Genomic DNA, 121,896 nt, shown 5'->3' on the forward strand with positions numbered 1-121,896 from the left:
TCAGTGTGATTAGTGGGGTACCCCAAGGTTCAGTGTGATTAGTGGGGTACCCCAAGGTTCAGTGTTATTAGTGGGGTATCCCAGGGTTCAGTGTTGGGACCCTTACTTATTAATATATATATAAACAATATGGGGTGTGAGATTATAAATCCCATTCCAGTCTTTGCAGATGACACCAAGCTGTGCCGGGGAATAACGTCCTTACAGGATGTCTCCAACTTACAAGCCGACCTCAATGCTCTGTGTAATTGGGGGGCTATGGGGCCAATGAGGGCTAATGGTGATAAATGTAAGGTCCTGCACTTGGGGGGCTAAGAATATGCATGCATCATACATACTAGGGGGGTACAACTGGGGGGGTCAATGGTGGAGAAGGATCTGGGACAGGTATAGACTCCAGAGAGAGAGATATCACTCCCCCCCCCCCCCCTGGAATATGCAGTTCAGTTTTGGGCTCCAATTCACAAAAAGAACATTGGGGAACTGGAGAAAGTACAGAGAAGGGCAACCAAACTGATACGAGGCATGGAGGAGATCAGCTATGAGGAGAGATTAGAGGAACTGAATGTATTCTCTACTGAGAAGAGGAGATTAAGGGGGATATGATCTCCATGTATAATACATAAGGGGGATATGATCACCATGTATAATACATAAGGGGGGATATGATCTCCATGTATAATACATAAGGGGGGATATGATCTCCATGTATAATACATAAGGGGGGATATGATCTCCATGTATAATACATAAGGGGGGATATGATCTCCATGTATAATACATAAGGGGGGATATGATCTCCATGTATAATACATAAGGGGAGATATGATCTCCATGTATAATACATAAGGGGGGGATATGATCTCCATGTATAATACATAAGGGGGGATATGATCTCCATGTATAATACATAAGGGGGATATGATCTCCATGTATAATACATAAGGGGGGATATGATCTCCATGTATAATACATAAGGGGGATATGATCTCCATGTATAATACATAAGGGGAGATATGATCTCCATGTATAATACATAAGGGGGGGATATGATCTCCATGTATAATACATAAGGGGGGATATGATCTCCATGTATAATACATAAGGGGGGATATGATCTCCATGTATAATACATAAGGGGGGATATGATCTCCATGTATAATACATAAGGGGGATATGATCTCCATGTATAATACATAAGGGGGGATATGATCTCCATGTATAATACATAAGGGGGGATATGATCTCCATGTATAATACATAGGGGGGGATATGATCTCCATGTATAATACATAAGGGGGGGATATGATCTCCATGTATAATACATAAGGGGGGAATATTATCTCCATGTATAATACATAAGGGGGGAATATGATCTCCATGTATAATACATAAGGGTGGATATGGTGTATAATACATAAGGGGGGAATATGATCTCCATGTATAATACATAAGGGGGGATATGATCTCCATGTATAATACATAAGGGGGGGATATGATCTCCATGTATAATACATAAGGGGGGATATGATCTCCATGTATAATACATAAGGGGGGGATATGATCACCATGTATAATACATAAGGGGGGGATATGATCTCCATGTATAATACATAAGGGGGATATGATCTCCATGTATAATACATAAGGGGGGATATGATCTCCATGTATAATACATAAGGGGGGATATGATCTCCATGTATAATACATAAGGGGGGGATATGATCTCCATGTATAATACATAAGGGGGGAATTGCTGTAGGAAAGTCCTGGATTCTTTCTTGGATACACAGAATATAACTGGATATAACATTTATAGGGAAAGTTGATCCAGGGAATATCCGATTGCCTCTCGGGGGGTCAGGAAGGAATCTTTTCCCAGCAGGAGCAAATTGGATCGTGCTTTGCTGGCGGTTTTTTTTTCCCGTCCTCTGCATCAACTTTGGATGTAAGATTATAATTTTTTTTTTCAATGGTTGAACTGGGTGGACTTTTGTCTTTTTTTCGGCAAGACTTACTCTGTAAATGATGGTGGTCTTCAGGATCAGTCCAGTCTTCATCTTGGTTGTTCTCCCCCCATCCTCACTCTCTGACCTCTGGCCCCGCTGTTCTTCATGACTAAATCATGGACTAAATAAGGAAGTGCAGTACTTCTTGTGTTGGGAAGATGGCGATGAGTGATAGAGGGGGTGGGGACCCTCGTCCTATAATCCCCTCATCACTGTCCCTCCTATAAAAGACAGTTCTGGTTGTTTCCTCACTCTCTGACTAAGGTCCATGAATAAAGAAATGACCTGGTAGGAGATCAGAGGAGCCATTTCCTAGTTCCCTTGAGGGTGGAATTGTAAGCTCCTCAGAGACCAAGCTGCCTGATGTGGGCGGAGTCCTGGTTTGGGGGAACCAATCAGCTCCTGTCTAGTAATCCTCTTTGTCTTTGTATTTTAGTCTATGGCCGGGAGATGAGGAAAACCTCTGAGGATTGTCTCACTTTGTCTCCAGACTGGAAAGTAGAAGATGAGGACATCACACAGTATAGTCCAGGAGAAAACCCGGCTCCCTCCAATGTCCATCCGGCACCACCCAGTGTAGATGGACCATCGGATTCCTCGTATCCTGAGGAACCTCAGACTGTGCGGGACCGGACCGGCCTTCCAGCAGGGAAGAGGTTCTCCTGTACTGAGTGCGGGAAATGTTTCCATTCTAAATCCAGCCTTAATAAGCATAAAAGATCTCACACGGGGGAAAAACTGTGTTTCTGTTTTGAGTGTGGGAAATGTTTTGTACAAAAATTTGAACTTGTCAGACATCAGAGATCCCACACGGGGGAAAAACCGTATGCCTGTCTTGAGTGTGGGAAATGTTTTTCAGATAAGGGCAGTCTTAATAGGCATAAAAGATCTCACACGGGGGAAAAACTGTGTTTCTGTTTTGAGTGTGGGAAATGTTTTGTACAAAAATTTGAACTTGTCAGACATCAGAGATCCCACACGGGGGAAAAACCGTATGCCTGTCTTGAGTGTGGGAAATGTTTTTCAGATAAGTCCAGTGTTAATAGGCATAAAGGATCTCATACAGGGGAGAAACCGTATGCCTGTCTTGAGTGTGGGAAATGTTTTTCAAATAAGGGCAGTCTTAATAGGCATACAAAATCTCATACAGGGGAGAAACCGTATTCCTGTCCTTGGTGTGGGAAATGTTTTGTACTAAAATTTGAACTTGTCAGACATCAGAGATCTCACACAGGAGAAAAACCGTATTCCTGTCTTCAGTGCGGGAAATGTTTTTCAGAGAAGTCCAATCTTTACACACATCAGAGAGTGCATACAGGTGAAAAGCCATATTGCTGTTCTGAGTGTGGAAAATGTTTTTCAAAGAAGTGCAATCTTTCTACGCATCAGAAATCTCACACTGGGGAGAAGCCATATTCCTGTCCTGAGTGTGGGAAATGTTTTTCACAGAAGTCCCATCTTTACAAACATCAGAGATCTCACATGGGGAGAAGCCACTTTCCTGTCTTGAGTGAGGGAAATGTTCCTCACTGAAGTCCTGTCTTCCTGTACATCATGGATCCCACACAACCCTGGAGGTGTATTAGTGCGGGAAATGTCTTCTAGATGAATGTTGCTGGACATCCCAGCTCTCATGTGGGGAAGAAGCACACCCTGATATACACCTCAGATATACTCCATGGCCGATCTTCATCATGGAAGAAACTGTTCATAAGGAGATCAGAGGTCACCAAAGACATGGATGAAGTGTGAAATGCTCTGTAATGATGGAGAACATTCCCCCGGTTCAGCAAATCTCCTAATGACATCGGTGTTTTAGCCCCATTCACAGAGACGGAATGGACAGGAGATAACCTCTCAGAATTCTGTCCCACGGTGATTGTTGTCCAGGAATTGTCCATTGATGGACTTTGTGAGAGATTTCATGGCCTTGTACACCTGTTGGGAGGGTTTTATGATTTATATACTGATTGTGAATAAAACATTTTAAGCTCTTTATTGATGTGTTTTTCTGGAGTTCCTCTTTATAAAGTCCCATGAGTCCCATTGTGTCTGTATGAGATATTTCATCTAGGGTAAGGACTGACCTACACCCCATCCATGCACACTTACCTCTCCGGGTCTGCTAAGGAATGGACTAGAGACCATAGATGGTATCCATAAATACCACACAGAATAGAAATTCCACATCTAAAAACAAAGGTTCTAGACCAAACCATGACAATACCTACTCTGGATCCCCATCATACCATTCTCCTCACACCCAATACCAACCTTCCCCAAAGAATGAACGAAGGGGACCACAAACCTATTCCAACCATCATAGGAGAGGCCCACCTAATAGACCTCAGTATCAAGCCCATAGGGCACCTCCTTCCACTCCTAGGGAGGACACAGTATAATTACAACTCTAATACACAACATAGACAAGGACATTATTAATTTGAGTGAGAATGAAGTTACCAAGGAGGAATTACACTTATTGGACAAAGGTGTAAAATATCCCCAGCCAGGAAACGTCACAAATTACAACTTACATTGATATACGGGAGTTTACCAGACAATTATCTCTCAAAAGGCATTTTGCCAAGAATCCAATTCCTACCGAAGTTTCCTCTAGTCACTTTGTACATTGAAATCTCTGCAAGGCATCCACCTACAACCCCCCCACCACAATATCCACCTACAACCCCCCCACCACAATATCCACCTACAACCCCCCACCACAATATCCACCTACAACCCCCCACCACAATATCCACCTACAACCCCCCCACCACAATATCCACCTACAACCCCCCCACCACAATATCCACCTACAACCCCCCCACCACAATATCCACCTACAACCCCCCACCACAATATCCACCTACAACACCCCCACCACAATATCCACCTACAACACCCCCACCACAATATCCACCTACAACACCCCCACCACAATATCCACCTACAACCCCCCACCACAATATCCACCTACAACACCCCCACCACAATATCCACCTACAACCCCCCACCACAATATCCACCTACAACATCCCCACCACAATATCCACCTACAACCCCCCCACCACAATATCCACCTACAACCCCCCCACCACAATATCCACCTACAACCCCCCACCACAATATCCACCTACAACCCCCCCACCACAATCACTCCTTTATCAATCTCTTTAAAGAGAAAGTCCTGACAGATTTGGTAAATATACGCATTAAGCAGCCGCATGGTGGTGCCGGCATCAACAAAGCCATGAAGTCCCTCCTCCAGAAGAAGGATTTGGTCATTAGACCGGCTGATAAGGGTGGAGGGGGGGTGATCCTTAATAAAAGTGACTACATTCCAGAAGGTTACAATATTTTAAATGCTACAACTACTTACTCTCTCCTCCCAGAAGACCCTCTCCCAGCTTTTAACCCCTCGCCCTCCTGAGGATTTACCCCCTTAATGACCACGCCTCTTTTTGCTTCTCGGCACTGTACTAATTCAACTGATAATTGCGCGGTCATGCAATGCTGCACCCAAACAAAATTTACGTCCTTTTTTTCACACAAATAGAGCTTTCTTTTGGTGGTATTTGATCACCTGTGCGCTTTTTATTTTTTACACTATAAACAAAAAAAGCCAAACATTTTAAAGAAAAACAATATTTTTTACTTTCAGCTATAAAAAATATATAGTAAACTCGAAGTTGGTTATAAATTTAGGTCAAAATGTATTCTGCTCCATGTTTTTGGTAAAAAAAATCCCAATAAGTGTATATTGATTGCTTTGTGTGGAAGTTATAGCGTCTACAAACTATGAGAGAGATACTGCAATTTACTCCATTTTGTTGCCATACAGCGCTGCGCTAGTTTAACGGACAATAGCGCGGTCATGCAATACGGTACATAAATAAAATTTACATCCTTTTTTTCCCCACAAATTGAGCTTTCTTTTGGTGGTATTTGATCGCCTGTGCGGTTTTTATTTTTTGCGCTATAAAAAAAAGGCTGACAATTTTAAGGAAAAAAAAACAATATTTTGGACTTTTTGCTATAAAACATGTCCAGTAAAAAAGAATTTAAAAATCAAATTTAGTCATAAATTTCTGCCAAAATGCATTCTGCGACATGTCTTTGCTAAAAAAAAACCCAATACGTGTAAATTAATTGATTTACGTTAAAGTTATAGCGTTTACAAATGGCAGGAAAGATACTGGGATTTTTGTTTTTTTTTTATATACTAATAATGGCGGCGATCAGCGACTTATGGCGGGACTGCGGCGGACATTCTGACATTGGGGGGTACTGACATGGGGTCACTGACATCCCCAGTGACACCAATACAGTGATCAGTGCAAAAAAAAAAAACACTGACAATGTACTAATGGCACTGGGGAGGAAGGGGTTAAGTTTATTATTCAGGGAAAAGGTTAACTGTGTGAGGGGAGTGTTTTACTAGGGGGCGGGGTGTGTACTGCAGGGAACACCACTGATCGGGAGAGAGAAACTCTTCTGTCCCGATCAGCATGTCCTGGAGCTGTCAGGGAACTGACAGAAAGCACAGCTACTGCAGCCCTGCTCTCTGTCAGCGATGATCACCAGGACATAGCTGGTAACGATCGGCTGTGACCCGGCGACTGACATCCACGGCTGTGATCGGTGGGACAGGTAGGGCGGTGGCACACCTCACGCACGCCCCCTACCTGTTTACAAGACACATGTTTTAAAATGTGCTTTTGCCCAGCAGTGCTGCCCTGCCGCCGTATTTATACAGTGGCTGGGCGGCATGTGGTTAAACGTACTTTGAAACAGATTATCAAAACTGGTTTTGACAATAAGATTTTAAATAAAAAAGAAAAAGCCTTTTTCTGTCCAGTAGCCCCTAAACTACCCGTGTTTTATATACTACCTAAAATTCACAAGGACCCTATTACAGCACCAGGTAGACGATAGTTAGTGGTATAGGGTCGCTGTGTTGTAAAGTAGGAGAGTATATTGATTATTACCTACAGACACTAGTTACACAGACACCATCATATCTCCGAGACACAGACACTAGTTACACAGACACCATCATATCTCCGAGACACAGACACTAGTTACACAGACACCATCATATCTCCGAGACACAGACACTAGTTACACAGACACCATCATATCTCCGAGACACAGACACTAGTTACACAGACACCATCATATCTCCGAGACACAGACACTAGTTACACAGACACCATCATATCTCCGAGACACAGACACTAGTTACACAGACACCATCATATCTCCGAGACACAGACACTAGTTACACAGACACCATCATATCTCCGAGACACAGACACTAGTTACACAGACACCATCATATCTCCGAGACACACACACTAGTTACACAGACACCATCATATCTCCGAGACACAGACACTAGGTACACAGACACCATCATATCTCCGAGACACAGACACTAGTTACACAGACACCATCATATCTCCGAGAACAAAACAAGTCCTTAATGTAGGGAGAGATGTCACTCTATCACCAGACACATTATTGGTCACTTCTGATGTGACATCTCTATATTCCAACATCAGTCATAAGGACGGCATGGAAGTAGACGATTTCTTTCTTTCACACTGCAGCACCTTACACTTAGTGCAAAGAGAATTCATTTAAAAACCTTTTAGAGCTTGCAATGCAAAAGAATTATTTTTGGTTCAATAAGGAATATTATCTACAGATTAAAGGCGTGGCCATGGGGGCCACATTTGCCCCTAGCTTGGCTAATCTGTTTATGGCTTCCTGGGAGGAAGACCTGATTTATGCTCGTGATTGGCCGGAACTTTTACTATACAAAAGGTATATAGATGACATCCTTCTTTTTTGGAATGGAGACGATCAATCCTTAACGAATTTCTTTAGCACCTTAAATAATAATAGCCTGAACGTTAATCTAACATATTCCTACAGCAAATCAGAAATGGACTTATTAGACCTTACTATAATGAACATAAATGGTAATGTCACGATGAAATAGTTTTAAAAAAAACAGACCGGAATAGTTATATTCCTATGGATAGTTGCCACCACCCGATGTGGTTACAAAATATTCCCAAGGGCCAGAACACAAGAATTCGTAGAAATTGCACAAATATTGATGATTACAATTCTCAGGCTAAAGTCCTTAAAGATAGATTTGTAGAAAAAGGTTACAGTGTAAATACGCTGGATAATACTCTCAAAACTGTGGCTGGTCCTGATAGGGACCAAATGCTGATTGACACAATGAAACACCAACTTCACTGGTCTGTCCTTTCATAACAACCTATTCCATACAATAGAGAGCTATAAGCGGGATTATTAACCACTTCCCTCCCGGACAATAGCCGAATGGAAGCTGGGAAAACGTTCTAGATTTCCGGGTGGACGCCATGTGGCGTCCTCCCGAACATGTGCAGTTTACACACTCGCAGAGCCGCGCAGCGGTGCGATCTGTCACCGGCCGTGTACCTCGGACACGGCCGATGACAGATCTGAGTATCGGCCCCCGTTGCCGATACCATGTGACCTTCTGTGACCAATCACAGCAGGTCACATGACAGTTGTATACAATGGATGGCTTCATTCATGCCATCCATTGTATACTAGTGTCTAGCTGTGAATGGTCAGTGATCTACAGTGTTACTATGGTAACATTGTACTACTTTGGACATATTGAAATATGAAAAAAAAATCTTAAATAAAGAAAAAAAAATTAATAAACAATTAAAAAAAAAAAAATGTATTTTTTTTTTTTTCATACTGTCACCAGTCAGTGTCCCTGATCACCGCCATGCCAGTTATATGATGACGCTGTACTGCACTGGTGACAGAATGTAAAAAAAAAATAGTGAAAATAATTTTTTGCATTTTTTTCATTTTCCGAAAAATTATGCCAAAAAAAATACAACTTCAAAAAACTTGCCGTGCCTCTTATGAAATACATCAGAATGTCTACTCTGCAAAAAGGGGTCATTTGGGGGATATCTGTACTGTGCTGACATTTGGGGGACATCTGTACCTTCCTGACACTTGGGGGATATCTGTACCGTCCTGATATTTGGGGGATATCTGTACCATCCTTACATTTGGGGGATATCTGTACCGTCCTGACATTTGGGGGATATCTGTACCGTCCTGACATTTGGGGGATATCTGTACCGTCCTGACATTTGGGGAATATCTGTACCGTCCTGACATTTGGGGGATATCTGTACCGTCCTGACATTTGGGGGATATCTGTACCGTTCTGACATTTGGGGGATATCTGTACCGTCCTGACATTTGGGGGATATCTGTACCTTCCTGACACTTGGGGGATATCTGTACCGTCCTGACATTTGGGGGATATCTGTACCATCCTTACATTTGGGGGATATCTGTACCGTCCTGACATTTGGGGGATATCTGTACCGTCCTGACATTTGGGGGATATCTGTACCGTCCTGACATTTGGGGAATATCTGTACCGTCCTGACAATTGGGGGGATATCTGTACCGTCCTGACATTTGGGGGATATCTGTACCGTCCTGACATTTGGGGGATATCTGTACCGTTCTGACATTTGGGGGATATCTGTACCGTCCTGACATTTGGGGGATATCTGTACCGTCCTGACATTTGGAGGATATCTGTACCGTCCTGACATTTGGGGGATATCTGTACCGTCCTGACATTTGGAGGATATCTGTACCGTCCTGACATTTGGGGGATATCTGTACCGTTCTGACATTTGGGGGATATCTGTACCGTTCTGACATTTGGGGGATATCTGTACCGTCCTGACATTTGGGGGATATCTGTACCGTCCTGACATTTGGGGGATATCTGTACCGTTCTGACATTTGGGGGATAGCTGTACCGTCCTGACATTTGGGGGATATCTGTACCATCCTGACATTTGGGGTATATCTGTACTGTCCTGACATTTGGGGATATCTGTACCGTCCTGACATTTGGGGGATATCTGTACTGTCCTGACATTTGGGGGATATCTGTACCGTCCTGACATTTGGGGGATATCTGTACTGTCCTGACATTTGGGGGATATCTGTACCGTCCTGACATTTGGGGCATATCTGTACTGTGCTGACATTTGGTGATATCTGTACTGTTCTGACATTTTGGGGATATCTGTACTGTTCTGACATTCTTGGACCTCAAGAAATGAGATTGGCTGTCAGTACTTCAGGATCGATCAATATTCAGATCTATCCCATAGTTTGTGAACTCTATAACTTTCCTACAAACTAATACATCCTAATTTGGGTTATTTTCACCAAAGACATGTAGCAGAATACATCTCGGCCTAAATTTATGAAGAACAATTATTCATTTGCAAACTTTTATAACAGAAACAAATAAAAACGTATTTGTTTTTTCAAAATTTTCATTTTTTTTTGTTAATTTAGCAAAAAATAAAAACCTCAGCGATGATTAAATACCACCAAAAGAAAGCTCTAGTTATTTGAAGAAAATTATAACATTTTAGTTTTGGTACAATGTTGTATGACCGCGCAATTGTCATTCAAAGTGTGAGAGCGCTGAAACCTGAAAAATGGCCTGGGCAGGAAGGGGGAAAAGTGCCCGGTATGGAAATGGTTAAGAAAAATTGGGATATCCTGAAAACAGATCCAGTGCTTGCCAACATCTTACCTGGTAAACCAGAAATAATCTTCCGTAAGGCAATGGCCATTAGACACCGGTTGGCACCTAATACTGTGGACCCACCCAAGACGGTTTCATTGTTTGCTAACCTTCCAGGGTGTCATCCCTGTAATAGGTGTGTTATATGTACCTGTAATGGTATAAGGAAACGCAGATTAGATTCCTTCACCTGGAGCAGCACAGGCAGATCAGATAACATGAAGAATTTCATTTCCTGTAACACTAGAAACGTGGTCTATATGCTTACGTGTCCCTGTGATAAGCAATACGTGGGCCGAACAACAGGTTCATGTTCTAAGGTGTCCTGTGCAGTGTGGTGATAGGGCCTCCTATGGAGTTTCATGTTCTAAGGTGTCCTGTGCAGTGTGGTGATAGGGCCTCCTCTGGAGGTTCATGTTCTAAGGTGTCCTGTATAGTGTGGTGATAGCGCCTCCTCTGGAGGTTTATGTTCTAAGGTGTCCTGTGTAATGTGGTGATAGCGCCTCCTCTGGAGGTTTATGTTCTAAGGTGTCCTGTGTAGTGTGGTGATAGCGCCTCCTCTGGAGGTTCATGTTCTAAGGTGTCCTGTGCAGTGTGGTGATAGCGCCTCCTCTGGAGGTTCATGTTCTAAGGTGTCCTGTGTAGTGTGGTGATAGGGCCTCCTCTGGAGGTTCATGTTCTAAGGTGTCCTGTGTAGTGTGGTGATAGCGCCTCCTCTGGAGGTTCATGTTCTAAGGTGTCCTGTGTAGTGTGGTGATAGGGCCTCCTCTGGAGGTTCATGTTCTAAGGTGTCCTGTGTAGTGTGGTGATAGCGCCTCCTCTGAAGGTTCATGTTCTAAGGTGTCCTGTGCGGTGTGGTGATAGCGCCTCCTCTGGAGGTTCATGTTCTAAGGTGTCCTGTGCGGTGTGGTGATAGGGCCTTCTCTGGAGGTTCATGTTCTAAGGTGTCCTGTGTGGTGTGGTGATAGCGCCTCCTCTGGAGATTCATGTTCTAAGGTGTCCTGCGTAGTGTGGTGATAGCGCCTCCTCTGGAGGTTCATGTTCTAAGGTGACCTGTGTAGTGTGGTGATAGCGCCTCCTCTGGAGGTTCATGTTCTAAGGTGTCCTGTGTAGTGTGGTGATAGCGCCTCCTCTGGAGGTTCATGTTCTAAGGTGTCCTGTGCAGTGTGGTGATAGCGCCTCCTCTGGAGGTTCATGTTCTAAGGTGTCCTGTGTAGTGTGGTGATAGCGCCTCCTCTGGAGGTTCATGTTCTAAGGTGTCCTGTGCAGTGTGGTGATAGTGCCTCCTCTGGAGGTTCATGTTCTAAGGTGTCCTGTGCAGTGTGGTGATAGCGCCTCCTCTGGAGGTTCATGTTCTAAGGTGTCCTGTGCAGTGTGGTGATAGCGCCTCCTCTGGAGGTTCATGTTCTCAGGTGTCCTGTGTAGTGTGGTGATAGTGCCTCCTCTGGAGGTTCATGTTCTAAGGCAGTGGTGGGCAACCTTTTTTTTCAACTGAACCAAATCTCGCCAAAACCACGATTGAAATTTATTTTGAGAGCCACATTTTTAAAACTGAAAATACATAGGATGGTACACTGTTTTTAGTTTCAATAAGTTTTTATTGAGAATATTCTGCATACAAGTATCCACATAGGTCGGGAGGATACAAATAACACAACTAATAAAACAAAAACTTTAGAACGATATTATTTATCGATAACGTTAAATTCCGTAAAATTTGCCTTACAATGTAGAGAAAATTACATCCTGACAATGACTGACAAAGTCACAACCACTAATGTGAACATTGGCCTTGCATTTCCTTGGATAGTTTGAGTAAGTCAGGTTTGTATGTTGTTGTTTTTAATTTTAGGCACGATTCCAGGTTCTCATCGATGAGACGATTTCTCGATTTACTCTTGATAAGGTTCATACTTGAAAATGATTGTTCGCATAAATATGTAGACCCGAACAAGGAAAGAACAGCAAACGCTAGCTTTTTTAGTTGATTATATGAGTCAGGAATACTATTCCAGGTGTTAAAAATCAAAATATCTTCCTTCTCCAGGTCTTTCAAAGCAGACCACTTGTTCTGTGAACTAAGTTCACATTTGTTTTTCTCCAATCTTTCTAAATCAGCACAAAGACGTTCAAATTTCGAGCTCCACAGTTCTTTGTTTTTTAAATCCAGCAATTGCATTTCAAAGTTGCCAATGTCGATATTAAAGGGAGAAAAATTTAATTCCGTTACAGTGGCATCCAGAGGATTTTTAACAAAGGCCAACGTCGCTTTGCTGTTTCTGAATTCCTGAAACCTCTTGAGAAAAGCTTCCCTCATATTTAAAAGTGCTGTTTTAAAATAGGTAATGTCAATATCAGAATTATTTTCTTGGCGATGTTTCAACAGGCTTGGAAAGTGAATCAAAGTTTCTCTGTCAAAATCTTGAGCAAAAACAGATAATTTGTTTTCAAACGAAATAACTTCTTCTAACATCGAAAAAATTGTGTTTCCTTTCCCCTGTAGTTTATGATTAAGCTGATTTAGATGGGAAGTAACATCCACCATGAAATACAGTTTTTGGGTCCACTGATCGTTTGTTAATTCTGGATAGTGAACACCCTTCTCGAGGAAAAATGCTTTGATTTCTGATAATAAGGAAGCAAAACCTTTCAAAACGTTTCCTCTTGATAACCAACGTACCTTGTTATGCAGCAGAAGATCTGCGTACTCACTCTCAATTTCAACTAAAAATTCTTTAAATTGGCGATGATGAAGAGCTTTAGCTACAATGGAGTTGATCATCTTAGTCACCAATTCCATAACTTTGCACATTTCTTCTGGAAATGTCTGCGCACAAAGTGCTTCTTGATTTATGATGCAATGGTATGTAAGTATCTCGTGACTCATTTTTTCTTTCATAATAGCAACAAATCCATTTCTTACGCCGGTCATACTTTTTGCCCCATCTGTTGCAATTGAGACGATTTTATCAAGTGGAATATGATATTTTGCAATGCAACCAATTACAGCATTTGCTATATCCTCTCCACGTGTTTGACCTTTCAGTGGCAATAATCCTAACAGTTCTTCTTTAGGACCTGTAGCTGACATAAATCTTACAAAAAGTGAAACTTGAGCTGTATCATTTAAGTCACAAGACTCGTCAACTGCTATTGATAAAGCTGAAACCACTTTAAGATCATCAACTTGTTGGTTGGTTATATTGGAAGACATTTTGGCTGTTCTATCCTTCACTGTTTTAGCAGACAATGGCAACTCTTTCATTTTTTTTAGAATTTCTTCTTTGTTCTTAAAATCCCTGAATAACTCTTCTGATGCACTTATAAAACAACGTTTTATGTATTCGCCATCTGTATATGGTTTGCCTCTCTTAGCAATCTCTTGACTAACCGCAAAACTTGCAAAATTAACATAGTTGGAAGACTGCACCCGCTGATTAAACGCAGAACTTGATTTTTCTTGACTCTTCAGAAGTTCCTCAACTGCTTTCTTCCTTGCATCACCAACAGGATATTTATTACTAAAGGACAAGTGTTTTGTTGTAAAGTGTCTCTCCAAATTAGATTTTTTGTTATGCGCCAATTTTTCTTTACAAATAAGACAGGTCGGAAAGCCATTTACGTTCTGAAACGCGAAAGTCTCGGTCCATTCCACTTTAAATTCACGGTTTTCGTCTTCCGTTTTTCGTTGTTTTTTCTTTGTAGCCATGTCAAACAGGGCACCTATAAAAATGTTTCATTTTAAAATAAAGCCACCAACACCAAACCGGCATCCTTAATCACATAAAAGAAGTAATATTGGATGACACACTGTTATTTATCTGTGGATGGCGCACTGTTATTTATCTGTGGATGACGCACTGGTATTTATCTGTGGATGACGCACTGTTATGGGGATCTGTGGATGACGCACTGTTATTTATCTGTGGATGACACACTGTTATGGGGGATCTGTGGATGATGCACTGTTATGGGGGATCTGTGGATGACGCACTGGTATTTATCTGTGGATGACGCACTGTTATGGGGGATCTGTGGATGACGCACTGTTATGGGGGATCTGTGGATGACGCACTGGTATTTATCTGTGGATGACGCACTGTTATGGGGGATCTGTGGATGACGCACTGTTATTTATCTGTGGAAGACGCACTGTTATGGGGGATCTGTGGATGACGCACTGTTATGGGGGATCTGTGGATGACGCACTGGTATTTATCTGTGGATGACACATATATGGCATGTTATGTGTGTGTAAATAGTATTATAAAATTAGTGGGGCTCATCATGGATATTTTAAGCAGGGTTCTCCACCTTGATGGATACACCCAAACAGTAGGCAAGAAGTAAAAGTAATAAAACAGGCATGCACACATTGCACTGGCTCTGCAGTCAAGTTGAATAAAAGTAAAAAATGACAACATAAAATGAAATAAAAATCAAGATACAACTAAAAAAGTACATATAAAAGTATGTGAAAACACACTCAAATAGTCCTCACTGGTACTGTTATATATTGACCTCAGAACCTGGCCACTAACTTATTTTGTTGGCTCCTAGATTACGATATTCCGCAATTTTATGTCCACACCCCCCTTTTCACATCAACCCTTTTTATGTCAATCCCACAATGTCACATTTCTCCCCTCATGTCACATTTCTGCCCCTCCATGTCACACTTCTCCCCTCGCGTCACATTTCTGCCCCTCGTGTCACATTTCTGCCCCTCCATGTCACATTTCTCCCCTCGTGTCACATTTCTGCCCCTCCATGTCACATTTCTCCCCTCGTGTCACATTTCTGCCCCTCCATGTCACACTTCTCCCCTTGTGTCACATTTCACCCCCTCGCGTCACATTTCTGCCCCTCGTGTCACATTTCTCCCCTCGTGTCACATTTCTGCCCCTCCATGTCACATTTCTCCCCTCGTGTCACATTTCTGCCCCTCCATGTCACACTTCTCCCCTTGTGTCACATTTCACCCCCTCGCGTCACATTTCTGCCCCTCGTGTCACATTTCTCCCCTCGTGTCACATTTCTGCCCCTCCATGTCACATTTCTCCCCTCGTGTCACATTTCTGCCCCTCCATGTCACACTTCTCCCCTTGTGTCACATTTCACCCCCTCGCGTCACATTTCTGCCCCTCGTGTCACATTTCTGCCCCTCGTGTCACATTTCTCCCCCCTCATGTCACATTTCCCCCCCCCCATGATGGCCATCACGCCTTTCTTTTTACCCTGCCCTGTTCACATCTCTCATTTCCATAGTTAGGCACACTTAATTCATAATCACCACCTCCCCTCCCATGATGGCCATCAGTCACCCCTTTCTTTTTGCCCTGTTCACAGTTCACATCTCTCATATGAGTACATAATTCATAATTATCCCCCCCCTCCATGATGGCCATCAGTCACCCCTTTCATTTGTCTCTCCCTGGCCCTGCCCACATCTCTCATTTCCAAGTTCCAGAGGCATATCGTTCATATTCATCCCCTCCCCCCTCCATTCCCCCCCAACCCTTCCTTTTTCTGTCACAGAAATTGAGTCCCCAGAGGCAGGCAGGCCAGGCCATTGCTACACCTACCGGATGACACGCTGCTGATTTGGGAGGCACAGTCTTCTTCTGAGGGCGGCAGACAGAGAGAGGATGCTGCCTCGCCGCCGCCGCGCTACACAGAAAGTCACGCCCCCCCATACCACATGATCCGACTGGAGCTGTGTAGAGCCGGCCGCCGGGGCTGCACACAGGGCGCACACTGACAGAGGCTAGCTGCAGAGTCCTGACTTTTGGGGCGACCGCCCGAGAGGAGGGAGGGGAGCGGGCGCCCGGCACACAGGAGAGCCGCATTAAAGTGTGTAAAGAGCCGCATGTGGCTCGCGAGCCGCGGCTTGCCGACCACTGTTCTAAGGTGTCCTGTGTAGAGTGGTGATAGCGCCTCCTCTGGAGGTTCATGTACTGAGGGATCGTCCACCTTTATGCTTTCCCTTCCAAAAACACTGTTTTATCTCACCAAAATGTATTCTCTTTTTTCGTTGATATGTGTTTGTACAAATCTGCTAGGCCTTCCCTAAGTTTCCTCTCCAAATCAGAATACAATGAATGTGTTGTGAATGCAGATAACAATCTCTCTGCACCTCCAATATCCTTCTCCAATGATAACATCTGTTTATTATATTCCGGAGCCAATATGGACATCTTTTGCTGTGAGCATGATTGTAGGCTTTCCTCCCGTTCCCTCTTGAATTCCTCACTTATTTTTTCAATGTTGGGAAAGATCTGGATCCTCCACCCAAGTGGGTTGATCTTTTCTCGGGCATACTTATCGAATGTTTTAATATGACAAAAAAGTGCCGATTTCTTTTCCAAGAGCTTTCCCAACCTCAAAAACAGCGAATACATTTCTGTTCCAGTTTGTTCCTTCTGGGAAAAGTCCGCCTGATAAGAAGACATGAAATGTAGCCATTCTTGACCCCGGAACTCACTCATATTGATGGATCCACAATCCCATTCCAACAAATGTAACACTTCAATGGCAGAGGATGTGCCCTGTACAGAGGGAAACATGTAAATAATATTCTTTGTAATGTGTAAACGATGATCGCGTTCCTTCATTGTTATATTTAATAAAAGCTCTTTTCTTATTATCTATCGCTTTTGTAACTTTGGCCGTAAGCCACATAGGTTGGATTTGTAGCCTTTTATACTTGTTGCCCATGGGAATATATTTTGCAGTGTGGTCACATACAGTCTTTTTGAAGAACTCCCATTTCTGTGTTGTGTTCATCGATGCCAATATTCCCTCCCAGTCTAAGTCTTGGAAAGCAGATCTCAGCCTTTAAAAATTAGCTCTTAAAATTCAGCATTTTTATTTTTCTCGTATGTGCTCGCTGTTTACAGCTAACAATAAATGAAATCATGTTATGGTCACTGCTACCCAGATGTTCTTTTCTATGGACATTCGTAATAAGCTCTGCATGTTTGGAGATGACCAGGTCCAGCAGAGCATTATTCCTAGTTGGGGCTTCTATGAACTGGACCATAGAATTGTCCTGTAGTAGGTTTACACATTCCTGTCTTTTAACTGTTCCTGTAGTACCATTACTCCAGTCAATTTCCAGGTAGTTCCCATCCCCCATTATTATCAGTGTCCCAGCCCTTGCAGCCCTTTCCATCTTTGCGAGGAGCGGAGTCTCCACCTCCTCATTAACACTGGGAGGCCTATAACAAAATACAATGATGACCTTTGTAGTACGCCCCCCATGTGCAGTTCCACCCAGCGACAGACTGACTATTTGGAAACTCGTGTACTGCCCGAGGGCCCGGGGTAAGTAGGGGGACCCACGAGATGCCCCTGGTACCTTTTTCATTAGCTATTTTGAGTTTGGGCAAGGACAAAGTGGCCCCATGATCCCCTATTGCCCGGGGGCACCAGGAGTTGTCAGTCCACCCCTGGTTCCACCCATAATACTTCAGCCTCATTACACTCTCCATCAACTAGGTCCTCTTTCACACTCACTCTGAGATCACTTCTCACATAGAGACAGACACCACCACCTTTCCTATTTCCCCCGTCTCTCCGAAAGAGAACCTAGCCAGGAATATGAATGGCCCAGTCATGTGAGGAATGAAGCCAAGATTCAGCAATACCAATTCAATCCTAGTTCTCTTCATGCACCAAACCTTCCAACTCACCTATTGTGCTGGGCAGACGTCTGGCATTGGGGAACACTTTCATTCACCAACACCTTGTTTACACGGATTTTGTGTATTTTTTATTTTCATACAAATGGTACCAATTCCACTGGTTATTTGTAACATGGGAACCTTCTTATCATCTGCCATAGCCCTCTTCCATCTTTTCCCATTCCACCCCCCAATAAGTACTGACCCCTGTCTGATCTGTCTACCCTGTTATAATCCCTGATGTACAGGAAGACAGGACTTCAGTGAGGAACATTTCCCTCACTTAGGACAGGAAAGTAGCTTCTCCCCCGTATGAGATCTTTGATGTATGTAAACATGGGACTTCTGTGAAAAACATTTCCCACACTCAGGACAAGAATATGGCTTCTCTCCTGTGTGAGATCTCTGATGTGTGTAAAGATTGGACTTCACTGAAAAACATTTCCCGCACTCAAGACAAGAATACGGCTTCTCCCCTGTGTGAGATCTCTGATGTCTGTAAAGATTGGACTTATCTGAAAAACACTTTCCACACTCAGGACAGGAAAGTGGCTTCTCCCCCATGTGAGATCTTTGATGTGTGTAAAGATGGGACTTCACTGAAAAACATTTCCCGCACTCAGGACAGGAATATGGCTTATCCCCCGTGTGAGATTTCTGATGTGTGTAAAGACTGGACTTCACTGAAAAACATTTCCCACACTCAGGACAAGAATACGGCTTCTCTCCCTTGTGAGATCTTTGATGTGTGTAAAGATGGCACTTCTGTGAAAAACATTTCCCACACTCAGGACAGGAAAATGGCTTTTCCCTCGTGTGACATCTCTTATGTCTGTGAAGACTGGACTTATCTGAAAAACATTTTCCACACTCAGGACAGGAATACGGCTTCTCACCTGTGTGGGATCTTTGATGTGTGTAAAGACTGGTCTTCTCTGAAAAACTTTTCCCACACTCAGGACAGGAATACGGCTTCTCACCTGTGTGAGATCTTTGATGTGTGTAAAGATGGGACTTCTGTGAAAAACATTGCCCGCACTCTGGACAGGAATACGGCTTCTCCCCCGTATGAGATCTCTGATGTTTATGAAGATTGGACATCTCTGAAAAACATTTCCCACACTCAGGACAGGAGTACGGCTTCTCCCCCGTGTGAGATCTCTGATGTGTTTGAAGACTGGAATTATGTGAAAAACATTTCCCACACTCAGGACAGGAATATGACTTCTCCCCTGTGTGAGATCTATGATGTCTGTAAAGACTGGACTTCAATGAAAAACCCTTCCCGCACTCAGGACAGGAGAACCTCTTCCCTGTTGGAAGGCCGGCCCGGTCCTGCACAGTCTGAGGTTCCTCAGGATACGAGGAATCCGATGGTCCATCTACACTGGGTGGTGCCGGATGGACATTGGAGGGAGCCGGGTTTTCTCCTGGACTATACTGTGTGATGTCCTCATCTTCTACTTTCCAGTCTGGAGACAAAGTGAGACAATCCTCGGAGGTTTTCCTCATCTCCCGGCCATGGACTAAAATACAAAGACAAAGAGGATTACTAGACAGGAGCTGATTGGTTCCCCCAAACCAGGACTCTGCCCACATCAGGCAGCTTGGTCTCTGAGGAGCTTACAATTCCACCCTCAAGGGAACTAGGAAATGGCTCCTCTGATCTCCTACCAGGTCATTTCTTTATTCATGGACCTTTGTCAGAGAGTGAGGAAACAACCAGAACTGTCTTTTATAGGAGGGACAGTGATGAGGGGATTATAGGACGAGGGTCCCCACCCCCTCTATCACTCATCGCCATCTTCCCAACACAAGAAGTACTGCACTTCCTTATTTACTCCATGATTTAGTCATGAAGAACAGCGGGGCTGAGACCCACCAGAGGTCAGAGAGTGAGGATGGGGGGAGAACAACCAAGATGAAGACTGGACTGATCCTGAAGACCACCATCATTGGGGTATTGACTCCTCCCTCATTATCGCTTTCTGTTTAAGGGTCCAAAGTTGGAGGATGTTATCACATTATTATCACCATGTAAAAGTCTGTGCTCCAATCACATCATTCGATATAAAATGTCCAGGTGGGAGGAAATGGGGGGAACAAAAGACAATCCATATTATGTGTATATATAGCAGTGGGGAAGGGGGGAGAGCAGAAGTCAGGAGTATGTAATGTACAACATAGAATATATAGTGCAGGGGTCAGGAGTATGTAATGTACAACATAGAGTATATAGTGCAGGGGTCAGGAGTATGTAATGTACAACATAGAGTATATAGTGCAGGGGTCAGGAGTATGTAATGTACAGCATAGAGTATATAGTGCAGGGGTCAGGAGGATGTAATGTACAACATAGAGTATATAGTGCAGGGGTCAGGAGTATGTAATGTACAACAGAGTATATAGTGCAGGGGTCAGGAGTATGTAATGTACAACATAGAGTATATAGTGCGGGGGTCAGGAGTATGTAATGTACAACATAGAGTATATAGTGCGGGGGTCAGGAGTATGTAATGTACAACACAGAGTATATAGTGCAGGGGTCAGGAGTATGTAATGTGCAACATAGAGTATATAGTGCAGGGGTCAGGAGTATGTAATGTACAACATGGAGTATATAGTGCAGGGGTCAGGAGGATGTAATGTGCAACATAGAGTATATAGTGCAGGGGTCAGGAGGATGTAATGTGCAACATAGAGTATATAGTGCAGGGGTCAGGAGTATGTAATGTACAACATGGAGTATATAGTGCAGGGGTCAGGAGTATGTAATGTACAACATAGAGTATATAGTGCAGGGGTCAGGAGGATGTAATGTGCAACATAGAGTATATAGTGCAGGGGTCAGGAGTATGTAATGTACAACATGGAGTATATAGTGCAGGGGTCAGGAGTATGTAATGTACAATATAAATTATACAGTGTAAGGGTCAGGACTCATAATATTGGTATTCAGTAATCAGTGGAAGATTAAATGTTTACTGTAGACAAGTTGCAGAGATCCCACACCGCTGCCTCCCATCTCCTGAGACTGCACTCAGTGACTTGGGTCTGAGACACTACAGACATATCCCTCCACCCGGCACAGCCAGCAGACCACAGAGTAAGTAATCCTGGGAGAATTGTTCTGTCAGAGATCTTACTAGACGCGGTCATGAAAAAGAAGATCCAAGACACACCCCAGGTGCCTAGGTCTAGTAATGTCTATGGTGAAATGAAGATTTTGCTGCCAGCTGAACCCCAGAATCTCCAGAAATCCAGTCTAGATACATAAATTAAAACAATATATCATATAGGCATGCGCTAGAAAAATATATACAACACCAAATAATTAAGTGTCCATATTAAACTGTGAGAGTCCAAAAAAATCAATTTGAAAATCCAATGTGAACTGTGAATGATCCACCACCAAATGTATTAAATAAACTCACCAGAGCTCAATGCTGATCAGATTATAGACCAGCACTTGTGCTCTGGGAGCGATGAATGCAACGATTTCCAAATATTAGATGAAGTAAGTAATCAAATCCTGATGATCAATACCGCCCCTTGATGACGTTGTGGTGACGAAACGCGTTGGGCATGGACTACTCGATGCTGACGTCAGGACGTTCTGTTCCTATTGTGTGTTGGAGGTGATCCGCGGTGAGCGGAGATCCTCGTTCCTCAGTTGCTGTGGATCGCTGTTTAAGCTGGTGTCTGTCTGGACACCTTTCTTGTGAGTGTATTGGAGATTCTATTAAATATATACTTTTTATGAAACGTATTCCACCATTATATTTCTTTCTTTTGTCCCTGAGTGCACCCTATACATTATGGAGAGATGGATTGGAAAGGAGAGATATAAGACCTTTTGGCTGCAGAGTATTGCTTCTGATAGAGATATGCTGTTCTTTATGCCGACTGCCATTATTGATCATCAGGATTTGATTACTTACTTCATCTAATATTTGGAAATCGTTGCATTCATCGCTCCCAGAGCACAAGTGCTGCTCTATAATCTGATCAGCATTGAGCTCTGGTGAGTTTATTTAATTCATTTGGTGGTGGATCACTCACAGTTCACATTGGAATTTCAAATTGATTTTTTTGGACTTTCACAGTTTAATATGGACACTTAATTATTTGGTGTTGTATATATTTTTCTAGCGCATGCCTATATGATATATTGTTTAAATTTGCAGAATTTATTATTTATAATTTTGGTGGGGTGTTGCTGCTTTATACACAAGGTTTATATATTTTTCTTTGACACATAGATTGGCACTTTTTTCTATATTTTTTGTTGTAGATACATAAATTGTGTCTGCAGCACAGAGAAGGAAGATTATCCGAGAGAAATCCAGGAATACAGGACGGGGAACACAGCTCAGGAAAGTGACCAGGGGATTACAGGCTGATATCACCCAGTCCCCGCCCTACTCTGGACCAATCAGTGAGCAGTATGGGTGGAGGAATGGATTTAGTGTTCATGACCCACCTGTGCTGATCTTTGTAGGAGTGTCCTCCTCTATAAATGTCCCCGTTATTCCATCCTCCTCCATAGACTGCTGATCATCCCTCACATACGCCTCTTCTTCTTCTGCTTTCACCTCAAATTCTATATCGATTGGATCTCCACTCTAAATCAAGGAAATGAGAGAAAATATCATCTGTAAAATGTGAGTTTTGTTATTGTGATATCACAAACAATCCACACATTGTCTCCATGAGTCTATTTTTTATAACCTCCACCCCACCAACCTTGTAATGGTGAGGGATGGTGTGACCTTCCTGTGTGGAATCCCGGGAATACAGAGGACGGGGACATCTCTCTGGTGGGTTCCTGGTATTAGGTGGCTCCATCATATCCTTGTGTCCTTCTGAAAACTCCTCCATCACTCCATACTCCTCATCCTCCTCTTTATACTCTTCTTTAACATCAATATTATCATCCCCGAGGATTCCACTCTGAAAGATATAATAAAACATTCATTGTAACAAACATTCTGTGTATAAATCACAACTACCAATAATTGTCATCATCTACCTGATGATGGTGAGGGATGGTGTGACCTTCCTGTGTGGAATCCCGGGAATACAGAGGACGGGGACATCTCTCTGGTGGGTTCCCATGACTGGATCCATCTGTAGGAAACACACACACTGACTGAATCCATTGTTTCTATGTGTTTATCAGATGATGGGGGATCTAGGTGGATCCTCCGTACTGCTCTCTCCTTTACAATAAAGTCTCCTCTTACCCGGTGATGTGAGGGGCGGCTGATTGTCCATCATGACGTCCTTGTAGAGATCCTTGTGTCCTTCTAAATACTCCCACTCCTCCATGGAGAAATAGACAGTGACACCCTGACACCTTATAGGAACCTGACACACACAATGATACAGTCACCATCCAGACACATCCCTTGTCTGTTACTGGAGAATGTCCCAGAATTCCCGGCACCGCTCACCTCTCCTGTCAGCAGCTCAGTGATCTCTCTGGTGACTTCTAGAATCTTCTTCTTCTTTCTCTCTTCTATCAGGGAGGGAGGAGGAGGCAATGTGATGTCATATGATCTCCAGACTTCACAGGAGGAAAACTCTACATCTGAACACAAATAGTCACATCAAATGATATTCCCAGAATCCTCCTCACCTCTCCATTCAGGTCTCTATTTTATTAAAGCCCCACTTCAGGCTGAGGTATAATTTCCCCCCACAGGACCCCCACACTACGCAGGGTATAGGCTTGTTGCAGCATTCTGATGTCATTACATACAACGCAGGACCAACAGTCCCACTTTACATGTGAGGATACCAAGGGAACCCACATCCTAAGAGCATCAGAAAAAATCAGATGGAGGTACATTAGGAGGAGGAGCTGTGAGGTCAGTGTGATGTCATAGGATTCTCTGACTCTGCATGGAGGAACATTGGGAGTTGGAGCTGTGAGGTCAGTGTGATGTCATAGGATTCTCTGACTCTGGATGGAGGGACATTGGGAGGAGAAGCTGTGAGGTCAGTGTGATGTCATAGTATTTTCTGACTCTGGATGGATGAACATTGGGAGGAGGAGCTGTGAGGTCAGTGTGATGTCATAGGACGTATAGACTCTGGATGGAGGGACATTTGGATGGGGAGATTTGAGGGGTCCTCTATATGAGGCTTCCATATAAACCAAATCCTTGTTCCTGGGTGCGTCCTACCTCTCCTAAACTGAAGAGTGACCTTTGACCTTTACCATCCAGAAATCTGTCCGGAATCTGTGGAAGTAAGCTGTCATGTGATCAGGTGACGTGCGGAGGAACGGAGTGTAAATAGCAGACAATTGTCTCCAGAGCCCCTAATGGTGGGGATGGATTTGGCGGCGTGCTGGTGCCAAGTTTCCTCCCCCCAGGGTCACTGCAGGTGTGGAGAAAAGCTGTGTAAGAGGATATGGAGGAGAGATGAGGAGGAGATCCAGGAATCAGGAGAAAGGTCAGGGCAAGCAACAGACGAGCGCATCCAAGAGACCAAGCCGGGGTCACTACACAGAAAATCAATCCAAGGAAACAACAGGCAGGACGAGGAATAGCAAGAAGGAGCTGAGAGACAAATGAGAATATTGCTCAGCCAATGGGAGATGATCTCAGCATGACTTCCATCATGAAGGAGATGAGGGGGAGGGGAGGAAGTCACTGAAGGTGACCATAGATCCATGGAAATTCAGCTGGTTCAGCAGGGATCGCTCACATTTCCATCCATGTGTGGCCACTGCCGGATAAAAGCCACTCCCCCAGCGGCTGCAGCCAATAGCTTCAGTGCTGATCTGTGTATTCTGAGAGTCCCCCCATTGTCAGAATACAAGAGTGCAGCGGGGAGGATTCCCCCATCCACCTCCAATGTGTGGATGGGGGAATTGCTTCAGGTTTTATGGTCATCCCGCTGGCTGAACGATAAAACTGAATCATGTAGGCCAGCTTTGGGAGCAAATATATTATCATCAACTCCTCCCCCTGAAGGGGTTCATCTGGGTTCCCACACTATATATGTGTGTATCATCATCTGCTGGACATAAAAGACGTCACAGTGACTATGGAGGAAGAGGATAGACATGACTATGGAGGAAGAGGATGGGGGTTATTGGGTGTAAATAGGAAATAACATCTTATTACCTCCTCTGCTGCCACTTCCAGCAATGTCTCCATTGTACTTCGTACCACATGGAACTTTTTTTCTATACCTGACATCACTTCCTGTCTGTACCTGACATCACTTCCTGTCTGTATCCCATAGAGAAGTCCTGTCTGGAGAGAAATGAGATCACCATCTTGTGGAGTTCAGAGGAACTGCAGCCCTGAGAAGTGTCCCCTAATAACCATTCCAGCATTGTATCTACCTTACAGAGATACCAGGGACGTTCAAAAAGAACTAAAAAACGTAAGAAACAATAAACCTAACTCTTATGCAACCAACTGTTTAAGATTTTTCTATCTGTATTAAAATATTTTTTTAAAGACACAGAACACAAGATAAAATAAAGGTATACATAATAAAACAGAGACCTCCAAAACAGATCTTTTTGGGTAAAAAAATGCAAAAATACATCCTAAAGCATAAGAATAAATATCAATCCACTCATAATGAAGATGTTAGACATAAATGACAAGGATGTAATGGTCACAGAGGAATGGTGGTGGAGATCTCTCAAAGTAAGAACACTTCCTTGAATGGTTCTATAAATAAAGAATGAATCCTGGAGGGAATAAAGCTGTAAAGCAATAAATAATATATAAACTGGGCCATCCACTTCATCCATAAAGACATTGTGATTGAAGATCTTCTAGATCACATAGAAGGAGGACTCATCCATGATTTCATACATTTGTTTGGAAGGATAGAACAATCCTCAGAAGGGAACATGTAGGATGACAGGAAAGGCTCCTGACTGGTGAGATCCTCCAAACATAATGATGACATCCATGAACTGGAGCGAGCTCGTTGGGGTGATAAAGCCAATCTGGAAACACTGTGTAGACGTTCTCCAAGAACTCAGCACACTCCAGGTGTGGAGAAAGTCTCCAGGTGGGTTTAGCCTGTCATTTATCATAGGTAGAAATGTCCACACATGGACCTCCACAGGGACCTCCAGACTACATATAGAACCTGTACAGTGTCCCCTGTAATGAATTGCTTCCCACCAGGCCTATAGAAGAATGACAGCTGAGCGGGATCTCTCCCATCCTGGGTGGACATCATATGAAGTCCTCCAAGTCTAGTGGCTCTGCTGTATCTTGATATGTCACCTGCTGTGTCCACCAGATGACAGATCATTGTACCAGGCCTGCTCAGTACCATGTGATTGCTGTGACCAATCACAGTGATCACATGACAGTTGTACACAATGAATAGCTTTCATTCATAGCCATTCATTGTGTACTATTGTGATGATCTCTGTGATTTGTCACTGGCTCAATACCTCTACTGGAAGTTTATTCCCGGCATCAACTACTCTTTCAGTAAAATAATACTTTCTGAGATTAGTTGTGAACTTTCCTCCAGTTAGTTGGAGGTCATGTCCTCGTGTTCTTCATTTTGGTTTCATGTTGAAAATCCTGCCCTCCTGAACCTTATTCACTCCCTTGTTGTATTTAAAGGTTTCAATTGAAAGGATCTAGAGAACCTCCATTGTGTTGATGTACGCCATTTTAAGTATTAAGTTAAGTTTTTGCAGATATATTAGAAGTTTAATGGAACGGTTTTAGTTTGCTGAAGGATGTATCAACAAAAGATAACACGACCCTGAAACTTTCTTCGCCCGGCTAAGCTAGCAAAAACAGTTTATACCAAGAAATGTATATGTCATGTTTCATGTAGTCAGCTCATGATGGAAACTTACAAGTTACAGTTTTAGAACTCGCTCCCCCCTCCCTTATTATCTGTATCCTATATAATCTTAGTAATGTCTAATAAACTTTGAACATCTCTGAACAAAGGCTGCTGATATTTCCGTGTTCAAGGGGTGTTCCCAGAATTTTGCTGATAAACCAGAAATCTCTCCACATACTGGGGGTCTCTGAGGGGATAAAGAAAATCATTCCTTTCAGCTGGGGGCTCGGCCCGGGATGACCACCCACCTCACTTGGTAAGTAAACCTTTTTTCTTTTATGATTAAAAGCTCTTTCTTGCCCTGTGTTGAGGGAAGGTCTTGAATCATTCTGTATTGTCTATATAGACCCGTGATAACATGTAGCTGCTTTTGGTAAGCAGACTTAACTCTTTGGTAGAGTTACAAAATAGTGCACTAAAAAAAGAATGTTTTTGGTAAAACACAGATTGTTCTTTGGTAGAACATAAAAGAAATTGTTCTCTGGTAGAACACACTGTTTTTTGGTAGAACAGTGAAGAGATAACTTTTGGGAAGTTATCAAAAGGTTAATAAGTCTGTGGAGCAGATTCTGGTTTATCTGTCTTTTGCTTTTTCTTTCTGTTGCATAGAAGTATAAGATAATTTGTTGTGTGGAACAAAATAAGATTATAAAGTAAGATAATCTTATCCACTGTCTAAATATGGGTCAAGGAGGTAGTTACCCACCAGGTCCCCCAGAAAAGGGAGAAAATTGTAAGGATTATGTTGCTAGAGTTTGTGGAACGGACTATTATTTAATAAATCCCTGGGTGGATTGTATGGCAGGCTGGACAGAAGCTATGGGGAGTACAGACCCATTCCCAAGAAAGGGGGCAAATGATCCTTTTCATACAGACATGGTTAAGGGATTATGTTTGGGGGACAAACAAGCCTTTCCTTGGTATGAGGGGGACCCACAATGGGACCAAGTTTATATGAAGAAAGGGGGAGAAAACTGGTTAAAATGGTCACTGTACTGGGTTGATAATAGCAAGGGAAAGTTCAATTTGATCTTCTCTTTAAAACAAAAGAGGAAGATGAAATTGGATACATTAAAAATATTCCAGGAAAAGCATCAATCTGAAAAGACATGCAGTCCCAAGATCGGACTGAAAACAGTTCAGACACCAACCCCACCCCCTTCGTATAATATATATCCTTCATTAAGCAGTCTTAAAAATACTGCTGCTGATGATGATTTTTTGATCAGTTTGGGGATGACTACTCCCCAGCCTAATGCCCTCCAGCCCCTGTCCCTGCGCCACTTCCCGTCCCGGATCTACGGCCAATACAGCCAGGCCCCTCCACTTGACCCAAACAGATCATTAGTATAAAATCACCAGACAAAGAGGGTAGCCAAGTTCAAGGCATCCTTACGGAAAAAATGACGACAAAGGAGAGTTAGAATACAAAGAACAGGGACAGGTAAATATAATAAAATTACAGAAAAAGGATGGTCAATGGAGAAGAAGTGACACCAGTCATAGAAAGGGCAGAGATGTGGAGGAATTTAGAGTGCAGCTTAGATCCATGGATAAGAAACAAGAGGGAAAAAGAGAAGATGAGGGGGCAGTAGGAGGAAAGGAGTTGGCTATATTGACACTACCATTTCTTACAGCAGGAGAACTAATTCTAAAAAATCCCATAGAATTAAAAGATATTTGTCAGGAATGGACTTGCCAGTAATGGTGGGACTCACCTGCCTTGTGGGCTGCAGTACCAGGGCTGGCCAGCGGGTGCTCCCGGCAATAAGAGACTCAACCCTGCAGCCAGCCAAACACCTGAAGCTGATCATGCAGGTGTATTTAAGGGATGGCCAGACCTGCAGTCTCTGCCTTGGTGTGTGTTTTTCCTGGGCCCTGTATCTTGTTACCTGCGTTCCTGTTCCTGTTCCTGTCCCTGTCTGACTGATTCGTTGCTGACCCTGCCTGATCCGGACCTCTGCTGACTTCTCCTGTTTCATCCCTGGCTTGTGACCCCGACCATTCTCTGCCTGACCCCCTGTACCTACCTGCCCGATTGTTATTGACCCGGCCTGCCTGACGACGCTTGCATTGTATGTACTGTTATCTGTGGGTGGTTTGGTTCATTTGCACTGTGTTATGTTTAGTATTGCACTGCGTTTATGTTTGTATTGTTAGTCTTTAATAAATTATATTGTTCATAACTTATCTGAAGCCTGCGTTTCCCTGCGTCAGTTCACATACCTCTGGTCACACCCCAGAGCCCTGACAATATTAATAAGATTGTTAAACATTGTCCCAATCCTACAGTATCTCCTGGAGGTACACTTGCTTATTTAAAAAAGGCATGTTTGGGAAGAAATTACACGCAGGAAGATATGAGATTGATCATTGATGGTATTCTGGGAAATAATCCAGCTTGGGATTGGATAAATGTAAAAAGCATTAGTCACATAGAACCAAATAATACACAGGCTACTGCCTATAAACTGAACACCACAGAAGGGAGAGAAACTATGTGGGGGGAGCTTGACACAGAACTAAAAAGGGTTTTCAAGAATAAGGCTTCCCTCCCTATTGCTACAGCATGTAAACAGAAGGTAGAAAAACTGTATTAGAATTCTGGAAAAGGTTGAAGGATGTCTGGACACAAGAAGCAGGACTGGCTCTAACTGGAGAGTTAAGTCCATTGATGATTCAGACATAACAGGTCTTAAGCCAGAAGCAGGATTAGCCGTGAAGCAGCAGGTCTCTGACTGGGCAACTAAAACTGTTGTTGAGTTTCAGACCTCCCTTCACGAGAAGGAGGCAGCGGGATGTTTAGATATTGTAAGAAAAGAGAAGGTTAATAGTAGTAATTTCCAAAGTGACCCCCAACAGGGAAATCAAGGGCAAGGACAAAGAGGAAGAGGGTGGTATAGAGGCAGAGGTAAGGGAGGATTTGGCAGGGGAAGAAGTAACTCTGAACCTCACCAAATCCCCAGAAGAACTGGATGTTTTAACTGTGGAGGACAGGATCACTGGAGACATAACTGTCCATATGAACCTTCCTCCTCCCAGGGACAGCCACAACAGCGCCAACAGAGATACCAACCACCTAATGCCACCACCACCCCCCAAACACCACAGGCACAGGCACAACCCCAAGATATTAAATATCCATTCAGTGGGGGCCACAGCAGAACCAGAGACCATAGGGATGCCTGGAAGGTGGTGTCCCGGCATTTTCATTGGTTTCTTCATCATATAGGCAACAGCCCCTCATTTCTTTACAAGTAGGGGGGGCTGAAGTTCCATTTCTGATTGATTCTGGTGCGACATGCAGCAGCCTGAGTGAGGAAATGTATCATGGAGAAACTACAAATGCCGAACCTTCTATGGGAATAAATGGGATACTAACAAAAACCCTCAAGACTCACATGGGATGAGGCCATCATTTGTCACAGTTTCAGAATCATTCCAAATTGCCCTGTAAATTTGTTGGGGAGAGATCTTATGGGAATTTGAGGGATTTCTCTGAGAGTAACATCAGAAGGAGGTATTGTTGCCAGATCCTCCAAAGTACCCATTATACCCACCTATTTCAATGATGAGAGTCATCCCTCACACATTACACCCCCTCCTGATACACATCCAGTTTGGGCCACAAATTCTATGGATGTAGGATTAATTTCATGTACACCATACACAGTCACACTCAAGGAAGGGGCATTGTCCTACAAACAGAGGCAATACAAATTGATGCCAGAGAAGGAGGAAGGGATTGCTCCTCTAGTGGAAAGATTTTTAGAAACCGGTATTTTAGAAGAAACTGTTTCTCCTTACAACACACCTATCAATCCTGTTAAGAAGCCGGATGGCTCTTACAGGTTTGTACAAGATCTGAGGGCCATAAATAATTTGGTGGTTTCAATAGCCCCAATAGTGCCTGATGTGCCATCACTCCTCACCTCCATTCTGTCCGATGCAGAATATTTTACAGTGATTGATTTAACAAATGCATTTTTTTCGGTTCCTGTGGACCACCAGATGAGGGCGCTATTTGCATTTACGTTCCGTAACCGCCAGTTGAGCTGGTGTAGAATGCCCCAGGGTTTTGTAGATTCGCCTGCAGTCTACTCACTTTCCCAGACCACACTGAGGTCCTGGACCCCTCCCAATGGTTCGGTCCTCATTATATATGTGGATGACCTATTGATTTGTAGTTCAAGTCAGGCGGCCAGTCAGGAGGATAGTTGGTCTCTGTTAGAATGGTTGTCAGGGAATGGTCACAAAGCATCTAAAAAGAAACTGCAATGGTGCCAAAAACAGGTTGAATCCCTTGGTGTTACTCTAAGTCATGGTGAGAGGAATGTCAGTCACAAAAGAGCTGCGGCTCTCGTGGGTCTGCCCCACCCACAAACAAAAAAGGACATGCTAACTTTTCTTGGTATGATTGGTTACTGCCACCAATGGATACCTGATTGTTCATTCTATGATCACACTCTGAGGTCTGCCACACTTTCAGAATCACCTGACATTCTCACATGGTCAAATGAAATGGTTGATGCCTTTGTGTACCTGAAGAATGCTATGGTAACGGCCCCTGGTCTTGGACTACCTGACTGTAAGAAAATGTTTCATCTGTATGCGGGGGAAAATTGTACAACCATGGCGGGGGTCCTGGCTCAGGAACATGGAGGCAAGCTCCACCCTGTCGGTTTTTTTCCAAAGTAGTGCCAACTCAGGTTCAGGGCATGCCTGCTTGTCTGAGAGCTGTTGCATCCTGCGTGATGGTGGTGGGAATGGCTATTTCTTTCACATTGGGACATGAAACTACCCTACACACCACACATCAAGTGTCCTTATTACTGAAAAACATACACACCCAACACATGTCAGCACAAAGGTTGAGCGGATATGAAGTGATTCTTCTATCTGATCCCAACTTGATTATTAAATATTCTTCAGTAAATTCAGGTCCTGCTCCAATTTTGAATGCCCTACTGGGGCTAAAGGGGGAACAGGATGAAGTGGCACCAGAACACAATTGTATAACCCACATACAGCAAGACACTTCCCCTAGGCCCGACATGTCAGCTGTGGCTCTTAATGGGGCCCCAGATGTGTTTGTAGATGGCTCATGCTCTAGGCCAAATGATAATACTTACCATGCAGGAGATGCCATTGTGCAACTTCCGGACAAAATACTCGAGGCAAAGCCAATCCCATATCAGTCAGCCCAAGCAGCCCAACTGATTGCCCTTACAAGAGCATATCAATTATTTGCAGGACAGGATGTCAACATTTACACAGACTCCAAGTACGCCCATGGTGCTGTACACGATTTTGGGGTCATTTGGGAGAGAAGAGGATTCATTGCTGCTGATGGCAAAACCATATCTCACTCTTCCTTGATATCTCATCTACTCAAAGCCATACAGTTACCAAAAACATCAGCCATTCTTCATTGCAGGTCACATACAAATCACAGAGATCATATTGCCAAAGGAAATGCATTAGCAGATAAGGTAGCAAAGGAAGCCGCATTACAACAGGTGGCCAGTGAGCCGATGTCTATGCTCACTTCAGGCGTCACAACTACCCCACATGACCAGATGTATGCAGATTTACAAACATTTGCTACAGAAGTCGATCTAGCAGACTGGAATGGTTCTGGAGCACAACTAGATCCAGCTTCTGGTCTAGTGTGCTTAGAGGGGAAACCATGCATTCCCATGTCAAGTGCCCCATTGTTCATTGCACAGTACCACGGTCTAGGACATAGAGGATGGAAAACGACATGTGAAACATTATTGCAGGATTTTTACATTACAGGTTTATCTAGGTTGGTGAAAGAATATGTTTCCAGGTGCATTACATGTATAAGGAACAATCCACAGAACCCAAAGAAATCACAACACCAGCATCTAGTGTACCCAACTACACCTTTCACCCATTTACAAATAGATTTTACCCACATGCCAAAAACAGGACAGAGGCAAGAGTTTTTGTTGGTAATGGTGGATATGTTCAGCAGATGGGTGGAAGCATTTGTCACTAATAAAGAAGACGCACAGACTGTAGTCAGAATTCTTACACAGGAGATAATACCCAGATGGGGATGTCCACTGCAGATAAATTCTGATAACGGACCAGCCATTGTGGCCAAGGTATGCCAAGACCTGGGAAAAGTACTTAGATTGGAAATTTCATATTCCCTATCATCCTCAAAGTTGGGGTATAGTAGAAAGGATGAACAGGACAATTAAGGATAAGTTGAGGAAGGCCACTGGAGGAACCTATACCCACTGGAAGAAGATGTTACCTGCAATTCTAGCAGAGGTAAGAATGACACCTAATAAGACTACAGGGTTATCTCCTTTTGAAATATTAATGGGAAGACCGTTCCCCACTCCTTGGGCTAGACAGCCACTTATGTTAGAAAGAGGGGACCTTGACCTGGTACAACAAGAATATGTGAGAAAATTGATTCAGGCTTTAGATCAGATTGAAATGTTGCTCGCACCTCTCCTTTATCTTTTCAGGAACCAACACACCCTTTCCAAGTGGGAGATGTCGTAGTGGTCCGCCAACTCGCTAAAGACAAGAAGCAAGGCTACCCCTTTGGACCGCCTACTACGGTGATAGCGGTTACCAGAACGGCTGTTCTGGTGGAGAATTCCTAGTCCTGGATCCATGCTAGTCGAGTGAAGAAGGTGAACCAAACACCTGAGAAACACAAGATGGAAAAAGGAGGTGAAGTACAAGCGGAAAATCCTCGAAGAGAGGGTGAAGTCAGTGAAAAAGACCCTGAAGATGACATTCCTTACTTCCCCTCATGGTGCTTTGAAGATCTGGGTCCTATTGGGCACACTGACTGCTCTTTTTCCTGCCAGTATGGATCCTAACTAACTGTATTTATCACCCTGAGGACTTGGGCCTAATAAAAGGTATCTGTGGTCAAGGACTAGATTTAAATGAGACCCAGATAACCAAAAGTGAAAGAAAGTCAAAAAGAAGTTTTGAAGAGAACAATCCTATTTCAGGAAAAAGTTGGTGCAGTTTAAATCTGCTTATGCTCAAAAGTCCGGTTCTGATAAATGTTGGATCTGTAGTAAGTTACAGCTGAGCACATATGAAATTCCTCTTCTGGCCGCTCCAGGCAAAATATTTTTGTTAATAAAAGGGAATGTAAGTATTGGTTTGACCAATATTACTTCTAATGCCACCATATCTTTTCCAACTCTGGGAGTCACTCAACTGCCCGATTGGTGTTTTAGACTGGGGAATACTTCCCACAAGGGAAAGGGAATGTGCTCTCAGTCCATATTAAATATATCTGATCCTGGAAGGAGGGATGGAACTTCTTCTGTGAAACGCTGGCAGGTAAATGGTAGAGCCCTGAATGAAAGTTTAGAAGGGATACAAGACAATGTGGGGAAAACTATGTTTGGAAAACATTGTTTTTTATTTCACACTTGTCACCCCTGAATTTTGCTCTGCAATACAAAAATTGCCGATCTCCTTGGGAAACAATACCTATATCTGTTGTGGTAAGATCTGTTACCCTTGGATACCGAGTAATGTCCAGGGCTGGTGCTATGTAGCCCAATTAGTGCCAATCATGGCAGCTATAGACCAGAAGGAACACCAGGTAAAAGCCAGTACATACCCAAAACACCAACTAACTCTGAGACAGAGAAGGGAAACCAAACAAGAAAAGGTAGATCTATTCTGTACAGGGGATAAGGTTTGGTCATGGTTCCCTACCTACACGGGATGGGGAATAACACTCATGAACAAAATAAATAATTACACAAACATTATTGATGATATACTGGAGAGGAACTCTAAGGACACGGGGTTGCTAAATACTGAGACCAGAGCTATTAGAGAACAGCTGGAGATGCAAGAATTAGCTATTGAAAGCATGAGTGCTGCTCTGACAGATCTGTGTGAGATGACAGAGGATTCTGAATGTTGTACTTGGATATATAATACCACAATGACTGTTCCAGATTATTATGAAATAATAAAGCAACACAGGGAACAGGTAGATGGTTTAATGGAAGAAGCTAGAGCTATAGGAAAAGATGGATGGACTCCTTTTGATTGGTTAGGATCAGGATTTGGTTCCGTCTTTTCATGGATGAAAGGTATTGCTGTAAGAATAGTCATGATATTGTTTTTTGTTTTATTTTTATATCTATGTTTTAAATGCTTATTATATTGCATTGCTAGAGCTACCAAGCCGCAAAATACAAATGAAGGTTATCTGGCTATGTACAAAAAGATGAATGAGGTAAAGAATTGAGATCATGTTCATGATCTAAGAGGGGATTGAAAGGATCTAGAGAACCTCCATTGTGTTGATGTACGCCATTTTAAGTATTAAGTTAGGTTTTTGCAGATATATTTGAAGTTTAATGGAACTGTTTTAGTTTGCTGAAGGATGTATCAACAAAAGATAAGACGACCCTGAAGTTTTCTTTGCCCGGCTATTTCTCAGAAAGCTAGCAAAAACAGTTTATACCAAGAAATGTATATGTCATGTGTCATGTAGTCAGCTCATGATGGAAACTTACAAGTTACAGTTTTAGAACTTGCTCCCCCCCCTTATTATTTCTGTATCCTATATAATCTTAGTAATGTCTAATAAACTTTGAACATCTCTGAACATAAGCTGCCGTTATTTCCGTGTTCCAGGGGTGTTCCCAGAATTCTGCTGATAAACCAGGAATCTCTCCACAGACCGGGGGTCTCTGAGGGGATAAGAAAATCAATCCTTTCACTTACCTGACCTAAATCCAACAGAACACCTCTAGGATATCATGTTTTGGTCCATCCGACGCAACCAGGTTGCAACCAAACCGGATATCGTATGTAGTCTCCAGCGCCTCAGGATATGCACAGCCAAAAGGGAAGCCAAGGGAACCAGGACAGCGACAACCAAAGGAAATGCTTCAGGGGTGCAGCCCTCCTCAGACGGGGAGATCAGCCACTAGATAGAGAATAAACAGGTGCGCACACACCTTGTGCATTATCCAAGGTTTATTGAAAAGTATGAAAAATAAAAACATACTCACGGATGAAGCATGTATCTAAAAAGCATTTGCATAATGACGATGGCCACAACGGCAAGCAAGGTGTTCCAAGTGTCAGTGCAGTCAAATGGCTGACGTGTTTCAGGGATGAATCCCTTTCCTCAGAGCTCCTGACCAGCCTCTGATGCAGATGTGTAGTGGATGGATGATGGGAGTCTTGCTGGTGATATCTTATTAGGACCCTCCCCCGACGTTGTCAGGCATGAATACAAGCACATGGGGGCCATACAGACTACTGAGGACCATTCTGAGTTGCTGCAATGACATTTCAACACAATGGATGACAGGCGGTGCCACCTGTGAGACTCGGCATGTGAAGGTAACATTGCCGCACTGTGAAGCTAAGCTTGGAGGTCACAGCAATGTGTACTCACCCAATCAGCTGCTTTCTTCATTTAGAGGTAGGTGATCAGGGGGCGGGTCTGTGACATTATCCTCTTCTAAGCCCCTCCCATCTGATCATGCCCATTACTCTCCATGGCATGCCGAGCAGAACTAGGTTTTCATGTGTCTGCGTTGGGCTGATTTGTGGTCACCATGGATTGAATTATTAGGTGTAAACCAGGCAGATGGCTTGTTCTGGGGATTGTCAGTGATCACATGTCCTGTTTATATGGATTCAATATCCATCGTCTGACATCCTAACAGGAGTTCTGTCATTTTTCAGGATGTCAGTAAAAACATGTCCTCCGTCAGTAAATGTTCATGTTGTGTCAGTAATAAAAGTCACGGAGGGTTGGGAACCCTGCAAGTGGGGCAGAGATATGTGACTGCCTAGTCCAGCCTTTCTCAGCCAGGGTTCCTCCAAAGGGTTCTAGGGCTTCCTTGTCACTTCATTGGGCTGTATATGGAAGTGTCACCGACCAGCCATTTCTGGATACACAGCTTTGTCATCATTGCACACACACAGGATTTTTTTCTGTTCAATACATTTTTTATTCTAATTTCACTTTTAACAAGATTGCAGAAAAAAAATCAGTAAATGGTAAAAGAAGGAATCCGATTGGTCAGGAAGTTCCCTTGTCTGGAATGTGGGGGCGGAGTCATTATTATTGGTGTACATTACAATACACAACGTGTTCCATTATTATAACAAAGTATTGTAGAAAAGATCCCAACATGTGACATGGCTGAATGAATGCTGGTCATATTAGTCCATCTATTCTCTAAGTGGGGTGGTATCTATTGGGCCAATCCCTTTTACAAACCACACATAATATCGCCCTTCAAAGTGAAAACAGAAACGATTTGCACAAAATCAAAGAGTAGAAATATTTTCCGGTGGATCCCCTCTACCCAGACCCCATATGTAGACATAGAACAACAAGCTGTGTTCCTTCTCGTGCCGCACTCCTCCAACCACCCAAACCCACACAGAAGCCAAGGGAAATAATGAGAGGAAAGTTCCCCCCTAGTTTGGGGCGGAGTTCTCTTTCCCTCCTGTTGGGGGATGGGAGAAGGATGGACTGAAGACAGAGAGACACTTTGGGGTCACCACTGTTCTGTAGAGCCTTGAAATGAAGGACATCAACTTCAGAAGTTCAGGGTGTGCTTCTTCCCCACATGAGACCTGGGATGTCCAGCAACATTCATCTAGAAGACATTTCCCGCACTCAGGGCACTAATACACCTCCAGGGTTGTGTGGGACCCCTGATAAACGTGAAGACAGGACTTCAGTGAGGAACATTTCCCTCACTCAGGACAGGAAAGTGGCTTCTTCCTGTGTGAGATCTCTGATGTGTGTAAAGATGGGACTTCTTTGAAAAACATTTTCTGCAATCAGGACAGGAATATAACTTCTCTCCCGTGTGAGTTCTCTGATGTGTGTAAAGATTGGACTTGTCTGAAAAACATTTCCCGCACTCACGACAGGAATACGGCTTCTCCCCTGTGTGAGATCTCTGATGTGTGTAAAGATCGGACTTCTGTGAAAAACATTTCCTGCACTTAGGACAGGAATACGGCTTCTCCCCTGTGTGAGATCTCTGATGTCTGTAAAGATCGGAGTTCTGCAAAAAACATTTCCTGCACGCAGAACAGGAATACGGCTTCTCCCCCGTGTGAGATCTCTGATGTCTGTAAAGATGGGACTTCTGCAAAAAACATTTCCCGCACTTAGGGCAGGAATACGGCTTCTCCCCCGTATGAGATCTCTGATGTTTGTAAAAATGGGACTTCCTTAAAAAACATTTCCCGCACTCAGGACAGGAATACGGCTTCTCCCCTGTGTGAGTTTTTTTATGCACATTAAGACCAGATTTAGATTGGAAACATTTCCCACACTCAGTACAGGAGAAGCTCTTCCCTGTTGGAAGGCCGGCCCGGTCCCGCACAGTCTGAGGTTCCTCAGGATACGAGGAATCCGATGGTCCATCTACACTGGGTGGTGTCAGATGGACATTGGAGGGAGCCGGGTTTTCTCCTGGACTATACTGTGTGATGTCCTCATCTTCTACTTTCCAGTCTGGAGACAAAGTGAGACAATCCTCGGAGGTTTTCCTCATCTCCCGGCCATGGACTAAAATACAAAGACAAAGAGGATTACTAGACAGGAGCTGATTGGTTCCCCCAAACCAGGACTCCGCCCACATCAGGCAGCTTGGTCTCTGAGGAGATTACAAATCCACCCTCAAGGGAACTAGGAAATGGCTCCTCTGATCTTCTACCAGGTCATTTCTTTATTCATGGACCTTAGTCAGAGAGTGAGGAAACAACCAGAACTATCTTTTATAGGAGGGACAGTGATGAGGGGATTATAGGACGAGGGGCCCCACCCCCTCTATCACTCATCACCATCTTCCCAACACAAGAAGTACTGCACTTCCTTATTTAGTCCATGATTTAGTCATGAAGAACAGCGGGGCTGAGCCCCACCAGAGGTCAGAGAGTGAGGATGGGGGGAGAACAACCAAGATGAAGACTGGACTGATCCTGAAGACCACCATCATTGGGGTATTGACTCCTCCCTCATTATCACTTTCTCATTACTGATCACTTTCCCCTCCTTCCTGCCCCGGTCAATTTTCAGCTTTCAGCACTCTCATACTTTGAATGACAATTACTCCATCATGCAATGCTGTACCCATATTACATTTCTATCATTTTTATCAAGCAAACTGAGCTTACTTTTTGGTGGTATTTGATCACCATTTGTGTTTTTTTAGATATAAACAAAAAAAGAATAAAAATTTTGCAAACAAAATGCATTTTTCTGTTTCTGCTATAAAAATTTGCAAATAAGTAAATTTTCTTCATACATTTGACCAAAATCTATACTGCTCCATTTCTTTGGTAAAATAACCCAAATCAGTGTATATTATATAGTCTGTGAGAAAGTTATAGAGTCTACATACTATGGTACCAATCACTGAAAACTGACCCATCCTGATGTACCGACATCATTTCCTGAGGCCCTAAAAATGCCAGGAATAGTACAAATCCCCCCAAATGTCAGGAGAGTACAAATCCCCCCAAATGTCAGGACGGTACAGATATCTGCCAAATGTCAGGTTAGTACAGATATCCCCCAAATGTCAGGACGGTACAAATCCCCCCCAAATGTCAGAACGGTACAGATATCTGTCAAATGTCAGGACGGTACAAATCCCCCCAAATGTCAGGAGAGCGCAAATCCCCCCAAATGTCAGGACGGTACAAATCCCCCCAATGTCAGGACGGCACAAATCCCCCCCAATTGTCAGGACGGCACAAATCCCCCCCAATTGTCAGGACGGCACAAATCCCCCCCAATTGTCAGGACGGCACAAATCCCCCCCAATTGTCAGGACGGTACAAATCCCCCCCAAATGTCAGGACGGTACAAATCCCCCCTAATGTCAGGACGGTACAAATATCCCCCCAATTGTCAGGACGGCACAAATCCCTCCCAAATGTCAGGACGGTACAAATCCCCCCAAATGTCAGGACGGTACAAATCCCCCCAAATGTCAGGACGGTACAAATCCCCCTGTAAGGAAAAATGTGTTATTAACTGGCATCCATTGTGTTTAATGCCTCCATTGTAGATGTGTGAACAAGTTAGTTTTGTGTTTATATGTCACTTGTAACAACTGTTTGTTTCATGAATTCAGTTCCCATTCTGTAGATGGAACTGCCTTATATGGTGGTCTTCAGTCATTTGTGGTCATTATATTTCTTGATAAGAGTGCAATATATCATTGGTCGTTACAATATTTTGTTGGTCATTACAATATTTTGTTGGTCATTACAATATATCGTTGGTCATTACAATATATCGTTGGTCATTACAATATATCGTTGGTCATTACAATATTTCGTTGGTCATTACAATATTTCGTTGGTCATTACAATATTTCGTTGGTCATTACAATATATCGTTGGTCATTGCAATATATCGTTGGTCATTACAATATATCATTGGTCATTACAATATATTATTGGTCATTACAATATATCGTTGGTCATTACAATATATCGTTGGTCATTACAATATATCATTGGTCATTACAATATTTCATTGGTCATTACAATTAGAGATGAGCGAATTTCTCAAAAATTCGATTCGGCTGATTCGGCGAATTCCAGTGTGAAATTCGATTCGATGCGAATTTCTTCGCTACGAAGTTAACTTATTAAAAGGGTTTCTAGGCTTCAGAGAGCCTTTAAATTAGTGCAGAACACTGTACCTTTAATTTAAATGCCCTTGGAGATGAGGAAGGAGAAGGAGAAGGAGAAGGATGAGAAGAAGGAGAAGGAGAAGGATGAGAAGGATGAGAAGGAGAAGGATGAGAAGGATGAGAAGGAGAAGGATGAGAAGAAGGAGAAGGATAAGGAGAAGGATGAGAAGAAGTGTTGTGGTGGTTTATGTAAGGATATATATTATTTATAAAGGGCGTGTCCCTTTCCCTTAGATGAAATATTACAGTGCCTCCAGCCGTTAAAATACGGCAAATATTTAGTAAACCAATAATTTGGACACTTTGATAATTTGATCACCACTTATTATTATACCTTGAATTCTTTTAGCCAATATGATTTCGTACCATACACACAAAATTTGCCTTATAATAGATAAATATAAAAATTTATTTATGTACAAAAATTATATATATATTAACACAAAACACAGAAGACTGGTGATAAATGAATATTGGTACACACAATCAAAAATATATCCTACCAATGTAAGACACAATAATAAGGTCTCTAACTAATTTCATCAATCACAAACTTTAAATGATATGATATTTATTAAATTTATTAATAATTAATAATTTTGAATATCTCAAAGGTTATATTCTTACACGCCGTGGCCATAGGCTTGCAAGAAGTAAGCCCTTGATATATGATACTCTGGTTATTAATATTCAATAAATTATGAAATATGGAAAAATTTATAATATGGCAATAAACAATTTTTAACAGTAACACAGTATCTGACTACATATATCTAACTATCCAATATTGTTGTAATACACTACGGTAATTTTTATGATTCTACACAACAGAGGAAATAATTAATACAAAATCAAACAAACATCTCACCACTCCCGGAATTCAGACTAGGCAGCTCTCCCGTGGATTTAGCTGACAGTGGAACGCCTTTAGACTGATGTATAGGGCAAGTGAAAGATTCAATAGGGGAGAATGTAGGAAGTTATAAGATTAGAGGTTTAAAGTTTTAGGAAGTTTGAAAAGATGGAAGAGTAGTTATTCAGCAGAGATCTTCTTCAGATGTCAGGTCTTTCCATGAGGTCTTTATGAGGGTTTTTCTTCTTTTCATGAGGTTTCTCTTTTAAAGCACATGGGCTTTTTATATCCACTAGTCCATTGTTCTAAGATACCTTCCCACCAGGCTTCCTGATTGGCTAGTTGAGAAATGTGTGTGCATAAGCTATTTCTCACCTGCCCGCCAGGTGGCGGTCATGTATCACAGAACAATGTGAGTATTTGAGATGACTCATATCTTGGGTGGAATCTTCAGGTAATTTCAGGAATAAAATATACGGCTCTTTCCAGATATAGCAGTGATCATACCTATGATATTCTAAATAGGGACCATGGAATATAGGTGTATATTCAGTTATTCCTATTTGAAATACCATCCTGTTTGTTTCCTGATAAGACATGTAACTAATGCTAGTTTATAATACATCTTACTTCCCATCATCTCAATACTCAAGTTAGTGATATATATAGTTCCCATTGCTGAGTATTTAATGGTGTTTTAAAGTCTATGACATCTTATTTATAATCTGTTTCTGTAGTACATTTTTGTAATGATATACAGTGAACTTTTAGACTTAAATGTCCTGAATTTCACCTCTTGGTTTCAGCATCAACATTTCCTCTGTGTAGGGAAAAAAAATTCTCTGTTTGCCTAGCCCTTGTATTGGACTCATGGTAAACAATTGTTAATGCTTTCACCCTTGGTGAACAATAGTAGATGGTAATAGTTTCAGAGGTTTGTTGGTTCATCACACTCTACAGGTTTTGGTTAAGCTTTCAAACAGTTGAGTTCCCGTCTCATTATTGTTGAAATGTTTACAAGTCAGAGTCCTATTTGTTTGACTTTCTGTAGGTGCATTCTTCTCACTTCCATATACAAATAGTCCTTGTTGACAGTTTAAACAGTCCCATTGTCTTGGAAAAGTCTTAATTCCCCGTTCTCTTCAGTTCTTTAACTAGAATTCTTGAAGGTTCAACCAAGACAAAATTAACTCTTAACATCCGGTTCTGCTGAGCTGTTTGCTATATAACATTATGTCTTGAGAAAAGTCATATTCTTGAGACATGATTCAAAAGCCCACAACAGAAGGAGAAGGAGAAGGATGAGAAGAAGGAGAAGGAGAAGGATGAGAAGAAGGAGAAGGAGAAGGATGAGAAGAAGGAGAAGGAGAAGGATGAGAAGAAGAAGGAGAAGGATGAGAAGAAGGAGAAGGAGAAGGAGAAGGATGAGAAGAAGGAGAAGGAGAAGGATGAGAAGAAGGAGAAGGAGAAGGATGAGAAGAAGGAGAAGGATGAGAAGAAGGAGAAGGAGAAGGATGAGAAGAAGGAGAAGGATGAGAAGAAGGAGAAGGAGAAGGATGAGAAGAAGGATGAGAAGAAGGAGAAGGAGAAGGATGAGGAGAAGGAGAAGGAGAAGGATGAGGAGAAGGAGAAGGAGAAGGATGAGAAGAAGGAGAAGGATGAGAAGAAGGAGAAGGATGAGAAGAAGGAGAAGGAGAAGCAGAAGGAGAAGGATGAGAAGATGGAGAAGGAGAAGGATGAGAAGAAGGAGAAGGAGAAGGATGAGAAGATGGAGAAGGAGAAGGATGAGAAGAAGGAGAAGGAGAAGGATGAGAAGAAGGAGAAGGAGAAGGATGAGAAGAAGGAGAAGGAGAAGGATGAGAAGAAGGAGAAGGAGAAGGATGAGAAGGAGAAGGATGAGGAGAAGGAGAAGGATGAGAAGAAGGAGAAGGATGAGAAGAAGGAGAAGGAGAAGGATGAGAAGAAGGAGAAGGATGAGAAGAAGCAGAAGGATGAGAATAAGGAGAAGGAGAAGGATGAGAAGAAGGAGAAGGATGAGAAGAAGGAGAAGGATGAGAAGAAGGAGAAGGAGAAGGATGAGAAGAAGGAGAAGGAGAAGGATGAGAAGAAGGAGAAGGATGAGAAGAAGGAGAAGGATGAGAAGAAGGAGAAGGATGAGAAGAAGGATGAGAAGAAGGAGAAGGATGAGAAGAAGGACAGTTCTGTGACAGTTTCTGTCTATTTCTGACAGTTCTGGGACATTCACTCCATACAGCGGTTTCAACCGCTGTATGGAGGGAATGTCATAGAACTGTCAGAAATAGACTATTAATGACAGTTCTGGGACTGTCCTTCCATACAGCGGTTGAAACATTGTATCTATTTGTTTCCATAAATGGATCCATTTATGGAAACAAATAGATACAATGTTTCAACCGCTGTATGGAAGGAATGTCCCAGAACTGTCATAAATAGTCTATTTCTGACAGTTCTGGGACATTCCCTCCATACAGCGGTTTCCGGCAAAAAGTGTATGTGCAGAGTTCCTCTATTCTGCAGATACACTTAGAGGAGCTCTGCAGATACACTTAGAGGAGCTCTGCACATACACTTTTTGCCGGCTTGTAATTATTCTTATTTTCATCCTACTTCTTCTTCTTCTTCTTCTTCATCCTCATCCTCTTCTTCTGAGGATGAGGATGAAGAAGAAGAAGAAGAAGTAGGATGAAAATAAGATTAATTCCAAGCCGGCAAAAAGTGTATGTGCAGAGCTCCTCTAAGTGTATCTGCAGAGCTCCTCTAAGTGTATCTGCAGAGCTCCTCTAAGTGTATCTGCAGAATAGAGGAACTCTGCACATACACTTTTTGCCGGCTTGGAATTATTCTTATTTTCATCCTACTTGTTCTTCTTCATCCTCATCCTCAGAAGAAGAGGATGAGGATGAGGATGAAGAAGAAGAAGAAGAAGAAGTAGGATGAAAAGAAGAATAATTCCAAGCCGGCAAAAAGTGTATGTGCAGAGTTCCTCTATTTCTGACAGTTCTCTGACAGCTTCTTCACATGTACAGCGGTTGAAACATCTGTATCCTAAATGGAAACTAATAGATACAATGTTTCAACCGCTAAACATGTGTTCCTTCTGTCAGAGAACTGTCAGAAATAGCGGAGCTCACTGCAGGGACACTTTTGCCGGCTGATCGGGAAATGTTCGATTCGCGCACCCGAAGTAGGCAAAATTTCGGATTCGACGCGAATCGAATATTTCCTGAAATTCGACTCGAATTCCGGTTCGCCTGGTTCGATTCGCTCATCTCTAATTACAATATATCGTTGGTCATTACAATATTTCGTTGGTCATTACAATATATCATTGGTCATTACAATATATCATTGGTCATTACAATATATTATTGGTCATTACAATATTTCGTTGGTCATTCTGCATTTGTAAAACCTGCTCGCACGCATTAAACGTTCACAGATTTAGTTTGCACACTTTGGTGTCCGGAGCTTTATTCCTCCTGAGCTCAGAGGGCAGAAATTACCGAAGACATTTAAAGGGCTACAGACATAGGTTGAATCCTTACAATCTGGTGTCAGAAGTCGGGATTAAAGGTGAGGCTGGTCAGGTAAGCTGAGCTATTTTGTCTTAGTTTTGCCGGATCAAATCCCCTTTAAAGACCCCGGGACAGCAAGCAAAGTTTCCATTTGAGATTGTTGGATCTCATGGAGAGTCCTTGAGGTGGATCCTCAAAGGAAATTCAGAGGTTTTGGAAGCCTCTGGGGAAAATTGCCTCGGCAGATGTATTGTGAATTCACAGGAGTCCTCGGTTATTTCTACATTTTAGAAGTAGAAGTGCCTATTTGCTGTGTGTTATGGAACTGCTATGTAGTATTTGTGTTTCTTCAGAACAGGTTTATTACAAGGATTTGTACTTTTAGGGGTTAAACTCCTGAACTGTGGAGAAGGCTTTGCTGACATGACAACCTCTCCGCTTCAGGGAATAAGTACTGATATTGTAATCATTTATTGCTTTGTCTAACAGCTGTTTTGCTTCCAGTATGGGAAAGATCCAAAGTAAGGGATCTCTGCCAAAAATTCCAAGGCTTCCGCATAAAGTGCTAAGTGATATTGCTGAGAAAAAGAAAGAAAGACAAGAGAATCCGGAATTGTCTAGGCTAACTTGTAAAGAATATGTGATCAGAGTATCACCATGGGATGATCACTATGTGGTTCCTTTCACAGACAATATTGCAGAATGGTCCCTGGATATGAAAAGCAGTGGTCCCGACTTGCCCGAGCTGGGACTATAAATACATGAAATCTGCGGGTGTTCACTGGCTCAGATATGAGTCTGGTTATGCTCCAGCGCCCAGGATATTTATTCTCCACTCTTTAACCCCCATCATCTGCCCCGCCAACTTCTACACAAGTATATCCAGCATTACCAAAGACAGAGGATGAGGATTTCAGATAGACCACTACAGCCTCCCATAGAACAAGCAGTGGAGATACAGAGTCCAGATAGTACAGTATGGGAGGAGGAGGGAGGGGCTGTAGGAGGAAGAGAGGAAGGAGAAAGATCAGATGGCAGTCCAAGGAAGAGAGGAAGGAGACAGATCAGATGGCGGTCCCGAGGAAGAGGAAGGAGACAGATCAGATGGCAGCCCCGAGGAAGAGGAAGGAGACAGATCAGATGGCAGTCCCAAGTGGCAAATTACCAGAACTACACACAGATCAGATGGCGGTCTCGAGAAAGAGAGGAAGAAGACAGATCAGATGGCAGTCCCGAGTGGCAAATTACCAGAACTACACACAGATCAGATGGCAGTCCCAAGGAAAAGAGGAAGGAGACAGATCAGATGGCAGTCCCAAGGAAGGAGACAGATCAGATGGCGGTCTCAAGAAAGAGAGGAAGAAGACATATCAGATGGCAGTCCCAAGGAAGAGAGGAAGGAGACAGATCAGATGGTAGTCCCAAGGAAGAGAGGAAGGAGACAGATCAGATGGCGGTCCTGAGGAAGAGAGGAAGGAGACAGATCAGATGGCAGCCCCGAGGAAGAGAGGAAGGAGACAGATCAGATGGCGGTCCCGAGGAAGAGAGGAAGGAGACAGATCAGATGGCAGCCCCGAGGAAGAGAGGAAGGAGACAGATCAGATGGCAGTCCCAAGGAAGGAGACAGATCAGATGGCGGTCTCAAGAAAGAGAGGAAGAAGACATATCAGATGGCAGTCCCAAGGAAGAGAGGAAGGAGACAGATCAGATGGCAGTCCCGAGGAAGAGAGGAAGGATACAGATCAGATGGCAGTCCCGAGGAGGAGAGGAAGGAAACAGATCAGATGACAATCCCAAGGAAGGAGACAGATCAGATGGCAGTCCCGAGTGGCAAATTACCAGAACTACACACAGATCAGATGGCAGTCCCAAGGAAGGAGACAGATCAGATGGCAGTCCCAAGGAAGGAGACAGATCAAATGGAAGTCCCAAGGAAGAAAGGAAGGAGACAGATCAGATGGCAGTCCCGAGGAAGAGAGGAAGGAGACAGATCAGATGGCAGTCCCGAGGAAGAGGAAGGAGACAGATCAGATGGCAGTCCCAAGGAAGAGAGGAAGGAGACAGATCAGATGGTAGTCCTGAGGAAGAGAGGAAGGAGACAGATCAGATGGTAGTCCTGAGGAAGAGAGGAAGGAGACAGATCAGATGGCAGTCCCGAGGAAGAGAGGAAGGATACAGATCAGATGACAATCCCGAGGAAGAGAGGAAGGATACAGATCAGATGACAATCCCAAGGAAGAGAGGAAGGAGACAGATCAGATGGCAGTCCCGAAGAAGAGGAAGGAGACAGATCAGATGGCAGTTCCGAGTGGCAAATTACCAGAACTACACACAGATCAGACGGCAGTCCCAAGGAAGGAGACAGATCAGATGGCAGTCCCGAGGAAGGAGACAGATCAGATGACAGTCCCGAGGAAGGGAGGAAGGAGACAGATCAGATGGCAGTCTTGAGGAAGAGAGGAAGGAGACAGATCAGATGACAATCCTGCAGAAGAGAGGAAGGAGACAGACCAGATGATGGTCCCGAGAAAGAGAGGAAGGAGACAGACCAGATGATGGTCCCGAGGAAGAGAGGAAGGAGACAGATCAGATGGAAGTCCCGAGGAAGAGGAAGGCGACAGATCAGATGGCGGTCCCGAGGAAGAGGAAGGAGACAGATCAGATGGCAGTCTCCAGGAAGGGAGGAAGGAGACAGATCAGATGGCAGTCCCAAGGAAGAGGAAGGCGACAGATCAGATGGCAGTCCCGAGGAAGAAGAAGGAGACAGATCAGATGGCAGTCCCAAGGAAGAAGAAGGAGACAGATCAGATGGCAGTCCTGAGTGGCAAATTGCCAGAACTACACAGAGTCCACTAACCATTACACTTACATCTACAAAGAGGACTGCAGCCCCCAATGACAAAACTTTGAGAAGCAATGTAAAAGGAAAAAGTGAAAAAGGGAGAAAATTTAGCTTTCCCATTTATTGTGATGGGAAATGATATCGTAATTAAACCCATGGATATGACCGAATGAATGACATCATAAAGAATAGTCCAGACCCCAGAAAGAATCCAACTGCCTGCATAAATTATTTAAAGAGAGCCACCCAAGGCAGACAGTGTTCACAACATGACATGAAATTAATAATTGATGGAACTGTAGGATATGACATGGACTCGGGGTTTGACTGGACAAAGATGTCTACCATACATGTTTTGGTTCATCCTGGAACCCCGGCAGCCACTCATATATGGCTGAAAGAAGACACTCAGAAAAAAGTATGGGAAGAGGTGACAGCAGAGATGGAGAGAATATGGAAAAGTAGGAAATCGTTAGCAACTGGTGTTACTTGTAAGCAAGGGACAAAAGACGGTGACAGAACATATGAAAAGATTGAGGAAAGTTTGGAAGGAAGAAGCTGGGATGGATATGGCTAGTGCAGAAATGGGCATTATATATATATATCCAAACCTTGATGGCAGGATTCACACCTGAAATTACACTGGTAATAAGACAGCTTATTTCAGACTGGATAGAGATGGATGCAAGTACGTTTGAAAAGCAAGTGATGGAGAAAGACGCCACTGGATGTTTTGAGGTTCCCAAATCCACCAAGAAAGCACATTTTCAGGGATTACAACATAGTTACAATCCCAGAGAAAGAGGTAGAAATGGAAACAGGGAGAGAAAAAGGATATAAAGGTAGAGGAGGTGGGAGACCCAAAGATGACAGGTGTTTTATATGTGGACAGGAAGGTCATTGGAAGAAGGATTGCCCACAACTTAGAGGGAACAAATCCATACCACAGGAGACAAAGTGCAGAAATCCACCCGTCAAGTACCCGATCAGTTGGCAGAACCAAGGTCCACAATAGATCTGCCCCGAAGGTAATAGCTCCCTCACATGTCCAGTTGTCTCACATACTCCTGAACAGGAACCTTTAATGGTTCTAAGGGTAGCAGGAAAAATATTAGCGTTTGTAGTTGACACGGGTTCAACTCGTTCAGTTATAAAGGAAGAAAATGATGTGGAACCACTCTTATTATGTGAACCTTCGATGGGAATTAGTGGAGCAGTTCTCCCAACTGGTAAGACTCCCTTTTGCTTGTGCAAGGGGACCCTGACAAAAGAGGAGAGGAACAGATTATTTGGCATGAATTTACTGTAATCCCTGATTGCCCAGATAGTCTGTTAGGAAGAGATTTACTTAGTAAAATGAATGTTATCATGGCAGTCAATGAAGAAGGTATATTTATGATTACACCTTTTTTGGCATTCCCCCAAATGACTGCTAGCCATGATCAGCTTCCCCAAATTACACTAATGGTCAATGGCACAAAAATGGATTTCTTAATTGACACGGGAGCTAGCAGGTCCAGTTTAAGGGAGGATCATTGTGAGGGAACAAGAGTAGAATGTGAACCTTCAATTGGTATCACTGGGACATGTGCCAAAACCTGGGAGACTCCCCCTTTGTGTGTTTCTGATTCTCACGGGAAAAGTTCCATAGTGAAACATTCTTTCAAGATAATATCAGGATGTCCTGTGAATTTGCTAGGCAGAGATCTGTTGGGAAAATTCAAGGCCACAATCAGAGTAAGTGAGAAGGGAGGGGTGCACATGGAGTCACCTCACTGTTTTGTGGGCATGGAAGATTTAGACAAAGTGAAGCCTGAAGTCTGGGCCAACAGTAAGCTACATGTAGGGTATATTCCCTGTACACCTTACAAGGCCAGACCTAAACCTGGAGTTGGTCCAGTGTACCAAAAGCACTATCCTTTGTCACAAGAAAAGATTGATGATATCACGCCAATAGTAGAGAAGGTGTTTTGAAACCTGTGGTTTCCCCATACAACACCCCAGTAAATCCAGTGAAGAGTGCTGATGGTACCGTTTAGTGCAAGTTCCCAGAGTCATTCACAATCTCATTATTACAATTGCACCCATTGCCCCAGATGTGCCCTCATTGATTACCTCCATTCCACATGATACGCAGTGTTATACTGTGATCGATTTAGGAAATGCATTTTTTTTCCATCCCAGTTGACGAAGAGACACAACTACTGTTAAGTTTTACTCTGGCCAATAAACAGTTAACCTGGGCCAGAATGCCCCAAGGCTATGTGGATTCTCAGGCTGTATATTCCATGGCCCTCCAAGAATCCTTAAAGGGTTGGGCACCCCGCCATGGTTCCACATTATTCTAGTACGTGGATGACTTGTTACTTTGTTCACCCAACAGGAAGGCTTGTTAGGAGGACAGTATATGTCTGTTAAATTTTCTGGGTACAGAGGGACACAAGGTGGCAAGGCATAAGGTACAATGTTGTCAAACTTTGGTGGATTACTTGGGTTTCACTCTGTCACAAGGCACCAGAATGATGAGCCAGTCCAGGATCCAAGCCAATATGGGTCTGCCCCGCCCAAAAACTAAAAAGTAACTGCTCTCTTTCCTTGGCATAGTCAACTATTGTCTCTAATGGATACCTGACTGCTCCCATTATGACAACATACTCAGGCAGCACACGAAAGCTGAGGCTTCAGACCTTATTGAATGGGACGAAGAATCCAACAATGCCTACCAAACCTTGAGGTCCTCATTAGTTTCCTCTCCTGCTCTGGGTTTAGCGAATTACAATATTGATTTTCATGTGTATGCTCATGACAATTGTAAAACCATGGCGGCTGTGGTCACTCAGGATCATGGAGGACACGAGGCCAGTAGCCTATTTTTCAAAAGTAGTGCCAAGTCCGGTTCAGGGCATGCTAGCATGTCTGAGAGCCCTGGCCGTCTGTGCCATGGCAGTGGAAGACTCAATGAGTGTGACTCTGGGACATAAAACCATCCTTCACACCACACATCATATACTACATGTCCTTAAGAACCTCACTACGCAGCACATGACAGCACAAAGGGCAAGCGGTTATCAAGTGATTTTGACATCAACTGCAAATTTGGAAGTGAAATATGCAAGTTCTAATTCAGCTCCCTTAGCTATGCTAAATTATTTGCTAGGGATAAACGGTGAAACTGACAACCCACCCGAGGAACATGATTGTGTTCAGGTCATACATGAAGATACCTCTCCCAGAATAGACATACAACACCCATTCTGGAAGCTCTGGACATATTAGTAGATGGTTCTTGTTCCAGACCTTCTGATGATACCTTTATACCAGGGTATGCAGTGGTCCAGTTACCTGACATTGTTCAGGAGGCATTACCCCTCACTCACAAATCAGCCCAAGCTGACAACCCACCCGAGGAACATGATTGTGTTCAGGTCATACATGAAGATACCTCTCCCAGAATAGACATACAACACCCATTCCGGAAGCTCTGGACATATTAGTAGATGGTTCTTGTCCCAGACCTTCTGATGATACCTTTATACCAGGGTATGCAGTGGTCCAGTTACCTGACATTGTTCAGGAGGCATTACCCCTCACTCACAAATCAGCCCAAGCTGCAGAATTGATTGCACTAACAAGGGCTTGTGAACTTTGTGAGAATCAAGATGTAAATGTTTACACAGATTCTAGGTATGCTTTTGGAGTTGTCCATGATTTTGGTAAAATATGGCAGAGAAGGGGATTCTCCACTGCAGATGGAAAAGGAGTATCACATGCGGACCTAATAAACAATCTTTTGGAAGCCATTCATAAACCTAGGTCCATTGCAGGAATTAGATGTAAGGCACACACATCTTCCTCTGATTTTGTAGCCAAGGCAAGGCATTTGCTGATTGCACTGCTAAAAATGCCACCCTACAGCAACACCTCTTGTAAACTCACAAATGTCTATTGGCCATTTTAGATCCACCTATGTTACCGGAACATTCTCTTCTCAAGGAGCTGCAATATACAGAAATGAAGAGGATGTAGCATACTGGCAACAGAAGGAGTTGACATAGACGCAAATGGTCTAATGTCAAAAGGAGGTATACTAGGACTCCCACGTCACAGCGCTCCTCTCATTATAGCGCAGTTCCATGGCATAGGACATCGGGGTTGGCAGGTAGTGAAAGATGAAATAAAGAAAAGATTTTGTGTTCCAAATCTTACTAAGCAGACACAAGAACAAATAGGGCGTTGTGGTACATGCATCAGAAACAATGGTGGAAACCCCAATCAGGTTAGACATGATCAGCTATTGCCACCTAGTGGACTATTTGAGGAACTTCAAATTGATTTCACACACATGCCTAATAGTGGACGAGGCGAGTTTCTGCTGGTGATAGTGGATCGCTTTAGTCGCTGGCCTGAAGCATTTGTAACAAAGAGGATGCAAGGAGCGTTGCTAAAATCCTTTACAAAGAAATCATCCCTCGATGGGGATGTCTGGTAAGTATAGACTCAGACAAAGGACCAGCATTTACATCAAAGGTTACACAACAGGTAGCCAAACTGATGAGCATTGACTGGAAGTTCCACATATTCTACCACACAGAATTCTGGTCAGGTAGGACGGGCAAATAGGACCCTGAAGGAAAAACTAAGGAAGGCAACAGGGGGGGACATTGAAGTGATGGGAAGCGTTCTTGCCAGCTGTTCTGGCTGAGATGAGGATGACACCACATAAAGGCACCAAGCTTTCCCCCTTTGAAATTCTTATGGAAAGGCCATTCCCCACCCCCTGGACAAGAGGTCCTTTGGTAGTTATGTCAGGTGATTTAGAATTAATCCCGGAAAGATATGTCCAGGAATTGATTAGGGTGCTGAATGGTGTACAGGTAAAACTTGAAAAATGAGAATATGGTGCATTCATTCATTCATTCATTTATTTCAGTGCAGCAACTTAAAAGGTGAAACGAATATATGAGATAGACTCATTCCATGCAAAGCAAGATAGTTCAAGCCGTGATTTGTCATCATTGTGATGATTATGGCTTACTGCTCATGAAAACCCCAAATCCACAATCTCAGAAAATGAGAATATTCCATGCAATCAATAAAACAAGGATTGTACATAGAACAATATTGCACCTCTGAAAAGTAGAAGCTGCATATGTACTCAGTACTTGGTTTGGGCCCCTTTTGCAGCAATTACTGCCTCAATGCGGCGTGGCATGGAAGCTATCAGCCTGTGGCACTGCTGAGGTGTTATGGAAGACCAGGATGCTTCAATAGCAGCCTTCAGCTCTTCTGCATTGTTCCGTCTCATGTCTCTCATCTTTCTCTTGGCAATGCCCCATAGATTCTCTATGGGGTTCAGGTCAGGCGAGTTTGCAGGCCAATCAAGCACAGTAATCCCACGGTCATTGAACCAGGTTTTGGTGCTTTTGGCAGTGTGGGCGGTGCCAAGTTCTGCTGGAAAATGAAGTCAGCCTCCCCATAAAGCTGGCCTGCGGAAGGAAGCATGAAGTGCTCCAAAATCTCCTGGTAGACAGCTGTGGTAACCCTGGACTTAATGAAGCACAATGGGCCAACACCAGCAGATGACATGGCTCCCCAAATCAACACAGACTGTGGAAACTTCACACTGGACTTCAAACATCTTGCAGTGTGTGCCTCTCCTTTCTTCCTCCATACTCGGGGTCCTTGTGCCTCTCCATTCTTCCTCCATTCTTGGGGTCCTTGGGCCTCTCCATTCTTCCTCCATACTCGGGGTCCTTGGGCCTCTCCATTCTTCCTCCATACTCGGGGTCCTTGGGCCTCTCCATTCTTCCTCCATACTCGGGGTCCTTGGGCCTCTCCATTCTTCCTCCATACTCGGGGTCCTTGTGCCTCTCCATTCTTCCTCCATTCTTGGGGTCCTTGGGCCATTCCATTCTTCCTCCATACTCGGGGTCCTTGTGCCTCTCCATTCTTCCTCCATTCTTGGGGTCCTTGGGCCTCTCCATTCTTCCTCCATACTCGGGGTCCTTGTGCCTCTCCATTCTTCCTCTATACTCGGGGTCCTTGGGCCTCTCCATTCTTCCTCCATACTTGGGGTCCTTGGGCCTCTCCATTCTTCCTCCATACTCGGGGTCCTTGGGCCTCTCCATTCTTCCTCCATACTCGGGGTCCTTGGGCCTCTCCATTCTTCTTCAATACTCTGGGTCCTTGGTTTCCAAATGAGATGTTGTTCTCATCAGAAAAGAGGACTTTGGACCACTGAGCAACAGCCAGGTCTGTTTTTCTTTAGCCCAGGTAAGACGCTTCTGACGTTGTTTGTTGTTCAGGAGCGGCTTGACAAGAGGAATACGACATTTGAAGCCCATGTCCAGGATCTGTCTGTGTGGTGGCTCTTGATGCACTGACTCCAGCCTCAGTCCACTCCTTGTGAAAGTCCCCAACACTTTTGAATGGCCTTTTCCTGACAATCCTCTCCAGGCTGTGGTCATCCCTGCTGCTTGTGCACCTTTTTCTTCCACACTTTTCCCTTCCACATAACTTTCTATTAATGTGCTTTGATACAGCACTTTGGGAACATCCAACTTCTTCTGCAATTCCCTTTTGAGGCTTTCCCTCCTTATGGAGGGTGTCAGTGATGGTGTCAGGTCAGTAGTCTTTCCCATGATTGTGATTCCTACTAAACCAGACTGAGAGACCATTTAAAGGCTCGGGAACCCTTTGCAGGTGTTATGGCTGAATTATCTGATTAGAGTGGGACACTTTGATCTGAGAATATTCCACCTTTTCACAATATTCTCATTTTCTGAGATTGTGGATTTGGGGTTTTCATGAGCTGTAAGCCATAATCATCACAATGATGACAAATCACGGCTTGAACTATCTTGCTTTGCATGGAATGAGTCTCATATATTAGTTTCACCTTTTAAGTTGCTGCACTGAAATAAATGAACTTTTGCACGATATTCTAATTTTTAGAGTTTCAAATGTATATGGTGATGTCTCTCTCTCGTTCCCTCTTCCCACAGATGATTCAACCCACCCGTACAAGCCAGGAGATGGGTATTGGTTAAGGATCTTCACAAACACAAGACCACAGATCCGCCATACGAAGAAACTACCATACCATGTGATGAGAACCGCAGTTCTGACTGCTGATTCCAACGTCTGGATACATGCTTCTAGAGTAAAGAGGATCCCGGAACCTCCAAGGAACCAGGAGCAACAGATGGAACAGGTAAAGGAGACAGACCTACCAGTGTTCTTCAATCTCCAGAATGCTGCTTCATCCAGAGACAGCCTGGAAGAACTATCTTTTGGTTGTCTCTTAGTGATAAGTGTTTCAGTGGCTTACTGGGCTAGTCACTGCTACGATCATCCAGAAGAATGGCCACCAATCTGTGGTCACAGCAATAAGACCATAAATGACAGCGGACTAATAAAAAAGCAGCAGAAAAGATCATTGACTGAGAATATGTCACTATTGAAATGTAAGTATAGGTATGCCAAGCTCTCGGGATTCCAGAGTTGTTGGGTTTGCAGTATACTCCACCCCGAAACTATGAACATTCCTTTGTATGCAGCACCAAAAAATGTGACATGAATGTTTATTGGTAATCTGAGTATTATCCTCACAAATGTTACTACAAGGCTGAAATCTGAAGTGTTGGGAGTTATGATGGAACCTGAATGGTGTTTTCATTTAGGCAGCAAATCAAATGAAGGAGAGAATTTTGTAGTCAGTCTAAACTTAATGTCACTGGGAAGGTACCTGAGGATGGTGACTTTGTACAAGTAAACACTACTAAGAATGGATGGAAAATACATAGAAAACATCACTAACAATGCATCCCACAGGAAATACTATGGAGTAGGGCGAGTTTTCATTAAGCCAGATTTAGTTGGTTACCCTAACCCAAATGTAAGTCAAGTATGGAAAGATCAATCAGTAGATTTTACTGAAGGGGTCCAGGTATGTTGTGGGAAAACTTGTAATCCATGGACCCCCCAAGGACAGGAAGGATGGTGTTACTTAGCCACCTTGGTACCAGTAATGGATGTCATGGGGGGACACACAGTGATGCTTTACTGGCTAGTAGTCATCCCTGATATCCTATGAAATGTAGGCATGAGAGGGACTTGTATAAAACAGAAGACCAAGCCTGGCCATGGTTCCTGCATGGACTGGGTGGGGATAGAATTGGGGAGAAGGTTAAATAATTATTCACTTATTATGGATCAGATTATAAATGAAACACAACTAGAAGTAAGTCTTGTGAATGTTGAACTACAGGCATGAAGAAAACAGGTACTCATGAATGAAATGGGAATAGAACAAATGGGAGCAGCATTGACCGGGCTGTGTGAGTCTACTACTGACTATGAGTGTTGTACATGGATACATAACACTTCTGCTGGGATCCCAGACTACTATGAAGTCATTGAGAATCACAGAGACCAGGTAAATGCTTTACAAGCCCCAGCTCCATCCATAGCTGAAGATGACTGGGCTGTGTGAGTCTACTACTGACTATGAGTGTTGTACATGGATACATAACACGTCTGCTGGGATCCCAGACTACTATGAAGTCATTGAGAATCATAGAGACCAGGTAAATGCTTTACAAGCCCCAGCTCCATCCATAGCTGAAGATGACTGGGCTGTGTGAGTCTACTACTGACTATGAGTGTTGTACATGGATACATAACACGTCTGCTGGGATCCCAGACTACTATGAAGTCATTGAGAATCATAGAGACCAGGTAAATGCTTTACAAGCCCCAGCTCCATCCATAGCCAAAGATGGCCGGGCTGTGTGAGTCTACTACTGACTATGAGTGTTGTACATGGATACATAACACTTCTGCTGGGATCCCAGACTACTATGAAGTCATTGAGAATCACAGAGACCAGGTAAATGCTTTACAAGCCCCAGCTCCATCCATAGCTGAAGATGACTGGGCTGTGTGAGTCTACTACTGACTATGAGTGTTGTACATGGATACATAACACGTCTGCTGGGATCCCAGACTACTATGAAGTCATTGAGAATCATAGAGACCAGGTAAATGCTTTACAAGCCCCAGCTCCATCCATAGCTGAAGATGACTGGGCTGTGTGAGTCTACTACTGACTATGAGTGTTGTACATGGATACATAACACGTCTGCTGGGATCCCAGACTACTATGAAGTCATTGAGAATCATAGAGACCAGGTAAATGCTTTACAAGCCCCAGCTCCATCCATAGCCAAAGATGGCCGGGCTGTGTGAGTCTACTACTGACTATGAGTGTTGTACATGGATACATAACACGTCTGCTGGGATCCCAGACTACTATGAAGTCATTGAGAATCACAGAGACCAGGTAAATGCTTTACAAACCCCAGCTCCATCCATAGCTGAAGATGACTGGGCTGTGTGAGTCTACTACTGACTATGAGTGTTGTACATGGATACATAACACGTCTGCTGGGATCCCAGACTACTATGAAGTCATTGAGAATCATAGAGACCAGGTAAATGCTTTACAAGCTCCAGCTCCATCCATAGCTGAAGATGACTGGGCTGTGTGAGTCTACTACTGACTATGAGTGTTGTACATGGATGCATAACACGTCTGCTGGGATCCCAGACTACTATGAAGTCATTGAGAATCATAGAGACCAGGTAAATGCTTTACAAGCTCCAGCTCCATCCATAGCTGAAGATGGCTGGAACCCTTTTAAAGGGTTGGGAAGATTTGGAGATTTTTTTGGATGGTTTAAGAAAGTACACATGCTGATTTTATTATGTTTTTTTCTAATAGTTATGTTTTATGTTGCTGCTAAATTTTGCATGTGCATTTTTAACAAGTTTTTTGCCAATCAGGATGCATATTAGAAACAACAACTGTGGAATTTGATGTGTTACTACGTGACAAAAGGAGGAACTGTAAGGAAACATGTCTTATAAACTGGCATCCATTCTGTTTAATGCCTCCATTGTAGATGTGTGAGCAAGTTAGTTTCGTGTTTATATGTCACTTGTAACAACTCTTTGCTTCATGAATTCAGTTTCTATTCTGTAGAAATGGAACTGCCCTATGTGGTGGTCTTCAATCATTTGTGGTTGTTATCTCTCTCGATAAGAGTGCAATATATCATTCGTAATTCTGCATTTGTAAAACCTGCTCGCACGTATTAAACTTTCAGAGATTCAGCTTGCACACTTCGGTGTCCGGAGCTTTATTCCTCCTGAGCTCAGAGGGCAGAAATTACCGAAGACATTTAAAGGCTACAGACATAGGATGAATCCTTGCAATGTCTATGGTGAAAATTAACATATTTCTGCCAGCTGAACCCCAGAACCTCCATAAATCCAGTCTAGAGACATAAATTGTGTCTGCAGCACAGAGAAGGAAGATTATCCGAGAGAAATCCAGGAATACAGGACGGGGAACACAGCTCAGGAAAGTGACCAGGGGATTACAGGCTGATATCACCCAGTCCCCGCCCTACTCTGGACCAATCAGTGAGCAGTATGGGTGGAGGAATGGATTTAGTGTTCATGACCCACCTGTGCTGATCTCTGTAGGAGTGTCCTCCTCTATAAATGTCCCCGTTATTCCATCCTCCTCCATAGACTGCTGATCATCCCTCACATACGCCTCTTCTTCTTCTGATTTCACCTCAACTTTTATATACATCAGATCTTCACCCTAAACCAAGAGAATGACAGAAGAGGTCACCTGTAAAATATGAGTTTCATTATTGTGAAATCACATACAAAATCCACACATTGTCTCCACAAGTCCATGCTCTGGATGCTCCATCCCACCAACCTTGTAATAGTGAGGGATGGTGTGATCTTCCTGTGTGGAATCCCGGGAATACAGAGGACGGGGACATCTCTCTGGTGGGTTCCTGGTATTAGGTGTCTCCATCATATCCTTGTGTCCTTCTGAAAACTCCTCCATCACTCCATACTCCTCATCCTCCTCTTTATACTCTTCTTTAACAACAATAATATAATCATCGAGGTTTCCACTCTGAAAGATATAATAAAACATTCATTGTAACAAACATGCTGTGTATAAATCACAACTACCAATAATTGTCAATCATCTACCTGATGATGGTGAGGGATGGTGTGACCTTCCTGTGTGGAATCCCGGGAATACAGAGGACGGGGACATCTCTCTGGTGGGTTCCCATGACTGGATCCATCTGTAGGAAACACACACACTGACTGAATCCATTGTTTCTATGTGTTTATCAGATGATGGGGGATCTAGGTGGATCCTCCGTACTGCTCTCTCCTTTACAATAAAGTCTCCTCTTACCCGGTGATGTGAGGGGCGGCTGATTGTCCATCATGACGTCCTTGTAGAGATCCTTGTGTCCTTCTAAATACTCCCACTCCTCCATGGAGAAATAGACAGTGACACCCTGACACCTTATAGGAACCTGACACACACAATGATACAGTCACCATCCAGACACATCCCTTGTCTGTTACTGGAGAATGTCCCAGAATTCCCGGCACCGCTCACCTCTCCTGTCAGCAGCTCAGTGATCTCTCTGGTGACTTCTAGAATCTTCTTCTTCTTTCTCTCTTCTATCAGGGAGGGAGGTGGAGGCAATGTGATGTCATATGATCTCCAGACTTCACAGGAGGAAAACTCTACATCTGAACACAAATAGTCACATCAAATGATATTCCCAGAATCCTCCTCACCTCTCCATTCAGGTCTCCATTTTATTAAAGCCCCACTTCAGGCTGAGGTATAATTCCCCCCACAGGACCCCCACACTACGCAGGGTATAGGCTTGTTGCACCATTCTGACCAACAGTCCCACTTTACATGTGAGGATACCAAGGGGCCCCCACATCCTAAGAGCATCAGAAAATGCAGATGGAGGGACATTGGGAGGAGGAGCTGTGAGGTCAGTGTGATGTCATAGGATTCTCTGACTCTGGATGGAGGGACATTAGGAGGAGGAGCTGTGAGGTCAGTGTGATGTCATAGGATTCTCTGACTTTGGATGGAGGGACATTGGGAGAAGGAGCTGTGAGGTCAGTGTGATGTCATAGAATTCTCTGACTCTGGATGGAGGGACATTTGGATGAGGATATTTGAGGGGTCCTCTATATGAGGCTCCTGTATAAACCAGATCCTTGTTCCTGGGTGCGTCCTACGTCTCCTAAACTGAAGAGTGAACTTTGACCTTTACCATCCAGAAATCTGTCCGGAATCTGTGGAAGTAAGCTGTCATGTGATCAGGTGACGTGCGGAGGAACGGAGTGTAAATAGCAGACAATTGTCTCCAGAGCCCCTAATGGTGGGGATGGATTTGGCGGCGTGCTGGTGCCAAGTTTCCTCCCCCCAGGGTCACTGCAGGTGTGGAGAAAAGCTGTGTAAGAGGATATGGAGGAGAGATGAGGAGGAGATCCAGGAATCAGGAGAAAGGTCAGGGCAAGCAACAGACGAGCGCATCCAAGAGACCAAGCCGGGGTCACTACACAGAAAATCAATCCAAGGAAACAACAGGCAGGACGAGGAATAGCAAGAAGGAGCTGAGAGACAAATGAGAATATTGCTCAGCCAATGGGAGATGATCTCAGCATGACTTCCATCATGAAGGAGATGAGGGGGAGGGGAGGAAGTCACTGAAGGTGACCATAGATCCATGGAAATTCAGCTGGTTCAGCAGGGATCGCTCACATTTCCATCCATGTGTGGCCACTGCCGGATAAAAGCCACTCCCCCAGCGGCTGCAGCCAATAGCTTCAGTGCTGATCCGTGTATTCTGAGAGCGGAGGAGTCCCCCCATTGTCAGAATACAAGAGTGCAGCGGGGAGGATTCCCCCATCCACCTCCAATGTGTGGATGGGGGAATCACTTCAGTTTTTATGGTCATCCCGCTGGCTGAACGATAAAACTGAACCATGTAGGCCAGCTTTGGGGGCAAATATATTATCATCAACTCCTCCCCCTGAAGGGGTTCATCTACATATTACCTCCTCTGCTGCCAGATCCAGGAATGTCGACTCTCTACTTCCTCATTCATAGAACTTCCTGTCTGTACCTGACATCACTTCCTGTCTGTCCCTGACATCACTTCCTGTCTGTAGTTCATACAGACTTCCTGTCTGGGTAGAAGTGAGATCCCCACCTTGTGGAGCTCAGAGGAACTGCAGCCCCGAGAAGCGTCTGGTAGTGTGACCCCGGCCTTGTGCTGGGTGTGTATGGACTGTAGATCCTTATAGAGGGGTCACCTCCACTCCCACCAAGGGGGACAGAAATATATGACTGCTCGGGGGACACATTTTGGCCCCTTTGATTTTGCAGTAAATGTGATTGCATTAGTCCCGTTGATTTTCGTATTTCCATGTAATAAAAGGTGTCACACGATGTCGGGTTCCCCTTTTTCTCCTCCCTGAGTGTGTATTTAGAGGCGGAGCTCCTGCTGGAATGGCGGTTGGAGGCGGAGTCTAGGAGGGAGACTGACAGAACCCGCAGCAGACTTGCAGGAGTGAGCGAGGAGGATCCGGTTCCTTTACCATCGGAGATGAGGAGAGTGTGAAGGATGTTTGTGACTCTGGGAGCTGAAAAGCTGGGAGTCCTATTGGTGTGGTGAGTGGGAAGCACTACTAGGGGGCGCCCTCACCATCCCGTGTACAAGAGGTGGAAGAAGGCGTGGCTACACTACAGCCCACACAGTTTGGAGGGCGGAGCACTTTCACACCTTATCAACTTTTCACTGATTGGTGGATTTTTGTAGTAAAATAAGTGGATTGAAGTAGATGCAAAGTGGAAGCGGTGGACTGGCAGAGAACACTATACTGAGCACACAATATTGTCTGTCTCCATGGATTTGCACAGGATTTGAGATGATTTCCTATAGCAGCAAATCTGATGAGATGAATGAATGTAGCGCCCCCTCCTGGTCAGGTCTAGGATGTGTAGTCAGGTAAAGCATAGCTGTGTTTCTCTGCTCACCAGAGAGGCTGTCAGGTAAATTCAGTCGGTATTCTGATTTACAGAGAGCTGTGATTGATTAGTCAGGTCTGCTCAGGTTCTGTTGGAGTTTGTCTGAGTTCTTCCCGCCTTCAGGAAGCTATGAGAGTCTTCCAGAACATGGGAATTGGCTAGACAAATGACCAGCATGAATATGGATACAGTCCTGGCCAATTGCAGGGGAGGGTGGCCCCATTGCATGCTGGGAGTGGTATTTATACTCTGAGAGCACATGGGTTCAGTGTCTTTCCTCGGAGAGGATTGCACCAGCCAGGCTGGAGGCAGGCTGCCTCGCCTGACACTTGCTGTTATGTGGCCTCGGGTGGGTGACCTGAGGGCCTGAAGTTAGAGAGAGTGACCCTGATTCTACAGTAAGCTGACTGAGGGGAGCTGTCTGCCAAAGCTCTGTCTGGTATCACTGGAGAGAGTGGCTTGGAAGATTGGAAGGAGGCAACCATTCTGTCCTTGGACCTGTGAGTGCAAACTCTGAGAGATCTGGGGGGCTCTGTGTGCTTGTTACCCCTCTGGTGCTTGATAGTCAGCCTGGGTCTGAGAAAGGGAGCCCTGCCTAGTGTTCTGCAGAGCTTGTCCAAGTATTGCTACTGCTAATGGGACTTCGCTCTCCTACAACTACTTGCTGCTATTTGTTACTGAGAAGTCTGCTATCTACTGTCAGCCGAGACTTCACAAGTGTTCTACTAAGAGATCAGCTAGATGTCCTCAGTGTGAAGAGTTCTGATTCTGGAGGATCCGACTACATTCCCCATCCCTATCCCCAGTTCTACAATAAACTCCAAACACAAAACATCCCCTAGACTGGTCATTGGAGACAACGAGCAGAAGTGTGTGTGTTTGCCTTGCTGTGGGGCAAAGCAAAGGGAAACCAGGGGCAACATTCAGCTCCTTCTGAGGTAGTGCTACATGAAGTCGGTGTAAAGTGGAAGCAGTAGATCTGCAGGGAACTGCATCCCGAGCACAAACACTTTGTTGTATATGGATTTGCACATGGTTCAGTATTCTTAATTTACTGGCAAACAACACAAGATCAATGAAGTAGGTGTAAAGTGGAAGCAGTAAATCCACAGAGAATAGTATTTTGAGTAGGGATGGGATGACGGTTTGAGTCAAACATAAGTTTGAATCGAACATTAACTGTTTGAGTGTTCACCATTATGCAGGAAGTTTGCCCGCGTGCCCAAACAATGTAAAACATGCTTTGTGATTGGCCAAAACATTGCACCTGACCTGTGGTCAGGTGCAATGCTTTGGCCAATAACAGGTGAGTTCTCAGGGAGAGCCATGATTGGCCAAAGTGCTGGCCGTATTATTGAGCCACAACATGCAGAAGAGGTGGTGGAGTGGATAAGTCAGTCATCCTCATCCTCTGTCACCCAGGCTCATACTATTTTGCCTTCCACCACAGCTGCCAAAGTGTCCTGTTCCTCCGGCTCCTTGTCCACCACAGCTGCTCCTTCCGTAGCCCCACCATCATGCATGGAGGAGTCACCAGAATGATTGGATCATAGTGTCAGTTCCATGCTGCTGGAGGATGTGCAGCAATCTGAATGCTGTGATGTTGGTTCCCAGGATGAGGAAAGGAGTGACGTGAGCCTAGAGAGAGGGGGCGCCAGTGAGGGAAAAGAAATCGTCAGTCCTGTTCCCCCAGCCGCAGCACATGGCCAAGTTGGCTCCATTGATGAGGAGGATGGGGATGATGAGGTCACTGACCATACTTGGGTGCCTGAGAGAACAGAGGAGGAAAGTGAGGAGGAGGCAGAACTCCAACAAGGCAGGATGTCCTCCAGGGACAGGCATAAGGGCAGCCAACCAATGGCATCACACGACAGAGCTCCACAGGTGGGGGGCGCTGCTGACTCCAGGCAGACTTCCACAAGTTCTCTGGTGTGGGCTTTCTTCAACACATGTGCAGCATTGCTGTTTGCAGTCTTTGACTGAAGCAGACCAAGCGTGGCCAAAACACCAGCCACTTGGGCACCAGATGCTTGACAAGACGTATGATGAGCTGCCATGCAGCCCGCTGGTAACAGCACCTGAAAGACCCAGAAAAAGTGCAGACTTCTCCTTGCTCCTCATCTGGGATCTCTACTGTAAAACGTCAGGTCTTCTCAACAGCCTCCACTGAGAGGAGTGATGGTACAGCAGTGGGTGGCCCATCTGACAGCAGGACACCACCTGTTGATTTCAGCAGGAACATTTCACTACCCCATTTGCTGAACCGTGAAAAATAGACTGTCCCACCCATCCACATTCTATCCTGGCCAAATTGCTGCGTTACAACTGCTGCCTTTCCATCTGGTGGACTCTTCCCCCTTCCGGGAATTTGCAGAATGTTCTGTATCACAGTGACAGGTTCTGAAAAGACAATTTGTTTCATGCAAGGCCATTCCAGCTCTGTACCATCATGTGGAAGGTCATGTTTTGGCCTTGTTGGACAAGGAGGTCAGCAGCAAGGTCCACATTACTGACACGTGGTCCAGCAGGCACAGTCAGGGATGTTACATATCCGTCACGGCACACTGGGTGACTCTGCTAGCAGCTGGGAAGGATGCAGGACAGGGTTCAGTTCTGGAGCTTGTTCCACCACCATGCATCCAAAAACCTGGTGGTGATTCTGCCACATCTGTCTGCTCCACCCCCTCCCCTTCCTCTTCTTTTATGGCCTCTTCTGCTGAATTGTCATCTCCACTGGCTTCCGCTCACCCAATGAATCAAATTCAAAATATTACCAACTTACAAAACCGAGGGGGAGGAGCCTAACTATGGCGGTGTAGGAGAGCGTGGTGTGGAAGCTCTCCGTCCTTCCCCACCGCCTCGGATACAGATACTGGAGAGCAGGGACTGGGGGGACCTACCAGAGTATGGTGGGTTCCGTGCTGAAGCCGTGGCTCCGGGCGCTATGAGTAGGAAGTGAACGGTGCCGTCGGATTGAAGACAGGCTGGAGACCCGTCCTAGGGGAGAGAGAGCAGAGAGCAGGGTTGCCGAGGAAACGAGCAGGCTCGGCTTGACCACGTGTCAGCCGCAGAGAACTACTGGGTAGGGGAAAAGCCGGCTGGTCTTTAGAGCTGAGAGGGGAGAGGAAGACGTCAGATTGCTCCCCTCCCAGTACATGAGACATTCTTATGGGAGAAATATGCAGCAAGATGCCTCCCCCCCCCCCCGAATGGAGGTGACTTTGTTACAGAGGAGTGAAAACGAAGAAACCTGGAGGAAACCTCCCCCTCCTGAAGAGAGCTATGGAATGTGACAACCGAGGAACTTGCTAGAGCTGCAGCTGTGAAGGGTGAGTGAGAGCAGCCTGGATGGATTATTGTGATACATAAATGACTGTTTCTGTTGTCTAAAGGCAAAGGAGGAGTTGTGAGAGAGGGGGTTTCCCTGGGGGGTCTGACGGAGCGAGAGGAGGAGATTAAAGTAGCCTGGAAGGAATACTAAGTAGAGAACTTGAAGAAGAAAAAAAAAAGAGAAAAAAAAAAGGAGTCCCTGGTATATATTGTTATCAATCTTTGTGTTCCCCCTATTGAAGAAAGAAAAAGAACGCATAGAAGAGATGAAAAATAAAAATGTTAAAAATAGTGGCCCAAAGGGGTCTCAAACTGGCACGATAAAAAAATATACATCTCAAGGAAACGTGACTCCAGATAGATCTCAAAGCGTTGGTGATAAATGTGAAATGGAAATGAGTATAGAAGGTAGCCCTAGACTCTCCCTGGGAAAAGAATATAACAGTCAACATCTTACAGAAAAATTGGAAAGGAGAGATACTGAAAGCGAATTACAAATTCCAAACAAGAAAGAGATGGCAGATATGTTCAAGAACTTAGAAAAAACATTAAAACATGAAATGACAAGTATACAAAATGATTTGGGCCGGATGCTATCGAGGGTGGAGGAGACAGAGGAAAGAGTTAAAAGCCATGCTCAATATATTTCTGATCTGGAGAAAAGGACAATGGAAATTAAGAAAGATCAAAAAAAGCTGTTATATAGAATGGAAGTACAAGAAAATAGGGAAAGGAGAAACAACATTAGGGTGAGAGGAGTTCCGGAAGTGGTAAAAGGAGAAGAAACAAGAGGCCTTATCTGTAAAATATTAAACTCCATTATGGATAGATCAGAAACAGAAAAGATTAACCTGGAAGGTGTTTTCAGGATAGGAAAAAATCAACAAGGAAGTGGAAAAGAGAAACCAAGAGATATAATAGTCCAAATTCAGAAATGGGAGGATAAAGAAGAAGTATGGAGAAAGATCAAGGGAAGATCAAGTATTAATTATGGAGAAATGAATATACAGATTTTTGCAGATTTAACACCAGAGACATTGTGGAGGAGAAGAACTCTAAAACCCCTGTTAGAGCAGATGATAAAGCAAAAGGTGCACTATAGATGGGGTATGCCAGAGTGCCTAATTGGATGGAAGAATGGAGTTACAGCCCAGTTGAGATTTCCTGAGGACTTAAGAAACTTCTGTGATAGACTTGAATTACAAAGGATGGAAGTCCCTGGTTGGGAGGTGGAAGAGGGTGGTTTGGGAGGTGGAGAGAGAGAGGAGTGGCAGTTTGCTAGAAGAGGGAGATAGAGAATTGAAGGAGAGGAGAGAGAAAGAGAAGGGGAAAGAATTTTTTTTTTCTCTCCTCTTATCACGCTTGACACCACCCTCTCTCTCTCTTTTCTCCGTTGGGACCTTAAGAAAGGTGGAACATCTTGAATTGATGATGGAAATACTTTTGGGGTATCTGAGGTGGTGGGAGGTGTGGGGATCTGTCCATGGTTGGAGTTCAACCCCAAGGAGGTAATCTATGGTGGGTTTGGCCCCGCAAAAGATGTATAGGCAAAACGTAAGCCTAAAGGATGGGAAGGGTGGGAGGGAGGGGAGAGGTGGACAGGGGGGTAGAGGGATATGGGAGGGATGGAGGAAAGATAAGAGGCTGTATAGTTTGGAGGAAGAGAAGAGTAATTGGGGCAGAGAGAGAGAGGATAAGATAGAGAGAAGGGAAAAGATATAAAGGAAATGAAAGATCTAAGATTTATAACTTATAATGTAAACGGGTTGTGTTGTCCAGGAAAAAGATTTAAATTATATAAGGAACTACAACATAGAGCAGTATCAGTGGCTTTCCTACAGGAAACGCATTTTGAACTAAAGTCAAATGTAAAGTTGAATTCTAGATATTACCCATTATGGTACTATGCAGATTCCCCGGTTAAGAGAGCAAAGGGGGTAGCTATAAGATTTGCAAAAGATATAAGGTTTGAGTTGGAAGAGAGAGAGACAGACCCGGAGGGGAGGTTTTTATTTCTAAGAGGTAAAATAGAAGACATTGAATGTACAGTTGCTAATATTTATTGTCCTAATAAGAAGCCGGAAAGATTCTTGAAAATAATTTTAAAAAGATTGATGGATTTTAGAAAGGGGTATTTGATAGTAGCTGGGGACCTCAATTTATGTATGGACCCACAAATGGATACTACTTCATCTATACAAAGAGAGGGTAGTAAGTCCCTAAGAGTACTAAAGAAAGAGATAAGGGAGTATCAGTTAGTGGATGGTTGGAGAATTATGCACATGAACGATAGAGACTATTCCTTCTTCTCAAGGGCCCATGAGATGTATTCTAGACTGGATTACATACTGATAGATCATCGATTAATAGAGTCTTTGGTTAGAGTGACAATAGAGATAAGGTCACTCTCAGACCATGCCCCAGTTGTAATGAAAATAGGATGGGGAAGAAAGCCTCCAGGTGGTTTGATGTGGCGGTTGAATGAGTCTCTCCTAATGGATCCAGAGACTGAGCGAAAGGTTGGAGAGGAAATTAAGAGATATTTTTGAGGAAAATGAAACGGGAGAGATATCTGAGGCTACAGTGTGGGAGGCCTATAAGGTCTACATAAGGGGAATTCTTATTGCAATAGGGGCTAGAAAGAAAAGGGAAAGGAGAGAGAAGATCAGTAGGCTCCTAAAAGAACTGGCGGATGTTGAACAATTGCATAAAAAGAATATAACGAAAGAGATAATGCAGAAGGTAAAGGAAAAGAAAGAGGAATTAGAGATTATGATGGAGGAAGAGAAGAAGAGAGTCTTTAACAAAGTATTATGCGAAAGATATAGATGGGGTGATAAATCAGGAAAGCTTTTGATGAGAGCTTTGAGGAAAAAGAATAATAGGAATTACATAGAGAAAATAAAAAACCCCAAGGGAGAACTGGTGCACTCAACTAAAGATATTGCGAAGGTGTTTAGGGATTATTATAGCAAACTTTATAATATTGCCCCTCAAGATTCAACACGTAAAGATGGAATAATAAACGTAGAAAAAAGAAGAATATATTTAAAAAACACAGGACTACCAAAATTAAATGAAGATCTTTTGAATTCCTTAGAATCTGAAATTACCTATGAAGAAATAAAGATAGCATTAAAAAAATCTATGATAGGTAAAAGCCCAGGACCAGATGGATATACTGTTAGATATTATAAAAAATATAGTGAACTGTTAATACCTAAATTGAAGTCCTATGTTAACGCCTTGGGAGAAGAGATGGATATGAGACGAGAATCACTGCAGGCTCAGGCGGTCCTCATATACAAGGAAGGAAAAGATCTCACCCAATGTTCAAGCTATAGACCAATATCTTTGCTGAATATAGATACGAAGATTTATGCAAAGATTTTGGCAAATAGATTGAAAGATTTAATGCCCGAATGGATACATGAAGATCAGGTGGGTTTTGTTCAGGGGCGAGAGGGTAGAGATCACTGTTGCTTATCCAGAAAAGTAGAAAGGGAAGGTCGCCAGCGGTGGCTCTTTCAGTGGATGCAGAGAAGGCATTTGATAGAGTCAAATGGGGATATATGATGGACACATTGGAGATCTTAGGAGTGGGCGATAGAATGAGAACTTGGATAGGAAAGTTATATAAGAACCCCTCTACAGTGGTAATGGTAAATGGGGAGCTATCGGAATCTTTTGAGTTGACAAATGGAACAAGACAGGGCTGTCCACTGTCCCCATTGTTATATGTTCTATCTTTGGAATCATTATTAGCAACAATAAGGAAAAATGTAGACATAAAAGGAATACGGGTGGGAAATATAGAACATAAGGTTGCCGCATTTGCAGATGATTTACTGTTTTATGTAGAAAATCCTAGGATAACGCTCCCTAATTTAATGAGGGCTTTGAAGGAATATGGAGAGATGTCAAACTTAAAAATAAACCCGTCTAAAACAGAGATATTAAATATAAACCTTTCAAATAAAGAAAAAAGGGGGATACAAGGGGAGTTTCCCTTTGTGTGGAGAGAGAGAGAATTGAAGTATTTAGGTATTTAACTCACTTCGGCCTATAAAAACTTGTATCAAGCAAATTATATAGTAATGTTAAATGAAATTAGAGAGGAACTAAAGAGATTAGGGGGAGGAAATCGGTCCTGGTTGGGACGTATAAATTTGATAAAAATGGTTGTAGTTCCCAAAATCCTATATAAATTTCAAATGGTCCCTATTAAGTTGCCTGAGATATATTTTAAGATACTGAAAAAGATGATGACAAGATTTATTTGGAGTAATAAAAAACCTAGAGTATCTTATGAAGTGATAACTAGAAATAAAGAGAATGGCGGATTGGGAGTCCCTGATTTTAAGAGATATTATAATGCAGTTATTTTGGCTAGAATATTTGATTGGACATATAATGCAAAAGGGAAAAGTTGGGTCACAGTGGAAAACTCACTTAGTGGTAATGATTTAAGTAGGAGTATATGGATGCCTACAGAGTATAGAGGACTAAAAGAAAGCACAAGTGTGTATACTTTAAATGTGTTAAGAGTGTGGGATAAAATGCACAGACAGTTAAAGTGGGAATTTAATTCATTATTGATGCCATTGAAAAATTCAGGGTTCTTCCCACCAGGTAGGGAGGAGGTTTCAGGAAAATGTATCACAAATGAGAGTGCCCAATTGAGAGATATAATGAAAGGAGTAGAACTGAGAACACTTAAAGATTTGAAAAAGGAAGAGGGAAAGATTTTCACTAGGATAGATGGTTGGAGATATAATCAATTAAAATGTTTTGTGGGGAAATTGCCTAAGCCTTTGAGAGCGAGTATAGATTGGAACTTGTTTGAGAAGCTGTTGGGAGCACGAGGTGATGGGAGACACGGTACGGCAAGGATATATAAAATTCTCACTGAGTTAGATAAAGGTGGAAAAAAACTAATGTATATAGTAAATGGGAAAGAGATTTGGGTGTGGAGATAGATGAGGTTAAACAAAAAAGAATATTTAGGTTGGTTCACGAGAATATAAGTTCACGGGAGGTGGAAATGAATTTTAAATGTTTGACAAGAGGATATATTACACCGAGTATAGAACATAAGATGAGTGGGGAGAAGTCACCTTTTTGTTGGCGGGGGTGCAGAGAGATAGGCACGTTTTATCACATATGGTGGGAATGTCCAAAGATACAAATATTCTGGAGAGAAGTGGTAAACCAAATTAGAAAGATTACGGAAATTGATATTAGTCTGGACCCTGGAACCTGCCTTTTACATAATACAGAAATAGTAGTAAATAAATATAAAGAGTCAGGAGTATGGTATTTTCTAAATGCAGCCAAGGGATTGATTCCAAAATTTTGGCGTCAACTAGAAGGTCAAAAAAAACAAGACTGGATAGTTAGAATGGACCATATTGTAAGATTAGAGAAACTGTTTTATGCCCAGGAAGATGGTATGGGGATATATCAGGCGAAATGGAAAAAATGGGAAGAGTTTAGATCAAGGGTGAATGGACGAGAGTAAGGCCTCTCTTTTTCTTGCCTCCTTATGATGAGAGCACGATTTAGAGCCTCTTTTTTCTCTTGCCAAAGAGCGGTGGATGTAGGGTAGGGTGGGAGGTTAGGGTGGGGGGGTGACTATGGAGCTGCTAGTGGGGGGGTTGGGAGAAATAAGGAAAATATGGGAAATTAATGTTTAAATTAGATACTGTTGTTATATAAATGTAGAGAATTTATACTGTGGATTTTAAATTTCCTAATATTTTGAAAATCAATAAATATTTAAATAAACAAAGCAGCATGGCTTTACTGAGGGCAGATCATGGCAGACTCGACTGATTGGACTTTTTGACTATATTACCAATGATTTGGACCAGGGTGGTGCTGTGGACATAGAATATCTTGATTCCAGCAAGGCATGTGATATAGTTCCACATAACGATCTAATACAGAAGTTGGACAAGCTAGGACTTAGCCCTTGGGGGGTTCAGTGGATGTGCAGTTGGCTAAAGGAGAGATACCAGAGTGTGGTTGTAAATGGGGTTCACTCAGAACAGAGACCAGTCACTAGTGGTGTACCCCAAGGTTCTGTACTGGGAGCTGTTCTATATGTAATCTATATGTAAGTGATAGAACTAAAGGGTTGTTGGGTAAGGGGATGTCTCTTTGCTGATGACACAAAGGTGTGTAATAGGGAGGATATCCCTGGAGGTGTCTGTAACATGGAACAGGATTTAGCATTGCCGGAAGATTGGTAAAAAAGTGGAAATTGTGGTTCAATATTTCAAATCTAAAATAATGCACCCAGGAAAAAAGAATCCCTTGAGAAAGTACAACATTGGAGGTACAGTGTTGGCCAGCACTTCAGAAGAAAAGGATTTTGGGTACTTATTTCAGATGATTGCAAAATGAACAAACAGCATGGCCAGGCAGTGGGGAAAGCGAATAGAATTCTAGGATGCATCACTAGAGGGGTCACCAGCGGGAGGAAGGTATGACAGAATGCGGCATCCGACCTCAGCCCTTCTCACCAACTCGTGACCGAAGGACCAGCCGATCTGCCACTTGCGTAACAATGCCACTCTCAGTTGCGCCCTGAACAAAGGTTTTCCAGCTTGTGGGACTACAATCTATGTGCCAGCAGCCTGAGGGCGATTGTTACTGGTTAATTACGCAATTAACCCTTCACACTGCCACCACCACCTTTTTACAGAGAAGGAGGAAACTCACAAATCTTAGCAGTAACACTATGATATTAGTATAAGTGTCTGTAATACACACTGTCACCTCAGACAGGGATATTCAGAGGATTATTACATACAGGAACACTCTTCCAGGGACAGAGATATTCAGAGGATTATTACATACAGGAACACTCTTCCAGGGACAGGGATATTCAGAGGATTATGATATACAGGAACACTCTTCCAGGGACAGGGATATTCAGAGGATTATCACATACAGGAGCACTCTTCCATGGTCAGAGATTCTTTAATTTGCATTAAAAGCTTTAGAGACAGTTCAACACTTTTCAGAAAATAGGATTTATTACTAAAAAGGTCAAAATGGTGCAATAAAAATATTTACAAACAAAGTTGTAACAAAGATATAAAGAGAGCAATAAAACAACAGAGAAATAAAAGAAAGGAGTTCAGAAGGCAGAATACTTTCAATATCCTTGGTTTGAGCAGAGTCCAATTGTCCGAACAAAAAGATTGCCTTGGCTCTCAAGTCTGTTAGATGTTTTCTGATTGATGTTAAATGAGAGCTGTCTTCTCCAGGCTGTCAGTCTTTTTCTACCATATTAAAGGGGTGTCTCCTGAGAACAAATGACCAATCATCCAGTTTGGGGATGGGTGTTAGGCGGTAACCAAGGTTATGACCAAATCCCTTACAATTTCATACTAAGTATGATTATTCCGAATATATTCCGAACCAGGGGTGGACTGACCATTTGGAAACTCGGGCACTGCCCGAGGGCTCGGGGTGAGTAGGGGGCCCCATGAGATTCCCCTGGTACCTTTTTCATAGGCTTTTTTTAGTTTGGGCAAGGACACAGGGGCCCCATGATCCCCTATTGCCCAGGGACCCCATGAGTTGTCAGTCCGCCCCTGTTCGTAACACAAAGATACCAAACATAGCATACCCTTGTCACCCAGGAGGAAAGAGACTGCTTCTTCTCTCTTGTAGGCACTAACATAGTAATGTAAGGTCTTGTGTGACTCATTAAAATGATCTATCTGTATATATACTTCATATTAATGTGCCCAGTTCCTGCTGAAGTTTATAAATTGTATGAAAAATGACTCTTGTGGAATGTACGTTTTATGGCACGCTCTGCCCTAACAGCCTAACAGGTCATGACTGACTGAGTTATTGTTTTACAACCGGGCAGCGGGAAGTGGTTTTCCAGCAAACCCCCTGGAACCAGACTAATTAGAGGTTTACAGACCTGGAGATGATCTATCTGTGTTTTATTTAGGATAAGAGATCCTGCTGACCTCCGTTCAACTTGTAGCTATGCATTCCATGGACAAAGGGAGGAGAGAGGACAGAAGGGAACATGGATGAAACCTAACAAGATGGCTGTCATGTACAACGTCTATGCCTCTATTGCACACAAACATCACAGAAGGAGGTCCTGATTCCTCTATATAGATCTTTCTATCACTAGAGGGGTCACCGGCAGAAGGAAGGAGGTCCCGATTCCTCTATATAGATCTTTATATCACTAGAGGGGTCACCGGCAGGAGGAAGGAGGTCCCGATTCCTCTATATAGATCTTTATATCACTAGAGGGGTCACCGGCAGGAGGAAGGAGGTCCCGATTCCTCTATATAGATCTTTATATCACTAGAGGGGTCACCGGCAGGAGGAAGGAGGTCCCGATTCCTCTATATAGATCTTTATATCACTAGAGGGGTCACCGGCAGGAGGAAGGAGGTCCCGTTTCCTCTATATAGATCTTTATATCACTAAAGGGGTCACTGGCAGGAGGAAGGAGGTCCCGATTCCTCTATATAGATCTTTATATCACTAGAGGGGTCACCGGCAGGAGGAAGGAGGTCCTGATTCCTCTATATAGATCTTTATATCACTAGAGGGGTCACCGGCAGGAGGAAGAAGGTCCCGATTCCTCTATATAGATTTTTATATCACTAAAGGGGTCACTGGCAGGAGGAAGGAGGTCCTCATTATTCTATATAGATCTTTATATCACTAGAGGGGTCACCGGCAGGAGGAAGGAGGTCCTGATTCCTCTATATAGATCTTAATATCACTAGAGGAGTCACCGGCAGGAGGAAAGAGATCATGATTCCTCTAGATAGATCTTTATATCACTAGAGGGGTCACCGGCAGGAGGAAGGAGGTCCCGATTCCTCTATATAGATCTTTATATCACTTGAGGGGTCACCGGCAGGAGGAAGGAGGTCCTGATTACTCTATATAGATCTTTATATCACTTGAGGGGTCACCGGCAGGAGGAAGGAGGTCCCGATTCCTCTATATAGATCTTTATATCACTAGAGGGGTCACCAGAAGGAGGAGGAAGGAGGTCCTGATTCCTCTATATAGATCTTTATATCACTAGAGGGGTCACCGGCAGGAGGAAGGAGGTCCCGATTCCTCTATATAGATCTTTATATCACTAGAGGGGTCACCGGCAGGAGGAAGGAGGTCCCAATTCCTCTATATAGATCTTTATATCACTTGAGGGGTCACCGGCAGGAGGAAGGAGGTCCCGATTCCTCTATATAGATCTTTATATCACTTGAGGGGTCACCAGCAGGAGGAAGGAGGTCCCGATTCCTCTATATAGATCTTTATATCACTAGAGGGGTCATGAATCATGCTGAGCCCTCTCTGGGTAGTTATGTCTGAGACTGCAGAAGGACCCATGGCTGTTGAGACATCTGACTTGGTTGGTAATTGGTTTTCCATGTGCTCAAGGATTCTTTTGCAACCTCTGCACCATGTAAGACAAGGCAGAGATTGATTGACAGATGTCCCCTATTGCAGAGGCCTCCCTTTCAGACTCCATCATTGGCTGACTGGTACTGTCATGTACCTGATGGGGGCCTGAAATGACGAGGTCGGCCTTACTTGTGTCACTAGCCCTGACCCCACTGGAAGAGGAACAGAGGGTGTCTAGGGACCAGAGGGACAAGAGCGCCAGCAGGTGTTGTTTGCAGCTCTTGCAGTTGGAGACTTTGGAAGACTGATGAACCTCCAATTGAGGCACAGTAGTGATATACAGAGCTGGTATGGTAGATCACCAGGTGTGCACCAGAGCAAGGCAGGAAGCAGGCATGGGAGACAGGAGCAATGTCATAGGAATAGCCGGGGTCATTAATGGGCGGACAGCAAGGTACCAAATCATAAGCAAGCCAAAGTCAGGAGCAGAGCCGAAGTCAGGAACCAGTATCAAGCAGGGGAGTAATCAGAGTCAGGTCAGGAACAAGCCAGGTCAGCAACAAGGAAATCACACACAGGAACGAGCAGGAAACAGGGAACAGCTGAAGACCAGTCAGCAATCAGCACAGGCAAAGGCACCTTTTAAATAATCCACCTGGAGCCAATCTTCACCGTGCATGATCGTGCATTTCTGTGCACATGCGCAAGTCTAATCACCAGCCGTCTCACGGGAATTCCCTTACAGAGGGGTCACTGGCGAGAGGAAGGAGGTCCTGATTCCTCTATATAGATCTTTATATCACTAGAGGGGTCACCGGCAGGTGGAAGGAGGTCCCAATTCCTCTATATAGATCTTTATATCACTAGAGGGGTCACCAGCAGGAGGAAGAAGGTCCTGATCCCTCTATATAGATCTTTATATCACTAGAGGGGTCACCAGCAGGAGGACGAGGTCCCAATTCCTCTATATAGATCTTTATATCACTAGAGGGGTCACCAGGAGGAGGAAGGAGGTCCCGATTCCTCTATACAGATCTTTATATCACTAGAGGGGTCCACAGAAGGAGGAAGGAGGTCCCGATTCCTCTATACAGATCTTTATATCACTAGAGGGGTCCACAGAAGGAGGAAGGAGGTCCTGATTCCTCTATATAGATCTTTATATCACTAGAGGGGTCCACAGAAGGAGGAAGGAGGTCCCCATTCCTCTATATAGATCTTTATATCACTAGAGAGGTCACCGGCGGGAGGAAGGAGGTCCCGATTCCTCTAGATAGATCTTTATATCACTAGAGGGGTCACCAGCAGGAGGAAGAAGGTCCCGATTCCTCTATATAGATCTTTATATCACTAGAGGGGTCACCGGCAGGAGGAAGGAGGTCCCGATTCCTCTATATAGATCTTTATATCACTAGAAGGGTCACCGGCAGGAGGAAGGAGGTCCCGATTCCTCTATATAGATCTTTATATCACTAGAGGGGTCACCGGCAGGAGGAAGGAGGTCCCGATTCCTCTATATAGATCTTTATATCACTAGAGGGGTCACCGGCAGGAGGAAGGAGGTCCTGATTCCTCTATATAGATCTTTATATCACTAGAGGGGTCACCGGCGGGAGGAAGGAGGTCCCGATTCCTCTATATAGATCTTTATATCACTAGAGGGATCACCGGCAGGAGGAAGGAGGTCCCGATTCCTCTATATAGATCTTTCTATCACTAGAGGGGTCACCAGCAACCTCATGTAGAATACTGTGTCCAGTTCTGGAGACCTCACTTACATAAAGGTGATAAGATAGAACGAGTCCAGAGACGGGGAATACAAATAGTGATATCAGGAGAGACTTCAGGAACGTAACATGTCCAGTCTGGAGGAGAGAAGGGAAAGGGGAGACATGACTGAAACCTTTACATACAACAAGGGAGTGAATAAGGTTCAGGAGGGCAGGATTTTCAATATGAAACCAAAATGAAGAACACGAGGACATGACCTCCAACTAACTGGAGGAAAATTCACAACTAATCTCAGAAAGTATTATTTTACTGAAAGAGTAGTTGATGCTTGGAATACATTTCCAGTAGAGGTAGTGAGCCAGTGACAAATCACAGAGATCATCACAATAGTACACAATGAATGGCTATGAATGAAAGCCATTCATTGTATACAACTGTCATATGATCACTGTGATTGGTCATAGCAATCACATGGTACTGGGCTGGCTTGGTACAATGATCTGTCATCTGGTGGACACAGCAGGTGACATATCAAGATACAGCAGAGCCACTAGACTTGGAGGACTTCATATGATGTCCTCCCAGGATGGGAGAGATCCCGCTCAGCTGTCATTCTGCTATAGGCCTGGTGGGAAGCAATTCATTACAGGGGACACTGTACAGGTTCTATATGTAGTCTCGGGGGTCCCTGTGGAAGTCCATGTGTGGACATTTCTACCTATGATAAATGACAGGCTAAACCCACCTGGAGACTTTCTCCACACCTGGAGTGTGCTGAGTTCTTGGAGAACGTCTACACAGTGTTTCCAGATTGGCTTTATCACCCCAACGAGCTCGCTCCAGTTCATGGATGTCATCATTATGTTTGGAGGATCTCACCAGTCAGGAGCCTTTCCTGTCATCCTACATGTTCCCTTCTGAGGATTGTTCTATCCTTCCAAACAAATGTATGAAATCATGGATGAGTCCTCCTTCTATGTGATCTAGAAGATCTTCAATCACAATGTCTTTATGGATGAAGTGGATGGCCCAGTTTATATATTATTTATTGCTTTACAGCTTTATTCCCTCCAGGATTCATTCTTTATTTATAGAACCATTCAAGGAAGTGTTCTTACTTTGAGAGATCTCCACCACCATTCCTCTGTGACCATTACATCCTTGTCATTTATGTCTAACATCTTCATTATCAGTGGATTGATAGATATCTTTATACTTTAGGATTTATTTTTGCATTTTTTTACCCTAAAACATCTGTTTTGGAGGTCTCTGTTTTATTAGGTATTTTGTTTTTATCTTGTGTTCTGTGTCTTCAAGACTTTTCTATCTGTAGTAAAATATATTATATAAACAGTTGGTTGCATAAGAGTTAGGTTTATTGTTTCTTACTGTTTTTTAGTTCTTTTTGATCTTCCCTGATATCCCTGTAAGGTAGATACAATGCAGGAATGATTATTAGGGATGTTTCCCGGGTCTGCAGTTCCTCTGAACTCCACAAGATGGTGATCACATTTCTCTCCAGACAGGACTTCTTTATGGAATACAGACAGGAAGTGATGTCAGGTACAGACAGGAAGTGATGTCAGGTACAGACAGGACATTCGGAGAGGTGAGTGGGGAGGAAGCAGATCAGAGACATTGGTGGAAGTGGCAGCAGAGGAGGTAATAAGATGTTATTTCCTATTTACACCCAGTAACCCCCCCATCATGTCTGTCCTCTTCCTCCATAGTCACATCCATCCTCTTCCTCCATAGTCACGTCCGACCTCTTCCTCCATAGTCATGTCCGTCCTCTTCCTCCATAGTCACATCCATCCTCTTCCTCCATAGTCACATCCATCCTCTTCCTCCATAGTCACGTCCGTCCTCTTCCTCCATAGTCACGTCCGTCCTCTTCCTCCATAGTCCTGTCCGTCCTCTTCCTCCATAGTCCTGTCCGTCCTCTTCCTCCATAGTCCGGTCCATCCTCTTCCTCCATAGTCCGGTCCATCCTCTTCCTCCATAGTCCGGTCCATCCTCTTCCTCCATAGTCACGTCCGTCCTCTTCCTCCATAGTCACATCCATCCTCTTCCTCCATAGTCATGCCCGTCCTCTTCCTCCATAGTCATGCCCGTCCTCTTCCTCCACAGTCACGTCCGCCCTCTTCCTCCATAGTCACGTCCGTCCTCTCCCTCCATAGTCATGTCCGTCCTCTTCCTCCATAGTCACGTCCGTCCTCTTCCTCCATAGTCACGTCCGTCCTCTTCCACCATAGTCACGTCCGTCCTCTTTCTCCATAGTCAGGTCCGTCCTCTTCCACCATAGTCACGTCCGTCCTCTTTCTCCATAGTCAGGTCCGTCCTCTTCCACCATAGTCACGTCCGTCCTCTTTCTCCATAGTCAGGTCCGTCCTCTTCCTCCATAGTCAGGTCCGTCCTCTTCCTCCATAGTCACGTCCGTCCTCTTCCTCCATAGTCACGTCCGCCCTCTCCCTCCATAGTCACGTCCGTCCTCTTCCTCCATAGTCACGTCCGTCCTCTGCCTCCATAGTCATGTCCGTCCTCTTCCTCCATAGTCACGTCCGTCCTCTTCCTCCATAGTCATGTCCGTCCTCTTCCTCCATAGTCACTGTGACATCTTTTATCTCCAGCAGATGATGATACACACATATATAGTGTGGGAACCCAGATGAACCCCTTCAGGGGCAGAACATTCCCCCACTTCCGGGGCCGGAACATTCTCCTCATTGTGGAGATAAATTCTAGTAATATGGTCCTCTAAACAAACAGCACTGACAATAAATAGACAAGACAAGGACCATCCTGACCATACATGGCCTACAAAGGGCAATGATGACACTACACAGGCAGCCAATGGGCAATCATTACACTATGCAGCCAACACAATGATGGAGTGCCGGGGTCAGGAGTATGGAGCATAGAGCCCCTTACATTGCTGCTCAGGAGGAAGGAAACATTCCTTTTTAACAGAAAATGTATATAAATCTGAGACTCTTTTAGGAATGTCCGGGGGGTTAAAGAATGAAAGGGGCTTTATAGCGACTAAAACATTTAATATGTGTAACATTGTTCTGTTTATCTCCTCCTCCCCTCCCCCGCCTGTCTCCAGCACCGCACCCGGGGACTAGCAGGGACGGGAGAGACCTTGCAGTGTAATGAGAACTGATTGGCTGCTCCTCAGGAAAGGGGAGTGTCCGGCTTATCTTTTATCCCTTTCACTCCCAGAGCCGTTTTTTGCATTTTTAAAGAATCTATTTAGCCTGAAGATGACACAAAACCCCCAAAATTTAGGTTTTCTAAAAGTAGAGACTTTAGAGAATAAAATAGCGGCAGTTCTAATTTTTATGTCAAAAATATTATCACAAAGTTTAGGAAATGCCAAATTTCACTAAAAAATATACTTAAGCTGATTTCAGGGCACAAAAAGCAATAAATGACCCATTTATGTGTAAAATATAAAAGCCGAGGTTGCAGCGAGTAAATAGATATCCAACATGTCAAACCTTAAGTTGTGTGTGCTGAAATGGTGACAACCTTTAGTCCCCGGTATTATCTATAGGGGACACATTTATAGCCCCTTCTAGGTCATCAGTATAGAGTACGGAGGAGGTCTGCTCCTAGAATTATCCTCTCATTCTGGTGTGACCGGCGATATGTAACGTGTATCACAATCAATGTTATCACGTGTAGGCGCTCCAGCGTGTGCTCTTACGTTTGGGTGTGCATATATGTGGGGGAGGGGGGGCATTAAAATTTTTTAAAGGGAGGAGTTATGTACTTGGGTGTAACTTTAATTGTTTGCATTTAAAAAAACATTTTTACTTAAGGGGACAAAGTCCTCTATGAGATGACTTTTGATGACAGGTTCTCTTTATTGAGACATCCAGGGTCTAAAAGACCCCCAATGTTCCCCTGTACTCCATTGGATGTAATGTAGTGCACATCGCACCGCATTACATTCTTTGCCGGCCTCGATGGTCGGGAAATCTGTCATAACATCACTTCTGGGTCAGGACAAGATGGGAGTGAACATGTCCGCTCTCCTCCATCCCCTCTACCCTCTGACACCCGCTGACCCGGGCCCACAGATGGGCAAGCAGAGCCGGGGAAGCATAGTAGGTACAGGAGAGGTTCACACACACGGGGTGGCAGAGGCTGGCACCTGAAAGGAGAGCCCTGCGGCTTGCCCTCAGCAGGGATAAAGATTAATCACAATACTTGCCCGGCCCCCAGAACTACATATCCCGGGCGTCGGGTGATGTAAAGTGACCATCCCTGGATGATGAGCCGACATTGACCTCACAGCACGGCCTCAGAGCAAACTAGTCATAGGAAGGATCAGATTTATCATTCCTTGTCTGCAGATCTAAAACTCATCAAAACCAGTTCAGAGACCAAACAAACCCAACAGAGAAAAGGGGCCCCGGACCCCAAAATTGTAGTAAACACTAAACAGTCCAAACTAAATGTCTTCCCATGGGGGGAGTAGTTCTTCAATGTCCAGCAACCCTCCTATTCCCCCCTCACATCCACATCCTATTATTGTGTGACCAATACCATCCAAATCATTCTTACTTTCATTTCCCAAAGTTATCCGTCTACAAGGAGACCTGTATAGATCACATGATGGCACCAATGAGGATGGAGGAGGACCAGAGTCACATGACTGAGAAGATACTAAACCTCACCCTGGAGATCATCTACCTGCTGACCGGAGAGGTGAGGAGGATTCTGGGAGGTCACATGACATCACTCTTATCTCTATTAATAAAACACAGACCTGACCGGAGAGCGGAGGAGGATTCTGGGAGGTCACATGACATCACATCTCTATTAAAAAAAAACAGACCTGACCGGAGAGGTGAGGAGGATTCTGGGAGGTCACATGACATCACTCTTATCTCTATTAATAAAACACAGACCTGACCGGAGAGGTGAGGAGGATTCTGGGAGGTCACATGACATCACTCTTATCTCTATTAATAAAACACAGACCTGACCGGAGAGGCGAGGAGGATTCTGGGAGGTCACATGACATCACTCTTGTCTATTCTGGTCAATAGACCATTTTATTTTTGCACACATTTAGATGATGTCAGGTGGTTGATATTGTTTTATTTGTCTCCTGATCTGTAGGATTATGTTGTACAGAAGAAGTCTAGTGGGGAGCCAATCTCAGGAGGATGGAGCAGAACCCAGAGCCTCACCATGGTGCCTCCATCTCATTCTCTGATACCTGAGAGGGAGAAAGAGCAGAAGATTCTGGAACTGACCACCATGATGGTCCATCAGCTGACAGGAGAGGTGAGCGGTGCCGGGAATTCTGGGACATTCTCCAGTAACAGACAAGGGATGTGTCTGGATGGTGACTGTATCATTGTGTGTGTCAGGTTCCTATAAGGTGTCAGGGTGTCACTGTCTATTTCTCCATGGAGGAGTGGGAGTATTTAGAAGGACACAAGGACCTCTACAAGGACGTCATGATGGACAATCAGCAGACTTTGGGTTTTGTGAAGATTGTAAGGAAGGAATTTCCCCGGAATGAGACGATATTGAAGCTCACCCTGGAGATCCTCAGCCTGCTGACTGGAGAGGTGAGTGTAATGAAGGGGTTAAATCTGACTCGGCTGTACACTGGGAGGTATTCAGAGTCACTTGAAGTCTTCTGATGTTCTGTAATCAATAACGACATCCACACAAGTACTATGAATACATAAAGTGTCCGGACTCTATGAGATTTGGTTATAGCACAAGATGGCGGCATTGGTTATAGAAGAGAACAATCTCAGCTTTAGTCCAATTAGAGAGACCCATGATTACCAGCATGCCACGCCCACTGACCACTAAATCCATGGGTGACATTTCCTGGTGGGTCAGTGAGCCTTACTAGTAAACCATTAGTGACTCTATTATATGACTTCTAGAAGGAGCTATAAATCTGACCCCATTGTCATCATATCATTGGATGGAGATGTCTGTCCTTTGCTGAGTCGGCACATTGTGGCCAATCCCTGGAGAATAAATCTAGAGCTGACCATAGAAGTGAGGGATTATGGGAGAGTGAGATTTATCTTTGTATCACACAGAACTGTACAGGAGTCATGAAGAAATCTACCGACAATGACACCAGAAGGAGATCTCATCGTATGACCACAAGATCCTCGAGAATCCAGAATCCCATCACCATCCCCCCACCTCCATCCCTGATCCCTACAAGACAGAAGACACAGAAGATTCTAGAAGTCACCAAGAAGATGATGGAGCTGCTGACAGGAGAGGTGAGCGGTGCCGGGAATTCTGGGACATTCTCCAGTAACAGACAAGGGATGTGTCTGGATGGTGACTGTATCATTGTGTGTGTCAGGTTCCTATAAGGTGTCAGGGTGTCACTGTCTATTTCTCCATGGAGGAGTGGGAGTATTTAGAAGGACACAAGGATCTCTACAAGGACGTCATGATGGACAATCAGCCGCCCCTCACATCACCGGGTAAGAGGAGACTTTATTGTAAAGGAGAGAGCAGTACGGAGGATCCACCTAGATCCCCCATCATCTGATAAACACATAGAAACAATGGATTCAGTCAGTGTGTGTGTTTCCTACAGATGGATCCAGTCATGGGAACCCACCAGAGAGATGTCCCCGTCCTCTGTATTCCCGGGATTCCACACAGGAAGGTCACACCATCCCTCACCATCATCAGGTAGATGATGACAATTATTGGTAGTTGTGATTTATACACAGCATGTTTGTTACAATGAATGTTTTATTATATCTTTCAGAGTGGAATCCTCGGGGATGATAATATTGATGTTAAAGAAGAGTATAAAGAGGAGGATGAGGAGTATGGAGTGATGGAGGAGTTTTCAGAAGGACACAAGGATATGATGGAGCCACCTAATACCAGGAACCCACCAGAGAGATGTCCCCGTCCTCTGTATTCCCGGGATTCCACACAGGAAGGTCACACCATCCCTCACTATTACAAGGTTGGTGGGATGGAGAATCTAGAACATGGACTTGTAGAGACTATGGGCTCCAATCACAAAGCGGTATCTTCCCGTATCCCAGTATGTAGTAAGATGCTGCATTCTGTTTTTTAGTAGTGAATCCTGCGGGTAATTTACCACTGGTGTCCATAGCAACACTTGTAAATAGTTTGTTGTTAAGGAGAGGGCAGCCGCCAGTGTCCCCAACAACCAGTAAACAAGGAGCGGACGGCCACCAAGTTCAAAGTCTGGTATAGATTTTGAGGGGAACCCCGATGCCAAAATAATACAAAAGTGTGGGTTCCCCTCCAAAATCAATACCAGACCCTTAGTGAGTGCCCACCTTCCTCCTGAACCATAACAGGCCACATATCCTCAACATTGGGTGGGTGCTTCAGGGCAGGGGCGCTCTATCCTCCCAAAAGCACCTTGTCCCCATGTCGATGGGGACAAGGGTCCCTTCCCCACAACCCTGGGCAGTGGTTGTGTGGGTGGGGGGTTTATTGGAATCTGGAAGCCACTTTTAACAAGGAGGCCCCCAGATCCCGGCCCCCCACAATGTGAATGAGTATAGAGTACATAGTACCCCTATTCATTCACCAAATAGTGTAGTGTAAAAAAACACTGGAAGAAATTTTTGACAAAACAAAAATAAAGAACAATATCCCCCTGATGTAGATCCATTGATGATCCAATCACAATACTCGTTGTCATCGCTGACTTGAAGAAAAAACAAAGATCCCCTCCTGCCATCTGACAGCTCCGCCGCCTCCCACTTCTAAATAAACTAAGGAGCACTACTACCCTGTGACATCACTGTGTGGCTTTGCCGTCTTGTGATGTCACCAATACAACATGCCCCGGTCAGTGACATCACCAATACAACATGCCCCAGTCAGTGACGTCACCAATACAACATGCCCCGGTCAGTGGCGTCACCAATACAACATGCCCCGGTCAGTGATGTCACCAATACAACATGCCCCGGTCAGTGATGTCACCAATACAACATGCCCCGGTCAGTGGCGTCACCAATACAACATGCCCCGGTCAGTGGCGTCACCAATACAACATGCCCCGGTCAGTGGCGTCACCAATACAACATGCCCCGGTCAGTGACATCACCAATACAACATGCCCCGGTCAGTGACGCCACCAATACAACATGCCCCGGTCAGTGGCGTCACCAATACAACATGCCCTGGTCAGTGACATCACCAATACAACATGCCCCGGTCAGTGACATCACCGAGTGGCACCGCCCCTTAGTATATTTAGTGGCAGGAGGCAGCAGAGCTGTCAGACAGAGGGGAGTCTTCATTGGGAGCGGAGCTTTTCTTTCCGAGTCAGCGGTGACAGCGAGCATCGTGATTGATGATGGATCTACACCGGGGGGGACATTTTGCTTTAGTTTTGCTTTTTTAATAAAGGACTTGTCAAAAACTGCCTGCTGTCTTTTTAACAGAATACTTTTTGGGGGTGAATAATTAGGGGTACCATGTACCCCATACTCATTCACATGGGGTGAGGGATCTGAGGGCCCCCTTGTTACATTTTGTAAGTCCTCTGCCTGCAAACCTCCACAGCCACTAGCCTGGGTTGGGGGGAAGAGTCCCTTGTCCCCATCAACATGGACAAGGTGCTCTGGGGGAGCAAAGCCTCCCCCTGCCCCAGAGCATCCACTCCATGTTAAGGGCACGTGGCCTGGTATGTTTCAGGAGGGGGGTCGCTTGCTCATCCCCCCCCTTTCCTGATCTTCTGGGCAGCATGCTCAGATAGGGTTCTGGTATGCATTTCTTTCATTTTGACAAGGGGTCCCCCTCAAAATCCATACCAGACCCGGGAGGGGGACCCCACGCCATTTTCTTAATATTTTGTTGCCGGTAAACCTTTTTTTTTTTTTTTAAATTTATCGGTTGGTTAAGACGCAGCGGCCGCTCGCTCCCTAACAACCATGTTGTTTACTGGTTGTTAAGGATGCCAGCGGCCGCCCACTCTTTACCAAGCAGTACACATTTCCTGAATGCCGCATGTCTCCACCACTAATTAATGACCGCATGCATTTCATTCTTTATTTCCTTCTGTGAATGTAACGCCTGTTCATGCGGTATTTACTGAGCGTGTTCAGTGTTTGTGGTCAATACCGCAACACGGGATAGGAAATGGACAGTTCCAGGATGGCATGCGGTATTTAGGGGAAATGTACCGACATATCACATGTGATCTGCTTCTGTGAAGGGAGACAATGTGTGGATTTTGTGTGTGATGTCACAATCATAAATCTTACATTTTACAGATGATATTTTCTCTCATTTCCTTGATTTAGAGTGGAGATCCAATCGATATAGAATTTGAGGTGAAAGCAGAAGAAGAAGAGGCGTATGTGAGGGATGATCAGCAGTCTATGGAGGAGGATGGAATAACGGGGACATTTATAGAGGAGGACACTCCTACAGAGATCAGCACAGGTGGGTCATGAACACTAAATCCATTCCTCCACCCATACTGCTCACTGATTGGTCCAGAGTAGGGCGGGGACTGGGTGATATCAGCCTGTAATCCCCTGGTCACTTTCCTGAGCTGTGTTCCCCGTCCTGTATTCCTGGATTTCTCTCGGATAATCTTCCTTCTCTGTGCTGCAGACACAATTTATGTCTCTAGACTGGATTTATGGAGGTTCTGGGGTTCAGCTGGCAGAAAAATGTTCATTTTCACCATAAGTGTTACTAGACCTAGGCACCTGGACATGTTCTTTTGATCTTCTGCCTCATGGTGGTGACATAGCAATTCTCCCAGTATTTGTCACCTGTGCCGGGTGGAGGGATATGTCTGTAGTGTCTCAGACCCAAGTCACTGAGTGCAGTCTCAGGAGATGGGAGGCAGCGGTGTGGGATCTCTGCAACTTGTCTACAGTAAACATTTAGATTACAGTTGATTACTGAATGGTAATTATGAGGCCTGACCTTTACACTATATAATTTATATTGTACATTACATGCTCCTGACCCCTGCACTATATACTCTATGTTGTACATTACATACTCCTGACCCCTGCACTATATACTCTATGCTGTACATTACATACTCCTGACCCCTGCACTATATACTCTATGCTGTACATTACATACTCCTGACCCCTGCACTATATACTCTGTTGTACATTACATACTCCTGACCCCTGCACTATATAATCTATGTTGTACATTACATACTCCTGACCCCTGCACTATATACTCCATGTTGTACATTACATAGTCCTGACCCCTGCACTATATACTCTATGTTGTACATTACATAGTCCTGACCCCTGCACTATATACTCTATGTTGTACATTACATACTCCTGACCCCTGCACTATATACTCAATGTTGTACATTACATACTCCTGACCCCTGCACTATATACTCAATGTTGTACATTACATCCTCCTGACCCCTGCACTATATACTCTATGTTGTACATTACATACTCCTGACCCCTGCACTATATACTCAATGTTGTACATTACATACTCCTGACCCCTGCACTATATACTCTATGTTGTACATTATATACTCCTGACCCCTGCACTATATACTCTATGTTGTACATTACATACTCCTGACTTCTGCCCCCTCCCCCCACTGCTATATATACACATAATATGGATTCTCTTTTGTTACACCCATTTCCTCCCCGCTGGACATTTTATATCGGATGATGTGATTGGAGCACAGAGTTTTACATGGTGATAATATTGTGATAACATCCTCCAACTTTGGACCCTTAAACAGAAATTGATAATGAGGGAGGAGTCAATACCCCAATGATGGTGGTCTTCAGGATCAGTCCAGTCTTCATCTTGGTTGTTCTCCCCCCATCCTCACTCTCTGACCTCTGGTGGGGCTCAGCCCCGCTGTTCTTCATGACTAAATCATGGACTAAATAAGGAAGTGCAGTACTTCTTGTGTTGGGAAGATGGTGATGAGTGATAGAGGGGGTGGGGACCCTCGTCCTATAATCCCCTCATCACTGTCCCTCCTATAAAAGACAGTTCTGGTTGTTTCCTCACTCTCTGACTAAGGTCCATGAATAAAGAAATGACCTGGTAGGAGATCAGAGGAGCCATTTCCTAGTTCCCTTGAGGGTGGAATGGTAAGCTTCTCAGAGACCAAGCTGCCTGATGTGGGTGGAGTCCTGGTTTGGGGGAACCAATCAGCTCCTGTCTAGTAATCCTCTTTGTCTTTGTATTTTAGTCCATGGCCGGGAGATGAGGAAAACCTCCGAGGATTGTCTCACTTTGTCTCCAGACTGGAAAGTAGAAGATGAGGACATCACACAGTATAGTCCAGGAGAAAACCCGGCTCCCTCCAATGTCCATCCGGCACCACCCAGTGTAGATGGACCATCGGATTCCTCGTATCCTGAGGAACCTCAGACTGTGCGGGACCGGGCCGGCCTTCCAACAGAGAAGAGCTTCTCCTGTTCTGAGTGCGGGAAAGGTTTCCATTATAAATCCCATCTTAATTTGCATATAAAATCTCACACGGGGGAGAAGCCACATTCCTGTCCTGAGTGCGGGAAATGTTTTTCAAAGAAGTCCAGTCTTTACAGACATCAGAGATCTCACACAGGGGAGAAGCCGTATTCCTGTCCTGAGTGCGGGAAATGTTTTACAAGTAAGTCCAGTCTTTACAAACACCAGAGATCTCACACAGGGGAGAAGCCGTATTCCTGTCCTGAGTGCGGGAAATGTTTTTCAGAGAAGTTCAGTCTTTACACACATCAGAGATCTCACACAGATGAGATGCCGTATTCTTGTTCTGAGTGCGGGAAATGTTTTTCAATGAAGTCCCATCTATACATACATCAGAGATCTCACACGGGGGAGAAGCCGTATTCCTGTTCTGAGTGTGGGAAATGTTTTTCACTGAAGTACAATCTTTACAGACATCAGAGATCTCACTCGGGGGAGAAGCCATATTCCTGTCCCGAGTGCGGGAAATGTTTTTCACTGAAGACCCTTCTGTGCACACATCAGAAATCTCACACGGGGGAGAAGCCGTATTCCTGTTCTGAGTGCGGGAAATGTTTTTCACTGAAGACCCATCTGTGCACACATCAGAGATCTCACACAGGAGAGAAGCCGTATTCCTGTCCTGAGTGCGGGAAATGTTTTTCAGTGAAGTCCAGTCTTTACACACATCAGAGTTCTCACACAGGGGATAAGGCATATTCCTGTCCTGAGTGCGGGAAATGTTTTACAAGTAAGTCCAAACTTTACACACACCAGAGATCTCACACAGGGGAGAAGCCGTATTCCTGTCCTGAGTGTGGGAAATGTTTTTCAGAGAAGTCTAGTCTTTACACACACCAGAGATCTCACACAGGGGAGAAGCCGTATTCCTGTTCTGAGTGCGGGAAATGTTTTTTAACGAAGTCCAAGCTATCCATACATCAGCGATCTCATACGGGGGAGAAGCCATATTCCTGTTCTGAGTGCAGGAAATGTTTTTCAGTGAAGTCTAGTCTTTACACACATCAGAGATCTCACACAGGGGAGAAGCCGTATTCCTGTCCTGAGTGCGGGAAATGTTTTAGAAGTAAGTCCAATCTTTACACACACCAGAGATCTCACACAGAGGAAAAGCCATATTCCTGTCCTGAGTGTGGGAAATGTTTTTCAGAGAAGTCCAGTCTTTACACACATCAGAGATCTCACACAGGTGAGAAGCCGTATTCCTGTCCTGAGTGCAGGAAATGTTTTTCAACGAAGTCCAGTCTTTACACACATCAGAGATCTCACACAGGTGAGAAGCCGTATTCCTGTCCTGAGTGCGGGAAATGTTTTTCAACGAAGTCCCATCTATACACACATCAGAGTTCTCACACGGGGAAAAAGGCATATTCCTGTCCTGAGTGCGGGAAATGTTTTTCATGGAAGTCCAGTCTTTACACACATCAGAGATCTCACACAGGGAAGAAGCCACTTTCCTGTCCTGAGTGAGGGAAATGTTCCTCACTGAAGTCCTGTCTTCCTGTACATCAGGGGTCCCACACAACCCTGGAGGTGTATTAGTGCCTTGAGTGTGGGAAATGTCTTCTAGATGAATGTTGCTGGACATCCCAGCTCTCATGTGGGGAAGAAGCCCCCCCTGATATACACCTCAGATATACTCCATGGCTGATCTTCATCATGGAAGAAACAGTTGATAAGGAGATGAGAGGCCCCCAAAGACATGGATGAAGTGCAGTAAATGTTGGGGTGCAGAGTGGTCAGTAGATCCTGGAAATGAAGGACACAACTGCAGCCCTTCTTGGGTGTCGGAGTTGCGTTTCCTGATAATGATATAGCGGGTTACAGAGCTAGAAGCCGGGAGAGCCCAGATCTCGTTATCGGGGAACTTTACACAGACAACAAGAACTTCTGAAGTTGATGTCCTTCATTTCAAGGCTCTACAGAACAGTGGTGACCCCGAAGCGTCTCTCTGTCTTCAGTCCATCCTTCTCCCATCCCCCAACAGGAGGGAAGGAGAACTCCGCCCCAAACTAGGGGGGAACTTTCCTCTGATTATTTCCCTTGGCTTCTGTGTGGGTTTGGGTGGTTGGAGGAGTGCGGCACGAGAGGGAACACAGCTTGTTGTTCTATGTCTACATATGGGGTCTGGGTAGAGGGGATCCACCGGAAAATATTTCTACTCTTTGATTTTGTACAAATCGTTTCTGTTTTCACTTTGAAGGGCGATATTATGTGTGGTTTGTAAAAGGGATTGGCCCAATAGATACCACCCCACTTAGAGAATAGATGAACTAATATGACCAGCATTCATTCAGCCATGTCACATGTTGGGATCTTTTCTACAATACTTTGTTATAATAATGGAACACGTTGTGTATTGTATTGTACACCAATAATAATGACTCCGCCCCCACATTCCAGACAAGGGATCTTCCTGACCAATCAGATTCCTTCTTTTACCGTTTACTGATTTTTTTCTGCAATCTTGTTAAAAGTGAAATTATAATAAAAAATGTATTGAATGAAAAACAAAATCCTGTGTGTGTGTAATGATGACAAAGCTGTGTATCCAGAAACGGCTGGTCGGTGACACTTCCATATACAGCCCAATGAAGTGACAAGGAAGCCCTAGAACCCTTTGGAGGAACCCTGGCTGAGAAAGGCTGGACTAGGCAGTCACATATCTCTGCCCCCCTTGCAGGGTTCCCAACCCTCCGTGACTTTTATTACTGACACAACATGAACATTTACTGACGGAGGACATGTTTTTCCTGACATCCTGAAAAATGACAGACGCCTGTTAGGATGTCAGACGATGGATATTGAATCCATATAACAGGACATGTGATCACTGACAATCCCCAGAACAAGCCATCTGCCTGGTTTACACCTAATAATTCAATTCATGGTGACCACAAATCAGCCCAACGCAGACACATGAAAACCAAGTTCTGCTCGGCATGCCATGGAGAGTAATGGGCACGGTCAGATGGGAGGGTGTCAGGGCTCCCGGGTATGACCAGAGGTATGTGACTGACGCAGGGAAACGCAGGCTTCAGATATGTTATAAACAATGTAATTTATTAACACTAACAATACATAAACGCAGTGCAATACTAAAACATAATACAGTGCAAACAAACCAAACCAACCACCCACAGATAACAGTACATACAGTGCAAGCGTCGTCAGGCAGGCCGGGTCAATAACAATCGGGCAGGTAGGTACAGGGGGAGCAAGCGGAGAATGGTCGGGGTCACAAGCCAGGTTCAGCATTTAGCGGGCAGCGTGGTACAGAGGGTCAGGCAGAGGGATGGTCAGGAACGAGCCGGGGTCAGAGCAGGAGAGGGTCAGCGTAATCAGAACAGGCAGAGTTTGGCAACAAGGAAACGTACTAGCAGGAACACAGGAACAGGAACAAGAATGCAGGATTACAAGATACAGGGCCCAGGAAAACACACACACACCAAGGCAAAGACTGCAGGTCTGGCCATCACTTAAATACACCTGCATAAGCAGTTTCAGGTGTTTGGCTGACTGCAGGGTTGAGTCTCTGATTGCTGGGAGCACTCGCTGGCTAGCCCTGGTACTGCAGCCCACAAGGCAGGTGAGTCCCACCATTACTGGCAAGTCCATTCCTAACAGTACCCCCCTCAAGGAGCAGCCTCAGGACGCTCCAAACAGTCCTAGCTGGGCAAAATGTTCCACCGCCCGGGTCTGGTAACTGGCGGGATATCAAAGACTGGCACATCAGCGGCACATCGGGCAGGACTCCGGGCAGCGGCACATCGGGCAGGACTCCGGGCAGCGGCACATCGGGCAGGACTCCGTGCTGGACTCCGGGCAGAGGCAAATCGAGCTGGACTCCGGGCAGAGGCACATCGGGTTGGACTCCGGGCAGAGGCACATCGGGCTGGACTCCGGGCAGATGCACATCGGGCTGGACTCCGGGCAGAGGCACATTGGGCTGGACTCCGGGCAGAGGCACATCGGGCTGGACTCCGGGCAGAGGCACATCGGATCACCAGGCGAAGCAGCAGGCACCGGGCCACCAGGCGGGGCGACAGGCACCGGGCCCCCAGGCGGGGCGACAGGCACCGGGCCCCCAGGCGGGGTGACAGGCATCGGGCCCCCAGGCGGGGCGACAAGCATCGGGCCCCCAGGCGGGGCGACAGGCATCGGGCCCCCAGGCGGAGCGGCGGGCGCCGGACCCCCAGGCGGAGCGACAGGTCTAGGGCCCCCAGGCGGAGCGGCGGGCGCCAGACCCCCAGGCGGAGCAACAGGTCTCGGGCCCCCAGGTGGAGCTGCGGGCGCCGGACCCCCAGGCGGAGCGACAGGTCTCGGGCCCCCAGGCAGAGCGGCAGGCGCCGGACCCCCAGGCGGAGCGACAGGTCTCAGGCCCCCAGGCGGAGCGGCAGGCGCCGGACCCCCAGGCGGGGCGACAGGTCTCGGGCCCCCAGGCGGAGCGGCGGGCGCCGGACCCCCAGGCGGAGCGACAGGCACTGAGTCACCAGGCACGACAGTGGGCTCCGAGTCAACTGGCATGACCGCGGGCACTGGGTCAGACATTGGTTTGTCTGGCTCAACAGCGGGCATCGGGTCACCAGGTATGACAGCGGGCACTGGGTCAACAGGCATCAGGTCATTTGGCTCGCCAGCGGGCACCGCGTCATCTGGCAAGGCAGTGGGCACCGAGTCACCAGGCATGACAGCGGGCTCTGAGTCAATTGGCACGACAGCGGGCACCGGGTCATCAGGTACCGGATCGTCTGGCTCGACAGCGAGCACCGGGTCATCTGGTGCTGGATCGTCTGGCTTGACATTGGGCATCGGGTCACCAGGTATGACAGCGGGCACCGGGTCATCAGGCATTGGATCGTCTGGCTCGACAGCGGGCATCGAGTCAACTGGCCTAATAGGATCATCAGGCTGGATCAGTTCATCAGGCTGGGTAGAAACATCATGCTGGGTAGAGGCATCAGGCTGAATGGAGGCATCAGGCTGGGTAGAGGCATCAGGCTGGGTAAAGGCATCAGGCTGGGTAGAGGCATCAGGCTGGGTACAGACATCAGGTTGAAGTGCGGGTGCCGAGGCACCAGGCTGAACCACGGAAGGCCGGTTCTCAGACGGCAGGCTGACCGGTTTGGATACTGGCAGGATGGTATTGGTTGGAAAGAATTTTCGCTTCTTTCTGGTTTTAACTACTGGAGCACTGCAAGTAAACGCAGGTCTGCAAACGAATGGAGCAGCTGGAGACAGAGAAGAGCTGGAGGATGGAACAGGGGAGGGAACAGTTGCTACAGAGGGCTTCTTTACAGGGTTAAAGGCAGGATAGGTGCAGCGAGTGGGAACAGGGTACTGACATGCGGTAGATAGCAGGGTATACTGGGCCATCACTGGGGGTGCTGTTGGGAATGCAGGAATAGAGCTTTGAGGAAATAGATTAGAAGCAGGACTGGGTTTTTGTAAGCTGACTGAGGCTGGGTGCAACAAGTCTGTCCATGTCTGCAGTATGGGTTGAACAAAGCTGAGCTTACACAAAGCCTGTCTAACCAAAGACTGCACTGCGTTTATACAATCTCTTAGTGTCTGTGGTGAACATGCAGCATAGTGCTCCAGAAAGTAACCCACATCATCCTCTAATAACCACACCAGGGACTCTACCTGGTCTACACTAAATGGCGGCAAAAAGTCATTCCTGCTTTCAGGGGTACCAGATGAAACCAACTCTACACAAACCTGAATCAATGGCTGCACCTCAGAGAATTCTGTGCCCTGATCTACTAGGCAATGAGCGATCCGTATACATTCCAGCAGTTGATCCCGGGGATACTCCCTCAGAGCCTGATAAGCATACTCTCTGTCATCAAAAACCAGCAGCGACAAATACACAACCTCATCCAGATCCATCCTTCCCAGCAACAAGCCAAGATGGCTTCCCTGTGCAGCCACTTCTGGTCAGGATTGGCCTTGGTGTAATGTCAGGGCTCCGGGTATGACCAGAGGTGTGTGGACTGACGCAGGGAAACGCAGACTTCAGATATGTTATAAACAATATAATTTATTAACACTAACAATACATAAACGCAGTGCAATACTAAAACATAACACAGTGCAAACGAACCAAACCAAACCACCCACAGATAACAGTACATACAATGCAAGCGTCGTCAGGCAGGCCGGGTCAATAACAATCGGGCAGGTAGGTACAGGGGGAGCAAGCGGAGAATGGTCGGGGTCACAAGCCAGGTTCAGCAGGTAGCGGGCAGCGTGGTACAGAGGGTCAGACAGAGGGATGGTCAGGAACGAGCCGGGGTCAGAGCAGGAGAGGGTCAGCGTAATCAGAACAGGCAGAGTTTGGCAACAAGGAAACGTACTAGCAGGAACACAGGAACAGGAACAAGAATGCAGGATTACAAGATACAGGGCCCAGGAAAACACACACACACCAAGGCAAAGACTGCAGGTCTGGCCATCACTTAAATACACCTGCATAAGCAGTTTCAGGTGTTTGGCTGACTGCAGGGTTGAGTCTCTGATTGCTGGGAGCACCCCCTGGTACTGCAGCCCACAAGGCAGGTGAGTACCACCATTACTGGCAAGTCCATTCCTAACAGAGGGGCTTAGAAGAGGATGATGTCACAGACCCGCCCCCTGATCACCTACCTCTAAATGAAGAAAGCAGCTGATTGGGTGAGTACACATTGCTGTGACCTCCATGCTTAGCTTCACAGTGCGGCAATGTTACCTTCACATGCCGAGTCTCACAGGTGGCACCGCCTGTCATCCATTGTGCTGAAATGTCATTGCAGCAACTCAGAATGGTCCTCAGTAGTCTGTATGGCCCCCATGTGCTTGTATTCATGCCTGACAATGTCGGGGGAGGGTCCTAATAAGAGATCACCAGCAAGACTCCCATCATCCATCCATTACACATCTGCATCAGAGGCTGGTCAGGAGCTCTGAGGAAAGGGATTCATCCCTGAAACGCGTCAGCCATTTGACCGCACTGACACTTGGAACACCTTGCTTGCCGTTGTGGCCATCGTCATTATGCAAATGCTTTTTAGATACATGCTTCACCTGTGGGTATGTTTTTATTTTTCACTCCTTTCAATAAACCTTGGATAATGCACAAGGTGTGTGCGCACCTGTTTATTCTCTATCTAGTGGCTGATCTCCCCGTCTGAGGAGGGCTGCACCCCTGAAGCATTTCCTTTGGTTGTCGCTGTCCTGGTTTCCTTGGCTTCCCTTTTGGCTGTGCATATCCTGAGGCGCTGGAGAGTACATATGATATCCGGTTTGGTTGCAACCTGGTGGCGTTGGATGGACCAAAACATGATATCCTAGAGGTGTTCTGTTGGATTTAGGTCAGGTAAGTGAAAGGATTGATTTTCTTGTCCCCTCAGAGACCCCCGGTCTGTGGAGAGATTCCTGGTTTATCAGCAGAATTCTTGGAACACCCCGGAACACGGAAATAACAGCAGCTTATGTTCAGAGATGTTCAAAGTTTATTAGACATTACTAAGATTATATAGGATACAGAAATAATAAGGGAGGGGGGAGCGAGTTCTAAAACTGTAACTTGTAAGTTTCCATCATGAGCTGACTACATGAAACATGACATATACATTTCTTGGTATAAACTGTTTTTGCTAGCTTTCTGAGAAATAGCCGGGCAAAGAAAACTTCAGGGTCATGTTATCTTTTGTTGATACATCCTTCAGCAAACTAAAACTTTTAATATATCTGCAAAAACCTAACTTAATACTTAAAATGGCGTACATCAACACAATGGAGGTTCTCTAGATCCTTTCAATCCCCTCTTAGATCATGAACATGACCTCAATTCTTTACCTCATTCATCTTTTTGTACATAGTCAGATAACCTTCATTTGTATTTTGCGGCTTGGTAGCTCTAACAATACAATATAATAAGCATTTAAAACATAGATATAAAAATAAAACAAAAAACAATATCATGACTATTCTTACAGCAATACCTTTCATCCATGAAAAGACAGAACCAAATCCTGATCCTAGCCAATCAAAAGAAGTCCATCCATCTTTTCCTATAGCTCTAGCTTCTTCCATTAAACCATCTACCTGTTCCCTGTGTTGCTTTATTATTTCATAATAATCTGGAACAGTCATTGTGGTATTATATATCCAAGTACAACATTCAGAATCCTCTGTCATCTCACACAGACCTGTCAGAGCAGCACTCATGCTTTCAATAGCTAAATCTTGCATCTCCAGCTGTTCTCTAATAGCTCTGGTCTCGGTATTTAGCAACCCCATGTCCTTAGAGTTCCTCTCCAGTATATCATCAATAATGTTTGTGTAATTATTTATTTTGTTCATGAGTGTTATTCCCCAGTGGGATCCCTGTTGATAAAGTCCGAATGTGACGAAACGCGTCCGGGGCACGTGACGTGGTGACGTAGTGACGCTCTTCCGGAAGTGCGGCGACGGCCATTTTTGATCCTGGTACATGCGGCTGTGGCTTCCTGGAATCCTCATGGGGCTTTGAGGTACTGGGGACTTACCACAGGCAATCGGTTCCCCCTCAGGAGTGAGATAGTGTGGAATCTATACACTTATGAGGAGAGGCAGGATTGTGAACATATCATTTGTGATGTTGAAGCTGATGTCATCTTATTTGAATGTAAGTTGCTACAATAAAGTGCTATACGTTTTTATGATACATACTGATCCATGGTCTGTTTATGAGGTCTGTGGGAAGTGGCTGGAAAGGCTGAAGGAATATTTAAAGGTTGGAAAGAAGTACTCAGACCCTTGATACCATTCTGAGGGTACCTATGCACTTCCTCTAGTGGTATGCAGTGGATTGACTCCTAAGGCTGAGGGATTTTCCTTTTTCACGGTTGTGGTGGCACGTTTATTTTTTATGTGCATGAAACACGTGTGGCACGGTTTTTTATATACCCCTTTCTTTGAAGATATTACACATGTTGAGTTCTTTTCTTTGAGGTATATGAAGATCTGGTTTCGAAGTATATCACAAAGATTTTGGAAGATATGAAGAATTAAGATATCACAGATAAAGATTTTGAAATAATAATTTGGGACTTTATTTTGGACTTTTTGTTTTTGTTTTTTCTTTTGGATGGTTTTTGTTTTTTTGTTTCATTTTTTGGGTTTTGGACTTTATGTTTATACACTAATACTGATTAGAGGGTAATCAAGTTTACTATATTTTTGATGGTGTTTTGGGTATGTACTGGCTTTTACCTGGTGTTCCTTCTGGTCTATAGCTGCCATGATTGGCACTAATTGGGCTACATAGCACCAGCCCTGGACATTACTCGGTATCCAAGGGTAACAGATCTTACCACAACAGATATAGGTATTGTTTCCCAAGGAGATCGGCAATTTTTGTATTGCAGAATGAAATTCAGGGGTGACAACAAGTGTGAAATAAAAAACAAAGTTTTCCAAACATAGTTTTCCCCACATTGTCTTGTATCCCTTCTAAACTTTCATTCAGGGCTCTACCATTTACTTGCCAGAGTTTCACAGAAGTTCCATCCCTCCTTCCAGGATCAGATATGTTTAATATGGACTGAGAGCACATTCCCTTTCCCTTGTGGGAAGTATTCCCCAGTCTAAAACACCAATCGGGGAGTTGAGTGACTCCCAGAGTTGGAAAAGATATGGCGGCATTAGAAGTAATATTGGTCAAACCAATACTTACATTCCCTGTTATTAACAAAAATATTTTGCCTGGAGCGGCCAGAAGAGGAATTTCCTATGTGCTCGGATGTAACTTACTACAGATCCAACATTTATCAGAACCTGACTTTTGAGCATAAGCAGATTTAAACTGCATCATCAACATTTTCCTGAAAAAGGATTGTTCTCTTCAAAACTTCTTTTTGACTTTCTTTCACTTTTGGTTATCTGGGTCTCATTTAAATCTAGTCCTTGACCACAGATACCTTTTATTAGGCCCAAGTCCTCAGGGTGATAAATACAGTTAGTTAGGATCCATACTGGCAGGAAAAAGAGCAGTCAGTGTGCCCAATAGGACCCAGATCTTCAAATGGTACAAATAGTTCATGTTATACATGTAATACATTTACCTGCTATCCGCTGTGTGTGCCAAGAAGTACTCTGCCTGCTACCCGCTGTGTGCCAAGGAGTAGGAGTACCTTTGCCTGCTCTCTGCTGTGTGTGCCAAGAAGTACTCTGCCTGCTACCCGCTCTGTGCGAAGGAGTAGGAGTACCTTTTCCTGCTCTCTGCTGTGTGTGCCAAGGAGTACTTTATCTGCTACCCACTGTGTTCCAAGGAGTATGAGTACCTTTGCCTGCTATCCGCTGTGTGTGCCAAGAAGTACTATATCTGCTACCCGCTGTGTGCCAAGGAGTACGTTTGCCTGCTATCTGCTGTGTGTGCCAGAGGTGACTCCTGCCAAAACCGTGAGTGCCCATACCCCCCTACCTGGACTGTCTGTGAACCTCCCTATTTTCCCTGCCTGGACTGTCTGTGAATCCCCCTATTTTCCCTGCCTGGACTGTCCATGAATCTCCATTACCCTGCCTGGACTGGCCCCATTGAATGCCCCACTTCTCTGTCCAGACGGCCCCATCGAACACTCATACCTTGTCTGCCTGGATTAATACTTGCTCGGACCATCGCTACCCAAATTGCCCTATCATGGGCCGGATTACAATTATTTTGGGCTCCTCCCTTCTCTACCCCTTTTTTGGGTACCTGGAAGCTACCTTCATACCCTGATTGAGTGCCTTCCATAGTTCAATAAAGCTTTGTGTGTTTACCATCCTCAGGCTGCTTTCAGGGGATTCCAACCGTGAATAACCCCAAGAGCAGAGGAAACACTTACATGGCGCCCTCAAAGTGGGTCTAAACCCCTTTACATAAACTCAGCTCTATGATGTCCAAGCAGGAGGAGAGCAGAAGGATGACTCTCTGTGGTGTCAGACTTCTCCCTTCTAACCCCCGACACCACAAGCCCAATAGGCAAACACTGCGCCCAACTGATGCTTCATAGCTACTTTCCAAGGTAGAGCTATTCCCTCCCTCACCATGCAATATAGAGGCCTGAATACGCATGCGCGTGCCCATATGGCACCAGTAACTTCAGTCTCTTGGTAACAGGATGAATGTTGGGGTCTTCAGCGAGACACTTTCATTGGTGCACTTACACTCCTATGGTAAAGTATCATTGTAATCCCGTGGCAGGATTTGTATAGCAAAGCAAACACTGTGTCTGTATAGCAGGACCATCTACACAACCCAGTGCCTGGTGAGTATGGGAGAAGTGTCATGTCTCTGTGTGCCGTGTTCCTGTCATCTGCCAGGGGGCAAAATCCCTCTCACCAGATCCTGGGACTAAGGCCCAAACCATGGTCCTGGAAATGACCGGCTCCTGTGGTCACCTCACGATGAGCCCTTCACACTGTCGGTGTAGGCACTGTACTGTAGGCCACATCTCTCAGGTTGGATGTTCCCTGACTGATGCAGATACCTAAACATGGAGTGAACTGACCCTGAGCACTTCTCTGCCAGGTCCAGACTGTCTCCTGCCACATGCAGACTGCCTCCCCTCAGGAAAAACAAGATGGAGTCCTTCACTCTGCTCTCACTAAGCACGCTGGTCTCTGTAGTTCCATCCCTCATATCAGCCTATCAGGCCGTTTCTGTCCAGGACTGCATATTCCACAATGCTTGGCAGCTGCACCTCCTGCTTGAGAAAGTCCCTGTCATTGGCTCCTTTAATGGCTCTCTCTCTATTACAGTCTGAGAGGAGAAGGGAGGGGATGAAATCCCTCACTGTACAAGTGTCAGGGTTCAGAGGAGATGCCAGTCAGCAGGTTACAGCAGTCACAGAAAGGATTAATTTCCTCCCCTACACAAGTGTCGTCAGTGAGTGACAAATAAATAGGTGAATGGATGATGTATAAGTGAACCAAATCACATCAAGTGGTAAATATCAAATAGTCAAAATTAAAAACCAAAGGCCACAACTGCAATGCATATTATGACAAATTGGACATATTATGCATTGAATATGCATTGCAGTTGTGTCCTTTGGTTTTTACTTTTGACTATCTATATAGAGGAATCAGGACCTCCTTCCTCCTGCAGGTGACCCCTCTAGTGATATAAAGATCTATATAGAGGAATCGGGACCTCCTTCCTCCTGCCGGTGACCCCTCTAGTGACAGATCTATATAGAGGAATCGGGACCTCCTTCCTCCTGCTGGTGACCCCTCTAGTGATATAAAGATCTATATAGAGGAATCGGGACCTCCTTCCTCCCGCCGGTGATCCCTCTAGTGATATAAAGATCTATATAGAGGAATCGGGACCTACTTTCTCCCGCCGGTGACCCCTCTAGTGATAGATCTATATAGAGGAATCAGGACCTCCTTCCTCCTGCCGGTGACCCCTCTAGTGATATAAAGATCTATATAAAGGAATCAGGACCTCCTTCCTCCCGCCGGTGACCCCTCTAGTGATAGATCTATATAGAGGAATCAGGACCTCCTTCCTCCTGCTGGTGACCCCTCTAGTGATATAAAGATCTATATAGGGGAATCAGGACCTCCTTTCTCCCACCGGTGACCCTTCTAGTGATATAAAGATCTATATAGGGGAATCGGGACCTCCTTCCTCCCGCCGTTGACCCCTTTAGTGATATAAAGATCTAAATAAGTACCCCAAATCCTTTTTTTCTGAAGTGCTGGCAAGTAACATAACCCCCATGTTGTACTCTCTCAAGGGATTATTCTTCCCTGGGTGCATTATTTACGTTTATAAACATTGAACTGCAATTTCCACTTCTCTGACCAATCTTCCAGCAATGCCAATCTTTCAGCAATCCTGTGCCATGTTACAGACACCTCCAGGGATATCCTCCTTATTACACACCTTGTGTGTCATCAGCAAAGAGACATCCCCTTACCCAACAACCCTTTAGTTCTATCACTTACATATAGATTACATAGAACAGGTCCCAGTACAGAACCTTGGGGGACACCACTAGTGACTGCTCTCTGTTCTGAGTGATCCCCATTTACAACCACACTCTGGTATCTATCCTTTATCCAACTGCATATCCACTGAACCACCCAAGGGCTAAGTCCTAGCTTGTCCAACTTCTGTATTAGATCATTATGTGGACTGTATCACATGCCTTGCTGGAATCAAGATATTCTATGTCCACAGCACCACCCTGGTCCAAAACATTGGTGATATAGTCAAAAAGTCCAATCAGATGAGTCTGCCATGGTCTGCCCTCAGCAAAGCCATGCTGCTTTGGATCCAGCAAGTTGTGTGTTTGTAGATGATCAGTGATCCTTCCTTTCAGGAGTGATTCCATTAACTTGACTACCACCGATGTTAGACTCACTGGCCTGTAATTGCCGGCTTCTACCTTGCTGCCCTTCTTGGATGGAACACACTGTGCACTCCATTACATGAACAACATTGGGAGTGCTGCAATCATCATCTGATCAGGATACAAAGGGGTATGAGCCAATCATAGATCAGCAGGTGCCTACAGGATACCACCCCATAGGGTTATGAGCCAATAGTAGATCAGCAGGTGCCTACAGGATACCACCCCATAGGGTTATGAGCCAATAGTAGATCAGCAGGTGCCTACAGGTTATCACCTAACAAGGTTATGAGCCAATCGTAGATCAGCAGGTGCCTACAGGTTACCACCACACAGGGATATGAGCCAATCGTAGATCAGCAGGTGCCTACAGGTTACCACCCCACAGGGTTATGAGCCAATCGTAGATCAGCAGGTGCCTACAGGTTACCACCCCACAGGGTTATGAGCCAATCATAGATTACCAGGTTGTCGGAACTGTTCTGGGCTCACAGAATGAAACAGAAAGGCTGAACTTATAATCTCTACATGGACATGCTGGAAGCCATTTTGTTCTGTATATTCTATTTCATGGTTTCTGAACACAGATTCTAAGAGCATTCCAAGGTGGTTACAGCTTATGTTCCCAGGTTATAAATCTGGGGGGAGGTATGGTGGGATCAGACGGCTACAAGATGAAGACTAGACATGACACCAAGTGGTAAGATAAATGGATGAGTCCATGTCTAGATTGAACAAAGGACACAAGAACTGGTCACAATGATTATTTCCCATGATCCTCTGGAAAGAGTGCATATTATACCTTACATTGTATATGGTGTTATTATTATGTGACAGGAATATCTGATCCAAAAATGTCAATTGTATTATTATTAGTATTACATGAAGTGAATGCTTGCTTACTTATGTCCTCCAGGTTTATATTACTAGATTCCATTTCCACATACATATATTTATATGAAATGGTTTAACAATGAATACATATTGATATATTGGGGATATTCTGTTTGTAACATTATAAAGTATCAGTTTGAGTTCATTGTATGACAACGTTGTTATGTTACAGAAGACGTGAGATAAGAAGTCTCAGTATAATGACCTCATCTTTTTGTAGGATATAAAGGTAGATTTTTCTTCTCCAGAATCACTTAATTAACACATTACTTGATATATATTACTAGATTTTTTTTCTCCAGAATCACTTAAAGTGGTTGTAAACCCAAATCTAAAAAATGTACTTTTTTCCATAAATGAATACATTTTAATGTAAACATCCATACAGCTGTGATTGTACCTCAGAAAAATGCTCCTTTAGCTTGTCTCAGCCCTCCAAAATCTGCAGGTCTGTGGGCGTGGCTTAGGACCAGAGAATAGTAGGCGGAGATGTGATGTCACATAATCCCCCAGTTATACCCCCCTCCAGCCTCGGATCAAGAACAATCACTGGTGTTGATGAGTGCTGAGTTGTGGATCTTGTGAAGGCAGAGACCAGCATGGAGAGGACACCCCCTCCCCCACCCCTTGCAGTGTATTACATGGAGGCTCATACTGGTCTCATCCTCAGCACAGCCTGTCACTCACAGGAGAAGGGGAGTGGTGACACCATATTTCTGCTGGTGTCAGATTTATTCTGCTCAGGAGATCAGGCGGGATTTCTGGAGAAAGGGATTGCTTCAAGATACCAGACTAAGCTGAATGGCTCAGTAAAGGTAAAATCTACCCAACTGCAGGATTAGACGGATTTGTGTTTTTTAGGTTTACAACCACTTTCAGTAATACATTATTAGCAGTGACATGGGTACCAGTCTGTGTGACACCAAACCTGCCAGAAAAGCAGTTATCTCCTAATGTAGTCATGTCCTTACCAGCCGAGGTTAAAGGTCAACCCTTGTCATGTTCCAGAAGACATGTCAGAGAATTCCTCATCCTATACTGCCCCCTTCAGGTCACTGAAATCAATTAGTAGAGAAAATAGCACCTAGTCTGACGTCATTGTGAGGAGAGATGAGCTTTGCCCGCCTAGGTTTTATTTGGAGGGATAAAAGTAAGAGACGGACAGAGAAGAGGACACACATCACAAAACAAGACCTCACAAGACAGGAGACAAGGGACAACAGACGGACACAGACACCCCCTGAAGTGAGCGCACTGAAAGCTGACATCACTGACACCATACAGTCCATATTGGGAACTAGAACTTTCATTTTCCTCAGATAACTTGTACTCCCCTTATATCTCCAGATACATTGTTTAGTCCGATAACGGTTCTGGTGAGCACAGGAGGGGATGTGACGTCATTTTACCTGCAGTATAAATTATTATCATTTCACTCCTCTGGGGAAGATTGATTTTACATATCCCTGAAGCTGATTCTGGCTTCTAGTCAATGGTTTATCGGGATGTATACAGTATATATATGACAAGGCAGACTACTTCATGTAACATTACATCTTCATCTCAGATTGTAAGCGGATTGGATTGGCCTGTGTATGGGATTCCAGATCAAGTCATGGCAAGGTACACGTTGAGCGTTGAATATCTGGGTGTAGAGAGATCACGGGGGGGATTTGTATATCTGTTGTCACATGTTGCTGAGTTACTGATTTCTTACACGACATTTCCAGACAGTTGGATGTAATTCATTAATATTTGGAAGTAATTGCTGGCTTGTATTTCTCCCCATTATTGTGGATTAGATCATTGTACTGTTATCTTGTATTGTTTATTATTTATCATCACCTATTAGATTTCATCCCCATTTTGTACTGATTTATATTATTAATAAATATATATTTTTGCACATTATTGTGTTTTATTTTGTCTTCCAATTATCACAAATACAGAACTGGGATGTCGGTTACTTTGTGAGAATTAGTAGGGAATCTCCTTCATTCCAGATCCCGCCTGTTTCCATGAATTGTATACGGATTATTTCCTCACAGATAAAGTTCTGACAATTTGTACCGTTCTGGTGTTTTTGATCCTCAGAAATGAGACCTGCCGTCATCAGACATGATGGATTTTCAGACATCTCTCCCATAGTTTGTAGACTCTATAACTCTCCTACACACTGAATCATAGACACTGATTGGGGTTATTGTACCCAAGAAATGGCGCAGAATACACCTTTGTCTACATTTAGAAGGAAAGACCATTTATTTGTAAAAACAAGAAACAAGCAAACATGGTAAAAAGTGGTGTTTAATACCACCAAAATAAATATCTATTTGTGTGAAAAAATTACAAAAATATAATTTGGGTACAATGTTGCATGACTGTGTAATTGTCATTCAAAGTGTGAGAGCGCTGATAGTTACCAGTCAGCCTGGGCAGGAAGGGGGTGGAAGTGTCCGGTATACAGGAGGTAGAAATATTTATTTAAAAAACAGACTTCTAAGTGTTTGTGAAATCTCCCACCACAAAATGTACTCAGCCAATCACACACCTGATCCCACACTTCATCCAAGTCTTTGGGGACCTCTGATCTCCTTATGAACGGTTTCTTCCATGAAGATCAGCCATGGAGTATATCTGAGTTGTATATCAGGGTGTGCTTCTCCCGCACATGAGAGCTGGGATGTCCAGCAACATTCATCTACAAGACATTTCCCGCACTCAAGGCACTAATACACCTCCAGGGTTGTGAGGGATCCCTGATGTACAGGAAGACAGGACTTCAGTGAAGAACATTTCCCTCATTCAAGACAGGAAAGTGGCTTCTCCCTCATGTGCGATCTCTGATGTCTGTAAAGATTGGACTTATCTGAAAAACATTTCCCGCACTCAGAACAGGAATACGGCTTCTCCCCAGTGTGAGATCTTTGATGTGTGTAAAGACTGGACTTATCTGAAAAACATTTCCTGCACTCAGGACAAGAATACGGCTTCTCACCTGTGTGAGATCTCTGATGTCTGGAAAGATGGGACTTCATTGAAAAACATTTCCCACACTCAGGACAGGAAAGTGGCTTCTCCCCCGTGTGAGATCTCTGATGTCTGGAAAGATGGGACTTCCTTGAAAAACATTTCCCACACTCAGGACAGGAATATGGCTTCTCCCCCGTGTGAGATCTTTGATGTGTGTAAAGATTGGACTTCACTGAAAAACATTTCCCACACTCAGAACAAGAATACGGCTTCTCACCTGTGTGAGACCTTTCATGTATGGCAAGATCTGATTTTTGTGCAAAACATTTCCTGCACTCAGGACAGGAATAAGGCTTCTCCCCTGTGTGGGATCTGTGATGTGTGTAAAGATGGGACTTGTGTGGAAAACATTTCCCACACTCAGGGCAGGAAAACGGCTTCTCTCCTGTGTGAGATCTCTGATGTGTGTAAAGACTGGACTTCTGTGAAAAACATTTCCCACACTCAGCACAGGAATATGGTTTCTCCCCCGTATGAGATGTCTGATGTCTGTAAAGATCAGACTTCTGTAGAAAACATTTCTCACACTCAAGACAGGAATATATTTTCCCACCTGTGTGGGATCCCTGATGTCTGTAAAGATTGGACTTCACTGAAAAACATTTCCCGCACTCAGGACAGGAATATGGCTTCTCCCCTGTGTGAGATCTTTTATGCACATTAAGTTTGGATTTAGAATGGAACCTCTTCCCACACTCAGGACAGAAGAATCTCTTCCCTGTTAGAAGGCTGGCCCGGTCCCGCACAGTCTGAGGTTCCTCAGGATACGAGGAATCCGATGGTCCATCTACACTGGGTGGTGCCAGATGGACATTGGAGGGAGCCGGGTTTTCTCCTGGACTATACTGTGTGATGTCCTCATCTTCTACTTTCCAGTCTGGAGACAAAGTGAGACAATCCTCGGAGGTTTTCCTCATCTCCCGGCCATGGACTAAAATACAAAGACAAAGAGGATTACTAGACAGGAGCTGATTGGTTCCCCCAAACCAAGACTCCGCCCACATCAGGCAGCTTGGTCTCTGAGGAGCTTACAATTCCACCCTCAAGGGAACTAGGAAATGACTCCTCTGATCTCCTACCAGGTCATTTCTTTATTCATGGACCTTAGTCAGAGAGTGAGGAAACAACCAGAACTGTCTTTTATAGGAGGGACAGTGATGAGGGGATATAGGACGAGGGTCCCCACCCCCTCTATCACTCATCGCCATCTTCCCAACACAAGAAGTACTGCACTTCCTTATTTACTCCATGATTTAGTCATGAAGAACAGCGGGGCTGAGCCCCACCAGAGGTCAGAGAGTGAGGATGGGGGGAGAACAACCAAGATGAAGACTGGACTGATCCTGAAGACCACCATCATTGGGGTATTGACTCCTCCCTCATTATCACTTTCTGTTTAAGGGTCCAAAGTTGAAGGATGTTATCACATTATTATCACCATGTAAAAGTCTGTGCTCCAATCACATCATCCGATATAAAATGTCCAGCTGGGAGGAAATGGGAGGAACAAAAAAGAGGTTAAGAAGAGCTTATGAATCAACATTTTACTGCCAGCTGAACCCCAGAACCTCCATAAATCCAGTCTAGATACATAAATTGTGTCTGCAGCACAGAGAAGGAAGATTATCCGAGAGAAATCCAGGAATACAGGACGGGGAACACAGCTCAGGAAAGTGACCAGGGGATTACAGGCTGATATCACCCAGTCCCCGCCCTACTCTGGACCAATCAGTGAGCAGTATGGGTGGAGGAATGGATTTAGTGTTCATGACCCACCTGTGCTGATCTCTGTAGGAGTGTCCTCCTCTATAAATGTCCCCGTTATTCCATCCTCCTCCATAGACTGCTGATCATCCCTCACATACGCCTCTTCTTCTTCTGCTTTCACCTCAAATTCTATATCGATTGGATCTCCACTCTAAATCAAGGAAATGAGAGAAAATATCATCTGTAAAATGTAAGATTTATGATTGTGACATCACACACAAAATCCACACATAGTCTCCACAAGTTCATGTTCTAGATGCTCCATCCCACCAACCTTGTAATAGTGAGGGATGGTGTGACCTTCCTGTGTGGATTCCCGGGAATACAGAGGACGGGGACATCTATCTGGGGGGTTCCTGGTATTAGGTGGCTCCATCATCTCCTTGTGTCCTTCTGAAAACTCCTCCATCACTCCATACTCCTCATCCTCCTCTTTATACTCTTCTTTAACATCAATATTATCATCCCCGAGGATTCCACTCTGAAAGATATAATAAAACATTCATTGTAACAAACATGCTGTGTATAAATCACAACTACCAATAATTGTCATCATCTACCTGATGATGGTGAGGGATGGTGTGACCTTCCTGTGTGGAATCCCGGGAATACAGAGGACGGGGACATCTCTCTGGTGGGTTCCCATGACTGGATCCATCTGTAGGAAACACACACACTGACTGAATCCATTGTTTCTATGTGTTTATCAGATGATGGGGGATCTAGGTGGATCCTCCGTACTGCTCTCTCCTTTACAATAAAGTCTCCTCTTACCCGGTGATGTGAGGGGCGGCTGATTGTCCATCATGACGTCCTTGTAGAGATCCTTGTGTCCTTCTAAATACTCCCACTCCTCCATGGAGAAATAGACAGTGACACCCTGACACCTTATAGGAACCTGACACACACAATGATACAGTCACCATCCAGACACATCCCTTGTCTGTTACTGGAGAATGTCCCAGAATTCCCGGCACCGCTCACCTCTCCTGTCAGCAGCTCAGTGATCTCTCTGGTGACTTCTAGAATCTTCTTCTTCTTTCTCTCTTCTATCAGGGAGGGAGGTGGAGGCAATGTGATGTCATATGATCTCCAGACTTCACAGGAGGAAAACTCTACATCTGAACACAAATAGTCACATCAAATGATATTCCCAGAATCCTCCTCACCTCTCCATTCAGGTCTCCATTTTATTAAAGCCCCACTTCAGGCTGAGGTATAATTCCCCCCCACAGGACCCCCACACTACGCAGGGTATAGGCTTGTTGCAGCATTCTGATGTCATTACATACAACGCAGGACCAACAGTCCCACTTTACATGTGAGGATACCAAGGGGCCCCACATCCTAAGAGCATCAGGGAAAAAGACAAGATGAAGGGACATTGGGGGAGGAGCTGTGAGGTCAGTGTGATGTCATAGGATTCTCTGACTCTGGATGGAGGGACATTGGGGGGAGGAGCTGTGAGGTCAGTGTGATGTCATAGGATTCTCTGACTCTGGATGGATGGACATTGGGGGGGGAGCTGTGAGGTCAGTGTGATGTCATAGGATTCTCTGACTCTGGATGGAGGAACATTGGGGGAGGAGCTGTGAGGTCAGTGTGATTTCATAGGATTCTCTGACTCTGGATGGAGGAACATTGGGAGAGGAACTGTGAGGTCAGTGTGATGTCATAGATAAAATGCACGCCCACGGTGACTAGCTAACTGAAGTGTGGTCCGCCCATGACTGGGGTAAAGAGGGAATGAGGGGACTTTGAGCATATAAGAGTGACCGTGATATACTTTCACAGCCTTCACTATCTTTGGTCACCACTAGAGGGAGACTCCACTCCAATCCAGCTGGCTGACCACACACAGGCAAACACAAATCTTACATACAATCTTGTGCAAAGGTTGGGGAGCAATCTAGAAATTGGCACACCTTTCTAGGATTCCTCCAGCTATCCTACAAGCTAGAACCCCGTTGTTAATCAGTCTTCCACTGTCCATCCCCCCCACACCGGACACACAACAAACAGTAGCTTGCCACCACCCAACAGTTTGTACGCAGACTGGTCTGCTGGGCCACCACACACACACAGATCTCCGTCTGGCAGATCTGCTAGTTTACAATCTGCATGCTATCTGCCAACACGCAGTGCAATTACATACAGATTGTCAATGAACTTAGAGCGAGTACATAGACACTACAATACAACAATCTCTCTGGAGATATGAGCCTGAGCTTAGTACACAGAAGTCACTTAATAATTTTATGATTGAATACAAAAAGACACACAATTGGCTATTGACTATAACATAAAAGGGAATAAAAACAGAAATAAAACCTTACCAAGATTTATCCTGTGACTGGAGGAAGTCAAAGAAAGTCTGCAATTCACCAGTTATATTGAACCGACTCCGTACGAATCACCCCGTCCATATCTCAGGGCCCTCAATTTATTATTAGGACTTTAACCCTTGGCCAATCAACCCTCAGGGGTGTTCCTGTACCAACCCACAGGATGTTCTGTGTTCTGAAGTGCCCAATCTTGAATGGGCAAGAAACGATTTGGATCACTGAGTCAGGAAAATGATTTCTGACACAAGCACATCAGTCCGATCGCGACAGTACCAATCACTTTTCAGCTGTCGCAATCAGGTGCCATATAACCATTTTGTGCATTTCTCTGGGATTCTACAGAGGCTACAAATACTTTTTTACATGCAGATGTAGCCTACAGTGTGTCCAATCAGAAGGAAGTATTTTCATCTCTCTGCAACTAATATTTTAGCTTTTATGAGATATTAAATAGATTCCTCTGATCTATTTCCTGCTGACTCTTGTAGCCAAAATGACTAGGATTCTTCTTTTAGGTTCAAGAAGGTGGCAAAGTCTGGCTACATAGGTGATGTTTTATTGGCATTCAGGTGTCACCTCCAGGTAAGAAGCTGCTCTGTCCTTTCAGATGCTAATTGGTGAACATATGTCTATGACTGAATACTGAACACTTATCTGTAATAACATAGAATGAAAGTTGTGATGGACAGCAGAAATATTCTTTTTTTGTGTGTTGTCTGAAGTTCCTGGGCCTCACAGGGGGAGGGGAAATGGGATGTATCTCCATATAGAACAAATGCAGCATGGCTCTGTGTGGCTGGGGAAAACCAGTCCAGGCCACTTCTTAGCAGGAAGTTGGGGGTGGGGACAATTGCAGGGCCATGTGGACTCGTTGTTGGGAGAGCTGGAATCATGATAGACAGGGCTACTCCTGCCTGAGCCTTAACTAAAAGATGCTTGGAACTGTACTTTGCTTTTTACACTGCTGGCTGGTGAGTCCCTGGATCGCTACCCTGTGAACTGCCCTCTGCTGAGTGCCCGGACCTCCTTCCTGCTAGAGCTACCTACTGCTGTGGGCCCTGATTACCTTGCCTGCCTGAATTGCCCTCTGCTGTGCCCGGACCTCCTTCCAGCCAGAGCTACCTTCTGCTGTGGGCCCTGATTACCTTGCCTGCCTGAATTACCCTCTGCTGTGCCCGGGCTCTCTTTGCCTCAACTGCCCCTCGGCTGTGTGCTAGAACTACCCGCTGTTGCTGTGTGCTGAGCAGGGTCGCCGCTGCTGCTTTCCACTGTGAACCAGGACATCCCTGTCGGACCCGTGAGTTTATGCTCTCCTGTTTTCCCTGAACTGTTCTTGTACTCCCACTCCACCTCCCTGTTGGATTACAACTACTACAGAGACTCCCACCACCCCCCTGTTGGATTATAAATTGTTGTAGAGACTTTAACTTTGCCTTGGGGCTGGACTACAAGTATTGTGGACTCTCTCTCCCCATTGAGTGACTGTTGTCTGTTTTAATAAATCTTTAAGTGTTTGCTGTCTGCCTTGTGTGTTCTGACCCGCTTACCCTCCATCACACTGGTTGGCAGTGGTGGGATCAGGACACTGAGGGGATGGCGGACAGCAAAAGCCAGCTGATGGAGAAACAGGCCCGGCCCAGCGAATACAGGAAGTGGACTATGTTGTGCCTGCAGGAGAGGGCTGAGGAGCTGTCCCTTACCTGGAAGGGCCTAGTCAAAGAGGATCTGGTCGCAGCCATTGAAGAAGCTGACCCCCAAGACACCCCAACAAGGGAGGTGAGCAGACCAACCTCAGCCTCCCCAGCACGCCATCACCCAAGATCCAAAAGCTCCTGGCTTACTCGTGTGGAGGAGGAGATGGCCCCCCTGGGGTCAGACGCCACAGTAGAGGACAAGCGAGAGGCTATCCGGAGGGCGCATGAGAGAGAGAGCCAAGGGAGCTGTCGTGATCTAAGTTGTCCTTCTAGCCCCAGGGCTGTGGGCTTCCCCCCTCCCCAGGTCAGCCGCAAAGACTTTAAGCCCTTTAACGAAGCCGCCAGGGATATGGAGGGTTTTTTTCAGGACTTTGAGCATTTGTGCCAACTCATGGAGGTGCCGCACATGGATTGGCTACGGCACCTCGTGGGTCTGCTAGAAGGGGGTGCAGCCGCAGCCTACCATACACTGGATTACCCAGACAGCTGAGATTATGCGCAGGTCAAACAGACGGTGCTTCAGTACTATGCGGTGACCCCGGAAACCTACAGGATTCAGTTCCGAGACTTATCCTGCAACTCAGAGCCCTCCTTCAAGATGTATGCTCACAAAATGTCACAGGCCTGTCGTTGCTGGCTGGAGGGCAAACAGGCCCTCTTAGTGGAGAGTATTATCCAGACTTTCCTGAAGGAACAATTTTATGACAAATGCCCCTCTGAGGTCAGGGAGTGAGTGAAGGAGCGAAGTCCAGCCACCCTAGAGAAGGCCGCTGCGCTAGCAGACAAAGTTCTCACAATTAAGCCCCACTGGAAAAAACTGATGACAGAACCCGCAGGGACCCTGGGTGGTGCCTCTCCCCTGCAAAGCCATACCGCCCCCATGTCTACGGTCGCGCCACCCAGGGTCACGATGGAACGCCGGTGCTATGCATGTGGACAACCCGGGCATCTTATGGCTAGATGCTCCAAGAACATCCACCCCCCACAAACCCAAACCCCTCACCTTGACCACGATGTGCCATTGGTGCCAGGAGAGCAGAGCCGATCTCCTTCCCCAAATGAATGGATGCCTCCGACAGAAATCTACACCCCTCTAGAAGTCTACGGAGTTCGCCAGCTTACCCCAAGCTACCCTGAGAAAAGGCAGCAGTACCTGCAGGAGGTTTCCATAGATGGCAGAAAGGCTACAGGGTTCTGCAACACAGGTACGTTCCTGACCCTTGGTGACCCCTGCGTATTAAATCCCGCAGTGAGCAAAAAGGACCCTGACTTTTCTATTGAGCTAGCGGGGGTGCCATGAAACATACCCCGGGGGCTATGGTTCAGCTAGATTGCGGGTTTGGGGAAAAACCTTCCCCGGTTGGGGTAATGCCAGGCCTGCCGGCTGACATTCTACTGGGGAATGATCTTGGGGACAGCGATTGCCAATTTTTGGAGAGAAGGACCTTGAACCACTAAAGGCTAGAACAGAGTTGAGGCCAGACCCCCAGTTGTTGAGGGCTTATCCTGTTAGCTATGTACAGCCACATGTAACCCCTCCTGAAGGCCCAAGGTTTTGGGGAGCTTCCCATTGTCCTCCAAACAGGTGGAGGGGTACCAGAAGGACCCATGAGCCCTGATGTCACACTTGCAAACAGAGGGGGCACGTGCAGGCCAATTGTCCAAGGGGGCGTAGGAAGAACTTCATGGCTTCCCTCTGGTGGAGAGGTAATGTCAGTAGCCCCAGCTATCCTCCTTGGCCTGTAGGCCAGCAATCTCCATATGCCCACAGGATGCCCTGCTGGAATGAGCCTCAGTACAACCTTGACCACCAAATAACAAGCCGTTATATGGACACTTAGATGGTTCTGCTGGGAAAATGCTACATGTACCATGCACAGAGCCTGTTCAGGCCTCATGCAGGTACATGTTATGTAAAAGGGGGAGGAGTTGTGACAGACAGCAGAAATATTCTTTTCTTGTGTGTTGCCTGAAGTTCCTGGGCCTCACAGGGGGAGGGGAAATGGGATCTATCTCCATATAGAACAAAGGCAGCATGGCTCTGTGTGGCTGGGGAAGTCCAGGCCACTTCTTAGCAGGAAGTTGGGGGTGGGGACAATTGCAGGACCATGTGGACTCGTTGGGAGAGCTGGAGTCATGATGGACAGGGCTACTCCTGCCTGAGCCTTAACTAGGAGATGCTTGGAACTGTACTTGGCTATGTACACTGCTGGCTGGTGAGTCCCTGGATGGCTACCCTGTGACTTGCCCTCTGCTGAGTGCACAGACCTCCTGCCTACCAGAGCTACCTTCTGCTGTGGGCCCTCTCCTGCCTGCCTGAACTGCCCTCTGCTGTGCCCGGACCTCCTTCCTGCCAGAGCTACCTTCTGCTGTGGTCCCTGATTACCTTGCCTGCCTGAATTGCCCTCTGCTGTGCCCGGACCTCCTTCCTGCCAGAGCTACCTTCTGCTGAGTGCCCTCTCCTGCCTGCCTGAACTGCCCTCTGCTGTGCCCAGACCTCCTTCCTGCCAGAGCTACCTTCTGCTGAGTGCCCTCTCCTGCCTGCCTGAACTGCCCTCTGCTGTGCCCAGACCTCCTTCCTGCCAGAGCTACCTTCTGCTGTGGGCCCTGCTTACCTTGCCTGCCTGAATTGCCCTCTGCTGTGCCCGGACCTCCTTCCTGCCAGAGCTACCTTCTGCTGTGGGCCCTGATTACCTTGCCTGCCTGAATTGCCCTCTGCTGTGCCCAGACCTCCTGCCTGCCAGAGATACCTACTGCTGTGGTCCGATTACCTTGCCTGCCTGAATTGTACTCTGCTGTGCCCGGACCTCCTGCCTGCCAGAGATACCTACTGCTGTGGTCCCTGATTACCTTGCCTGCCTGAATTGCCCTCTGCTGTGCCCGGACCTCCTTCCTGCCAGAGCTACCTTCTGCTGAGTGCCCTCTCCTGCCTGCCTGAATTGCCCTCTGCTGTGCCCGAACCTCCTTTCTGCAAGAGCTACCTTCTGCTGTGGGCCCTGATTACCTTGCCTGCCTGAATTGCCCTCTGCTGTGCCCGGACCTCCTTCCTGCCAGAGCTACCTTCTGCTGAGTGCCCTCTCCTGCCTGCCTGAATTGCCCTCTGCTGTGCCCGAACCTCCTTTCTGCAAGAGCTACCTTCTGCTGTGGGCCCTGATTACCTTGCCTGCCTGAATTGCCCTCTGCTGTGCCCGAACCTCCTTTCTGCAAGAGCTACCTTCTGCTGTGGGCCCTGCTTACCTTGCCTGCCTGAATTGCCCTATGCTGTGCCCTGACCTCCTTCCTGCCAGAGCTACCTTCTGCTGAGTGCCCTCTCCTGCCTGCCTGAATTGCCCTCTTCTGTGCCCAAACCTTCTTCCTGCCAGAGCTACCTTCTGCTGAGTGCCCTCTCCTGCCTGCCTGAATTGCCCTCTTCTGTGCCCAAACCTTCTTCCTGCCAGAGCTACCTTCTGCTGTGGGCCCTGCTTACCTTGCCTGCCTGAACTGCCCTCTGCTGTGCTCGGACCTCCTGCCTGCTAGAGCTACCTTCTGCTGTGGGCCCTGCTTACCTTGCCTGCCTGAACTGCCCTCTGCTGTGCCCGGACCTCCTTCCTGCCAGAGCTACCTTCTGCTGTGGGCCCTGATTACCTTGCCTGCCTGAACTGCCCTCTGCTGTGCCCGGACCTCCTGCCTGCCAGAGCTACCTTCTGCTGAGTGCCCTCTCCTGCCTGCCTGAATTGCCCTCTGCTGTCCCTGGACCTCCTGCCTGCCAGAGCTACCTTCTGCTGTGGGCCCTGCTTACCTTGCCTGCCTGAATTGCCCTCTGCTGTGCCCGGACCTCCTTCCTGCCAGAGCTACCTTCTGCTGTGGGCCCTCCTTACCTTGCCTGCCTGAATTGCCCTCTGCTGTGCCCGGACCTCCTTCCTGCCAGAGCTACCTTCTGCTGTGGGCCCTCCTTACCTTGCCTGCCTGAATTTCCCTCTGCTGTGCCCGGGCTCTCTTTGCCTCAACTGCCCCTCGGCTGTGTGCTAGAACTACCCGCTGTTGCTGTGTGCTGAGCAGAGTCACCGCTGTTGCCGTCCGCTGTGTACCAGGACATCCCTGTTGGACCCGTGAGTTTATGCTCTCCTGTTTTCCCTGAACTGTTCTTGTACTCCCACTCCACCTCCTTGTTGGATTACAACTACTACAGAGACTCACACCACCCCCTGTTGGATTATAACTACTACAGAGACTCACAGCGCCCCCTGTTGGATTATAAATTGCTGTAGAGACTTTAACTTTGCCTTGGGGCTGGACTACAAGTATTGTGGACTCTCTCTCCCTGCACTACTCCCTATTGAGTGACTGTTGTCTGTTTTAATAAAGCTTTAAGTGTTTGCCGTCTGCCTTGTGTGTTCTGTCCTGCCTACCCTCCATCACAAAACGAAATCTACAATTTCAAATTTCTACTGATCACCTCACATCTCAGCTACTGATAACATGATTCTACTCTTACATTTATGTTACAGTGACATCATAGGATTCTCTAACTCTGGATGGATGGACATTGGGGGGAGGAGCTGTGAGGTCAGTGTGATGTCATAGGATTCTCTGACTCTGGATGGATGGACATTGGGGGGGGAGCTGTGAGGTCAGTGTGATGTCATAGGATTCTCTGACTCTGGATGGATGGACATTGGGGGGAGGAGCTGTGAGGTCAGTGTGATGTCATAGGATTCTCTGACTCTGGATGGATGGACATTGGGGGGAGGAGCTGTGAGGTCAGTGTGATGTCATAGGATTCTCTGACTCTGGATGGAGGGACATTGGGAGGAGGAGCTGTGAGGTCAGTGTGATGTCATAGGATTCTCTGACTCTGGATGGAGGGACATTGGGGGGAGGAGCTGTGAGGTCAGTGTGATGTCATAGGATTCTCTGACTCTGGATGGAGGGACATTGGGAGGAGGAGCTGTGAGGTCAGTGTGATGTCATAGGATTCTCTGACTCTGGATGGAGGGACATTGGGAGGAGGAGCTGTGAGGTCAGTGTGAAGTCATAGGACATATAGACTCTGGATGGAGGGACATTTGGATGGGGAGATTTTAAAGGGTCCTCTATATGCAGCTTCCATGCAAACCAAATCATTGTTCCTGGGTGCGTCCTACCTCTCCTAAACTGAAGAGTGACCTTTGACCTTTACCATCCAGAAATCTGTCCGGAATCTGTGGAAGTAATCTGTCATGTGATCAGGTGACGTGCGGAGGAACGGAGTGTAAATAACAGACAATTGTCTCCAGAGCCCCTAATGGCGGGGATGGATTTGGCAGCGTGCTGGTGCCAAGTTTCCTCCCCCCAGGGTCACTGCAGGTGTGGAGAAAAGCTGTGTAAGAGGATATGGAGGAGAGATGAGGAGGAGATCCAGGAATCAGGAGAAAGGTCAGGGCAAGCAACAGACGAGCGCATCCAAGAGACCAAGCCGGGGTCACTACACAGAAAATCAATCCAAGGAAACAACAGGCAGGACGAGGAATAGCAAGAAGGAGCTGAGAGACAAATGAGAATATTGCTCAGCCAATGGGAGATGATCTCAGCATGACTTCCATCATGAAGGAGATGAGGGGGAGGGGAGGAAGTCATTGAAGGTGACCATAGATCCATGGAAATTCAGCTGGTTCAGCAGGGATCGCTCACATTTCCATCCATGTGTGGCCACTGCCGGATAAAAGCCACTCCCCCAGCGGCTGCAGCCAATAGCTTCAGTGCTGATCTGTGTATTCTGAGAGCGGAGGAGTCCCCCCATTGTCAGAATACAAGAGTGCAGCGGGGAGGATTCCTCCATCCACCTCCAATGTGTGGATGGGGGAATCGCTTCAGTTTTTATGGTCATCCCGCTGGCTGAACGATAAAACTGAACCATGTAGGCCAGCTTTGGGAGCAAATATATTATCATCAACTCCTCCCCCTGAAGGGGTTCATCTGGGTTCCCACACTATATATGTGTGTATCATCATCTGCTGGAGATAAAAGACGTCACAGTGACTATGGAGGAAGAGGACGGACATGACTATGGAGAGAGAGGACGGATATGACGGGGGGTTACTAGGTGTAAATTGGAAATAACATCTTATTACCTCCTCTACTGCCACTTTCAACAATTTCTCCTCTCTGATTCCTCCCACATGGAACTTCCTGTCTGTACCTGAGATCTCTTCCTGTCTGTACCTGAGATCTCTTCCTGTCTGTACCTGACATCACTTCTTGTCTTCCAGAGAGACTTCCTGTCTGTGATCACCACCTTATGGAGGTCAGAGGATCTGCAGCCCTGAGAAATGTCTGGTAGTGTGGCCTTGGCTCTGTCATTGGGGCCAAGTGTCCCGGATGATGAGGGACAGTCCCGGGATTTAGTCTCCTGTCCCATCATGTCTCACAGATTCCAGGACTCCATGCAGAGTGGCATTGAGGTGATGACACCTTGAACACTCTCTGGGTTCCATCACATATCTCCCATATTTCTGTGATAGGAACAAGGGACACCTATTAGTAAAGGTTTGACATAGGACACGCCCCCTGCCACGCCCCCTACAGGAGAATGATACAAAGAAATGATGAGATAACCCCACAAGTGCTGTTTATACTTCTATTCCTTTATACCGGCTTTAGAAATGTACTAATCCAGAAATGTAGACGGAGGGAAGGTTTAGCCCCGGGAAACACTTCCTGATAGATAAATAGAGCATTTTATATCCAACTATAGAGATCCGAGCAGAATGAGGGACCAAGGAGGAGGAAGGAGGGACAGCCGGGAGCTCTGCCATCACCAGGCACTGCAATGACACCCGACTGCTGGGAGCCGGCATCTCCTTTCTGACAGGGAAAGTGGAACTCCGACATCAGCAGAGAGGCAGCGGGAGGGTGGGATCAGGTAAGTACCACCACTGACCACCAATGATGGCTGGGGGTACACTTTGTTCTCACTGACACCAACAATGGGGCTTATTTTATCTCTCTGACACCAACAATGGGGCTTATTTTATCTCACTGACACCAACAATGGGGCTTATTTTATCTCACTGACACCAACAATGGGGCTTATTTTATCTCACTGACACCAACAATGGGGCTTATTTTATCTCACTGACACCAACAATAAGGCTTAATTTATCTCAAGGTTTTATCTCGATGTTATACCAATGATGGGTGTCAAGGAAATCCTGCCCATGGTGACTGGCTAACTGGAATGAGATCCTTGATTGGTGGAGGAGGAATGAGGTGGAGCTTTCTCTGGGAAGATAATACCAGTGATGATACGGATCTCACAGTCTGCAATACTGCTCACCACCACTGGAGGGAGACTCTCCCACATGGGGCTGACTGGACACACACAGGCAGATACAAATCTTTCATACAATCTGATACAATCTGAGGTCTGTGGAGCAGACAAGTGATCCCCACACGCCTCAGAGGATCCCCGAGCTATCCTTCCATCCATAATCCAGGTGGGATCACTTCTTCTACTGCCCACCCACCCCTGCACACCCCACACACATGATTGAGGGCAGATCAGCACAACCTGAAGTGTGTGATGTGACTGGTGTGCCGGGCAGTGACACACACACACCTAAAGATCCCGATCTGGTAGATTCAATCCTTCCACACACTGACAATAATCTGCATTAGGGATGAGCTCCGAGTCTGGACAGAAGTTTGGATGAACACTGGCGGCTCCCACATTCTTCTGAACATCCAACATTTACAGCATTTGCTGCAGACCGATGTGATGGCTTCTGGCTCTCCCTGGTTGCTAGGGAAGCAATGGCTGCCTGCAACAGCTGCGTCCATAGCAACAACTGACTTCATCCCGCCGATTCACTTACATGGCCACGTAGGCAAATGGGCGGGGAATAGAGTATGACATCATTGTGTGAATATGGTCATATATGGGCAATGATGTCACCACTATCCCCGCCCCTTACTTTATATATTTGATGACAGCTCAGGACGCTATCAGTCAATGAGGACATTGAGGGTCTTTATCACTTTATTTCCTTTTTTAGGGGTGCTGTGTACTATGTACCCCAAACTCACTGATATGGGGGATTGGTGTCTGAGAATTCCAGATTCTGATGGACCTCCCTGACCACAGATCCCCCACAACCATCAGGCCAGGTGTGTGGGATGAGGCCCTTGTCCTCATCTGTATGGGGACAAGGTGCATTGCCACAGGGGGTCCCCCCTGAAAAGGTACCCCATATTGAGAGCACATGGCCTGGTATGGTTCAGGAGGGGGGTGGGGCCACACACTCTTCCCTCCCCCTTTCCTGGTCAGCCAGGCTGCATGCTTGGATTAAGGGTCTGCTATGGATTTTCTGGATTTTTTGTATGAGGTACCCCCATAGATTCTTAGACTCAGAGGGTCTGGTATGTATTTGGGGGACTCTATACATTTCTTCATTTTTGCTGTGGGAGGGGCTACAGAAAAAGTGACATTTACAAAGAAAAACAATTAACCGGCTTAAATTGCCGTCTTCCTTTTTTCTTTTGAAACATCATACAGACCCTCACAAGGTGATGGTGGCAGTAGCAGTGCTTGTTTCCTTCAGCCGCCTCCCAGCTGCACAGTAAAAGTGATCCAGGTGGCTGTGTAACTGCCTGATCCCATTTACACTGTGGGTAGTGAGGCCCCCATCACAGCTCCCTCTTCCCCCCGTATGGTTCCAGGACTCCTTCTGGGATCCAGAGACCACATCCAGTGCCTTCAGGAGGCCAAGATGGAAGAAAATGGTGAACGTCCATTCCCCGATCCCCTCTGCACTGAATGAAGCCGGCAATCCTCAGCTCTGAGTGTTTCCCGTTTCTGAGCCGTCATTCCCCGGGTGATCCAGCCAAGGAAGCATCTAACCGAGCGCCATCTGTGCATTGGAGGGTAGAGGAGACATTGGAGGTCTAATAGAGCCCCGATGTCTCATAAAGAGGACCTGTCACCTGACCAATCATGTCACGGGGGGGGGTTATTAACTGCTTGTGATAGCAATGCAGCTAAATAGGAAATAAATACACAAGTACAAAAATACAAATGACAATAACATTTATTAAAAAATTAAACATAACCCCCGTTGCCCTGAAAACACAAAAGTACACAAAGGGTGTGTATGTGTATGTAAAGCGTGATTGCACCACACATGTGAGGTATCGCCATGAATGTCGCAGTGAGAGGAATCATTCCACCACCACAGATCACAGTTGTCTCTATACTGATGAGCAGTAAAGGCTTTAAAGTGTCTCCTATGGAGATTTTCAGGGGCCGTCATTCTTTGCCATGTCTCAGGCGCACACAATTGTAAGACTTGACTTGTTTGGTATCTATTTGTTTGGTATCTATTTACTCGACACAAATGCAGATTTATACATGTGTACAAAAAGGAAAACATTTCTCCAGAGATGAAGAGGTTAAAGGAATTGGACATTTTATTATTTAAGAAAAATTCTTGCTCCTGGCTGAATGTGGAATTTTTGAAAAACATTATATCCGCCGAAAGGTTTGCTCAGCGCTGTACATTATAGTGGGGGACAGTACATGAGACAGTACAGTAACAAGACAAAACACAAGGGGTTCGAGGGCCCTGCTCTTTTGAGCTTACAATCTAGGAGGGAGGGGATAAATTCATACCAAATCCTTAAAACAAAACCCCAAAACTTATGGGGTCCCCCACAAAATCCATCCTAGACCCATATCCCAGTCTGCAGCCTGCCTGGCCAGGAAAGGGGAGGACATGCATGCACTTCCCCCACCTCCAGAACCATAGCAGGCCACGTGTACTCCACATAGGGAGAGTATCTTGCCAAGTCCATTCACTCCTGGTTGGAGAAAGTAGGACAAGTCCAATATATGAGCTCATATCTGGGAACACGAGGAATCTGTACAACATAAGTCATCGGGAAATGTCTATCTGTCTGCAGAACACCGGGGAGATATTGGACCTCTAATTCATGGTCACCTGGAAATGCCTGTGTTGAGGGTTAGGCCCAAAAAGATTTACATTTGTAAACCATGATAGGTTTCTATGCAAATATTCTGACAAGGTTTGAATTTGAGTTGGTGGCCATGTACTGGTCAGCATATAAATTGCTTGGACCCACAATCAAATTATACAGATCTTCTGAGAGAAACAGCTTAACAAAATCAAGGGGAGTAGTTACATTTGCTGTTTCCACCTAAATTTCTGGTTGGGCAGTGAATGGGTATGGGTGCTGCAGAATTTGTGGGCTGCCAATTAGGATTTGTAAGCACATCCAGAAGGACACTATGGGCTCTACCTTCCTGTGTGCAAATTCTTGGTGGCTACTAGTTCTAGTCACCTCACCAGCTTGGACTGAACTTATGGGACTCGCCACCTCACCAGCTTGGACTGAACTTATGGGACTCGCCACCTCACCAGCTTGGACTGCACTTATGGGACTCGCCACCTCACCAGCTTGGACTGCACTTATGGGACTCGCCACCTCACCAGCTTGGACTGCACTTATGGGACTCGCCACCTCACCAGCTTGGACTGCACTTATGGGACTCGCCACCTCACCAGCTTGGACTGCACTTATGGGACTCGCCACCTCACCAGCTTGGGTTGCACTTATGGGACTCGCCACATCACCAGCTTGGATTGCTGGAGTGTAAAATGCCAGGATGTACTAAGCTGCTGGTGACTGCCAGTTCACCAAAAGGTAGTCATGCGTTCTTAGTACTTC

General features: G+C 45.2%; 2 protein-coding genes and 1 pseudogene across 3 annotated transcripts; 1 reads left to right on the forward strand and 2 right to left on the reverse strand.

Moving 5' to 3' along the window:
- Positions 1 to 12,442: 12,442 nt before the first annotated feature.
- Positions 12,443 to 14,377, reverse strand: LOC149451532 (general transcription factor II-I repeat domain-containing protein 2A-like). Its single transcript, XM_089690579.1, has one exon. The coding sequence runs from the start codon at positions 14,375 to 14,377 to the stop codon at positions 12,443 to 12,445; it is 1,935 nt and encodes a 644-aa protein (XP_089546705.1).
- Positions 14,378 to 18,416: 4,039 nt separating this feature from the next.
- LOC149451533 (uncharacterized) lies at positions 18,417 to 111,055 on the reverse strand. Its single transcript, XM_089690580.1, has 4 exons — positions 111,041 to 111,055; positions 105,191 to 106,138; positions 37,955 to 38,503; positions 18,417 to 19,859 (listed from the first exon to the last, which is right to left on the reverse strand). Exons 1-4 carry the CDS (start codon positions 111,053 to 111,055, stop codon positions 18,633 to 18,635), a joined length of 2,739 nt encoding a protein of 912 aa, XP_089546706.1. The 3' UTR covers positions 18,417 to 18,632.
- LOC149451534 (uncharacterized) lies at positions 81,182 to 97,128 on the forward strand (annotated as a pseudogene). The gene is made up of 5 exons (XR_016315023.1): positions 81,182 to 81,300; positions 82,035 to 82,181; positions 82,674 to 82,862; positions 87,817 to 89,692; positions 97,079 to 97,128. The product of XR_016315023.1 is annotated as an uncharacterized LOC149451534 (transcript).
- Positions 111,056 to 121,896: the final 10,841 nt, after the last annotated feature.

Source organism: Staurois parvus, unplaced genomic scaffold, assembly GCF_062004578.1.
Source record: "Staurois parvus isolate SC_StPar_1 unplaced genomic scaffold, SC_StPar_1.0 ptg000534l, whole genome shotgun sequence".
Classification (NCBI taxonomy): domain Eukaryota; kingdom Metazoa; phylum Chordata; class Amphibia; order Anura; family Ranidae; genus Staurois; species Staurois parvus.

Coding starts and splice junctions, on each gene's coding strand:
- LOC149451532 (XM_089690579.1), bottom strand. CDS start 14,377: ATGGCTACAAAGAAAAAACAACGAAAAACGGAAGACGAAAACCGTGAA.
- LOC149451533 (XM_089690580.1), bottom strand. Junction 38,504..105,190: donor ACAGACATCAGAGATCGCAC/ATGAGGGAGAAG, acceptor AAAAAAACTCAC/ACAGGGGAGAAGCCGTATTC. Junction 19,860..37,954: donor TGAGTGAGGGAAATGTTCCT/CACTGAAGTCCT, acceptor CGGGAGATGAGG/AAAACCTCCGAGGATTGTCT.